The sequence below is a fragment of the Panthera uncia genome (assembly GCF_023721935.1).
Source record: "Panthera uncia isolate 11264 chromosome A1 unlocalized genomic scaffold, Puncia_PCG_1.0 HiC_scaffold_17, whole genome shotgun sequence".
Taxonomy (NCBI): domain Eukaryota; kingdom Metazoa; phylum Chordata; class Mammalia; order Carnivora; family Felidae; genus Panthera; species Panthera uncia.
This window is the reverse complement of record NW_026057577.1, coordinates 111,181,097-111,325,275: the sequence shown is the minus strand read 5'-3', so window position 1 is coordinate 111,325,275 and position 144,179 is coordinate 111,181,097. Positions and strand designations below refer to the sequence as shown.

The following is a 144,179-nucleotide window of genomic DNA, read 5'->3' as shown; positions in this document are numbered from 1 at the left end:
TCCGCGTCGCGCTCTGTGCTGACGGCTCGGAGCCTGGAGCCCGCTTCGGATTCTGTGTCTCCCCCTCTCTCTCTCTGCCCCTACCCCACTTGCATGGTCTTTTTCTCTCAAAAATAAATAAACGTTAAAAAAAAAAAGATACATTGACTATGTAAATTAAAGGAGGAAAGCGAAGTTCCTGAGAAACTACGAGAACATAAAGTACCTCCTGCAGCCCTGTGCCTCAGGATCTCCAAAAGTAAACAGGAGACAGGACTTACCTCATGGGAAGCTGTGACAATCAGGCAAATTAGTATCAGAAAGGTGCCTGGCATACAGCATTCAATAAATGGTTAATATTACTAACCTCTGGGTTTCAAATGGTGATAAAATTTTAAAAGGGGACCAGGTCTAACCATATAAAAACTAAAGGAAACCAGGTTTAGGTCTTGGCTTTATAAAACCTAACAGCTGTCACATCTTGGGTAGTCCCACCTTTCTAAATTCTTTTCTATCGGGAACAACAGTAACTGTCATGATTAAGGACTGACATGATGTCTGTTGGACAGCTGTTAAGTTCTAGATGGATTCAAATTCTAATTCTGCAAGATATGCTATGAAACCTAGAATTTGTCTTTAAAATGGAGATGATCGCACCACCCTTCCAATGGAGGATCCGGGCCAGGTATTTTTTAGAATGCTCCTTGGTAAGTAATGCGTATTTCTACTTGGTAAGTAATACTTTTGACAATGTAAATGTTCGTGCTTATCAAACTTGCACTTGCTCCCTTTAGTAAAATATTGACTTTTCAAATGCAACATTACTCTTATCAGCATTCTTTTAAGAGCTTTCCTTTCTCCTCCTTTTATACAAATATGGAAACCATGGGTATTTAAGTTACATTGTCATCAGCATTTTCATATAACTGATACACTTTTGGCCAGTAAGAACCTTTCAAGTGGCTCCAGTGTCCTGACACGTACTCATCATTTTTTCGTGATTTCCTTTCTTTCTGGCACAAGAATATTCCAGGTTCACCTTGTATTTATTTTCTCTACCCCAGCCCTGAAGTCAGACGCTTCTCCAAGAAGCCGTGGTTCCTTAGTATTTAGAAATCAAGACCTGGGCGCCCGGTGTGCTCACTGCTACTTTAGTAGCATGAGTTCCAGACCCTCAGTGAACACAGCTGGAAAATGAAGCCATACACATGCACATGTGCACACACACACACACACAACATTAAGGTCATGAAAGAGGAAGGGTGAGGAACTGTTCCAAACTTAAAAACGTAAGTAAGGTAAATGGCTCTTTTTTTGGACAACACAAATTGTCCTGGACAATTTGAAAGAAGGGTTATGAAAGACACTGGGACTACAGACGGAATTGGACTAGAAAACTGGGTCGATCTTAAAATGTTCTGATTCTGATTAATTGTACCATGATTAATAGTTTATCTTTGTTCTCAGAAAAATTAAAATACTTCCGTAACCTACTCTCAAATGGTTAAAAAGTGTATGTTTAAAGAGCGATGTGCAGGGGCACCTGGGTGGCTCAGTCAGTTGAGCGTCCGACTTCAACTCAGGTCATGATCTTGCAGTTTGTGGATTTGAGTCCCGCATTGGGTTCTCTGCCCCTCCCCCGCTCATGCTCGCTCGCTCTCTCAAAAATAAAGATGAAAAGAAAAATAGATGTGCAGATTGAATGGGCAAAATGTAAACAACTGTTGAATCTCCTGAGCATAAGGAAGAATCATTGCACCATTCTTGTAATTTAAGGTGAACTAACTCTATGCCTGATGTGGGACCCCAACTCATGACCCTGAGATCAAGACTGACATGTTCCACTGACTCAGCCCGCCAGACACTCCTTAAATATCAAAAGAACAAAGCGTAAGAAGCACCTCGCAGACTGAAGGACATTATTTCCACAGGTATCGGCTCAGTTCAGAGATGACCTAGCTCTGGCCTTGTTAAAGTTTGAACTAGGAGATTTAGTAGATAAACGTGCACAAGTCACTGTGTCATCGATGAAAAGGGGGATAAATTTTTTTATCTTAAGAATAAAGCTAAAACAGTCTATGTAACACATTTTTTAAAGAAGTAAACTATGCGGGGGGGGGGGGGCACGTGGGTGGCTCAGTAGGTTGAGCATCTGACTTCAGGTCAATTAACTCAGTTTGTGAGTTCGAGCCTGCTTCGGGCCCTCTGTTGTCAGCAGACAGGCCACTTCAGATCCTGCCCCCTCTCTGCACTTGCCCCGCTGGTGCTTTCTCAAAAATAAACATCAAAAAACAAAAACAAGTTTTACGTCCAGCATGGGACTTAACTTCACAACTCCAAGATCAAGAGCTTCATGTTCTACCAACTGACCTGACCCGCCCAGGTGGCCCTGTATTAACATCTTTAATGGCATCAAAGAAACGTATATATAAACACCTAAATTTTGCTATAGGCCAAGGGATTTTTGAGGGTTAATAAACGAAAGTAGTTTCATACAGCTGTTAAATTTCATCCTAATATGGAATCTCTCCCCACTTCTTCCAAATAAGATACCATGCTGGAAGACTGAGATTTGGACCTGAACCATAAATTCCTCTAAAGTGTCTCCTTCAGTAAATAAGATGCTTCAGTATTTTTCAGGATTTTGACAAATAGGGCATACTCTGCAGATTCCACAGTCCTTTTCCCACTGCCACTGGATGATCTAATCCTTTCCACAGCTTTTGGGTCTATGCTAAAATGTAGAACTGTAAAGGTCTCTTCAGTTGGGAGCCTCAGTCACAAGTTTTCCACACTTTTTTGCTTTCTTGGAATGGCCCTGGTCTCCCTACAACAGCTTCAATGGGCCGCCCATACTTTGTGATCCTTCCAAAGGGCACCTGAATTTTATCCGTACCTTTAATGGTCCTGCAGCTACTTACTACCTTCCATAATTAGTCCCATCTTTATTTCAGATTTTTCATGTGCTGCTCCATTTGCCTACATTTCTTTGCTAAACGCCTTAAAACCCTAAGACAGTTCGATGTCTCTATTAGGTGCTCTCATAACACCCAAATGCTTCCTCTTTAGCAATGGTTACAGTGATACAAAATTGCTATTTCTTCTCCTATACTGAGCTGTTAAAAAGGGATGGTCTTGGGGCACCGGGGTAGCTCAGTCGTAGCTCAGTCGGTTAAGCGTCCGACTTCGGCTCAGGTCATGCTCTCACTGTTAAGAGTTTGAGCCCCACATCAGGCTCCACACGGACAACTCGGAGCCTGGAGCGTGTTTCAGATTCCGTGTCTCCCTCTCTCTGCCCCTCCCCTGCTTGCCCGGTCTCTCTCTCCCTAAAATAAACAAACATTTAAAAAAAGGCTTGGGGGGGGGATGGTCTTGGTCACTTCTGAATTCCCTGTAGCTGGCATAGTCCCGGACAGTCTAAAATCGACTTGGAATGTGCACTACAATGCCAAAACAGTCCATTTTTTCAAACCCTTCTGTATCCAAATATTCACCTATAAAAACATACATGACTGGAGTGATAAATGGCCAAGTAGAATAAGAAATCCTGAATTTAAACACAAGATGAGTCACTACAACCCCTACATGTCCTTCTTGGCCTCCTCATTATGAAAGACACTGATCTAATCTACTGGCCACTTTAACACTCTCTCCACCTCCACTTTACTGTTCTTCCCATTTAGGGAGTTATTTAGGGAGTCAGAAGTTCTTTAGGGAGTCAGGTGCTGTGGCTCAGGTCTACGGTGGTACGGACACCAATGAACTCAACACTGCCCCAGCACTTCAAATCGCCATTACAAACATTTCTTCGCGATTTTGATCCCGACGGGTGTACACAGTAGCCAATGGTAGCAGTTCCCCGAAACACTTCTTTAAGGGATCTGATCTGGTACAGGCAGAGGTAGAAGGAACCAAGTCACCGTGCCAGGCTGACAAATAGCAGAGACCAAACAACAGAATGAAGTGTGAAGTCCCAGGAGGGCTCTCCCAACTCACAAGGAGGAGGAGAATCTTCCTTCTCATTGTGGACTTCTAGTCACCGTGGGTCCACAGCCTCAAGCAACGGACACAATGCCATCTGACCAACAACGTGACCGCGGCCGTGGATGGCTAGTCTGACAGCTCTCCTACTATTCAACATTTTCACTACTTTTGCATCATGTCCTCATAACGGGTCTAACAGTCATTTCAGAAATCAAGCCATTTTACTTCAACAAGGTACTGTTTGATGATTCAAAGACCGATGAGATCAACTTACTCTTGATTCATCACCATCTTTGGCCATTTTAAAAGATGAGAAGAGCACGTAAACCCTGTCAAGGTACAGTCTCACAAGGTCTCACTTTAAAGGGGACGGCAGATCTGAGATAAATTTTTGTTCATGACACTTTGCTATATACCTCGTAGAGACCCACTCACATTTTGATCACATGCTTATCCGTTGAAAAACTAACAAGAAAACGTAAAACATGGCTACATATCCATCTGGCTCAGGAAGAGCCCTGGTCAGACCACTGAATTTTCGGAAGCTGAGATGAAGAAAGTCCAGGGGCACCCTTCTTAGAAGTCCTACAGTTCATTCTACTCAAGTCAGAAGAACCCATTCTCTGTATTTCAGCAAATGGTAGGGAGAACTAGCTTACTGGCTTGGTTTCTAAAATCTTGATTGCTATGTTTATTATAATGGAATTCAGTTTATAGCCATTACAGTATTCTCCGCTTGAAACATTTTAATAGCACTGCGAGCACTAATAGAAACAGGAAAATCTCTTGCTATTTGTTGATGGAAAATAATAGAAAACGCAAACCTCCCAAATTCCATTTGTAGGCCATAGGAGCATGAGCACAACCGTATGGGAGGAGATAACCAGTCTCTCCCTTCATATATATTCTTTTTTATTTTCTTGTTATACCTTCCCAAAACAGAGACATTCAACAGTAGTTAGAATGGCCATCTCCCGACATTTAAAAAAAACTGCACCCCCCAATGGGTGAACAAAGTAGAGTAGTAACCTAGAGTTCAGCTGAGTAAGCCACTGCGGAGCCTTAAGTGGTGAGGTCTTCCAATTTCAGAGTGATGTGTCTTCAACTTGTATCATCATTTTAGTGGAAAAACATAATTTAATTTTGGTGAAATGAGATTCATCTCCCGACAGGATTAGGAACAGCATTCACTGAATTTCACATTCTTCTTTTGTGAACTGTGAAGAAAATGAATGGTAGCTAGAAGATCAATGGGATTCCAGCTCCAGCTGCAGATGGAATGAAGATATACCAGGACAGAAACACCTATATTTTGATTTACAAAGCTAACAGCAGTTTTAAATCTGCAACTTAATTACAGACCAACTACACCACAACCTTTTCAAATGGCAAAAATACAAAAAAGTTAAGTGTTACAAAAATATTTCAGAAAAAGTGCATAGTCTAAGTGCATAGTAAATAAAAGCACTGAAAAATATCTTGCTAGAGGGAGTTCAGCTCGGAAAAGTTATTACCAAAGCTAAACATTTTTATTTTACACAAACTATACTCAAAAATAGCTTTATGAGACTGATTTCTGGCTAAAAGTATCAAAGGGTTTATTAGTCAAGAAACAAATACCTTAACTCACATGGGTGGATAGAAAAGAAACAAGTAAGCTGCCTACCCCAAAAGTTCGCACTCATTAAGATTTCTGCAGTGGGAGGGTGCTAATATATTCTGTAATAGCAGAATGTGGTGATCATGGAATTAATTATTGCTAAAGTAGATTTAAAAAAGAAAGAGAAAAGAAATAAAACAAATTAAACCTGACACAATCCGAACAAACCTGTCAATTTACAGTTTCAAGGTTATTTTACAAAATACCTACATTTACAACAGGCTCCTGGCAGCATTTTCAGACAAAGGTTCTTTTAATTAATCCTGACATGCTATAAATGAATAAATTACGCTATTTAAAGAATTACTGTCAATAAATTTTTCTTTCTATTGGGTCAGAAAGAGGAAAGAGAAGAGCGCATTTAAGATTAAGAGGAAGCGCACAGAGAACTTAGGGGAAAGAATGGGGGCTTAGGGAGGGTCAGGAATCATAGGAACCTCACCTGGCCACCTGGCGGGATGCTCTCCAAAGTTAAGAATCAATCTGCTCAAAGCCAAATTAACCAGGAATTTAAAGAAAAGCTACAAAATGGTAGTTAAACCCTTTAACGCTTTCATTCTTATGCACAATCAGTCCAGCGGTTAGTGCGAGGCCGCAGGAGTTAGAACACGGAGTCCCGGCTGCTGCGGCACTAGGTACTGTGCCTGTAAGTCATTATAAAAGGAAAAATAAAGAATGCCTTTCCCCTTCAGACCAAAAAAAAAAAAAAAAAAAAAAAATTTTTTTTTAAATAAAAAAAATCTGAGGAAAAGTTGTAACACTAAATCTAAAATGATTCGCAAAGGAACTGTATGTAACAAATGGCTTGAAGTAGTCTATTAAAAAATTGGGGAGATTTTGATTTCATAGTGAGTCAGCAAGGCATTTTTGTTGTTTAAAAAAAATCTCATTTCCTTACAGAAACAGTTTTTAGTTTTTAATGAACTTGTAAACAAAAAAGCTCCCATTTCAAAATAAAAACAAAATCCCAGATCATATAGATGTTTACAGTGATTACATTTATCTAAGCAACATACATACATGTTCAGTTGTAAGATGTTAACTAAATTTCTGTGACAAATATGCTTTTTTTTTTTTTTTTAATACCAAGAACATTATAGAGTTAATGCAGAGTCCTAAGGATAATCTAGTAGTCACTAAGTTTTTCTTAAGTCTTCACTTTAGATGCTGTTATTTCTAGCACAGGTAAGCAGGCAGTCTTCCGAATGCTCAAACACTGGAATCTTTGGTTGCTACCGTATCAAGCTGGCTTGCAAACAAGAAGCCAACCATTTTAAGAATGTTTTAAGTGAACAACTTGCAAACCCCAGGGGTGGATAAACCCTAAGAACGCACAATTGTGAGCATTTACAACCATCACAACTGTGGCTGAAGACTGTTCATGCCGTTCTTCTGAAATGAGATCTCAAAGCAGTATAGTTCAAAATAAAAGATTTTAACAAAAATTGGCATATGCACAATTTCTCCACCAATTTGTGTGTGTCAACCATTTAGAGTTAACTTTTCCACTTGAAAAAATGCAATAGAAAACTGGACACCATGTTTCACTATCTCAGTTAATATTCACAATTACAGCGGCTACAACTCAGGACACGGCATCACCAATGCTGCCCAGAGCCAGTTTATACTGAAATTAAGTTCTTTACACCAAGTAAATGGTTGTTCACAACCACTGTCTAGTGTACATATGAACTAAAATTCCTAGATTTGGGGAGAAACAAATGCTGCTCCGATCATCTGCTCTGCTTCTTCTGTTCCTTGATTCATGCTTAGAAACCTGTTTAAAAAAAAAAAAAAAAATCGAAACAAAAAAAGAATGTTACAATTCCAAGTTACAAAAGATTTTTAAAAACCACACCCAAAACTGGGAAACTGGGTGGAACTGGGCCAATAATTACTTTATTAGAATGGTGACTCAGAATATTTTCATCTATTTGAAAATCACGGCTCATCTTAAAACTACATACAAAAACTTTTCTGTTCTAGGTGCCTTTACGTAGGAGCGGTACACAGTGAATCAAAGCCTTCCCAGTCAGCATACACTTTTCAGGCCCGAGAATTACTGGGAATTCCAATGAGCCTGTTTTATTTATTTCTAGACTTCTAGTACCTAGAGCATAGAATGTGTTCAAATATTTATCAAACGAATGAAAAATAAGACGGGTTTGCCTTAAAAATTACAAACTATAGTCTTAATCATACTATATGCAGGAACTTTTCTGCACATTATTTCTGATCCAAATAAGGAGCAATAAGCTTTAATAATAAATGTATTCAAGACATAATTGAGTTATTCCATAGAACACAAACCTGGTCAGTATGATTTTTATCACAGAAACCTTAAACCTTTAAAAACGTTGTACTTCCACCAATAATACATTAAAAAAGTTTTGCCCTGGATTTGAAAACCCAAACAAGTGACGCTTTTTTGTTTTGGCTTTATTTACTTTGCAAGCCTTCCCACCCTGTAAACACTACCTCCCTCTGCCACAATTAGACTCTTAAGACTTCCACACATAGGCAGGTTTGAATAGAAACCAGCCTCAGGTAGTAATAGCTGCATGTTCCATCTGTGGCAAAAGACCACTAGAGCAAATGCTTTTTTTTGCTCTAACATAAACATAAAAAACATAAAACATAAAAAAATGTTTATGTAACTATTACCTACAAGGCTTTATCTATGGCTCAAGGCAGAAAGGAAGTATGCCCATTCCTCAGCCAAAACACGAAAACCCCATCAGTACCACCTTTTCTCAGCAAAAGCCTTCCCTTGAGGTGACCATGCCCCTTGGTTCATCCCCTTCCAAACCCCTATAGCTGGCCTCATTATAGCTCTTTCTAGCCCACTCTGATCTCTCACTTCTAAATTCAGCATGGAAACCATGTTTTTATTCATCATAAACTTCTCCCTTCTTTGTGCTTCTCAAACATTCGCTGGACCATTTCCAATGGGCTCTGTGGGACAAATAATACGCTTCTAAAATCTATGCCTCCCCACACCCCCCCCCCCCGCAAAGATAACACCAAACATTTATATATCATATTTGGGGAAATATGGGCTCACTCGTTAACTAGGAATTTGTTCATTTGAGGACTGAAAGTCATCTTATTTAAAAACATATTGTGCTAACACTGTGAGGACAGTGCTGTACACATTCTTTCGCTCTCTATGCCGACTAACAGAGTAGACACAAAATAAACCTCTGTTAAAAAAAATAAATAAAATAAACCCCTGTTGCCTGCCCAAGTACTAAATTCATAAAGTAAATGCCAAAATGAAAAATTTTATGAAGCTTTCTGAAAACGAACTTCATCACAAGGAATATTCTATTTGGTATGTATGACTAAAGAGAATTAGCAAAGTAAGCACAAAAAGAAAAGGCAGTCAGATCAAACCTGAATTAAAAACCTTAAAATTAAGACCATATTCTGTAACGTAATTCCAATGTTAAAATACAGAATACTGTGAAGCAAATTAAAACTATGAATTAGCTAATTAGAGATGACCCTTACCCTGATGAGCATTTGATTTCAAGTCCTGCAATTATTCTTAAATATGATACAGAAAAATGTTTACATAGCTACGAAAACTGTTTACCACACCTTGCTATGTGATTACGTTATACTGAATAATCTAATTACTACGTTGAATATCCAAACAGCTTTAAAATAGAAACCGCTATCACTAACTAAAAAGAAAACGTAAGTTACAATGTCAAAATATTAGAACACTCTTGTGTCTTTAATAGGGATAAAAATTAGATCTAGGTAAGAATTGTATCTGTTCATCTGATATTTGAGAAATTACTGGGTCAGTTAATGATTACAATTGCTTAGGAATCAGACAGAGGCTAGCCTAAAAATATTCCTGGAGGAATAGAGCAGTCAGATCCAGATGTAACTCTTCAGATGGGCCAATGGTAGGATACTCCACCCAGGGATCAATGTTTCTCCAGAGAATTGTCCTAAGATGTTACTCAAGTTTATGTAGGAAAAATCTCAATGGGAGCATTCAGCAAGTATTCAACATTCAATCTTCAAGTGCATTCCTTTTTCCAGTGTGCATTGATTCCTTGGTTTTTATCTTGTAATTTAGGTGGTGTCTCCTGGCTTCTAAAAGTCCAAACACCCATCTTCACTGCAACAACAGTTAAAATAAGGAAGGGATCCCTTTGCTCCTAAAAACAAAAAAACAAAAAAAACAAAAAAACAAAACAAAAAAAAGGGAGCAAAAAGCAAAGTCAAAATTGAGTTGGACCATCACTGTAACTACTGAGTTAATAGCTACATTTAAGTTTCTTTTCAAATCTGCAAAAGGAAAAAAATGTTTATGTAACTAGTGAGATTCTACCCCTTAATCCAAAATCTGAAAAGTATACATTGGCTCTTATTTATGAATGCATTTCTGATGTCCCTGATTTTTTTTTTTTTAAATAGAACCACAAATTAGTTCAAAGGGATATTTATATAATAGTAAGGCTTGAAGTTTGTGATGGGCTTTTTACATTTCAGTATCCTTTCCTAGTGGAAGACTTTTTAAAAGTAGTTTGAATGCAGTATTCACATTCATGATGTAATGCCATTTATTATTAGTTAACATGTCTGTGTTTTTTCTTTTTTGGTTTTTTTTGGCTGCACAGAAATCATAATCAAACTTGGAGAATTTTGAATCAGATTGGCACTATAAAAGCTCAAGAATAAAAACACAAACAGCTACAATAACTTTTCCTATGCTAAACTAAAAAAAAATAAAAGTTGGGAAAGATAAATAGATTTTTTATCACTACAAATAAGATAAATGACGACTTAAGTATATAAAGTACACACATTACCCCTTCAACTGCCTTTAAAAAAAAAAAACCAGACTGGTATCTCTCTTTTTTTTTTTTTTTTGGTCTTCCCTATTACAGAATTCTGAGGTTGTTGAACTTGAAATACCTGTTACAATTGATTCCTTCCCCAACTGGTAGATGGTCTGCATTATACACCACTGAGTCACAGCAACACTGTACTCCTCTAGATCTTCTGACTGTTGTGGTATCATCCAGATTTTCGGACAAGTTCATGTTTGGTAAGTCCAGCCAGCCTTGGAGATGTGAGATTCATTCAGATGACCACAAATCAATTCTTGCACACTCGTCTTCGTTTCCTGTTGGGTTACTGAGCTCTTTTCTCTCCAGTGGTAGTGTCCATAATGAAAAAAGCTGACAAAAATTTCAGCAAGTAGATGCAGCTCCCTGGCACTTCTTTAGATTGAGTGTATTCAGAGAAGATCAGTCTCCAGATTATTTCAAGGTCTTCCCCTGTGATTTGGGTTACGTTGCTGAGTGACCAGCCACGTTCCTAGCAGCAATTGGTGAAGTCAGAAAAAGTTAAGCTAGACATAAATGGTAGGTGAATTCCAGTAAACACTGGAAGCTAATTCAAGGAAGACCATGGACATGGTAGGAGAATGTGATAGAAAAATTTTCTATTTTTTGACTGTCAACAATCTGACATCCACGTATGTGATTATGATAAAACTATGCTTAATATCAACGGCTTGGAGTAGTGAACAGAGGGACTAAGATGATAATAGAATTATGTAAGGATCCAACTTTGGCTTCACTACCTTCTGAAATTCTCCCCATCTCTGACCTCAACTAAAGAAATGGTGAACTTAACTGGATTCTGAATGTCCTAAAAAGATTTCCTTTTCCCTTTAGTACTTCTTAAATGTCTTAAAAACTACTTTCCTGATAATCACATACAGTTGAATAAAAGGAAGCGAAATGAATTTGGAAGTGTCTCAGATGTGAATCTTTTATTTTTCTCTTTAACATGTATAAAAACTAATTATAATCTTGTAGCATAAGAGCACCGAAAATTAGTACACATCATAGTGGGCTTTACAAGAAACGAGAAACGCCTTATTTCTTAGTCTTTTGATGGGCCTTGGAAAGGAGTACTTCAAAAGATCTTTTCTTTAGAAAAGTAATTAGGATAGAAGTCTATTACACATAATAAACCCATCTTAGCTGAGTAAGTCAGACTTTAAAAGACTTTTTGGACATTCACAGTGAACTGCTGAAACAACTTATTACACACACACCTTTCCATGGAAGAAACATCCCATATACAATTTTCAAAAACTAAAACTAATAACGTAAAATATATTAATATGTCAACCAGTTCGGGGGATTTTTCCAGGAATAGATATCCCTGCAGTATACAGTTTCATGTGCTGAAGATACATTTAAGAAACCAAATTCTCTGCTTTGGAAAACCTCAGCGTATAATTCCGTGAACAAAAACTGATAGGATGTATTAGGTAAGTGCCTTCTAAAGTTTTAACCAGAAAAATGTATTATATGATGTTATCGTCACTGAAAGGATTTCTTGGAATTAGTGAAGAGTTGAGCTGCAGGAGAGCTCTTCCTTGAATAAAAAAAATGACTGTAGTGGACCCTAAGAGAATAACATGCTTTTAAACACCCTTATTACATAGAGATTGAAATAAGGAGTAAGTCACCTAAAAGGGACTGTCTTCAAACTCCAGACTTCATAGGAGATTTCTCAACAGATGGTCTGGATAAATACGGCTGGGGTTAGGGAAGTAGGCTCCCCAAACTTATTTCATGCCACCTTAAAACCTGCCGTACACATTCATGGCTTTATACTGAGGGGATTTCACATGAGATCTGCCTGGGGCACTAAGTTCTAGATCCAAGACAAAACAAACATTTCGAGAAACCAAAGATCAAACACAATTTTGTTGTTTGTATTCCGGGGCCTGGCATATTTTAGTAGCAAGCAGTATTTTGCTTGGAATCAAAATATACCACCTGAAAATGTCTCTCTGAAAGCAGTCAATGGTAAATGATGCATTTTATGAAAAATCCAATTTTTCAATATTTTACAAGTTGATGTTTATGTAGTAATTTATATAAACCCTGTGTCTATGATTGCCGTGAAAATTTTGTAAGATTTTTTATTTTTTTTAGGTAAAGTCTACCCCCAAAGTGGGGCTAAAACTCAGGCCCTGAGATCAAGAGCCATAGGCTCTACTGAGCCAGCCAAGTGCCCCGCAAACTGTGTAAGATATTTAAAGTTGCTTTTATGAAAAATAGTTACAATACAAAATTAAGGATTAAACTTAAGTTTAATTACAATTTTTTTTTCCAAGGAAACATACTAACTCACTGGATCCAACTTCTCATCTTTAAGACCTAGATGAGGCAGGACAAAAATTCTGCTTGTTTATTGAGAAAGAGACACACAGTAAACTAACAATGGAACTAACTCAAAATAAGGGAATTCTTTCTGAAGGCTGCTGAATGCCTGAAGTGAAATGTTCTAGGTCAGATGAGATTTCAATCTAATTTTAGTTCTAGAAACTGCAACTCGTGATGATCCTATTATCCCAGCTAGCTTTAGGCAAAAATTGGTTTCATTTTATGAAAAAAAGCAAATACCTTAATAGATGTCAGGCATAACAAGTCCTAAGTTTAGAGACGTTACACTGGTAGGACCGTTTCTCAGTGATACCAGCTAGCTACCTAGCGCATTAAGAGTTTCGCACTCTGATTAGCTATATCATGATTAAAACACTCAAAAGGGACAATTAGGTCCCAAGTGAGATGCAGAGGCAAGCATCGGTGTTTGTTATCCTGAGCGGAAATTTCATCATCTAAGAACCCCCGTTACGCTAAGCTTTCAGCTGTGAATCCTCCCCCAATACAGAAATGTTGAAGAAAAGAATCTCAACTTCATTCCTAACAGATGAGCTGCTGGGATGAGGATGACACCAGTGAATTCTCCTTCTTGAAAAGTAACCTCAGATCGGAATCTGTTTTTAAATTACCAAATTGTTCAGATACAATACTAAAAATATAGCCCAAAGAAGGCTAGGTTCAGACTAGAGCAGTCATTCAGAAATGAAATAATTAGAAACCACAAAAACCAAACCTTACCTGCCCACCCCTTCCAGAAAGTAGGCAGGTATCAGGAGGTAAGCCCCAGAAAGGGAACAACGGGGGTAAAGAAAAGCAAACAAAAACCACGAAACTCGGGAGTCGAACTGTATGGCAACAGTGACAAGAATGTGCCCCAACAGTTCTACTCCTTAGTAGCACCAAGAGTGCCAGAGACAGAAAGGAAAGAGACTAGCAGTTCAGTGGCATTTGCCCCAGTTTTTTCCAATTTGCAAGGCCTAACCGCAGAGTTCAATTCCACAACGAATTCCCAGACCCTGAGTATTTGCAAGGTTCCATAAAAGAAAGCCCAAAACAAAACAAGCGTTTTAAAATTAAGAACCTAGGTAGTTAAATAGCAACCAAAAGAGAGATCTGGTTCTCGAGTAGGAAAGATGTGTCGAGCTTTTCAGTTATTTGAGCATTTAAGAACGTAAATGAGATGCTCCGCAACCGAGAAGATAGACACTTTGGGGGCAATGCCAGACGCACCACCTCTGGAAATCGGACCATGTGCACCATTTTTCATTTTAAATGCTACAGCATTAACATGCAGAAAAATTCTTAACACTGTTAGTCTGAAAGTCAAAATACCACGGCTAACCAGATTCATTATTAAAAATCAACAAGTGTTAGGTCTAGGATTTTGGATTGATTGAGTATACCATATTCCCAACACCAAATGTTTATTTTGGAAAGGGTTAATGAATGAGTAAAAAAGATGCAGTTGTTAAAAATGACCCAAAATCCCAAGAGAAATGATATAATATATACACACATATATGTATATACAAATACATATACATATATATATGAACAAGGACATTTGGGTTTAAAGTTAGTAGTCAAATTTTCCAAGGACGTCTCTTTGTAAAAACACAGAGCCAAATTTTTACTTCTTTCAAAACCACTTCCTCGATCTAACACTGTTAGAAATGAAGGAATTACCCAATTTTGTGTTCAATTTGTTCCCTGTCACGTCACTTGGTTCTTGGCTACTAACCTTTCATGTTACTCTTGGTTTTGTCAGTTTGCTTGCCTGTGGGGGTTTGGGCCTGCTGACCCTGCCCACTTGAAGAGGCTGCCTGCTGTGCTGCTTTCTGCTTTAACATTGTCCAATCAAATGTGTAGTCATACTGGTGGTTCAGAGTCCTGGAAAACAGAAAATGATGTGTTAATCCTTTAATAATAGAGTCTGGCTAAACACTCTACTGAACCTGCAAAACAGGGAGGGCACTTTTTAGAAAAATGGTAGTATTTTCTCCAATTATGGTAGCTCCTAAAAGAATTCTTTCCATACACATGACTTTTTAACTCTTCAGTTCCACTTTTTACAAGTCACAACTGAAGGAAAATGATGTCACCACACTTCAGTCTGATGTATTCAATAAGAATAAATCTTCTCCTTTTTCAAAAAGAAGCTGACTTTTGAACTTTCTTGAAAGAGGCAGGGGAGTGGTAATGAACAGCACTCAAGCTGTCAATTATCTAGGGAAACATCCAAATAGGAAGCACCTTCTAAGAACAAATCAGAGTAGGTATGAGAATGTAAGCTTGGTGTGTGTGTGTGTGTGTGTGTGTGTGTGTAGATGTGTATGCTGGTGGCTTGGAAAGTAGACTTTCCTGGACTTAGAGAATTACCCCAATTCTTCTTCTCTTCCAACTAAGATTTCCAGCAACATGCACTCTATCTCCCTCCCCCATCCGCTCAAGACCATTTCTGGGTTGCACCAGGGAACCCTAAAGTATGAGGCCTGCTCCCACACCATCATACACCCCATAACTATCTAGTATGTAAATTGCTGTTAATTTTGATATTAAATAGGGTTCCATAGCAAAGTTAGTGTTCCAAGGACCACAAACAGTCACTTGAATTGCAACATCAGTTGCCATTATCATGGAAAGGTTAGATTCTTTGAGTTTGAGTCAACTGTTTCTCCATCCCAAGCTAAAATAATTTCAAGCACGTTTGCATCACAATGGAAACATGCCAAACGAACTCAAATTTCTTAATATTTTATTCATATTGGTTAGAGTCACTTTATTTCGCTACTTGTCAGAACAGATGTCTTGGGTGGATTTGACTAATTTCCTTCCCTGGAGTCTCTAGTCTTAAAAACACCTTAAAAACTGACCTGAAAAGAATGCGGAATAGCTGCCTCAGATACATGTAATCCGGGGCTTCCTCAAAGCGCAGCCCACGACAATAGTTTAAGTACATGGCAAATTCTGCAGGAAACCCCTACAAGTTCAAGAGTTAAAACACAAAGTAAAAAAAACAAAACAACTTATTTAAGACAGAAAAATAAATGCATTTAAAAATGCAAGTAAAACTTGTTTTTGAGGACAGTGCTTTATTACTATTTTGCCATAAGATGTGAGAACGCAACTAATATGACTTGGTATCCTCATAAATGTAATAAAGTATCATTGTTCTGACCACTTCATCATGTACAGAGAAAATATGGTTCCTTTCCCTACAGTATTATGTCCTTAAATAACTTGGAGAACCCACTTGTTAATTTATTACTTTATCAACGTCTAACAACTCAATGGAAAACAATTAACAAATGACAAAATCGAGGCCGGTAATGGTATTTGCCACAAAGGCACAGTGAACAGGCACTTTCTCTCAGACTCTGAAATTACTTTCTTTTTTGTAGTAGAATATACTTACATAAACAGAAAAGTAAAATCACCGAGAGTGCAATCATACAAAGCAACTACTATTGTGATATGGATCAATCCAATGCTTTGTCCTACGAAGACTGGGATTGCCTTTTCTTTTTTCCGCAACTGTTATTTTATTTACATAATTTACATATTACTGTTCTGCCACCAACATTATATTCCAAGTATCTTTCTGTGTAATTTTCCAACCTCTTCATAAGCTTCTGAATGGCTGTACAATATCCAAACGAGTGAATACATCATACTTAACTAGTTCCCTGTAACTGGCCATTCAGGCAATTAAAATCTTTCTCTTTTCTAAACAATACTAGTAAGAACACCTGTGGGCATAAACTTTTTCCATTTTCAGTTTCTTAGGAAAGATTCTCAAAAATGTATATCAATATCTCTAAGCCTGTATTTTTTGTTGTTGTTGTTGTTGTTTACTGATTTTTGAGAGGGAGGGAGGGAGGGGCAGAGAGAGAGAGAGAGGGAGGGAGATGCAATCAGAAACAGCTCCAGGCTGTGAGCTATCTGCACAGAGCCCAATATGGGTCTTGAAGCCACGAACCATGAGATTGTGACCTGGGCTGTAGTCTGATGCTTAACCGACTGAGCCACCCAGGCGTCCCTGAGCCTATAGATATTAATCACCAAAGAGATTTTGCCATCACCAATGTGGAAATGCAAAATACTAAAACAAAAATCCCTGCAGCCTTCCCCTCAAATATAAGTGAAGAGCTTTACGTTAAAAGAGACAGTCTCTTCCCACAACCTTCCAATTTTGAGAAATTTCTCGTATCCAGAAAACTAAGGTAGGATAAAATGGATATACTTGTAACATTCATCTTTATTGACTGCATTTATGTAAACAGCTTTCATTCTTACATTATTTCACTGTTCGAGAATGGACAGCTGAAACTAATCAGTATATTACACATTTTATTTAAATTCTTAACAAGACATTAAACAGCACATACCAGATGAACCTGCATTTATGTATTCCAAATAGAGCTAAACAACCAGAAGTAAAAGTCAAATAGTATACTTCATGCATTGCTATCTTATGACAGCAGGCAAAACCTTCACAAAAGAAAACTACCAATGCCGTAACTAATACAGATATGAAGTAGTTACCACCGTAACGAGACTGAAAACAATCTCACTACTTTTTAATAATACTAATACTCTGTGTTCACTGCACCCTGACAATTATATGTGGCTAATCCAGAAAGTGAGACCTAGTTCACAATTTCTAGATCAAAATTAATACGTAACCCAGAAGCAGACGATGTGCTAACTAACACTCCCTTTCTCTTCCTGAAAAATGGCTGACTTTCCCGGTAAGCCAAATGAATCATTCTGTTGCATAGAAATAGTAGTGTACAGAAAATATGTTTTGCTTCCTGAAGTATACAGATTTTAAAGTTGGGGGGGGGGGGAGAGTGCACCTGGGTGACTCAGTAGGTTAAGCATCCATCTGACTCTTGATCTTGGCTTAGGTCATGATCTCATGGTTCGTGAGATCGAGCCCTGCATCAGGCTCTGCCCTGACAGCACGGAGCCTGCTTGGGATTCTTTGTCTCCCTCTCAAAAACAAACTTAAAACAAAAAAAAGTTATCTGGGGGCACCATAAGACAAGAACATTTTATTCATGGACCTACAATGTATTTATTAATTTAAAATAAATCCCGAATCTCAGAAAAGAACATAGTCTCTTACCCACCCCAATCCCTCTTTTAACTGTAGATCTGGAGAAGGAAAAAGGAATTTGCGGATAGGGAGACATAAAAACACCACTTTCCCCCTTCCACAAAGTACTATTTCAACTCCATGCTGACTTCCCAACACCCAACTATATAATTATATACGGTCTTCTAATTATGTCGGTTACACCACTGTTGTCTCAAAGATGACCAGGTGGTTTTCTTTCTATGTAAGAGACCACGGTTATCCAACATGAAACCGACAGCTCTCCATTCTCAACTCCTAGGCTTCTCTACAAAGCTTGAGATTTAAGAGAAATGAGCCTGATTCCAACTGTCGCCTATATTGTCCACCATTGGCTATTTTTGGAATACTGTGATATGCCTTTGTCTCCCTACTCCTTGATATGCCTGCCAACTGCCGATATCCATTATTTTCTGGCACCAGTTTAGGGATGAGAATATTTATTTTCTCATGAACTAGTGAGGTTCCACTAGACAACTTTACATGCCCTTTTTTCCCCTCTAGTTTTTAACAGATTACAGAACCCAAACAAACGAGAAACATAAAATACTTATTTGAAATGATTCCTAAAGGGATGCCTGGATGGCTTAGCTAGTTAAGCTTGGGTATCAGCTTGGGTCGTGATCTTGAGGTTGTGGGATGGAGTCCCGCATAGGGCTCTGTACTTAGTGTGGAGCTTGCGTGGGATTCTCCCTCTTCCAATCTCTCAAAATAAGTAGACATTTTAAAAAAATAAAATGGCTCATATATTCAAACTACTCTTAAAGATACTTAGAATCATCAAAAAGTAAATTAAAAATGGTAGTAGCTAGCTACCTCATAGGATGTTTAAGTTCCAGGACAGGCAAATAAAATGCTCCCTCTTCTTGGATTATTTATTATTTAAAAAAAAAAAAAAAACAAAAAAGGCCTCAAGCACACTTGCCTTACATAAAACTTCAACAGGAGTGGACATCTTCTTTTCACTTATTTTTTCATATTTTTGCTTTTTTGTCGCAGCCTGTGGAAAATAAGAATCAAACCACATAGACATAGTCAATACTATCGAGAAGAACCGTGTTAGTTTAACCCACTAGACATAAATGTAAACATGAGATTCAAGAGAAATCATACCTTAGAATTAAAACCAAATCAAAGTAAATAAAACACACCCAACCCCCACCCAAACTGATAGCTCTTTACCAGTGTTTCTACCTCAAGAATATTTTTAGCTATTAGGAAAGGGTAAGTCTAATAGGAACATGATTTAAGTAAAAATGGGTGAAGTCAAATCTGAAATGTGTTTTCATAATCAATACTCAACACAAGGGCAAAAGTAAAGGCAGCTCAATACCAACAAAAGTGCTCATCATTTAGTAACATTAGTAAGTTACGTTACGTCAAAATATTTCTCCAGTGTAAAAATTACTCATTTTTGATAGAGCTAGTCACACAAGCACTGAGCAATTTATCTAATTCACAGATGCTAAATAAACACAGGGACCATTTTCCTTTAAAGGAACAATAAAGTATCAGAATAGCCATTACATTCTAGGACACAGTGATTTTATCATTAACAGACACTCACAAAAATCAAGGTGAAACTCCTAATTAATAGGAGCAAATGTTAGGATAATTAAATAATATAGCTAGTAGTACTACTAGACGAACCAGTTTTACTACTCATAAAAGTCTTCCTTTTCAACACACTGGCAACGCATCAAAATCAGAAAGCCTCCACCTTTAATTAGCCCACGTCAATTTCCATTCAGATAAAGCTACTGGTTACCAGTGGGTATCTGCTTACTGTCCCAAAGGAAATTGTTCTTCAGGCCTGACAATGGGATTCTATTAATTCTTGCTGAAGCGATCAGATTTTATTTTCCCAATAAAAGGTTAAAATAAAGTTAATTCACTCTCAGAAAGCTTTAGGTTTCAAAGGGACCTTAAAGTTCATCTCCAATGTGTATTTTTATTCTTAAAACAAAACAAAAAGACTGGTAATGGAAGTCTGGTTTACCTTTAGTCCTTGCCAGGGCAGGCTGGTTCTATTAAAATACATCAAAACATATCCTAATGATTCCATGTCATCTCGGCGACTAGAAAAGAAAATGTAAATTTACAAGCTGGAATTATTATGGAAAGCATCTGGAAAAAAAAAGCCAGGTACACAAGAAGTTTTCCCAAGCGAAGAGAAAGAGCAATTTGGTGGCTTGTGAAAGAAGATACTTAAAGTAATAAGAAAGTTCGTAACGAGTTACTTCTAAACAAAATTTTCTCACAGAATACAAAATTATAAAATCCAACACAGTCCTGCAATTTAATTTCTAAAGAGCAAAAAGGATTTAGCGAGACAACTTTCTAAATGAGGTTAATGAAGAAGACAGAACAAAGTACAAAGTAGCAGGACACTTTTAAGTTTTGCAGAAGCTCCTAAAAACTAACTTGAGGGATGCTGAAATAAATTAGCATTTCATTTTTTTTTAAGTTTATTTTTGAGAGACACACACACACACACACACACACACACAGAGAGAGAGAGAGAGAGAGAGAGAGAACACAGCAGAGTAGGGGCAAAGAGAGAGGGAATCCCAAACAGGTTCCTTGCGCACCAACAGCGTGGTGATGGGGCTCAAACTTATGAACCATGAGATCATGACCGGGGCCAAAATCAAGAGTCAGATGCTTAACCGACTGAGCCACCCAAGCTCCCCAATTAACATTTTAAAGCCAATTAATGATGCATGTGAATATATATACACATACACACTGAACATTTCCTAAGCTTAAGATCCTTCTCTTGAGGTTCCCGAACCTAGAAGCATATCATTTATCATTTCTATGCTGGTTTTAAGGAATAAAAATTGATCGATAAAAGAGGAAGGGAAGATAAAAGACCAGAAAAAAATAGAAGATAGAAAAAATCGAAAAAGCACCGAGATCATGACAATGTTTACTTCAAATCAGATCCTATTAATTTATGTAGGAGTGAAGAGCAGAACATGAGATGGCCCACCAACCCCCTCTTAGTTCATTAGGACTCAGGTAACATTTTCCTTGTAAAACTAAATAACTAAAACATTATTTTCCAAACTCAACTTGCATCACTAAAATATAAAAATTCAAGATCAGCATGAAGAAAATAAGTACTACTGTCTTCAGTTGCAAGTAAACAAACAAACATCAAGATAAAATTACATTTATGCTTCTAATTTTCCATCACGGAGTATTTTCTCCCCAAGAGACAACCTTCAACAAAGAAACAAAAGGTCTCTCATTTAACTGGCACCACAGCACTGACTAAAGCTCAACAGGTAAAAGAATTAATAAGCGTCCTTCAAATCTTCAGCCAAGAGACATCTTTAGGCATCATAAGAAACTAGTTAAAATATTTCCAAAACCCATTAGTGGCTTTTCCTATGGATCTGAGAAACACATTCATTTCTCAAACTTACCTCTGTTCAATACCGAGATGTGCATTGATGCTAGCATATCGGGCGGTGCCAGTGAGATTTTTATCTTCTCTGTATGGTATGTGTTGCCTTGTCCTGTTGTCTCTGTACTTTTTGGCCAAACCAAAATCAATAAGGAATAACTTTAAAAGAAAATAAAGGGATGTTAGGTTTCCAACCTTGCTCAGTTGAACTGCTGCTTACTCATTCAACAGCATCTATTCTATCTTGTTCAACTATATCAAAATAAAGTATCGTAAGCGAAACAGATAATGAACAAACTTAACATTCCAGTAAGTTTTTACTAGTTCTCGTCAATAAATCAAGTTAAAGCAAGTTAAATGGTTGATCCTTGTCAGCTGAACCAACTTCACAGGCCCAGTTTATTACACACTCGGGAGCCTGTCTTTAGAAAAGTAGTGAAGAAATATATATATACATGCTTCATAGCAGAGTTGAAAAGCGTGCTGTGTGCCATAATGAAACCTGACATCCTGTTACTGTTGGTAAACAAGCATGAGGTTTCAAAAACTGAACGTAAGCTATCTGGAATTCTTCCATTTTGCAAAGGCTATTCTTCCTTCAGTATAGCAACAGAATGTTCATTATCTAAAATAAGACAACTTGGAAAAGTTTGATATTGACAACAAAACCAAGATTTGTATTAACAAAAAAATAAGCATTTTTAAAACAAGCATGCATTACATTCTACTACTTCCCACTGATATTTATCCATTCATCAGGTTAAACTTCTGGGAAATATAAATATGGATCTAAAATCTTAAAAAAAAGCACTTAGTATCTATTTACACCAAGATAACTTACAATTAGCAGTTTAAAGGAGCTAACTAAAAACAAGACTAGTATTTTAGAACAAAATAATGTTTAGTGCTATCATGTTTATATGGGACACATGGGAGTAAGATATGTTTATAATGTAGCTAATTTTTGAAGGAAAAAACCCCCTATTTTTGACAAAAAAGAAAAAAAATCCAGTATTTATTTACGTACCTTCTAAAGCAAAATAAATAATCTTTATTTCAAATTTTAGTCTTTATCATAAATTCTCTTACTAAAGTTATGTCTACAAAGATTATCCAACAGGCAGGTCTAGGTGCCCTTTTAGTACCTAGCCCTAGACCTTTTGTTCCCTAGTTGTGCCTACGTTTTCTAGTTTTTCTTTCCATTAGGCAGACTTTGGGTCCCTTCTGTCCAGTTTACAATCTATGATATCCTAAGAAACCCACCACCTAGCCTCTTAGGGTGTGTGTAAGAATAAAGTAATTGAGGGGGGCCTGCATGGCTCAGTTGGTTAAACATCTCACTTCAGCTCAGGTCATGATCTCATGGTTTGTGAGTTGGAGCCCCACATTGGGCTCTGGGTTGACAGCTCAGAGCCTGGAGCCTGCTTCAGATTAGATTCTGTCTCCCTCTCTCTTTGCCCCTCTCCCACTCATGTTCTGTCTCTCTCTCAAAAATAAATAAACATTAAAAAAAATTAAAAACAAACAAAAAATAAAGTGATTGATTTGGGTGAAAAAAAAATCTGATCAAGTGCCTCTCTTAGGAGGGTAAAAAACACTTCTATGGAAGGGCACCTGGCTGGCTCAGTCGGTGGAGCATGCAACTCGTAATCTTGGGGTTTTGAGTTCGAGCCCCACGTTGGGGGTAGACATTACTTTAAGAAAAATCTTAAAAAAAAAAAAAAAAAAAAAAGGCAGGCCTTTTTTATACATTGGATGGGAAAAGACATTGAGGTTTGAGCTTATTGTCACCAAGGTAACAAGGACATACCTATTTTCCCCTGGTCTACTATGAAAGAATGAAGAGCAAATTTTTAGTAAAATTTAACTGGCTAACGAGACCTATCTAGTAAGATTAAATTCACTTCCTCGGCAATCGCATTATTATACGATCAAGAGAAAGTCTTAGAACACACAAAGAGAAACAAAGCTCACACTCCTACTTTTCTCTTGATATGAAAATGGGTTCAGTACACAAATATTAAAATAAGCAAAATACATTTCTGTTAAGCAAACCAAAAAGCATGACTTAAGTTCTGCAGATTCACACTGAAAAGAAAACAAGGCAAAAACAAACACAAAAAGACATCCAGCTCCACAGTATTTTTTTAAATGCCCGTAAGAATTACGTGAGTTTTAAACAAAAGGCAATTAAGACAAAGACTCTCCTCTAAAGGACATTTCCTAGGATTGCTTCTTTTAGTACTTCAAAATGGAGGAGAAAATAAGAGTAACTCTGACAAATTAGATCTGACAGTGTCCTTCATGTCCAAGTGTACATTCAGTTGCTCCATTTGCAACTCCGTGACCAGACATTTTCTCACAACTTTTTAAAAGATTGTTCCATGAAAGCTCAATGTTCTCTAGTGTTCTTTCTTTCCACAATGCTAAAGGATGAAATGTAGTTTTAGAAAACAAAAAATAAATACAAACACTGTCTTCTCAAATATTTCAATCTTTAATATCAAAACAAAAAACTACAAAGCAAATAAAACAACTTAAATTTTCTCCTCTTATAAAAACTGAAAGTAAGTCAGGAAAAATAATTTCACTGCTAAGCAAAGGTGAAAATAAGAACAAATAACTGAAAAAGAAAGCTACTTAACATAAAAAATTTTTTTTAATCTCTTGGTAGTTCATGATCTTCTGGTACCTATCAAGCTTCTTTAGTAGTTCTCTGCTTTGAATTTAAAAATGAATATACACAAAACGGAAGTGTTTACATGACACCATGTTTCCAAGGATACAACCAAACAGCCGCAAATATGTAAAGGGAGAACCAAACAAGGAAAAGTCAATGTTCAGTAAGTCATAAGATAATATATTTTTATACATTTGCATATGCAAAAGAAGTCTAATTTCTCTGGTGGGTCAAGCTACTTTTCTGTGAATTTTTGTTTTGTGTGCTAGGTAAAATTTGTGCCTGTTTTACAGAATGCAGTCTATTCTTCAAAGGCATGTGGGAGTGAATTAATGTTGGGCATAGGGGGATAACTCCATTCAGCAGAGGTGCATTTTATTTTAGCAGAGGTGTTTTTAGAAACACTATCGGTAATTTTAGTTTTTAGCTTAATCTGGCAATTTTTCACCTAACGAGGGTCACAGTTCCTTGCCCTTTCAAAACATTCACAGGATCACTTTTCCTCACAACCCAGCTAATCTGTATGTAGAAAATATAATCGATCCAATGTCATTTTATGGAAGTTGCTAAATGATTATGTTACAAAATAGAAGTTGTGTGAATGAATGGATAAGCAAAAATGGGGAACTAGATGCTTTACAAAGTGCCTAATTACCCACCATCCTCTCTCTCTCCCCACCTCAGATCTAGTCACAACAATTACTATTTCTCCGTGAATAAAAATAAGTTTGAGTTTCAGAAACCAGTAACAGCAGAAGATGATCCCTGGAATAATGCTGGGCAGTACAGAAAAGGATTAAATGATTACTCAGATGATGCATGTGGTACAAAGTATGGAACATACTTTGAAACTATACCAAATTCAACTTATCTTTTTTGATTACTCATGCCAATACTTCCTTCTCAGTGTATACTAAATTGAATGATTAACATTCACTTCTTTGCTCAAGAGCTTAACAAAGTTGGCCAACTTCTATGAAAAAAAAGAAGTGGAGACTTCCACTTACATAAAAAAATTTTTTTAAGAAAAGTACTGGGGTGTTTATTACTTAGCCTGCCAAACACTAAATCATCAGGTTATGCATTAATTTACCTTACATGTCATTAATGGTAATTGTTTGCTAAGTGCTTCAATTATGTTACTGTTACATTGTTAGACTGCAATGTCTCCTAGTTCCAGAGCACATGATGCTCTTGGAGCATTTTATGCCGTTTGGCTGAAGTCGGAGAATTCACATATTGAGGTACAATCAATTCTAGACACACTAGATCTGAAATCTGGTCTACACTTACCTGAAGTTCACTAGGGAAGGGGAAGAGAATTGAGGCAGAATATATTCATCATACAGCACTGATGCAACTGAATTTAGATATATTTCATGCATTAAAAGTTCTGCAACTCCAAATACAGTCTTAAAAACTAAAGTCTAGCTCAAGTTTACCATTAGATAAAGAATTTCAATACTAGACCAACATATCATTTCCTCATGTGGACGTTACAGATCTAAACATAATCCTGTTTTCATTTAGGTTTTCTCTACACTTTACAAGCTTTAAGCAAAAGCCACAAAAAAACATCTTAGTAATGTTATATGTTTGCCAAGTATGTCTGAATAATGCCAACGTAAGAGATGCTTGAGCAAGATCTACATTCTCCAGAATTAAAACAAAACAAAAATAATCAAAAGAAAACAATAAAAAAGAAAAGCACATGAATTTGGGATTGAGGTTGGAATAGGAGACAGTTTCAGACCTGGTTTAATCCTGAGAAAGATGGGTCCTGAGAAGTACTAACAGTCATGCTTCTTTTCCTCTTCCCCACTGGAGATTCTAAACACTAAACAGACAATAGAGGGTGGCAGTGCATCAAACAGTATTGCTTACATTGCAACAATGGCCGGCGCAGACAGGCAACACCGAGGCATTAGAGAAAGAACAGGGTAGCCAAATGCCATCCTTCTTCCACCAAGCACTGTAGCTTCTCAGTTTTCCAAATAAGAATCACATGCTCGAGAACATTTGAATTCTGGAAAATACTCAAGTTTTTAATGCCACTATATTGTGTCACTGCCTGAATCAGGGATAGCAATGGTGACATTTGGCTCTTTAATATTTTCATCAAAAATGGGGAATTTGGCTCTGCAATATTTGGTACCACAATCTGCCCTTCCCCCAAAAAAGATTGTACAGGGGAAAAAAATCTTCAGTAAGGAAGAGGTAGAAGGCATTTAGTCACCTCAAAATTGGTTTTCATAAGCATGCAGGGCTGATTACTGGAAGAGATGAATAAATTCACTAAGATCGGAGTGGTCACTCCTAAATATCAAATTCAGAACAATTTTCCAAGTAAGAAATTTGACTTAAAAAAAAAATCAACCTCAAAAGCCCCCCATTTGTTCCCATGAATAGAAAACTACTAGAACAAACTAACCAAAGACTCCAGTCTCATAAAACTGGCATGTTTTTTCAAACTACAATACAGAAAGAAAACACTAAAAACCAACTACAGAAACAAAACACTAATCTAAAATGTTCAAGAACAACATTTAGAATTTGAATCTTAGTTAAGTGAAACACTGCACTTCTACCTTAGGGACTCTCTGAATCTATTAACAGCAAGCAGCTCCACAATATTTTTTAGTATCTCTAAAGAGGACACAAGAGCCTAAAAAGGTTTTTTTCATCATGGGGCAAACTGGACATCCTAACACAACTATGTAATTAACAAAGCTATTTTTAAAAGGGGGGCAGGGAGCAAAGAGTTATTATCTAGGTCATCATTTAATTTTAAGACAAAAACCATGTACTGCAATGTCAACATGCAGAACACAGATCACATGAGGATAGTGGGTCTTTATCAGGAAGAAAATAGGGAAGGGGGGGGGGGGCTGGGAAATGGCCAAAGATCAGGGTCAAACTAACAGAATTGCCCCAAAAATTAAGACCAGTAAAATTTTTTTCAATTAAACCACCAGGTTTTCAATAACAATTAAGAACCTGGATGCTTCAGAGAGAGAAGCTACAGAATATTTAAAAATAAACAAAGATGCAATTTGGGAATGGCAAGGTAAGTTATATGTAGATATACACACCTTTCATTATTTAAAGGTTAGCTTACAAAAAAATTTAAATTCCTAAAACTTGGTCAGACCAACATCAATGTCTCACGCATTAGCAAATAACACCAGTTCTAATGGTAATGGCTACAAGTTGGCATTCATACAGGCAAACAAAGGTAAACATTTATAGCCAGACCTAAAAAAACACCAAACACTTCCTAATGACTTAATAAAACAAATGGGAATCTTCCTTCCAAAAACAAAACAAAAAACCCCACAAAAACCAAAAAGCCCCATGTTGTCCTGAAGTTGAGAATTTCTATCAGATCATCAGATCATAACATGCTTAGTGCATTGCCAATGCTGCCTGTCTGCCCGAGCTCAACATTGAATCGATAAATAAAGCAATTCACTCAATAAAACTAATCATTGCAGAAAAATTTCAACACAATTAGTTTCTAACTGCAATCATGCGTCACTAGCTCAAACCCAATCACCCCATACGTTCAACCATTCTGAGACCCCAATGAATACTAATTTTGTTGTATGAACATTCATTTCACTTGACTATATTTTCCTTTAAAAGGGGGAGAAGGGGTAGAGAATCCACCCAGCTTGGCACCCAAGTAAGAAACTGTCAACTACTTTTGAAGCAGGCCCAAAAGTTAACCTTTTGAATACACAAATCCAAGGACTGAAGAATTCTCATTATGATCATGCTCAGTCAGCAAATGTTAACGCCATGGTGACAGATGGGGTCAGTGGTTCCCACGCTGGCACAAGCACATATATTGCAAAAACCCACGCTTCAGTGACAAAGGTTAAAATCTGATTTTAGCATTCAGGAAAAAATGTATATGGGGTTTTTTACTATTTCAACGAATGAAAAATAGATACAACTTTTGAATAGTTAAATAACAGATGATTACATTTCATTAGAAAGCCCTTGGGAATTTTGTATTTCCATACAGATAATTAACCTGGGTTGGGTAAGTTGGAAGAAAATTTATTTCAAGTTGCTAAGTTAATAAGAGTTAGCTGATTACCCTTTAGCACAATCTTTTAAAGCAATCATCAACAGCAAATACAATTTCCTATGACTTTTTAAAGATTCAAAGTTTACCAAAGCAATTTTTGGAGTTTTTACTCTTTGCTCTTTCATGCAGAGAACATTTGACTAACCTTATTACAGTGACGCCCAATACCCATTAGGAAGTTATCTGGTTTAATGTCTCTGTGTATAAAATTCTTTGTATGCACATATTCAATTCTACTGATCATCTGGAAAAAAGGAGGGGGGGGAGGGAGAGATAATCATGTGATTTGAATTGTGAAAAAAGAAAGCAACACATTTCTCAATTATTTCAGTATCTCAATTATTTTTCAAGATCCCAGGTATTAAATTCACAAAAACAGTGCTAGACAAAATTAAATGTAAAGGGCAACCAGGCTCCCCATTTATCTCTAGACTGATGAATATCTAAGCATAAACCCGCCCCATTCTTTGGCATGTTCTAGTATTAATGATTATAAATATGACAATCATCTAACCTAACAGAAAGAACTGATGTTTGCAATTTTTAAATTACAAAATAGTAAGTTTAGGATTGTTTCAGTTAGGAAAAGCTAAATCATCAACTTTCTACCCCAATTCTATGCCACCTGAGGTAACCTGTGTTCGAATAGCCTGGCATTATCCATTTCCGTGCTCTTACATACATACATTCACGAACTCAAGACACACATATAATTGGGAACAGAAGGTGTTGACCAACTGAAAGATAGAAGTTGCTACTGTTTTAAATTGGAATGGAAGCATCCTATTCATTTTATTCTTGTTGGCTTGTTTTTAACTGAACAACCCAAACATTCTCGGAAGTCAGTAGCATATACGACATAAACATAACACATGGGGACATATACATGCTGGGTTTTACTTCTTAGATGCTTTTTGAACTCTCCCATGTTTTTTCTCCACACTTCAGTAATGACATTCAAATCACATTCAAAAACTGAATAGGAAGCCTGTCATTCCAACAACCTCTTCTTAATTGCTTGGACATTCTGCCAAGTTGAATGGTATAGGTGTTTGGTATTAGGTTCTCCCCGATCATCCCAACTTAAATTATTTCCATTGTTCCCAGTATCTTCCCACTGTAAACAATAATGCTATTAATACATTCAAATATATCCTTATCTGGGCATCTGGGTGCCTCCATCAGTTAAGCAACCGACTTCGGCTCAGGTCATGATCTCATGGTTTTTGAGTAGGAGCCCTGTATCGGGGTCACTGCTGTCAGCATGCAGAGCCTGCTTTGGATCCTCTGTCCCTGTCTCTCCCTGCCCCTCCTCTGCTCATTCTCTCTCTCAAACCAATTGATTAAACCAATTGAATTTAAACCAATCAATCAATTCTTATCTACTGGTGCTTTTATTCCTATGGACTATAAACCCCATACAATTAATTGTAGGGAGAGTAGGTTGAAGCAGCTATCATTTTGATAGGTGGCATCAGAATGTCTTTCAACACAGGCTCTAACAATTCATTTCCCAGCAGTACTTAAGAATATTCTTCTTCCCACTGGCAAACTTTAATTCTTTCTAAATTCTGTCAATGGCAGGTATTGACCTCACTTCTACTTCCCTAACACTTGGTTTAAAAGTCTTCTCATTTACTATTTTATGAACTATCAATCTATACTCTGTCCATTATTTTTTTGGCTTGTCCTAGTCTTGTCGATTTTAAGAATTCTTTGCACATAACAATCTTTTTATTTACGTTTGTTATGTAAATAAATTTTAATTTTAAAAAACTGTCTTGTAACTTTATGGCATCACTTTTAATCCCTTCTGTGTTTTAATTTTCAAATTATCAAATATGTCTAAGTGCCTATAAGATACTTAGAAGCATCTGAAAATGTTTTCAATATCCAAAGACTATTACCTTTCTACCCATATGTTCTTGCTCTTCTCAGTAGTATGTGTCAGGATTCTATTTTTTATTTGTCCCCATTTTCCCTAGAGCTTTTATTACCATACAGATTGTGAACCTTGACAAGTGTCTCTTGAAGCCAAATTTGTAATCTCTAGCTTAAACTATTTATACTCAAGGAAGGAGCTGTATACAATGTCCCAACAGTACTTTTAGTTATAGCAGCAACTTGTACTTTATTAACGGAACTAAAACAAAACATTCAGCCCACTTAATGTACTTATTTGTCCTAACTAAGTGATACCCATCATTAAATCAGGATTATGAACTTGTTGGGAAAAGGTTCGGCAAAGATAATAAATGGCACCAACTACTTACCTTCAAGTGTTATTAATGGATCATATACACAGCAAGACTTAGCAGTTACCTCCTTAAACCATTGCTTTCTTGCAACACCCTTCCTTGAATTACTTTTTTTCTATGTTAACAGTGTACCCAATATAGACTTCTATCACAGAAATCTTGAACATCGTATTTTTTGTTTCTCTAACTTCTACACTCCTAGAAGAAAGGGACTAGAGTTCTTATTCTTCTTTGCACCCTCCAGTGCTAAGTAAAGCAGCAGCCCCGAATAAATGTTCTCTGTATGAATACCTCTGTGTTACTGAACCTACAGCATATAAACTCTTTTACTAGGATTCACTCATGTTACTTAAAACATAGAAGGATTTTTACCTTTCAATGTTTGAATTCTTATCGTACCACAAATAAAACAATGTAATTTGCTAATATTGGTTGAGCCCCTCAGTTTTATGTTAACCTTACTGGAAATGTCGATGCTGATTACAGAGACTGAACACTATTTTCTAATCCTTTGGTTTTATACTCTTACCATCTCATTTTACTTTGACATCCAATCTAAATTTTAAAAATATTCTCTTCCACAGCACTAAGTTTAACTTGAAACATTTCCATCATTTTCCTGCCCTTGTTTCTTGACCAAAATTTAGAATCATAAATTCCTTGGGGCGCTTGCGTGGCTCAGTCGGTTGAGCGTCCAACTCTTGATTTCAGCTCAGACCATGATCTTACGGTTCCGTTGAGACTGAGCCCCATGTCGGGCTTTCCCGACAGCCTGAAGCCTGCTTTCGGATTCTCTCCCTCTCCCCGCCCCACCCCCACCCCTCCTCTACTTACATGTGTACATGCGCTCTCTCTCTCAAAAAGATAAACTTAAAAAAAATACTTAAAATTACAAATTCCTTGACATTTACCTATCATCTTTAACCATACTATCCACTACCTGAAGGCTTGTTCCTAATATCATTCCCCAATCTTAAAACTCTTTAAAATCATTTTTCTTATTTTGTTAAGACAAAAAAATAGAAGTTCTGGCTTTATATATATTACACACATATATATATATACAATATGTAATATATATAATATATATGTGTATGTGTATATATATATTATATATATATATATATTTTTTTTAACAAAGTTTATGTATTTTGAGAGAAGAGAGAACCAGAGTGGAGGGGCAAACAGAGAGGGAGACAAAGGATCCAAAGCGGGCTCTGTGCTGACAGCAGAGAGCCCGTTTGGTGGCTCAAACTCCCAGACCATGAGATCATTCATGACCTGAGCTGAAGTCGGACGCTTAACCTACTGAGCTACCCAGGCACCCTGGCTTTAAAACAATTTAATCTTCAGCCAGTGCATGAATTTAATTCATGACATTTTCAAAATTTCCCTGGTTTTGCTTAAATACTAGCAATTGGTGAGAATTCATTATCTCAAGAAACATTTACTTGGTCAAAAATTCTTCCTTAGGGGCGCCTGGGTGGCTCAGTCGGTTGAGCGTCCGACTTCAGCTCAGGTCACGATCTTACGGTCTGTGAGTTCGAGCCCCGCGTCGGGCCCTGGGCTGACAGCTCAGAGCCTGGAGCCTGCTTCGGATTCTGTGTCTCCCTCTCTCTCTGCCCCTTCCCCGTTCATGCTCTGTCTCTCTCTGTCTCAAAAATAAATAAATGTTAAAAAAAAAAAAAAAAAATTAAAAAAAATTCTTCCTTTAATTATTTCAGTACTGTTTTCCTCAAAACTATAGCTTTCAGGGGGCGCCTGGGTGGCTCAGTCGGTTAAGTGTCCAACTTCGGCTTAGGTCATGATCTCACAGGTTTGTGAACTCGAGCCCTTGTCAGCAGAGCCTGTTTCGGATCCTGTTCCCCCTTCTCTGTGTCCCTCCCCCGCTCATACTCACTCTCAAAAATAAACATTAAAAAAAAGTATTAAAAATTAAAAAAATATATATGTAGCTTTCCTAAGGGCCCCACACACAATGTACAACATCCAATTCACTTATCCAAAACTTCTACATATTTATATTTCTCTCCATATATACTGAGCCCTTTCAAAAATCTTATAAAGAAACCTGCTATAATCTACACTGAAACAGACTGCATCTGATGTAACAGCTTGAAAAGTACTTTTCTACAGGTGAATAACAAACGAATATAATCCATTTCTATCCTATGACCACAGGAAAACATCTTTAAGTTGTGTTAGAGAAAAGTATACTTGAGTGAGCACAACCTACGGTTTTATATATATATACACATATATATACATATATATACATACATATATACATACACATATACATACATATATACATACACATATACATACATATACATACATATAGAACATAAGATTGACACACAGGATTATACACACTCTGGTTTATGAAAATTTACATTACAGTTAAATAGTAGTATTCTCAATTTTTATTTTCATCTAAATTTCACATACCTGGTCAGCTAACATAAGTACAGTTTTCATTGTGAACCTTCTTGAACAGAAATTGAAGAGGTCTTCGAGGCTGGGTCCGAGAAGATCCATGACTAGCACATTGTAGTCTTTTTCCTGACCATACCACCTAACAAAAGGGGAAAAGAGAGGGCTTTATGAAAAGCTGATTATCATTTAATATCACTAAATTTTCAAAATTCTTAAGCCCTAATAATAGGATAGTTTTTACTTCTCCGGATGCCCGGGTGACTGATTATGGCTCAGGTCACGATCTTGCAGTTCATGGTTAGAGCCCCACATTGGGGCTGCAGTGCAGAGCCTGCTTGGGTTTCTCTCCCTCCTTCTCTCTCTCTCTCTCTCTGCCCCTCCCCTTCATGTGCATGCTATCTCTCTCTCAAAATTAAGTAAACATTAAAAAAAAAAAAAAAAAAAAGATGGCTTTACTTTTCTAGTTAGGTTCCTCAAAAAGTTAAAAATAGAACTGCCCTATGACCCAACAATTGCACAACTAGGTATTTACCCAAAGGACACAAAAATACTGATTCATGGGGGAAACACCTGCACCCCAATGTTTACAGCACCATTATCAACAATAGCCAAATTATGGAAAGAGCCCAAATGTCCACTGACTGATAAAGAAGATGTATGTGTGTATACATATACACACATGCGCACTGTCTCTCACACACAATGGAATATTACTCAGCCATCAAAAATAATGAAAGCTTGCCATTTGCAATGATGTGGACGGAGTTAAGAGTGTACTGTGCTAATAAGCAAATGAGTCAGAGAAAGACAAGTATGATTTCATTCATATGCAGAATTTAAGAAATAAAACAGATGAACATGGGGGAAGGGGGCAAAGAGGGGAGAGGAGAAGACAAGCCATAAGAAACCCTTAACTACATGGGGCGCCTGGGTGGCTCAGTCGGTTGAGCGGCTGACTTCAGCTCAGGTCATGATCTCACGGTCCAAGAGTTCGAGCCCCGTGTCGGGCTCTGTGCTGACAGCTCAGAGCCTGGAGCCTGCTTCCGATTCTGTGTCTCCCTCTCTCTCTGACCCTTCCCCGTTCATGCTCTGTCTCTCTCTGTCTCAAAAATAAAATAAATGTTAAAAAAAAAAATTTTTTTTTTTAAAAAAGAAACCCTTAACTACAGATAACTGAGGTTGGATGGGATAAACGGATGATGGGTATTAACGGAGGTCACTTGTAATGAGCACTGGGTATTACATGTAAGTGATGAATCATTAAATTCTACTCCTGAAACCAGTATTATACTATATGTTAACTGAGATTTAATAAAAACTTTGGGGAAAAAAAGAATTTGCAGGTAACCTTAACCATTTGAATTCTATACCTATCTGCCACTGATTCCTATGACCTTTGGCAAATTCCTTAACCTCATCTGATACTACTTCCTATTTGAAGAAATGAAGGAAACTATACTGGTCTTACAAAGCAAAGATCTCTTTTATTTTAGAACTCCTGTCCCATTTACTACCATGTTGTATTTAATCAATAATTACTTGCTCTTTTTTTTTAAAAAGTAGTCACATTTTTGCTTAATTACAGAAAATAACCAGTATTACAACAAAGATGACATTTGCTTTTAATTGGAGCCGTTTTAATTATCCAATGCTTTATTACTGTGGATAAATATACAATTTGTCTCCAAAAACTCCAGGAATATCTACTTTTAATTTTAGAGATTCCAAGGGCTAGGAATCACTATAATAAATGATTTCAAGTTCCTATATGCCTGTATTTCTGGTAAGGGTACCTTCCTAAAAATAAGCACTACCATTTAAATTTTAAACTTCTCTAGATTATTAATTCTGCTTGAAAAGAAAATTGGCCAGTATAAAAGAAAATTTTTTAAGAACAAGTTATTTTACAACTACACTGGAATAATTTGTTAACTCCAATAAAAACTGATACCACACAGATTAGGAGCCAGGAACAGTCTACTACTTATCTAAAGGCTACTTACTCAGTTTCTACCGTCACCTCCATATTTCCCACTTCTATCTTTTTTTAATGTTTATTTTTGAAAGAAAGAGAGGTTGGGGGGGAGGAGGGGCAGAGAGAGGGAGACAAAGAATCCAAGCAGGCTCCACGCTGTCAGCACATAGCTTGATGCTGAGCTCAAACTCACGAACCGAACCGAACCATGAGATCATGACCTGAATGGAAGTCGGGACACTTAACTGACTGAGCCACCCAGGCGCCCCTCCACTTCTATTCTAAACTAGCTTCTAACTCTCTACTTTCAATTTCAAAATCTTAATACCCAGATACCAAAGAAGTCTTCCTTAAGTAGTCTGTTCCACACTGGTCTCCTATTTCACAGAATTCCCATAGCTACTGGGATACTACTTATATCCACAATCAAACCCTTCGACAATACAATATCCTGGTGCCTTTTTTATGTGAATATAATATATGTTGCTAGTAAGTACACTATGATAAAGTGATGTACACAAAACAACGTAGGTACTCAAATACCTATTAGATTAAAAAAAAGAACTGATTTGATTTGGACCTTATTCTTACTAAGTTTCAAAACATGAAGAAAAAAAAAAAAACAAGCAATATAATAGATGAAAAGTTAAAAAAAAAAAAAGTGCAGGAGTCTCATTTTCCATTTGTTTCAAATCAATGCCTTCAGACTCAGTGTTGCCTGAACAATCAATGAAGTAGACTGAAGGAGTTTGAAATTTATATAACCATTTAGAGCACAAAAAAAATCTACCTTAAGGTCTGAAGAAGATGCTTAGAGAAGGCAAAGTCCACCTCTTTGCTCTCATGTCCCTTCCTCCAAAACCAATATCTAAACTAAACCTAGTTAAAAAATTAAGACAATAAAAAGCAGAAATGTAAGAAAATACATGCACAAGTCACTGAGGCTGACAAAAAAAAAAAAAATGCCTAAATAATTCAGAAAACCAAAAGATCAATAAGAATTAAATCCTTCCAAAGAAACCTTGTGAAACAGTCTGTTACCAGTTAGATCCTGACAAAGGGATAATATTTTGATAGGGAAGGTAGAAAAAGGGCATCCTAGGCATGGGCAAGAAGAGAGACAAGGACATGGCGACCAGTTAGAAGTGTTATAGTTGGAGAGTTGAAGCTAGGGTTTTCTTTTCTCTGAGAAATCTCTTTATGAAAATAAAAAAACCCTTAGAAAATAAAATGACGAACATTTTTTTTTAAGTTTATTTAGAGAGAGAGAGAGAGAGAGAGGGAGAGGGAGAGGGAGAGAGGGAGAGAGGGAGAGAGGGAGAGAGGGAGAGAGAAAGACAATCCTAAGCAGGCTCTGCACTGTCAGCATGGAACCTGACATGGGGCTCAAACCCACTCGAACCATGAGATCATTACCTGAGCCAAAGTCAAGAGTCTGACGCTTTAACCAACTGAGCCACCCAGGCGCCCCATGAAATAGGTATTGCTACAATACCTAAGGACTTCCAAGAACTATAAATCAGTATAACCATCATAAGTATTCAGTTCAGCTTAAAGCAACCAAATACGTTCTATCTCTACGCCTAGGACAGTTAATAACAGAAAACTTGTTTCATGTAGGTCTTCCCCTTTAGACTATTAGTTTGATTGGTGTGATGGTTAATCTTATGCATCAAACTGACTGGACTAAGGGATGCTGGGATAGCTGGTAAAACATTATTTTGGGGTGTCTGTGAGGGTGTCTCCAGAGATTAGCATCTGAATCAAGATTAGCATTTGAATAATAGAATAAGTAGAGATCACCTTTCCTAAAGTGGAAGGCTTGAATAAAAAAGGGAATAAAACTAAGGCAGAGGAAGGGAAAATTCACTGTCAGAGCTGGGACTTCTTCTACCCTTGGATGTCCATGCCTCTGGTTCTTGGGCCTTTAGGCTTGGGACCAAACTACACTGCTGGTTTTCCTGGGCCTCCCAGCTTGCACACCGCAAACTATGGTACTTCTTTGCTTCCACAGGTGTGAGCCAATGCCTCATAATAAATATTTCTGTATATCTATATATAATCCAGTAGTTCTCTTTTCTGGAGAATCCAGACTAATACATGGGCAGCCACTGTATTTGTCCTGTTCAGAACTCTACATTCCCAGTATCCGGCACAATGCCTTGCCCGCAGGGAATGCTCAGTAACATTTGCTGAACTAAAGAATGAAAAGCCATATTACAGGCTCTAACAGGCTAAGGAGTGCTTGATGTGGCAGATGAGGAAAACAAAACAAGGAATACAAAAACACTCTGTACCGCAAGTATAAAATCATCAGGAAGACTCTACTCATCTTTGATTCAAATTAACCAAGTAATTACAAAAGTTTAAAAGTTACATTCAGGGCGCCTGGGTGGCTCAGTCAGTTAAGCGTCCAACTCTTGATTCCAGCTCAGGTCATGAACTCAGTTTGGGAGTTCTAGCCCCATTTCAGCTGAGCGTGGAGCCTGCTTGGAATTCTCGCTCTCAGGCTTTCTTCGCCCCTCTTCTTCCCCCACTTGGAGGCGGGTCTCTTGCGCACACGTTCTCTCTCCCCACCCCCCAAATAAATAGGGGCCCTGGTGTGGCTCAGTTAAGTTTCCGACTCTTGGTTTCGACCCAGGTCATGATCTCACGGTTCAGGAGTTCAAGCCCCACGTCCGGCTCCACACTAAGAATGTTGAAACCTGCATCTCTCTCCCCCTCTCTCCAGCTCTCGCTCTCTCTCCCTCTCTCTCTCAAAATAAATAAACTTAAAAAAAAAATATATATATATATATACATATATATATATATATATATATATATGTATATATATAAATAGGTATTTAAAGGTGATATTCTTAACTGGTACAGGTCTCTTCCTGTGCCTTTTACCTTCCCATCTTCAGGTCAATAATCTCAAGGTCTCAAAGTCTTTACTGAACACTAAAAAGCAGGAGTGTCGAATCAGTGCTGTAAGATAGCATCTCCAGTCTCAAGACATGGTTTATCAAACTTATTTTCTTGCCAACTTACCATCATCCAATCTTTATGTTCCTTTTTGTGAGGGTAGAAAGTAAGATCTAATCTACGGATGGTATACCTGGGTGCTTGCTCAGTTGGTTAAGCATCCAACTTTGGCTCAGGTCATACTTCACGGTTCATGGGTTCCAGCCCCACATCGGGTTCTGTGCCGTCAGCTCATACCCTGGTGCCTGCATCAGATTCTGTGTTTCCCTCTCTCTCTGCCCCTTCCCTGCTCATACTCTCTCTCTCGAAAATGAACAAACATTAAAAAAGTTAAGAAAGAAAGAAAGAAAGAGAAAGAAAGAAAGAAAGAAAAAGAAAGAAAGAAAGAAAAGGAAGGAAGGAAGGAAGGAAGGTAGGATGGATGGATGGATGGATGGATGGATCTGGTCTAGTACAATCTTTCTGATTTCCCTCCCCACAACCCTAAATTACCAGACTCTAACAGAGGGGCACTCTCAACAACAATACAACCCCGCTATTCTCCATTTAAATACAAGAGTCTCAAATCCTTCTGGTAGTGTGTTCATTTGATTACTTCTGGAAGCTGCAGGCATCTGTGAACTTGAGTCAGATGCTGTAACTTCTAACCTAAAACTGTCAGTACTTATTAAGCTCCATCTTATTAATGGCATTCATCACGAAAACAGAACCAATAATGCAAGACAGGTTCGACTACATTCTCATTCATGGTAACTCTTCAGCCCTTTCTGAAACAGAACTAGACACAGAACTAAATATGGGTTACCTCTTGGTTTTCTATTAATTCTCAATAAACAAGATTGCTGTATAATTCTCATTCTCCTTAAGCTTCCCTGGCCATAAATGCTCTGTAGATTTGTAGCCTTTATTTTTAATACAAGACACCTAGAATTTAATGACCTGCCACCAAAAATGTAAGAGCATCCATCTATTCCTTCTCTTGCAATTTCCCATTTAAAATGCAATCCAGATTTTAAAAGGCTAGCAACACGTAATTTTTATCCATAATCCTTTGGATTTATAACTTGCAGAAATACCTCTAAAATGGTTTGAGATCCAGGGCATTTTCACTAGAGAAAAGACACTCAATACCATTTGGCTACTGTAGAAAACTGATAAATCAGGTTTAATAAAGAAAACACTCGGAATACACAGAACTACAAACACACACAGATTAGATGGATTTCTCCATACTGGCAACTTACTTAGACGTGAAGTAACTAAAGTTTTAGTTGTAGGGATGGCAATCAAAGTAGTAACTGATAATATCATGATCTCAAGAAATTTTAGATATTAATTCAATCTTTCAATTCTTTCTTAGAACTGTTCAACCTTTTTTAACTGGCTGATTTTCCCACCTTTACAGTCTCACAAGCCTGGGGAGGGCATTAATAAACATGGAACTAACTGGGAATTAAATAAGGCTAAAAAGGGAAAAGAAAATAAATATTGGGGGGGAAAAAAGGAAATACTGGAAATCTACCAAATGAATGACCAAACTTGCATTAAATGTTATTTAGCCACAATGACAAAGAACTTGTCCAAACAAGTTGGAGAATGGAGGTGGAACAACTCGTTCTATACCAAAATTTTTAAAACTTTTTGGTGCTGCGGAGCTCCCACCTTTGCTAGTCTGACAGTCTATGGACTCCTCAGAATATTTTAAATGCAGAAAATACACAGCATTAAAAAGGAAAATTACGGAGAAATTTCACTACAATGAAAGTACTTAAATTTGACACAGTAATGTATCTTTATTAATGCATTAAATAATGATATACGGGCAAATCTAATTAATACTATAATTCTGAAGCAGCAATGACTGTAAACAATATTCTGAGATATCTGCAACAATAATGTGTTATGGAAATATGGTGATAAAGCCGTAAGGCACTGCTAAAGATAGTGGAGATTTCTTGCCTACGTTTATAATAGAAACAGATCTTCCCCAATTTACCATGGGGTTATGTCCTGATAAACCCATCACAAGTTGAAAATATCCTACGTCAAAAATACACCTAATACACATAATATACCGAATACCATAACTTAGCCTAGCCTACCTTAAACGTACTTAGAATGCTTAAGTTTAGCCTAGAGCTGGGCAAAATCCTCTAACACAAAACCTATTTTACAATAAAGTATTCAACAGCTCATGTAATTTGTTAAGTAACGTATGGAAAGGGGAAACAGAACGGTTGCATGAGTATAAACAGTTGTAAATGTACCAGGTGTTTATCCTCACGAGCACCTAGCTGACTTGGAGCTACCTCATTGCTGCTGCCCAGCAACCTCCCGAGAGAGTCATACCACATACTGCGAGCCTGGGGAAAGATCAAAACTCAAAAATTCAAAGTATGGTTTCTACTGAATGCGTATCACTCTCACACTACCGTAAAGTCTAAAAATCGTAAGTCAGTCAAACGGTCTGAAGTCTGGGACCATCTTACTAGATTCGGTTAGAAGTTCATGAGAATAAAGATGTCATTGTTTCCCCTAGCTACCACTTGAGAGGGTAGAATGAGGAATATCTGTACCAGATTAAGAATCCCTGTTTCAAGACCATCTTGGGTTCTTTTAAATTTTATTAGGTTTTTTATTTTAATTCTCGTATAGTTAACATGCAGTGTTTTAGTTGGTTCAGGTGTACAATACAGTGATTCAACAATTCTATACACTGTCAATGCTCATCGTAAGTGTACTCTTTAATTCCCATCACTTGTTTCACTTATTCCCCTCTTCCTCAAAACCCAATTTTTAAGGTAAAGACACCGCAGAGTAAGATCTGAAAAGTTGGGCATCAAATGTATGTTGTGCTCAGCAATACTACTGTCAACTAAGACGCTTTTGTTCTCCATCCTAACCCTCCTAACTGCTACTACTAATCCCTTGCAGACAATATCGTCCCCAAGATCCTTGAATTAATGCTATAAAATTTTCATATTTCTCAGTCTCCTTGTTCCCTGCCCTTTGCCTTCAAAGATGCATAAATGTTCCTTAACCCAAAAAATTATAAAAACACAAAACCAAAAAATGTGCTTTGGTACATATCATTACCCAGTACTAAAGATACCATTTACTGATACAAGCAGTATTTATGGTATCTAACAAGACAAAACCAAGTAATTCCTGCTTTCATAGCTTACAGCAGTGTGTGTATGCAAATAAATAAGTAACACATTTGATGGACAGCCCAGTGCTGAGAGGGCCCCAATTATGGCAACCCAATCTATCTTTTCTGACAAGCATTTTCCGACAAGCATGGTTGATCCCTGAAGTGTAAAATGGCTGATGGCCAGGTAAAGAGATGGATGGGAGTTAGGAGGGTGCCTGAAGTTTGGTATTCACAACAAACTGGAAGTAGCCAGCATGGTCGGGACACAGTGAAACAAGGTCACCTTTTTTCTTGCTTACCAGTTAACTTGTTGAAAACCTAGTTTCCATCTGCCATCTCACTCTCATTTTTTTTCTTGATTCCCAGCAAAATAGTTATCATTCTCACCATACTACCCAGAATTATATTTCAAAGATCACAAATGGGGGTGGCCTGGGTGGCTCAGTTGGTTGAATATCTGACTCTTGGTTTTGGCTCAGGTCATCATCTCATGGGTTCATGGGTTGAAGCCCCATGCTGGGTTCTAGGCTGGCAGAGCCTGCTTGGGATTCCTGGAGCCTGCATGGGATTCTTTCTCTCCCTCTCTCTCTGCCCCTCCCCTACTCATACTTGCTCACTCTCTCTCTCTCACTCTAAATAAATAAGTGAACTTAAAGGAAAAAAAAGATCACTAATGATCTGATTTCTGTCAGTCCTCACTGCCACTGCTCTAATATCGGTAGTAGTATTACTGGAAGACAGCATGTGGAGAAGTGGACAATATACCTACAGCTTTCATAATACCAATTATAAAGGCTTTATCAAATTTTTAAAAGAGCATTCTAAGTAGAAACAAAGTGGATCAGTGGTTGTCTAGGGCTGACAGGATATGGCCAGTGATTGTTAGTTAATGGGTTCAAGTTTCTTTTGGGGATGATGAAAATATTCTAAAATCAGGTTATGGTGATGGTTGCACAACTCTGTACATACACTAAAAACCAATCAACTGTACACTTGAAATAGGTGATTTATGTATGTAAATTACCTCCTTAAAGGTTCTTTCTCCAGGGGTATCTGGCTGGCTCAGTCAGTAGAGCATGAGACTCTTGATCTCCAGGCTGTGGGTTCAGGTCCCCACACTGGGCATAGAAATTACTTAAAATCTTTAAAAAAAAAAAAGTTTTTCCCCCAAACCTGTTCCTCCAATGTCTGATTCAATACTTATTAAGCACCTACTATGTATCTGAAACTGAAATGCTATAGGCATCTTTAACAAGCTCTGTAAGTAATAATTATGTATGGTTCAGGGTACTATTGTGGGCTAATACTCAAGATACCATACCTTTGATGTTAAGGAAACATATCCACACTGAGACTTATACATTTCCCTCTGAATTTTCAGCAAGAGAGACAAATTCACAACTATATGCCAAATGCATGGCATATGCTCAGGAAGAATGGAAGTCTCACAAAATTTGTCTCTAACTGAAATGTGCCCAGTATTTTAAACTATGCCTGGCACATAGTAGGTACTCATATGTTTCTTGACTGAAAGAAATTCTTGCTTGTCCTCTAGAAAATACTGTAGGAGGTGTTGTGAAATTTATTAAGTTCACCAAGACACTTTTGAACATTTGAGCTTTCATTAGAAGAGTAGAAGCTAACCTTACTCTCTTCTTTAAGAGGGATACAATGTTACTCTGTTCTTTAAGAGGGATACAAAGTATTAATATCACGGAGGTTCGAAATGGGAACACCAGAATTTCAGTAAGTGGAACTCTCTGGTAAGAATAATTATAACTGGGTGCCTGGGTGACTGAGTCAGTTAAGAGCTGGACTCCCGATTCAGGCTCAGGTCTTGATCTCATGGTTCGTGGGTTCGAGCCCCACCATCGGGCTCTGCACTTACCGATGCGGAGCTTGCTTGGGATTCTCTCCCCCCTCCCCCCCCACCCACCCCCACTCCCCCACTCACTCTCACTCTCTCAAAATAAATAAACTAAAAAGATTCTCTCTCTCTCCCTCTGCCCCCCCCCCCCACATGCTCTTAAACAAACAACGAAAAAGAGTAATTGTAATCAAGTGCAAACAGCCAAAAAAGAAACAATCTGACCTCAATACATAACGAACAGCAGAGTAAAGGAAAGGAAAAGAAGGGTATTTATATAAAGGTATAAACTCCAGTCTGCTTAGGAGAATTTCATTAATTTAGTTGTTACCAAGAACAATGTATTAGACACTTCTAATACAACTAAAAGACCTAGAAATTGACACTTAAAACTTACAATAATTTCATGCTATTACCTTCCAACAAGCAGCTTATAATCAGATCTTACACTCTCCTTTCCGTGAAAGTCACATTAAGGACAGACTAGTCTGGCAGTCTAGGCAAATACAACAGATTAAATACTTAGAGTAGCTTCCAGGTGAGGTGAAATATAGTAAACCTCAATTTCAGGTTAATTTGCACATCTTTCCACTATACACTTAATGAAGGCACAAATGAACAAATGAAACGTATGGATGACCTATATGATGTGTGCTTAGCCACTGTCACCATCTTGTCCCCCTTAAAAATCCTCCAGTACAAAAGTTGCAAAGTCCTTATGTTGATCTAGAACCAAAAGAAATTGCAAAAGGCCAACACCACTAATACTAAGAGATGTTAATAGATACTTAACTTGATAAATGTCCACAACAGCAAGACTTCACTGTGAAATTCGCGGACATTAGCACTTAATAACATGTTAGTAGTTTTACACACCATTCAAAGCTGAAGGAACTAGTACAATCACATTTCCATTTGTAAATTGGCAGCCAGCTACGGAGTTCAGCTGAATACTTAAGAAATACTAAGTACTACAGAGATGATAAATACTCCCACTAGGAGCTATGCATGCATCAGGTATTCCTGAAGTTTTATAAATGTGTAGAAGCAAACTTTCTACAGGGTTCCATTAAAAAAGGAAATGCACATAAATAAAATAAAAGCAGAATTTCATTATTATGAATCATTAGTGCCTCTTTTACCCAACACTATTCTAAGAAACGTAAAAGATACCTCAGTCAGCGAGACATGGTTCTTTCCCTCCAGAAATTTCTAGAATGCTTTCTTGTGGAATGTATCTGAGACATGTGAGCACAAAAGTGATTTCAAATACTGGTGTTAGATACTTTTCAGAAATCAAAGCATTTGATTGTACAGGATTACAGTGTATTTTCCAGTGCCATGTTTCTTAGTATAGGATTTCTCGAATTAACCCAATTCACAGGAGGAGGTAAATAAGTCTTATCAAATTGTAGTTCTAGAAAGATGGGACTTGGCGGGTTGTGAGCAGGGAAGCACTATAACCTTGAAATATGGTGCAGTAAAATGGTTCCAAAAACTCTGTTGCACATCAGAATTACCTGGGGAGCTTTTATAACTCTTGATGCTTAAGGCATACCCCCAAACCCAATAAATCAAAACATGTAAGTGGTGCCTGGGTGGCTCAGTCCACTAAGCATCGGACTTTTAAGTTTTCAGCTCAGGTCATGATTTCACAGTTCAAGAGTGTGAGCCCCACATTAGGCTCTGCACTGGTAGTATAGAGCCCGCTTGGGATTCTCTCTCTCTCAAAATAAATAAACTTAAAAAAAATTTAAAAATAAAGAAATAAAACAAAATATGTAAGGTTAGGAGCCAAATGTCAATTTTTTTTTTTTAAAGCTCTCCATGTAACTCCAATGTGCAGCAAAGTTTGGGAACCAATGGCACAGTCTGAAGAGGCAGTAAGATCTATTTAAACAACACATTAGCTGTGTGACTTTAGGCAAATTAACCCCTCACTCTCACACTTTGTACGAAACCCCCATTACAGGACTGTTGTAATGACACAGACCATGTACAACGTCCAAACAGTTGATTCTACTTTTCTTTCTTGCACACAGATGGAAAAGGAATGTTTAGCCAAACTGAATTCAACTACCCAGTTGTTTCAGTAGTATGTATCAACATCATAAATTAAGACAACTACATATTAAAGTTAGAGAAAATTATTGCATCAGAGAATAGAAGAGCCGTATTTTAGCCTACTGATCCAATCAATTTATACAATGCATTAGAAAACTTCTTAAGACCTAGTTAATCCTACAAAATCCCTTTTATAAATGAAAGCTGACATTACAAATTTTAGAATTCATTCTAGGTTTAAACCTAGATGACATCACAGACAGATCTCTAACTCTTGACTCTCATATAGTGCTCTTTCCATTTCCCTTTACCTTGAGGATCAGAATGTACTCTACAGCTAAATCTTTTTGTGCAATACTTCCAAGGTCCCCATTAAAACATATCCCACCGAGGACTTTCAGAAAAGGAAAAGGCAGTATTCTGGTTCCTCTAAGGAGAATGAGGCTAAGATCTCAATTGCCACTCAGTGTTCATCACTCCCACCTGATTATTTCATTAGACAAGTTGTACAGCACACTTCGTGGTGCTAAAAAGATTACTAACCTGTAGTCTTGCATGTGGACAAATCAACATCATATTCAGAAAAAAACTATGTAAAAATAATCCAAAAGACCAACTTAAAAAAAAAAAAAAAAAAAAAAAAAACCCCCCCCCCCTCACAAAAAAAGTTTCTTACCAAGGATTAGCAGTATTAAAAAAAAAAAATCAGGGGTGTCTGGGTGACTCAGTGGGTTACGTGTCCAACTCTTGGTTTTGTTGGCTCAAGTCATGATCTCATGGTTTGTGGGATCAAGCCCCGGCTCAGGCTCCATGCTGACCGCACGGAGCCTGCTTGGGATTCTCTCTCTCTCCTCTCTCTGCCCTTCCCCCCACTCTCCCTCTCTCAAAATAAATAAACATTAAACAAATGTTTTAAAAAATTCAAATATGTTTTATCTCAATAGGGAGTGTGGGTTATACCAGCGTATACATTTGTCAAAACTCATTTGATGGCACATTAAAAGCTACGCATTTTACTGTATATAAATTACATTTCATTTTCTTAAGTTACATCTCAGTTTTTAAAAAAATCATTAAAACATGCATTAGTCCATGTTATGTGATTACTGATCATTTAAATTTCAAGCCACCTGACATTGTTTTGGAAACAAAAACAGCGACAAAACCCATCATTTTAACTAAGTAGTCATTTTTAGTTTGAAAGCTACTCACCTAACCTCAGAAAAACTGTTAAAGTTAAGGATGGATAATAACATACCAAAATAAGCTTAAATGATTCCATTAGTAACATTTGTTTCAAATTCAATTTATAACATTTATAGACTTCTGGACATTAAATCTTCTTATGGGGCGGGGCACCTGAGTGGCTCAGTCGGCTATGCGTCCAACTTCAGCTCAGGTCATGATCTTGAGGTTCATGAGTTCAAGCCCTGCATTGGGCTCTGTGCTGACAACTCAGAGCCTGGAGCCTGCTTCCGATTCTGTGACTCCCTCTCTCTCTGCCCCTCCCCTGCTTGCTCGCTCTCTCTCTCTCTCAAAAAATGAATAAACAAAAAAAAAAAAAAGTAAAGTTCCTTACTATACACTGACAAATCAGGAGAAAAACCTCATTAACTGATATTTTAGGTACTCTGAAACAAAATGATCTAGCTCTAAAAATGATTAAAGCCAAGGTAAAGTACATATTCTATACATGGGCTCACAAGTATTTACTTCTATTTAAGCTACCAATCAATACTGTCCAACAAAAGTTCTCATCCTGCAATCCATGAAGCCAAAGAGGGCAATAAAAATTATTAGCATCTAGTTAAATAATACAAACAATAAGTAACCTGTATTTACAGAAAGGATTTTCAGTTTCTCTGAGACCAAATGCCATAAACTGAAGGAGGCAGAGTATGGCTCTGTAGCATCACATGAAAAGGTGTGAATGAAGTATGTGAACAGGCATGATTTGACCTTGACATAAAGGTAAAAATGGCTCAGAAAAATTAGGAGTTAGGAGACTCTAGTAACCTTTCTGAGAATCAGTAGTCTAATTTGCATTGAGATATCAGGCTATATCTCTCAGGTTTCATGCAGCTCACAAATGCTGCTACTTAATGCTACTTAAGCATCATTACATTATTCCATAACTAGAAACCCATTATAAGCCACCATAAAGCATGTTTAATATATTGTGGATTCAGTTACCTTGAGTTAAAAATCACATTTTTCATGCATCCAGTGATCTGTAACAAATAAAGACCTATCCAGTACAATTGGCATCTTTGTTCTCGGACAACAGCATTAGAACTTATTTGCAAGATATATGCTCAGTGCCAAAAAAGCTAAGATTAAAATTTAAGCTGCTTTTAACACTGAAGAGTAAGGATTAACTAGTACTTTATAAATATCTTCTATAATTCTTAAGATTCAGAGAGAGCAAAAAAACAAAATGGTTAAAAAAATAAGGCAACAATTCTCCCATGCCCCTTCCCATCTTCTTTATTTTCCAATAAAAAAAATATATATATATTTCCATTAATTTACTTCCTTCTAAATGGTGCTGATAGTTTATCTGATGCAGATGGCATTTTTAATAGTCTTGAGTGGGGTTTCTATACTAAATTAAGATTCAAAGGTAAAACCTACATGACTGAAAAGTCATCGTAAAATTTCAGAGCTGGAAGTTCTGAGATCAACTAGGTCAACAACTTCTATTTAGGTTGGGTACCTTGTTCAAATAAAATCCTACCCAAAAGCTCAATTTGCAAAATTGTTTTTCTAGAAGAGTAGGAAACCCTAAACCTTTCTGTCCACTATTTTCCTTTCCTATTCCAACAGAATTAGAAAATTACTAACTTGGTAAAATCCTCTTTGCATGTCCTAGATGAGGAAACTAACTGGTAGGCCCAAAGAGGTTAAAGGATTGACTGACCCCAGACCACTCTGTCAATATCCCATGACAAATCTAGAGCTTGATAGCATAAATCCTTCTTTAAAGATCATGTTAATTCAATTCAAATTGAGGGGCACAAACAGAAGGTTGTAAAAGAAATGCAGTAATTGTTAAATAATGTTTTAGATGTTTATTTTGAGAGAGGGAGGGGCAGAGACGGAGGGAGAGAAAAATACAGTAATTTTTAACGAGCTTCCAGAAGTCAATTAACGATTTTAGTTTCTCAACTAAAGAATGACCCTAGTTTCTTAAAAATATGGAGAGTGAACACCACCCTCATTCCTGGTCTTTACACCAGCACTGGATGCTATGCTTCGGTAGAACAACAGTTCCCTTACTATTTTTTAATTAGGTCTGCTATGTGGGCCAGGTAATTTTGAGCCCTTGTTTTAGGATATCCCAAAGTATCTTAAAATAAATTGGTGGGGAGGCTGGGAAGAAAATGAGTTAAATGTAATTGCAGCAAATTCCAAATTTTTTAAAAGTAAGCTCTATGTGCAACATGGGACTTGAACTCATGACCTCGAGATCAAGAGTCACATGCTCTCTACTGACTGAGCCAGCCAGGCACCCAAAATCTAAATGTTTTATATTTATATCCATCTAAAACATAGGATAACACACAGACTACTTTATTTCATCTCAATAAACTCATGCCAATTTACTTTAATATTTACCAAGTAAATATTTACTGTATATATGCTATATATAGGTAACATGGAAACAGTGGGGAACAAAATGAAGGGGTGGGAAGTTATAACCACCCAAAAAAAGAATTTATGTAAGTCTTTCTTACCCTTTTCACTTCAGCAGAAAAAAATTCTCTCACACTTTATAGCTAATGAACCACTACTGTTCCTATGTACCAGAATCTACCACTCCTAAAACAAATTTACTCTTTCCCCACCCTCATCCAATTACTACTTTCTGCATTAGAGACTACTCCCAGAAGCCACCCGGTATTCTTGGATGCCCTCCCCAACCAGTTCAACCAAGTATTCTTGGATGCCCTCCCCAACCAGTTCAACCAAGCTTTCTTCCTTAAAGCCAGATCCTGAAATACCATCACCTCTCCCAGGAAGCGTTAATTTGAAAGCCAGGTTAATCTCTCTTTAGCTCCACCCAGTTTATAACTACAACTCTCTCTGCACTCAACATCTTATAATAGATGCCTATTATTTTGCTCACAATTTCATTTATTCATGTGCTTATTCAGTATATTAAGCATTGCTCTTGTTGGTCTATATCAGTACTGTTCTTAAAAAAATTTTTTTTACATTTTATTTATTTTTGAGAGAGAAAGAGAGACAGACCACACGTGGGGGAGGGGCAGAGAGAGGGAGACACAGAATCCAAAGCAGGCTCCAGGCTCACCTGTCAGCACAGAGCCCAAAGCAGGGCTCTAACCCATGAACCCTGAGATCATGACCTGAGCCGAAGTCGGACGCTCAGCCGACTGAGCCACCCAGGTGCCCCAGCACTGTTCTTAAATAAAGGCTACCAGATAAAAGGGTTTAGCACTGAAAATGCCAGATGCTTAATGCTTTTTGAAAATTATTTTGAATATGTTAAATCCAACCTGATTTGTGAATTTTATAAAACCTCCCAGCATGGATGAATCTGAAGAGCATTATGCTAAATGAGAGATGTCAGACACAAATGACCTCATACTACTGTATGACTACGTGTATGTGAAATTCTAGGTTAAACTACAGGGATGGAAAGCAAATCAGTGGGGGCCAGGAGTGGAGAGGTGTGTTTAAAGGCAAAAGGAAAGGAGTTTAAAAATTTGGGGGAAAAAAAAAAAAAAAAAAAAAAAAAACTTTGGGGCTAATGCAATTGACTTTTTATTTTGAGGGAGAAAAAAACTAGACAATGTAATAAAATTCTTTAAAAAAAGGGAGGGAGGGTGGGGAATAGGAATCACTTAAAATCTTCCATCATGTTGGATTTTACATTATCTACCTTATAAAATAAATGATTTATCACTTACAACCAAAAATATCTACCAGCATTGGAGATTTTTAAGGATAGTATTACTCTGATTGTTTCCACATCTGAATTAATGTATGCAATCCAGTCCTTAATTCGTAAGAAATATAAACTGGAATAGAAAAAGAGGTTACAGTGACTGATTCCACTCAATTTTTAGCTCTCTCTGGTTCTTTTTGCAAATGTTATTTTTGAGTAATTGCTGAAAAATGGGTTGGCTTTAAACAATCTGGCCTCTGTTCTAGGTAGATACTCTTTAATCTCAAAGTCAAATTAACAACCTTTAAACTTAACCATTTTAAAAAACCCCAATGCCTGGTCATCTTGTATCCTGATCACTATTACTATTTGCCTTCGCCAGTATCCTATCCCCCAAAAGACTACAATTTCCTCGATGTGAGGAGTTACCGACCAAGTAACTCAACAGGTTAAAGCTACTTACCGCACTGTGGTTATGTGATTAATGTTCCTTTTAATACAACTGATCTGAGTCAATTTCAATACAGTAGTGCTCAAACTGCCTTTGCCATTACTCATAAAAATCTAGTGCACAAACTGAAACGCGGCTAACATTATCCTTCGTGAAAGAATAATTAACACTTTTAAAGGGACTATGAGGGATTCCGCATAGTATAATTGAACAATTTCACGTCGCATCTGCTGCAGAGATCACAAACAGACTGTCATTATGCCATCCCCTTCCTTGGACCCCACCGCCGCCTGCAGCTTTATTCTTGGCTTTTCAAAGGTTTAATCCACTCAGGGCTGCTAAAGGGGGAATCAAGGAAGGGTCACTTGTGAACCCCAGCATAGAAAAGGGCAGGAATATGTGGTTGAGTCACGTCGTTCCGCCATTTTCTAAGCGGAGGAGGAAGACATGTTGGAACAAAAACACAACAAAAGAGCAGCCATTTCCCAAGCCAGCTCCAATAGCAACCCGAACTGGCCGAACCCGGTCACTTGGCAGCTTCAAATCCACTTCCCTGGATAAACCTAAGAACATCAGAGGTGCCGGCGCAAAGAAAGCGGCAGACAACCCTTCCGCGTAGGGATCAAAGACGACCCGCACACTTAACTGCAAATGAAAGCCTCGGGAAGAATGACGGAAGCTAAATGGAGCACAGTGTAACAAAGTGAAATTCTACGCGAAGTTGGCAAACTAAAAATTTACTCAGTGATTGTGGCGTCTCACGGTTCACAGGAAACCACCGGCTATAGTAAACCCAGGAAACTCAAAGACCAAGGCCCGGATCCAGCCAGTGCTCCTACCTGCCTCTACCCATTTCCCCCATTTCCGTACTTCCCTCCGTGCGCCGCCTGTTTGCTTATGGGTTCTTACCGTATGTGGGGGATGCCCACCCCACCTTGAAGGATCTTATAGAGTTTGCTCTCGTACAGCAACTGGGGATGCCTGGCCTTCTGAGATTCTAGCTTCACTGCCACTTCCTGCAGGGGAGAGAGGGGACGATGGCATCAACATCCCTAAGGATTCAATGTCACTGGGGAAAGGAGGGGACACATTGGGAAAGCTCCGACTCGAGACTACAAGGGGAATTACGGGGCCCAGAGAGAAAGCTCTCTTTCAAATTATAAAACGAGGCAACCGGCCTCAAAGGCCTCTTCAGGGGATAGTGACGAAATCGGCACGTCCTCGAAGGTGCAGGAAAATGATTCATCCAGAAAACGTAATGAAAGGTTTAGAAGGAAACTGACGATCGCAAGCAAGAACCCCAACAAAATAAATCCATATAGAGAGAAAAACACGGGGATCACAGAAATACGGTTTTGCCGTTCTCACCTTAAACGACGGCTTAAAAAAGTTCGATTAAGGTGCATTTTCAACAAGCTGGGAAACTTCATAGTTCTCCCAACCTTTCTATCGGGTTCTTTGCCTTTTAGGGAAAGAGAGCGGGGGAGGTTCCTAAGCCGGGAAAACTGGCTCCCTCTGGACTCCCCTCCCCAGTACGTGCGTGCGGTGGGGAAAGGCCCGAGCACTTTGGGGGTTGGGGTGGGGAGTGAGGGCTGGCGCAGCGTGGTCGTGAACCCCACCCCAGGTGATTACCTCGCCGTTGGTAATGTTGATCGCCAGATAAATGTCCCCGAAGGAGCCAGACCCGATCTTCCGTACCAGTTTATATTTCCCTCCGACAATGAATTCGGCCTTGGAGCCGCTGCTGCTCGCCATCCTGAGAGACGAAGATGGAGGCTGGGGCCAAGCCCCGACACCTCTGAGGGGAGAACAGAGGCCTCTGGGGCTCGTCCACTGAGCAGGCTGCGGAGGAGGGCGGCAGGAAACGGCAAGCGCTGGCTCTTTCCAGGCGTTACAGGGCCCAGACTCGGTCAAGGGGACCCTGATCACCGCCGCTCAATCCGGCTTCTTTTTGCCAGGCCGCAGTTTATGAGGGGGTTCTCGCGGTTACCGGGCTGGGCCACTTGTTCCTGGGCGGCCGCCGCTGCCTCGCTTTCACGGCGACGTCGCGGGCTGGAAAAGGGGCGCGGTGGTTTAGGGCGGCGATACCGCTGCCACCACTGCCGCCGGCTCCCGCCCGGAGGGACTCCTGTCACTCCGCCGACGCCGCCATCTTGTTACTCCGGCTCCAGCCAACACAAAATGCCCCCAGTCCCGGGGAGCCGCTTCTTCACAGCGCAGAGCACTCTGGGAAAGGGATCTCAGGCGCTAGCCCCGGAGGGTCGGCAACCAGAGGGAGGGCGGAACCGGATCCGTGAGAGTCGCGGCCCACGCTTCGAGCGTCACCCCGTCACCGCCCAACTGCGCATGCGTAATGCACTCCTGCTGCTTGCGCAGGCGTGCAACGGGCTCTCCTCACCCCCGCCCGGGGCTCACTTCCACTTCCGGTTGTTGGCTCTTCCAACCTTGCTACCTGTTAAACAGTCACGTCGGACCCGCCTGGTGTCTGAAAGGTCCTGTGGCCCGCGGCCTCGAGAGCTTGTTAGGGAGGAGTCACCTTCGTTTTTCGTGGAAGATGGGAACTTCTGGCCTTCTTGGGAGTTGGGTGCTGACCTTTGCTCCTTATCTGAGGCCCTTTTTTAACCTTCGATCTTTCCTCCGACCACTCCCTGAGACCGGCTTATTCCAGCCCAGTTCTGTTTTGCGAGAGGCTGTCACCTCTGGTGGAGAAGAAGAGCAAAGCAGACGTAGCTGGGCTGCGTTTGTTCAGGGTTCCCGGTTTTGGCTGAGTCTGTCTAGCTCTTTAGTCTTAAGAATTAGAGTTCTGCGCTTTATGGAGTGTTGGAGAAGTTCACATTACAGGAAGGGAAAAGAAGGAAGCAGGAGTTACCCTGCCGCCCTATGTCTTTGTGTTGTTTCTCCACTGATACAGTTGGTTCCCAAGGAAAAAACCAATACCCGACTCAATTTTAGTGGCAGATCAGTCAACAGAATAAAATTTACAACTGTGGGAAAACTGCATGTAGAAGTTATTATTCCACCGTCCCCCCCCCCCCCCAAAACAACTCCGTAGTGACTGGTCATATTCAAAACTGCAGTACTGATCCAAAAAATATAGGGTGGAAATAACTATCACAAAAATAAAATTGATAACGTGTAAAACAGCAAACTGTAATGTTACTGTTAACGTTTATAGAGGAAAACTTTTTACTATAAGTTGATTTTAAAAAATGTTGACCACATTTTGGTTTATAAAATTTGACCCGAGAAAACGGCTTAGTTGTAATGATCACAAAAGAAAGCTCCGTAAGCTGATGCTATCAACTGTAATATGAATCAAACCCTGATGAATGAATCCAACCCCACTTGTAAAAGTTTAAGCGAAATCTCTCAAAATAGTTTCATTAAAATGGAAATGGAAAAAAAATGTAGACCCGACTGCAACCTTGAAAGCTGATTAAGTAATTAGTAATGGGGTTCATCCTGAAAGGTAACTAAAATTTCTCCATGTGATTCTGATTCCTACTTAAATACTTGTATTCATAAAGCTCTAGTCCAAATATGTTAAGTGTGGAAACAGATCCCCTAAGGTTTAGAATGAAGTTTTGATGCACTACCTAAACTCACGCTGCCTGTCTCCCAAATCAGCACTATTAGACATTTTCCTTTAGTGACTCTAAAGCGCGGTTGGCCTACTTAAAATTCCTTGCTATTAGATTCTGGTCTTTAAAAAAAAAGAAAAGCCAGGTGTAAGCATCTTGAAATTTCCAGAGATAGCTACTATTCTGCTGATTTTCTACCACAGACATCCAAAATTTAATGGATTCCACACCTTGAGGAGATCCCCACAGGGCAGATGGGGCATACATTTAGAGGGATTTTTTTTTTTTTTTTTGGAGGGGGGAAGGGGTCTGGTGAGGATACAACTCCATTGTGGAATGGGAGATGGGATGGGATGGAGGCAGAGGTGTGCATGGAATGGACTAGATTAGGGATTTCCAAAGGTCGGTGTAGGGACAAGGGCAAGTCTGACAGTTTTCCATAAAGGTATTAGGAAAATAAGAGCAGTATAATGCATTTTTCTTGGATTTTATTTAATTTCAAGTTGTACTTTATTCTTAGATATTTGTCTTCCTACACATGTCATTAAAGTGCCCTGTTAGGTGCCTGGATGGCTCAGTTGGTTAAGCATCCGGCTTCGGCTCACGTGATCTCACCATTCATGGGTTTGAGCCCCACATCAGGCTCTGTGCTGACAGCTCAGAGCCTGGAGCCTGCTTCAGATTCTATGTCTCCCTCTCTGCCCCTCCTCAGCTTGCACTCTGTCTCTCTCTTTCTCAAAGACAAATAAACATTAAAAATAAATTTTAAAAAAGTGAAGTGCCCTTTTATAGGAGCACGTGGCTGGCTCAGTCATAAGAGCATGCAACTCTTGATCTTGAGCTGGTGAGTTTGAGCCCCACATGGGGTGGGGCTCAATAAATAAAATAGATAAATAGATAAAATGAATAAAACATTAAGAAAAAAAAAGCTAACAGTTTTTAAAAAATAAAGTGACCTTTTATAAAATGGCCCTAATAGGGGATGGTTGTTTTGTTCTTTTGTTCATACCCTTATCAAAGTTAAAAGTCAACCTGTTTATGCTTGCCCTCCTTTTCTGTTGTTGCTATTTATTTTGAATTTTTATAGGCTTTCAAAATCAAACACTCTAGTACTCACTAGTCTAAATGACTTTTAGACGACCTTCCAACTCTGAGATGTGATGATGATTTTATGTATATATTTGGTGAGCCTCCTGATTTGTCTCCTGCCTGTCATAGTCACTATTCCAGCACTGACAATTTCCAGCAAAATGCTCTAAAATGCCGTATGCGTAGCTGTAGCCTCTTCAAATGTGATTTCAGTTGATTCCATCTAAAGATTTAAATGTGTCAGATTTAAGAAGGCAAAAGCTGGGGGGGGGGAGTTTAATGTAGAAAATAAAAGCTTTTAGGTGTTGGCTATGACTCAGCCTTTTCCTTAAAATCATGCATCATTTGTGGTAATTTTCAACCTCAGCAATTGAAGAATTACCTGTTTTTAGTGCTACTATTAGAGTTACAAATCATTCTGTACTTACTGAATCAGCAGCAGCTTTGGTATAATGGAGGGAGACTTCCAAAATGTGCCAAAATGCAATTCCTGGATCACATGAATTCACTAAAAATATAACGAAAAATATAGACTAACAAAAAATGTGAGAGCTTCAGAGAAATTTAGAGATCATCTAGTTCAGTAATCATATTGTTAAATGCTTTGCCATGGACTGTAGCTTCACACGTATCACTTGTGTCGCACTAGGACAAAAGTGGCTTGTCCAAGATCACACAGCTCTCAATGGCAAAGAAAGCACTAGAACCCGAACGTCTAACCAAAGGAAAGAGAAAAAGGAGGGGTAGAACGAAAATTGGAACAGTTGTGCCCCAGTGATTACTTTTATGTTCATGGGTCAAGATGAATTGAAAACCTTTTTTTGTAAAGCCCCAGTGTTTACCCAAGGAAAGGGCACTGGAAACCAGAGTGCATTTTGAGTAAAATGTTAAAGACAAGCACAACAATTATAGATGGATGCCGTAGGGAGGAAATTAAAAACAAGAGTGGTCTGCCTATCTCCGGGGTGTTTGGTACAAATACACAGAAAAAAAAAAAAAATGAAATGTCTTAGAAGACGTCAAACACTGTCTCAGGTGTTGTTTAACTGTTAAACTGCCTTGTGCACAATCAGTATCAGATGAGTTAGTGGAGTGATTGAAAAAGAGACCATCAGAAACGTCCTGTTGGGTCAGAGTGATAATCCATTTAGTCTCTTTTCCACTCTTTGACAGTGACAGCAATTTCTGTGTCCCTTTCGTATCTCAGGTCCCGTTTCCCCCCTCTGCATTGTTCAGGAGGCTTTGTAAAAATGGATTGCTGCTTCTATGGTAGCTACTTCAAACACATTTGACACATTCTTATCGTGAACATTTCTTACTTTCTATGGAGTCATTAGCCATAATTTCAATTAATTTCATTCTTTGAGTTCATTTATGCTTTTGACCCATATGGCTTCAAGATTCTGAAGATTGATAAGTTCCTATGTACGCAACCCAATGACTTTTTAATAATCATATACACCTATATAAGTATTTTTGTTTGTTTATTTTTGAGAGAGAGGGAGAGACAGAGCATGAGCAGGGGAGGGGCAGAGAGAGGGGGAGACACGGAATTCGAAGCAGGTTCCAGGCTCTGAGCTGTCAGCACAGAGCCTGACGCGGGACTTGAACTCACGAACTTAGAGATCATGCCCTGAGCCGAAGTCGGACACTCAGCCAACTGAGTCACCCAGGCGCCCCAATCATATACACCTATAAATGTTCACTGTTCTTTTTCTTATGTCAATATTTATTTGAAAATTTTAGAAAATTTAGATAAATCACAAAAAAAAGAAAACAAAAATCTCTTAAGAGACAATCACCAAATGTTAACATGTTGCTGTATATAAATGTCCAGTCTTTTTCTATGCATATTGTGTGTTTGCGTGTGTGTGTGTTTTAGGTGTATGTATAGCTATCAAATATGTGCATGTATACGTATATTTAATTTTATTTTTTTGTAAATTTTATCTCTTAATATTTACAACAAGTAACCATAGGGCACATTCAGTTTTGACACCTATTTTTTTTCACTTCATAATTTATTGGAGACATGTGTCCTTAGGTTAAAAAGAAAACCACAGGCCCAAAGTAGCCTCACTTGAGTTAAGGCCCCAAGTCAGTAGACCAGGGCTTAATACCTAATCTAACTGTAGTTTCAACCTCCCTCAGAAAGGTAAGTCTTAACCCGTCAGTCAGGAATTTTCTGATAAGCACCAATGAGATCATCTGTCTCTTGGACCTCCTCTACCTCCCAAAGGAAGATGAGGTAATCTGTATAATAAGACCCCTTGCCCTTCTCCCTCGGGGAAGGTGATGTTCGCGGAGACAGTCCTTTCTTTGCTTTTGCTTGTAATTTTCTTGCCCCACCTTCCTTCCTATAAAAAACTTCCGTTTTGTACAACTCCTCAGAGCTGCCCTCTACTTGCTACATGAGATGCTGCCCAATTTATGAATCATTTAATAAAGCCAATTAGATCTTCAAATTTACTGGGTGGAATTTTTTTTTTTAACACATAACTAAGTAATCTTCCAAAGAATCATTAAAAACTTTTTTTTAAATGTTTTTATTTATTTTTGAGACACAGAGAGACAGAGCATGAGCAGGGGAGGGACAGAGAGAGAGGGAGACACAGAATTGGAAGCAGGCTCCAGGCTCTGAGCCGTCAGCACAGAGCCCGGCGTGGGGCTCGAACTCATAGACCGCAAGATCATGACCCGAGCTGAAGTTGGACGCTTAACCAACTGAGCCACCCAGGTGCCCCCAAAGAATCATTTTTATTGTCTACCTATAAGTATGTGTTGTGTTGATGGAACAGCACTTGACCAGACCCAACTGAGTATTTTGGTTATTTCCAAATTTTTGCTAGTATAAACAATGTTTTAATGAGCATTTGTACAGCTATATCTTTGCTCACATCCAAAATTAATTGGTTAGGGTATATTTCCAGAAATGCTACGAGTTTTAAAACCTCTTGAATGAGGGCACCTGGGTGGCTCAGTCGGTTGAGTGTCTGACTCTTGATTTCAGCTCAGGTCATGATCTCGTGATTCGTGGGATCAAGTCCTGTGTCGGGCCTTGTGCTGTTAGGGTGGAGCCTGCTTGGGAATTCTTTGTCTCTCTCCCTCTCTCTCTGCCCGTCTCCTGCTCTCTCTCTCTCTCTCAAAATAAATAAATAAACTTTAAAAAAAACTGTGTCATGAATAACCACTTCTAATTGTTTTAGTACAGTCTGTGATGATTAAACCCATATTCACGGGCTATCCTCACATTTCTTAAATTTATCTACAATTAAATCTTAATTTTTTTCTGTCTACCTTAAGAAAGTTTGTTAGGGTTTTATTTTTCCTGATGACCTGTTGTTGTAAAGCCTAATAAACTTAATTAGAAGATTTCTTTGCAGCTGTCCCATTCGCTTCCCCACCCCTTTCAAAATCTCAAGAATGTTGCAAGTCTGTGGTTTACAAGGATGTACTCATGCAATTGAAAATGACCCTATTATGGACGCAGCTAGCAAGACACTTCTGTTGGCCATTAGTGAAGCAATTGCATTCTACAGATATTTAGATTTAGTTGAAGGAGAGGAGGGGACAATTAATTTCTGGTAAGAAAGAATGAGGTCAAAGGCCTCTCAAAACCAAGACTGCCTGCAGTAAACGAAAGAGGAAAAACAGGATAATCTCATATGTGTTCAAATCTCTCATATTTTGCACGAGCTCAAGTTTTCCCACAAAACTAAGTGTGCAGAGTCTTAGGGATGGGGGAGAATTCGACTTACCAGTGTTCTAAAACTTAGATTGACCCAGAGTTTACTACAGACATTTTTGAATGCTTGAATTAGGCATCTCAGGGTATTTTGTTAAATGAGAACATGTCCTTTTTCACCTATGTGGGTAAATTGTTGCCACCTACATTTAGAGTAGCCAAGGACCTGGAAGTTTTCCTAACTTTAAGCAAAAACCCATGGAAACAATAATAGAGTAATGGAAATTAATTTTATTCTTAAGAAGTAGTTGAGGCTCCTGGGTGGCTCAGTTGGTTGAGCATCCCACTCCGGATTTCCCTTCAGGCCGTGATACCCGTGTCATGGGATTGAGCCCCTCGTCAGGCTCTGAGCTCAGCACAGAGATCCTGTCCCTCCCTTTCCCCCATTCACAATTGCTGGCTTGCTCGCTCTCTCTCTTTCTCTCTAAATAAAAAAAAAAAAAAAGTTTTAAAGAATTTTAAGAAATAGATAACAAACAAAATATGTTGTCAAAAACCTTGGGATGGGAGAGGAGAAACAAAGTGCCCTTTTACTTGGGTATTTGAGGACTAGGTTAAATGATGCGGGGAAATGTATCCGGACCTCAGTAGTCATTAAAATCTGAATTTTTGTTGTAACTCTACCTTAAATATTTTTTAGGCTTCAAGGTTGTAATCTTTTAAAAGAGAAGTCAGATTCTAAGGTTTTTTCTAGCTTTAAGCATTGTGCTATATACCGAAAATGCCTTCTATATTTTGAAGTAGAAAAAGGAAATAAACATGCTGTTTCTCTTTTACAGCTTCTTAAAATTCAGATAATAGATCAAATTCTCACGGGAAGGTCCTTACCCGTGCCCCTTAACACTTGTCAGGAAAAGCAGACTCTTTAACAGTGAAACACAGCAATCAATATATACAGTAGTTGGAAATTAGAGGAGACTCCCAAATCACGGACTGGGAAATATCTTCTTTTTAAAGTATTTTAAGAAAGGCAATAATTGAATCTTGGGTTTAGGTATGGCTCTTCCTAGAAGTGGGGGTGGGGCCTCAGTGAAATGACCTCTGGCAGTTTTTCTTTTTCTCGTCTGAAAAAATCCTTGCTTAGATTCTCATAGAAGGAAATCATGAAATGATTTGACTCTTCAACATAGTCTTATTCTTGGCAAGGAATGAGATTCACCAGTGAAAATCAAGCAAAGCTTGCTTCCTGTCTTCTTAAAATACTGTTTCCACTAGCCCCTCCCCTTCCTCTCAGAGTTGCTTTGAAATAATGCCTGAGGCTTTAACTCATTTGTCTGCAATGAACATTCTGCAGTGTCATATTTAAATGTTAGAGGTATGTCCTGACAGGGAGGAAATTCAAATCAGTGATGTTCCCTGATACTCCTTGAAACCATACCAGCAGCAGAACTTGAAAAGATGAAATGTCTGAATTTCTCCTGGGTTCCTCCTTGTACACGGGTTATATTGTTTGGGTCAGTTGGTCTGACCTGTCGATATTTTGATAATCAAATTACATTTTACATTTTCTTTTTTAATCACACGCACCATTAATTCCTGGAAATGTGCTGTTATACATCACATTTGGGGATATTTGTGTTAGCCATTTTTATTTGAAAGAATTTTGTGTTTTGGAGTTTCTGCCGTTTGTAGGTCCGTTCCCTTTCTCAGCCCCTCTTCTCTTCCTCTGCGTTGTTCATCGGCAAGGGCATGAAAACTGTGCTCCCAGTGACTCATTATTACTCACTATAGTAATCTACTCTTCTTTGTGAGACTAAATTTGGAAGATGCTTGAGTTGCCATTCCTGAGGAGAGCGGGTCCTGAAACACATCCTGTTAACTCTCAACTCCCCACGCTGATGCCAGGATGTACTGATACCGATCACACAAAATGGGTAGCTGTGCCATTTGATCCTGGCCAAGCTCAATGCTGCCAGGAAAAGTCTTCTTGCAGTGAGCGGAGTCAGGGGCCTGATAGGTGAAAAAAAGAACTCCGGATTGTAGGGCCCTAATCCACAAAGCAAAACAAGTCAAAATATCTTTATATAGCCCTTTACAGTTCATCAAGTATTTGGTGATGCATTAACTCGTGCTTTTCATAACCTGTATTAGGGCATCTATTGTTATATTCATCTGGAGAGGTATGGCGACTTATCCAACACCACCAGCCTTTGAGAACTCCTCACAATCAAAACCACCGTTCTGGGATGTAACTGTTCACTCTCACAGTTAGCATGTCCTGTCCAGACCTTGGAGCCTGCTCTACATCTAAATGGGGAGCAGTTAGCAGTCACTACCTCAGTAGATCTAAGTTTGACTTAAATCATCCCCCTGCAGCTGGCCGGCCCCGGGCCATCTGCAGCTCAACTGATCTCGCGCTGAAGTTCTGTAGCTTGGGTCTGGGTTCTGACTTCCAGCTGAGCCCGAACTCCCACACTTTTGAGGACTACACTCATCTCCTTCATGCTTAGTAGTCCCTGGCTCTCTAGCTGATTCCTTGGTCCTAGCTACCTGACCTCAGTTATTTACCTCTATCCTCCTGTCCCCACCAGCGATTCCTCTTAGACAACACTGTTTATTCCTGCCTAGCCAGTGTTAATTTCTTCTGCCTCTTTCCCTTTCAGATTCTCAAGCCAACAAACCTATTTAAATCTTAGCTATCTACCAGACTTTCCAGCCCCTCCTTACTTCCTGTTGGACCCTGAACCTGATCTGAACTCCTATGACTGTTTCTTTTCAGTGTTCTCTATGCTGGGATAGTGATAGATATAAGACCCTTTCTACTCACCTTCTGCCTCCTTCTAACCCACATGAGACTTATATATATGTATATATGCATATATATGTATATGTATATATGTATATGCATGTGTATATATGTATATATATGCATGTACACATACATGTATGTATATATGCATGCATGTGTATATATGTATATGTGCACACATAATACATGTGTATATATGTACGACATACATACAATATATGTATATATATGTATGCGTACACATTTATACATATACACATACACATATACACATATATATACACACATATATATGTATATATACATGTGTGTGTATATACATATGTGTGTATATATGTATATACACACACATACGTATATACATATATATATATATAGATTTGTTTAAATAATTTCTACACCTGACGTGGGGCTCCAACTCACACCCCCGAGATCAATCGCCATACGCTCTTCCAACTCAGACTCAAATATTTTATATTTTCTTTCACTGCTTAGAATTTCAAATCCTGGGGCACCTGGGTGGGTCAGTTGGTTAAGCGTCTGACTCTCTATTTCAGCTCCGGTCATGATCTCACAGTCTTGAGACTATCTCCTTGCTGAGCGTGGAGCCTACTTGGGATTCTCTCTCTCTCTCTCTCTCTCTCTCTCTCTCTTTCCCTCTCTTTCTGCCCCTCCCCCACCCACTCTCAAAATAATTAAATAAACTTAAAAAAAAAAAAGAATTTCAAATCCTATTGACCTTCCTAGCTTATATTTTCTTGTCTCACACTGTATCATTGATTGCCATAGCTTCTGCCCTAGTTGAAACAGGATACGTAAAAGCACTTTGTTTAAGCCATAAACCTCATACAAATATACCCTGCTGCTGTTATTATTAGGTAATTCAAGCCAGAGGTGACTTTTTCTAACCTTCCTGGTGGAAGGAGATAGGCTGTCAGCTGAAATAGGGACTTCACAGTTATAGTCCAAAGCCAAAAATAAGAAAAGTGTAATAACTGTGACAGTACCACAACTGATCTCTTTATGTAGATGATTCCTTCTGACAAGGTCACCATAAGCTAAGATGTGTCACAGGAAACAGAAATCAGATACTCTAGGCTATTCTGAAAGCCTCAGAACCTTTCTTCTAATCAACTTGAAGATACTGAGCTTTCAGATGACATCTACCCTGATTGATTTTCCAATGCTAAGATAATAATTATTTTTAACATTTATAAGAAATGTTTTACAGTAGTATTCTTACCTGTATTATCTCACGTCGTAAAAAAGATTTCACAGGGAAAGTAATTTCATTGTTTTAAATTTTTATTTTTTAATTTTAAGCATTTTGCATGAGGGTTTTTTTTTTTTTAAAGGTTTATTTAGGGGCGCCTGGGTGGCTCAGTCGGTTAAGCGTCCGACTTTAGCCCAGGTCATGATCTCACGGTTCGTGGGTTTGAGCCCCGCATTGTGCTCTGTGCTGACAGCTCAGAGCCTGGAACCTGCTTCAGATTCTGTCTCCCTTGCTCTCTGCCCCTCCCCCACTCACGCTCTGTCTCTGTCTCTCTCCCTCTCTGTCTCAAAAATAAACATTAAAAAATAAATAAATAAAATAAAGGTTTATTTCTTTTGAGAGACAGAGAGTGCTTGTGTGCACATGTGAGAAAGGGGGAGGGGGAGAGAGAGAGAGAGAGAGAGAATCCCAAGCAGGCTCCCCACTGGCAGCACAGAGCCTGACAAGGGGCTCAAACTCACAAACCATGAGATCATGCCCTGAGCTGAAACCAAGAGTCAGATGCTCAACCGACTGAGCAGGTGCCCCTAAATTTTAATTTTTTAAAAATAAGCTCTATGCCCAACATGGGGCCTGAACTAAGGACCCTGAGATCAAGAGTCACATACTTTACCAACTGAACCAGCCAGGTGCCCCCATGTTTTAAATTTTTATTTTTATGTATTTTCTTAAGTTTATTTGTTTATTTTGAGAGAGAAAGAGCACGAGCAGCTGAGGGGCAGACAGAAGGGGAGAGAGAGAGGATCCTAAGCAGTCTCTGCATGGTGTGTAGCCTGCCATGGGGCTTGAACTCACAAACCCATGAGATCATGACCTAAGCTGAAATCGAGAATTGGAAGGTTAACCAACGGAACCACCCACACACCCCATTTAAAATTTTTAGATAGAGCAGCTGAAGCACAGAAATCTCAGTTAACTTGCCTAAGTTCACGAAGTAAGCCAGGGGTGTATCTTGTACTTGAACTCAGACTTTTCTGATTCCAAGAATCCTGCTTTTTTTTTTTCTCCAGTCTAAACATCTAAGAACTATAAAACACCCTAGGAAGGTTTAAAACACCCTGCTCATTTATTTCAAGAATAAGTGAAGTTACAAAAACAGACATTCATTTAATAGATCACATAATATGCCACAGACGGGTATGTTCAAGAGCCCACGCTGCATCATGGTTTTCAATAGTTATACAATACTGCCACCTTGTGGATTTAGCTATTTTCTGTTACTTTAGCCGACTTCTGTAGCCTAGCATAATGCCTGACCAGAATTACCTGGCAGGATCTGAACAGTCAAATGTTAAATGCCCAGAAAAGAGCTGGAGTCAGGGAACTTAGAAGAACACTTGAGGATCTAAGTATTGCCAGGAGTTTGAGCAAACCTATGGTGCTTTCTAAACAAGATCAAACACTGCATTTTGATTAACAAAACTTGAATATGACAATATAAAGTCAATGTATCTTTTCTTTAATGTTTTTATTTATTTTTGAGAGAGAGACAGAGCCGGGGAGAGGCAGACACAGAATCCGAAGCAGGCTCCAAGCTCTGAGCTGAGCTGCGAGCGCAGAGCCCAATCTGGGGCTTGAACCCACGAACTGTGAGATCATGACCTGAGCTGAAGGCAGCCGCTGAACCAACTGGGCCACCCAGGCGCCCCTAAGTCAATGGATCTTATGTTACATGATAAGGGGATAAGAAAGGGAAGGAAACAAATATACCATAGTAACAAATACCAAATAATAAATAGAAAAAGACTATAGACTGGGTGGCTTAAAAAACAGAAATTGATTTTCTCACAGTTCTGGGAGCTGAGAGTCTGAGATGAGGATGTCAACATGGTCAAGTTCTGGTGAGAACCTTCTTCTGGGTTGCAGTCTTCTTGTATTGTCACATGGCAGACAGCAGTAATTAAGGAGACGTGTCAACATTACCCAAGGACTCTGTATTGTCTTCTGGAGAAAAGAGTGTGTTTTCGTTTTCAGTTGTACACGAGATAGTTGTATCATGTGAGATGGAAGTGTGACCTTGTGACTGTCTATTCAGAGACTAAGTGTGGCTTAAGGAGATGCATTTGGGTGCCAAGTTGACAAGGGATGGACTTGTGATGCTTAATTTTTTAAAGTTCATTTATTTATTTTGGGGCAGGGGGAGGGACAGAGAGAGAGAGGGAGAGAGAATCCCAAGCAGGCTCTGCACGAGCCGCACAGAGCCTGACTTCGGGGCTGGAACTCCCAAACTGTGAGATCATGACCTGAGCCTAAGTCAATAGCCCAACACTTAATTGACTGAGCCACCCAGGCGCCCCAGAGATGGTTCGTTGTGTGTGTCAACTCAGCTGGCTGGGCCTTGGTGCCCAGATATTTGCTCAAACATCATTCTGAACGTTTCTGTGAAGATGTTTTTTGCATAAGATTAGCATTTAAATAGGTGAACTTTGCCTAACGCAGAATATCCTCCACAATGCGGGTGGGCTTCATCCAATGAACTGAAGGCCTTCATAGAACAAAGACCGACCTCCCCCAAGCAAGAAGGAATTCTGCCAGCAGACAGCCTTTGGTCTCAAACTGCAACTCGTCCCTGGGTCCCCAGCCTGCCACCTCCACTGCAGAGTTTGGATTTACTGAGCTTCCACAATCACATAAATCAATTCCTTAAAATAAATCTCTTTATCTACACACATACTTCGTTCAGATCACGGCTGAGAGGTTCTCTCCCGAGCAACACGTTTCCTGACCAAATTATTTAAAATAACCATTTACCCACATCCCCTCACCATACCTAGCTACTCGTCAGGTTTTTATTCTACTTTATTTTCTTTCATGGCACTTATTAGTATCTAAATTTATATATTTATGCTTTTACTCTTTTTGACTTAACCTCCTTCCCTAGAACGTTTGCTCATTGAGTCAGGATTTTTTTCTGTCTTGTTCACTAATGTATCCCCAGAACAGTGCCTCACTCAATAGCATTTATTGAATGACTAATGGATTATATATATGCATTATATAGATTTACCTATGGACATGTTAAGCATATGGCTCTGAAACCTGTTTTTTTCTCAGTTAATATAACAACATCTATAACAATGTTTATAACACGGACATCTTTACAGGTCCATGCCTATAAATAAAACTTTATTCTTTTTGTATTGGCTGCATAGCAGTACCTGGTGTAGACACTCTGGAATTTATTTAACTATCTCCTGCTGACAGTTATTTGGGCTATTTCTAGCTCTTTATTTTGATTTTTTTTTACTTAAAAATTTTTTTAAAATTTTTTAGAGGGAGAAAGAGTGCAAGCAGGGGAAGGGCAAAGGGAGAGAGAGAGAGAGAGAGAGAGAGAGAGAGAGAATATCTTAAGCAGGCTCCAAATTCAGCATGGAGCCCTAAGGGGCTTGATCCCACAACCCCAGGATCATGACCTGAGCAGAAACCAAGAGGTGGATGCTCAACTGACTAAGCCACCCAGGTGCCCCTACTTTGATTTTTTTTCTTAAGTCACAATAAACAACCTTCCCCATGTGTCTTTGTGCACTGTGTGGATTTCTATAGGAAACAGATGTGAAATTGCTGAGTCACAAAGGTTGTATCAACTTCCAGTCTTACAAATTATTTACACCCTTGGCCACATTATTGCAGATCCTTAAATGTGTAGCAACAAGACCTTGCCGGCTGTATTCCAGGACAGGGAATGCATATTACATTGAGGAAGTTTCCCTTCCTCACCAGACCTTTTTTTTCTCCTGCAGTTTCCAGCAAAGCATTGCATTGATCAAGCGGACTTTCAACTAGAAACCAATAAATAAAAATCAGATACTAAAATAATTCAAACAATACTGGCCAAGAATTTTAACCGTAGTTTGTCTTGGTGGTGTGGGACCGGACTGAAGCACAACAGTTGAAAGAAATTGTCCCTAAGGAAGTTTTATAAAAGGCTGGCTCACCTCCCCACTCTGTCTGACTTCCCCTAGCCTAGCTTTTTAGCCAGCTTCTCCGTCTGTCCCTTGCTTGTGCTCACAGGTCTTTGTCCTTGGTCTTACTTTCTTCATGTCCTTCCCGTTTTCCCAGGCTAATCTCGTTCACTCTTACAGGTTCATGTACAACAGTTTGCCAGTGACTTCCAAAGCTGGATTATCAATCTCAATTTCCCTCTTCCAGAACCTTACCTCCATCTTCCCACTGGACGTCTTCACTTGGACATGCTCAGGGTGTCAGCTGGTTTAAAAGTGATCTCACTACTTCTCTCACCCCCAACCTTTGCCCCAAACCTGTTCCTTCTCTAGGATGCCCTTTCTTTAGCGAAGTTTCCCACCATGCACCTAGCTGCCCAAGACAAAAATCTCAGAGTAGGCCTAGGCCCTCCATCCCCTCACATCCTGTAGGTCATCAGATATTCCCTCAACATTTTCCTCTTATCCTTTCATTCTCTACTTCACTATTACTGCAGCCTTAACCTGAGGCCTTATTATCTCACCCCAGGCTGAACACCACAACTTTCAAACTAGTCTCCCAGCCTTCAGCTTTATATTTTTCCGGGATCCATTTTTCACTAGGTGATGTTTTTAAAATTCAAATAATATGATGCTGTCTCCATTCTCCGACGACTCCCCCATTGCCTACAGACATAGTTTAAATTCCTTAGCAGGACATATGTGCTTTCCAGAACACGGTGCCTGCCTACAGCTGTCACTGCACACTCCGATGTATAACATTCAATCTAGCTATAATGAAGTGATTGCATTTCCTGAAAACACAAGCTAGTTGCATATTTTTTTAATGTTCATTTATTTTTGTGAGAGGGAGAGAGACAGAGCGTGAGTGGGGGAAGGGCAGAGAGAGAGGGAGACACAGAATCCAAAGCAGGCTCTAGGCTCTGAGTTGTCAGCACAGAGCCCTATGCGGGCATGGGGCTCAAACCCACAACTGCGAGATCATGACCTGAGCTGAAGTCGGACCCTTAACCGACTGAGCCACCCAGGCACCCCTAGGAAGTTGCATAGTGATATGTATGCAGCTTTTTCTACCTGGCATAACTTTCCATGCCTATCTAGTTGGTAAGAACTCTCTCTTTAAGGACTCAGCAGGAAGGGTCACCTTATCTTTGGCTCTCATCTTCCTTGTAGAATTGCCCACTCCCTCCTGCAGCAGACACTGTTGGATGCCTACCCAAGGGCATTCCCCCTTGTCCTTCCTCCTCCCCAAAAGACTCCAATTGTGTTAAGTCTACATAACTAATGGTTTAGAGGCGGCTGGCCCGGTGTTGGGTCTTCACCCATCTAAGCCAGTCAGCAATTGGTTTAGGTATGGTTTGGTATGGACATGTTATTGTACTCAATGAGATGGGAGGAAAAGTCTGCTGTAGAACTTTTAGGGGGGCTTGTTCTCTTTCTCTCTCTCTTTTCAACGTTTAATTATTTATTTTGATAGAGAGAGAGAGAGAGAGAGAGAGAGAGAGAGAGATATGGAGTGAGTGGGGTAGAGAATCCCAAGCAGTCTCCGCCCTGTCAGCACAGAGCCCAGTGCCAGTAAGGAACCCAACACGGGGCTTTCGATCTCAGCAACTGTGAGATCATGACCTGAGCCAAAATCACGAGTCAGGCACTTACCTGACTGAGCCACCCAGGTGCCCCAGGAGGGCTTGTTCTCTTGAAGAGACACATAGGCAGAGATGGTCTTTTCTCTAGAGATGTCTCTAATGGACATTATGATTTCTAGATGAGTTGGATTTCTGGCACTGGGACCAAAGGAGTACTGACTAATACGAGGAGTAAGGTAGGGTAAACGCAAGTTTCCCAAACCTGGGCTAAAAAATCATGATTGTAATGTGTTAAAGTCAATTTCTAGAACTGAGGCACTTATTCAGGGATGGGATTCCAGCAAAGTAGATTTAGAGGGTATCTCCTAAACTTCAAAACTAAGTTTTCACATCTTTCTGCACATTAAGAACAGGACTATGACAGAGCTCAGGGCTGAGTCTGTGTGAGAAGGTTGTGCCCTTGAGGCGCCTGGGTGGCTCAGTGGGTAAAGCGTTGGACTCTTGATCTCTGCTCAGGTCATGATTTCACGGTTATAGGATGAAGCGCCACCCCACCCCCATCCCACTGGGCTCCTGTGCTGAGCATGGATCCTGCTTGGGATTCTCTCTCCCTCTCCCCCACCCCCCCTGCCCCTCCCCCACATGCTCTCACTCTCTCTCTCTCTCAAAAATAAAGAAATAAACATTAAGAAGGAGAAGGAGAAGGAGAAGGAGAAGGAGAAGGAGAAGGAGAAGGTTGTGCCCTTGACTATGGGAAGAGGGAGCTGGGAAACTTGGAAGGGAACAGGGAAGAGCTCTGTCTTTATATGGTGATTATACCCACGACAAGTTGGGAACACAGATGGAAGCCACTGGAAACCAGGAGGAGAAAGAAACAGAAGAGATGCTAGGTAGTGTTTCTCAGTACAAATTATAGAAGTGGCCCAGAAAGAGTGTGACATCGCGGACCAAAGGAGGCTTCAGAGTCCCGGCTGCTGCGGCTGCGGTCCTAGGTTTGCCCCTTTGGAGCAGCGAGGCCCCTGGCGAGTTTCTGTCGCTGAAAATCTCAGGTTTCTCATTAATAAAAAAGAACATGGTTAAACTCATCTTTTAGGGCTAACTAGCATAGTAACTGGCTTGTAATTTGGGCTGAATAAAGCAGACACTCTTGTTATAAAAATTTTTATACATTAATAATGAGGTTATTAAACTAGCCTGTTAATGTGATAAAAGCTTAATTCTGCTAAGGACACGCAACTGATAATTTCTTGACTTGTCTTTCTGACGATTTAAGATCTCCGAAGACAGAGGAAATCATTACATTCAGACTTAGTAGAATTTAAAAAAAAATTTTTTTTAACATTTATTTATTTTTGAGAGAGAGAACATGAATGAAGGAGGGGCAGAGAGAGAGGGAGACACAGAATCTGAAGCAGGATCCAGGCTCTGAACTGTCAGCACAGAGCCTGACGCAGGGCTCGAACCTATGAACTGTAAGATCATGACCTGAGGCGAAGTCAGATGCTTAACCGACTGAGCCACCCAGGTGCTCCTTTAGTATGATTTTTTTTTTTTTTTTTTTTTTTTAAATGGCGATGAGAATCTTTGGAGAAAGCAGCCATCTGAGACACAGAATTGTGTACTGGATAGACCTGGCTACAGATGTCACCTATGAGCCATGTAACCTTGGATGGGTTAATCTTCCTGAGCCTCCATTTCCACAATTATAAAATGCAAATCATATAGGGTGGTGGTCAGGATTAAAGATCATCCATGAGAAATTTCTGACATGTATCAGGCATTCAGTAAATAGCACCTATTTTTTTGCACCTATTTTCTAAATTATTTTTTTAAATGTTTATCTTTGAGAGAGAGAGACAGAGTGCTAGCGGGGGAGGGGCAGAGAGAGAGACACACACACACAGAATCCAAAGCAGGCTCCAGCCTCTGAGCTGTCAGCACAGAGCCTGACTCGGGGCTCAAACCCGCGAACCACGAGACCACGACCTGAGCCGGAAGTGGATGCTTAACTGACTGAGCCACCGAGGTGTCCTGCACCTATTTGTAGTATCGGTGTAGAAATTAGAGTGGTGTATTTAACGAAGGTGAACGAAAAAATCGCTATGGTCTCAAGACCGAGACTCTAAAAAGAGGGAAGCAGTTTGAACGAAAACACAAACTGGTCAGAAAAACAAATCCGATTCATTAGGCTCATGGCACTGCCTGTGTTGTGCTGCTAAGTACACATTTGGCATAATTTACCTCTTCTCAACCTTTCTTTGCTCAGCCGTGCAATTATGAGTGATTCCACAGAGAAAGAGAAGGAAAGGCTTGGGAAGAAAATACTAGTGCTATAAAGAAGTTCTTAGATGGATGAAATTTTAAAAGGTTGGGAAATGGGCACCCGGCTGGCTCGGTCGGTAGAGCATGTGACTCGATCACGGGGTCATGAGTTCAAACTACACATTGGGCGTAGAGCTTACTTTTATAACATTTAAAAAAGATTGAAGGTTCGGTAGTAACTGTAATAGCCACCTCGTCTGGTTTTGGGAGTTCAGCTCAGATGCTGTATTATGCAGCCCTTTATACAGATTATACTCTTTAATTCTTTCCCTTTGGGGCCTACGAATTACCAGAACATAACTACATGGTGGACATTTATCATTTTCCTGATTGCCCAGCCTCCAAACTGCCTTTGTAAGTTTGGAGAGCAGGGCCCTGCATCTCACTCAAGGAAGCCAAAAGCGTTCCCTGATCGCTGACTGTTTGGGACTCAGGCATGACCGATCAGCCAATCCCACCTGGATCACGATTCTAGAGGTAGGAGCCAAGAGAAGCAGGCAATGTACAAAACTTATTCCGGTAGTGGTGGCACGCGATATCTGGTGGCAGCAGTGACAGCTGGGTCAGTTGTAGCACCCATCCTCAGTACATTGCCGATGTCCAGAAGCAGCGTTTTTCCTGTCGTGTGGTTTCCTCTGCGGGTCTGGCCCCCCAGCCTCCCTTCACGCCCATCTGGTTCTCCAGCCTGTCCTTTGATTCTTTGAGCTCAGTACTATTCAATAAATTCCTTTGATGCTTCAGTTAACCAGAAGCAGTTGAGTATCGCTTGCAGCAAAAAGACTCTGGCTGGTACGTAATCTTTAGATCGTGCACCATCCAAAAGGGTCTAATGCCGCTGCTTTTTTTTTTTTTTTTAAAGATTATTCATTTTAGTAGTAAATAATATTTTTTCAAGATTATTTAAAGATTTTTTAAAGATTATTTAAGTAATCTCTGCACTCAACGTGGGGGTTCAATTCATCACCCCAAGACCAAGAGTCACATGCTCATCGAACTAAGCCAGCCAGGCGCCCCTGAGGCCACCGCTTTTAATACAGATCTCTAGATAAAGTCGTGGTCAAATTTGCAACTGGTCTGGGAGTTGTTGCAACTGGCTCCTTTGAAGCCCACGCATCTCAGGCAAAATGTTTGCTGCCCCATCCTAACTAAACCACTTCTTCCTCTGTCTCCCACAACTTCTTCATCACACTCATCCACCCAGTCGATTAACACTTATTCAGCACCTACTGTATGCAAGGCAACACGGCGGGCACTGAGAGGCACCCAAAGATCAATAAGCTGTAGCCCTAATGGTATACTTTTGAATTTTGAGCTAGGTAAATACATTTTCTTTTCAAAAAAGAAATTTGAAAATTGATCACTGTTGAGGATAGAAGAGAAGAGGAACTTTTAATCTTTGAAGTAGTGTCACTGGGGGCAAGGTGATGTCCATTCATTTGTGTATTTTCTAGAAACCAGTCCCAATCCTCCATTCGAGGTTTCCAGTTTGAAAACAAACAAGTAGCTGTCTAGAGCACCGAGAAAAGAATGCCTCCTCCGAAGCTGGCAGTTCTAGATTGCTGCGCATCAAAGTATTTGTGACCTAGGATAAGAAATGGGATATTAGTGTTAGTACCTTAGGAATTTAACTCAAGATAAATCCAGAGTCCTCAAACAGAATCTAAGAAACATCAGTTTCAAATGAAAATACTATCCAGCGTGTCTCCTTTTTCCTTAAATTACCAAATAAGTCCTTCTTGTGGAATTGGGACCCCGCTACACCTGAGACCCCAGTGATACAGCAGTTGCTCGGGGAGTGTTGACACTTGTGTGTGAAATCACAGAATATTCAACACAAGCAAGGAGGAAAGGTGCACATTAATAATATAAAGTGGAACAGAGAGAGCAGCTGATTCCATACTCCCAAGAAAAGACTGGTCACACACACACACACACACACACACACACACACACACTTTACAGGAGCAGAACTGAGGTGTTGAGCATGCAAGACTTTCCCCACAAACAGAAAGTCTGATTTATTTTTTATTTTTTTAAATTTTTTTTTAAATTTATTTTTGAGACAGAGAGAGACAGAGCATGAGTGGGGAAGGGGCAGAGAGAGAGGGAGACACAGAATCGGAAGCAGGCTCCAGGCTCCGAGGTGTCAGCACAGAGCCCGACATGGGACTCGAACTCACAGACTGCAAGAGCATGACCTGAGCTGAAGTCGGACGCTCAACCGACTGAGCCACCCAGGCGCCCCAGAAAGTCTGATTTAGAAGTCAGCCTTGCTTTGGGGTCAGGTCTTCACTCCTGGGGGGCTTTGGGTATGTCACTTAAGCACTCTAGGATTCCATTTCCCTCCAGAATTCCTTCAGAATGGGAAGAAAACTTAGAGATTCCTAACCCAGTCTTTAACTTTTACAGGACTCTTCTTTGAAGCATTCCTGATAAGCCTCTCTGCTTGAATGTTGACTATTTTAAAACATTCTTTTTATTATTGAAATATAGTTGACATGCAATTTTATATTTTTTTGTTGTTGTTTTAAAGTTCATGTATTTATTTTTAATAATCTCTACACCCAACGTGGGGCTCAAACTCACAACCCTGAGATCAAGAGTCACATGCTCTTCCAACTGAGCCAGCCAGGTGCCCTACAATGTTATATTTTGAAGGCTGACCCTTATTTATATATATAAGGCACTTTCTCCAGGCACTGATACCACTTGTGAAATGTTCTGTTGGAGAAATTCTGCCTTATGTGTTGCAATGTGTCTGTCCTTCATAGATTTCCCCATGCTAGTGACCTCTCAGGTCATACGCGCCAAGTCTAATCCATGGACAGTGCTTTCAGAAAGCTCTCACCTTCCTTTGCTTTTCTTGTCTACAGAATAAACCACCCTCTCCCCTTCCGTTTTTCTCATCCATCACACTGAAGACAACCTCATTTTGGTCTTCATATTTTTATGGGTGTAGAGTAGAGAGGAAGCACCCTGAGGCCTCAGAGAGTCTGAATTTGAATACTGGTTCTGTTGCTTTGTAGCTATGCCATAGTGGACAAGTTACTTTTCATTTCTGGCCTCAGTTTCTCTCAAAGGAGGATAATATTAACAACAATGAGAAGTATGCCTATTGCATAGAGAAGTTGTGAATGAGGTTAATGAAAAAAATACAAGTAAAATGTTTAGTATAGTGCTTGGCACTTAGTAAGCAATACTACTACTGCTGTCATTAATAATAATAAAAAATAATAAGCCCTAATAACGAGAATAAGAATAAGGATTAGGACCGAGAAGATTTAAGAAAGTTAATCTAGTCGATTCCTAACCCCACAAACAAGGTTTGGTTGTCCTGACGGGAACCTTTTTCAAAGCAATTATTACATTTTTTTTTTCTTGCAATTATCATTTCAATGTTCACTGACCACCTTCACCCACCACCCCCCTAAGAGGACGGGGACCTTTTCTGCTCCGTGGACTGCTGAATGCTTAGTGCCTAGAACAGCGTCCCATTTCACAGCAGGGAGAGAATGGAGAACACCTTCAGATCACAGAAAAGGAGACTCGGGTGGCAGGGAGACTGGCAGATTTGTCTAACACTGACTTCACGGGAGGCCTGGGTAAGAACCCAGAGGTCCTAGGCAGCGAACTCTCGGAATGAAATCGAGGTCCAGCCCTAATGTCCAGTGCTTCGGGCCGGGGCACAGATAATACAGATATTCAGTGATCCAGGGGTCAACATTCCCACCGGGTGGCCTAAGCGCTGGCCCGGGTGTTGGGGGTGCCGTGCCCCTGGCGAGAAGACGGCTGAACTAGAAGGCAGGGTGGGCGGGCCCCCGGGCGCGCTAGGCGCTCAGCAGCTCTCCGCGCTGGCGGCGGGCCAAGGCCAGGGCCACCCCGGTCCGGCCCGGCCGGGTCCCGGGCGCAGCGAGTGGAAAACAACCTGGCCGCAGACAATTGACAAAGGCGCGAGAGCGGGCCGCCCTTCCGCGGCGCACGCACGCGCGCAGCGTGGGCAGAGCCGCGCCCGCCCGCGCCCTCCGTGGGACCCGCGGCGCCGAGGCCCAGACGCGGCGCGGGGCAGGGGAGCCGGGCGCCCCTGGCGCCCCCGCGGCTGCGTCGACGGAGGCAGAGATCCGCGAGGTGAGGGCTGCCGGCTATTGGGGCGGGGTGGGCGCGGAGAGGGGGGGCGCTCGGATTCAAGTGGGGAGGTGGGGAGCGCGGAAGCCGCGACGCCCGGTCCCAGGTGGCGAGGTGAGCTTTGTTTGCGTCACGGGTCTTACTCTTACGGGCATGCTGGCAACCTGATCCATGTGACCTTTTACAGGTGGAAAACTAAGGCCCAGAGAGGTAAGGTGGCCTAAAAAAAAACAAAAAAAAACAAACTTAACCCCTGCCTGCTTCAGTGTAGGATTTGGGGTGACTTTTAATAAGAACCCATAGGTTAAAACAATGGAAAATGCAAACAATATTAAAGAATCTTTGAGAAGGTAAATATAATTGTGACTAGTCAGTCCAGGCCAGGGGAAAAGGGAAAGGAAATTTGCCTCCCTGCGGTGAGCCGCCTTGGCCAAGGAGCCCCAGAAGATTGTGCCAAAGCTGGGACTGAGAGAGCCCCGGGGCTGTCCCGCTCCCCCTACAGTGCTCCGTGCACAGTGAGCGCTCAAAACTTGGAGGGGAGTAGAGAAACTTGACAGCAGCCTGCCCACATGCTTAACCTTCTGGGGATCCCCGACCCCTTAGAAATCTGAGTCTCTCCCCGCCCCAAGGTTCACACATAACCTTGCACACGGTTTCAGGTCTGAATGAAGCATTCTGCTGTAAGAAGTGACTGAAGGCTGACATTCAGGCTGTGCTGTTCAGAGCATTCTTTTGCTCCTTTAAAGGGAGGCAGCTGGGAAAGAAGTGAGTCCAATTAGACAGTCAGTCCAGTGTCCTGACCCTGCTAGTTGTGTGATCTTGGACCAGTAGTTTAACCTCTCCAGGGCCCAGTTTTACCTGTGAAATAGGGATAAGATTGTCTGCTTCATCCTTCAAGTTGTATTCAGACTTAAGAATGAAGGCTGAGCCCTTCTGTGCTGGTGCACAGAATCCAGTGGCCTGCTGCTGTGCCAGTTAGGAAAGGCTCTGGGAGAAATTGGGCTGTGTCTGAAATAATTAAAAAAAACTATAAACATGAAACTCTAAAGTGAACCCTGTTATGACTTAGAAGCAGCCGCACATGTTGTAATGACGATAGCCTAAATAAAACCACAGCAATGCCTGGCATCAGTATTTGGCCCAAGGTGAAATGCTGAGAGTAGAAGCTACCAGACATTCTTTTTTTTTTTAATTTTTAATTTTTTAGTGTTTATTTATTTTTGAGAGAGAGAGAGACAGCATGAGCAGGGGAGGGGCAGAGAGAGAGGGAGACACAGAATCCGAAGCAGGCTCCAGGCTCTGAGCCATCAGCCCAGAGCCGGACGCGGGGCTCGAACTCATGGACCGTGAGATCGTGACCTGAGCTGAAGTCCGATGCTCAACCAACTGAGCCACCCAGGTGCCTCTGAGAGAGAGAGAGAGAGAGAGAGAGAGAGAGAGAGAGAGAGAGAGAGCCCCAAGCAGGCTCCACACACAGTGTGGAGCCCAACTCAGGGCTTGATCCCATCAACCCTCAGGGATGATGACCTGAGGCTAAATCAAGAGTTGGACTCTCAACCCACTGAGCCCCTGGGGTCCCCTGAAGCTACCACACATTCTAACAAGGACAGTTTATTGGGCCTCGCTTGCCTTTTTCGGATGGAGCCAACACCTGTATAGCTTGGTTTTCCATGAGAGGATAGAGGAGGGCATACATGAGGGCCTGGGCAACACACAGTCTTACCAGGTGATGGGGGCTCAGCTGAGTCCCTGCCAGGGGACAGGAGTTGCTGGCAGCTGGCTCTCATCCCTCTTCGATCAGCAGCTTGCCATGGTAAACAGTGCTTCCGTTGAGTCTATTCTAGATCAAATAAATGGCTTTTTATTTAACTCCCGAGGCGGGTGTTTGAGCGCTGTAACCAAAGCAAAATGGCGTTTGTTGAGCTTGATTGTCCAAAGCCTATTGGTTGTTCATTAGGAGTTTTAAAGTCTGTGGATCCAAAATTGTGAGGACAGGGCCTGGGCAGGCCTACTTACCTATAAAAAGAACTGCTCTTACAAAAGGCTGTGTGGTCTCCTTTCTCTACCATTTTAGACCTTGCAAATAGAGTCAGGGAAATATGGCTTAGGGCAAATAGCTGCTATTTAATTTGGATTAAGACACACACTACCTGTCTGGTGTCTTACATTCCTCTCTGGGTATTTATAAAGGAGAGTTTTTCCTCGGAAACAGAGAATGTGTATGTGTGCGTCTGGGATGCCTCTTGCCTCCTCTCTGTCTCACCTTCAGCCAGTCATTTCTCAACCTTTTTTTTTTTTTGCAAGCTCAGGGACTTTGGCAAGTTCCTTCCCTTCCCGGCTCCGTGGCCTGATTTTGTTTCACAGTAACTCTGTTACAAAGTTGTTTTTTCTCTTAAAGTAAGTGGTACACCCATGGCGAGGCTTGAACTCACAACCCCAAGATCAAGAGTCACCTGTTCTACCAACTGAACTAGCCAGGCGCTCCTACAAAGTTTTTTCTCTAAAAAAAATTTTTTTAATGTTTGTTTATTTTTCGAGAGAGAGAGACAGTGAGCAGGGGCAGGGCAGAGAGAGGGAGACACAGAATCTGAAGCAGGCTCCAGGCTCTGAGCTGTCAGCACAGAGCCCGATGCGGGGCTGGAACTCACAGACCGTGAGATCATGACCTGAGCCGAAGTCGGATGCTCAACCGACTGAACCACCCAGGTGCCCCTAGAGTTTTTTCTAATTTGACCTTTAGGTTCCAAACATTTGGTGCCCCATAGGACGACATCAGGCAAACGTGCTCACACTCTCAGGCCAAGGTTCTTCCTTATTTGAACACAGCCCACGCAGGCCTTTCCAGACTGGCTGTCTTCATTCTTTAAACAGTTCTTTAGTAGGAAAAGCAGAATTTCTCAAGAAAGGATCTACAGACTACTTGCATCAGAATCACTTAGGGACTTGCTGAAATGAGCCATCCCTGACCTCCTGAATCAGAATCTTCAAGAGTGGGGACAGGGCACCAGGGTGGCTCAGTCAGTTGGGCCCTTGGTTTTGGCGCAGGTCATGATCTCATGGCACAGAGCCTGCTTGGCATTCTTTGTCTCTCTCCTCTCTCTCTGCCTCACCCCCACCCCCGCCCCTGCTCCTGCTCTTTCTCGAATGAACATTAAATATGTACATACATAATAAACTTAAAAAAAAAAATCTTCAAGAATGGGGGCAAGAATTTGCCTGCCTGACCAGTGCTCCTGTTGGTTCTTGTGCACCTTTGGTTATCAGTGTGTGTGTTGGAGGTGGGGATTGGTAATGGGGGACTACATATTCTTTATAACATTCCGCATCGTTTGTCTAAATTATGTAAGGAGTGAGAGCCTCTTTTGTAATTTGAACAAAGCGTAATGTCCAAGGAGGACATATGGGTGGCAAGTAAGCACTTGAAAAGATGCCGCAGATAATTCATCATTAGGGAAATGCATGTCAAAACCATAATGAGATATCACTTGCTACCTATTGGGATGGCTAAAAAAGACTGACTAGAGGATAACTGATGAGGATGTGGAGGAACTAGAAGTCACATACACTGTCGGTGGAAATGTAAAGCGATACCACCACTTTTGAAAAGTTTGACATTTTCTTAAAAAGTTAAAGGGGCGCCTGGGTGGCTCAGTCAGTGAAGCATCCAGCTTCGCTCAGGTCCTGATCTCACAGTTCATGAGTTCGAGCCCCGCATCAGACTCTGTGCTGACAGCTCAGAGCCTGGAGCCTGCCTCAATTCTGTGTCTCCCTCTCTCTCTGCTGCCCCCCCCCCTCCTGTCCCCCGCAGTCATGTGCACACACTCTCTCTCTCTCTCTCTCAAAAATAAATAATAAACATTAAAACATTGAAAGGTAAGTCATGTAAGCCAGACAGTACATCTCTCCATCTAGCTCTGTTGTAATAAATGGAAAACAACCAATTGTTTATCCAGTGTGATAAATAGAAAACAACCATTGTGCTGTATCCATGCAGTCGAATACCACTCAGCATTTAAAAAGTAATGAACTCTTGATACATGCCACAACATGGATAGATCTCAAAAGAATTTTGCTGAAAAGAGAAGAAAAAGGCCAGACCAAAAAGAGCACATACTCTATAATTCCACTGATATAAAATTCGAGGGGAGTTGCTATCTCTCACCTGACCTTGAGCTTTTTGGTGGCCCCTGAGAGTTGTATATGATTATGCTAGTCTGACTCCACTTGTTACAGTGCCATTGGCAATTTGATCATTATTCTGCTGGTTCATCCGCATCATTCATTCATTCAGTTAATTGAGCACTTACCATATGCTAGATCTGGAGTCGGCACTAGGTGATGTGTTGGAAAACAGATGTGATCCTCCCCCTGGTGGGGCTTACACTTTATTGAATGAACCTGTAAAACAAATAGAATAAGAAAAATAATTACTGGGGGGGAAAGGAGTAGTTTTTTGGAAGGGGGATGGGAATCAAGGGAAAGCTTGTCTGGGTTCCAGGCAGTCAGTTGCATGTTTTTGAAAGACGCTCCACTCTGGTGCTGTGCATCCAGTCAGGAGACTTAGCAGTCTTCCAGGAGAAAGGTGGTGGAGGTTTAGACTCGGGTGGTCTTGGAGATGGAAAGCACTGGAAGGACTGACAGATGGCCTTAAGCAAACGGAGCAGATCCCAGAGGTTGACACTGATCAACATTCTTTGAATTGTGTAGTTTTATCAGTTTTTAGTTCATATTATTGTCCTATGATTCCCCCCCACCCTCAGTCCCAGCCTCCATCACCCTTGTCTTACTCCCTAGAGAGACTCCTTAAAAGGGGCACCTGGGCAGCTCAGTTAGGGAAGCATCTGACTCTTGGTTTCAGCTCAGGTCATGACTGCACAGTTCGTGAGTTCAAGCCCTGAGTTGCTGACAGTGCGGAGCCTGCTTGGGATTCTCTCACTGCCTCTCCCCTGCTCGTGCGCTCTCTCTCTCTCTCTCTCTCTCTCTCTCTCTCTCTGTCTCTCTCAAAATAAATAAATAAACTTAAAAAATATATAAATCTTTAAAAAAGAGAGAGAGAGAGATAGACAGACAGACACTCTCTAGAAAGACGTCATCACCTTGTGGGGCCAGTTACCCTAGCTTACAGCATTCCTTTGATCCACTGGCCTAGTTGCCTTTCAGTAAGAGAATGAGGATAGTCTGGTATGACCTGTTATTCTGTTTTTGTTTTTTCTTAACCTATGCTGGCTCCCAGTGATCTCGGTTTCCCTTTCTAATGGCTGGCAGGCCATCTGTTTTACTCAAGTGGCAGAAGCCCAGCTCAGAGTGGCCAAGTCTGAAGAGGCATGGGGAAAGAAAATGTACTAGCTCAAAAAAAAATCCAAAGTCAATCAGTGTCCATCACGGCTGGACTGAGTAATGTCATCAAGGCTCAGTCTCACGATCCCTCCATTCTCAGCTCCATTTCTTTGGTGTTAGCTGCATCCTGAGTCAGGCTCTGGTGTATCGTTCCTATTACTTAGTATTGTCATCATAATCAGCTGTTCTTGCCATCTGCTTGAATGTGACCAGCCAAGTGTCCTTAGACATTTCTTGATCCACTGGATCCATGGTGATGCTATCCTTTACAGTTTGACATTAAGAGTAACAAAAGCAACTGCTACAATTACTGATAACTTACCTTATACCAGGCACTCTGTTGAGACGCTTTACGTGGATGATCTTATGAAACCTTATAATCACCCTACAAAGAAGGTTATATCATTATCCCAGAAAAGCCAGCCAGTTGATTGCAGAATCAGAATTTGAAATCAGGTTTCCCCGCTCCAGGGTCTGGGCACCAAGCTTTCACACTGACTGCCTCCTAAGTCCCTCTTTAGGGCTAAGAAGAGGAAAGCAAAGCCATCAAATAGTGTGCCTATTTCTTTCTTTTTCTTTTTTTTTTTTTTTAATTTTTTTTTTTAATGTTTATTTATTTTGAGACAGAGAGAGACAGGGCATGCACGGGGGAGGGGCAGAGAGAGAGGGAGACACAGAACCGGAAGCAGGCTCCAGGCTCTGAGCCATCAGCCCAGAGTCCGACGCGGGGCTCGAACTCACGGAACGTGAGATTGTGACCTGAGCTGAAGTCGGATGCTTAACTGACTGAGCCATCCAGGCGCCCCTATTTCTTACTTTTTCTGAACATGCATCTTAAAATATACGTGGCAGTCATAGTAGGGGCAGAGCTTTGGAAGTTATTCTTATAATTTTATCAATCCCAGCTCCTTCTGGGTGTTTAGAGTTTTGGAAGCTCTTTGTAGAGGACCTTCCTCTCTGACTGTCGTGTATGTCTTTGTAATTTTTTTAAGTTTTTTTTTTAATGTTTATTTATTTTAGAGAGAGAGAGAGAGAGAGCACGTGAGTGGGGGGACAGAGAGAGAGGGAGACATAGAATCTGAAGCAGGCTCCAGGATTATCAGCACAGAGCCTGACGCAGGGCTCGAACTCATGAACTGTGAGATCATGACCTGAGCCGAAGTCGGACGCTTAACCGACTGAGCCACCCAGGTGCCCCCCCCTTTTTAAATTTTTATTGTGTGTGTGTGTGTGTGTGTGTGTGTGTGTGTGTATGTTTTTATAAACCAGGCACCAGGTTAGGCAGGATCCTAGCATGGCTACTCTTGGTTCTATAGGTGTTTCCTTCCTTTGTTTTTCAACAAAGTCTTTTGCTATCATGATGCTCGAACTGCATCTTTGACAATCTTCCATGAACCCTTATCTTTACAGTCTCAGACCAGATGCACACGTCTTACTTTTTTTTTTTTAATCTTAAGTATTGAAATTGATCTCTGTCTAAAACCTGGGGTGGGAGGTGCGTGGATGTTGGACTTTCTCTTCTGTGACATTTTACCTTCTGAAAGAACTTTAAGGTGACAGTTTCCCTTTCCCCAGGGATCTACTTCTTCTGTTCAGTTCTTTGGACTGGTCTGACTTACATATTCTTTAAATTATTTTTTAAATGATCTCTAAACGTGGGGCTCGAACTCACAGCCCTGGTATCAAGAGTCATATGCTCCACCGACCAAGCCAGCCAGGGGTCCCTGGTTAGAATTAGATTTGATGCATCATTTCCCCTTGTCACTTCTTCTGTCTTGAAAGGGATGAAATAATCAGGATGTCCATAACATTTACCTAGTTAGTCCTTCTGCTTTTAGTGGAAAGAAACTTGGGGCAAATGACCAGATGTTTTATTTTTTTAATTATTTTTTTTAATCAATTTTTTTTGAGTCTGAACATTTAAATTTTTTTTTAATGTTTATTTATTTTTGAGACAGAGAGAGACAGAGCATGAGTGGGGGAGGGTCAGAGAGAGGGAGACACAGAATCTGAAACAGGCTCCAGGCTCTGAGCCGTCAGCACAGAGCCCGATGCGGGGCTCGAACTCACAGACCGTGAGATCATGACCTGAGCTGAAGTCGGAAGCTCAACTGCCTGAGCCACCCAGGCGCCCCAATAACCAGATGTTTTAAATACCTTGTCCTTATTGTAGAGCTGTTTCTTTTCTTGATCTTTATATCCTCAGAATCTAGGAAAGTGCTTGGCATAAGGTAGCTGCTCCAAGTATTTATTGAATGAACGTGTGCTGCAGAAAGAGCTGTTTTACACCATCCTGGAGTCTGAAGCTGTGGCTGCAGAACATTCAACAGGCATTTAAAAAAAAATTTGTTTTTTTAGTTTATTTATTTATTTTGAGAGAGAGAGAAAGCGAGCCTGAGTGGGGGAGGGGCACAGAGAGAGGGAGAGAGAGAGAATCCCAAGCGGGCTCTACGCTGTCAGCACAGAGCCCAATGTGGGGCTCGATCTCACAGACCGTGAGATCATGACCTGAGCCAAAATCAAGAGTTGGACGCTTAACCAACTGAGCCACCCAAGTGCCCCATGAACAGACTTTTTTTTTTTTTTTTTTTTTTTTTTTTTAGCACCGCCTGTATGCTAAACTGATGTTAGTTCTTAATTGGCTTTTACAGGGCATGAAAGAGATCTCAGGAGTGAGCATGACTGGACTGTAAGAAAAGCCATGTTTTCTGAGCATGTTCTCTGAGACCAGAGTTCTTATCAGGCCAGACCAGGAAATGGAACAGGGACACCCAGCCTGCTCTCCCAGGCTTTTGAGTTCCACTTGTCCAGAGAGAGTTGCAATGATAGTGGAAAACGTAAGCTATGTAATATTTTGTTTGTTTTTAACTTTTTATTTTGAAATACATCCAGGCAGGAATAAGGCGTACAGGCTTGTTTAACGGCAAGTTGCAAGGACAGTACCAGGGTTTCTGTATGTCCTTGGCCAAGTTCCTCCAGTGGTTCTCTCTTATTGAAATATAGCACACTATCAAAACCAGGAAATTGGCATCGGCACACTATTTGTGAATGCTTGTTTTATGTTCTTATATCACATGGCAAATTTGTGTAACTATCACTTCGATTAAGACACACAGTTCTTCCTCGTGTTCTTTCTTTACAGTAACACCCCCATGCCCTTCCCCCTTGTCCGTAACCAGGTGACCCCTATCTGGCCTCTGTCTTTATAATTTCGTTTGTTACATAAGTGGAATCACACAGTGTGTGACATTTTGAGACACAGTATAATACCTTCAAGAGCCATCCAAGTTATTGCAATGTATCAGTATTTTATTCCCGGTTCCTTCTGGGTGATCAGTGATATTGGATCTGCCACAGTTGTTGCTTTAAAGCATTCACCTATTAAAACAACATTTTGATTGTTTCCAGTTTGGCTATTACAAATCAAACTTCTACGAGCATTTGTGGACAGGTTTTTGTATGGACTTAAGTTTTCTTTCTCTGGGATAGATGCCCTGAGGTATGATTGCTGCTAAGTGTTTCTTTTTCTTTTCTTTTCTTTTCTTTTTTTTAACATTTATTTATTTTTGAGAGACAGAGAGAGACAGAGCACAAGTGGGGGAGGGGAAGAGAGAGAAGGAGACACAGAATCCGAAGCAGGCTCCAGGCTCTGAGCTGTCAGCATACAGCCTGATGCGGGGCTTGAACCCGTGAACCGTGAGATCATGACCTGAGCCGAAGTTGGACGCTCAGCTGAGCCACCCAGGTGCCCCTGTGTATGTTTCGTGTTTAAAGAAACTGATAAACTATTTTCCAGAGTGGCTGTACCCCTTTATATTCCTGCCAGTAATATATGAGAGACCCAGTTTGCCCACATCCTTGCCAATAGTTAATGTTATTTTGGTGACAGCTTTATTGAGATATAATATGTATCATATAATTCGCCCATCGAGGATGCACAAATCAATGGTTTTTAGTATATTCACTGAGTTGTGCAACCATCACCACGATAAATTTAGAACATTTTCATCATCCCTAAAAGAAACCCTGTACCCCATAGCCACCAATATCCCTATCCCTTCAGCCTAGGAAATCAATCATCTGCTTTCTGTTTCTACAGATTCGCCTGTTCTGGACATTTCACATAAACCAAATCATAAAATAGGTGGTCCTTTATGACTGATTTCTTTGACTGACTTCTAGCATAATGTTTTCAAGATTCATCCATGTTGGAGCACGTATCAGGAGTACTTCCTTCCTTTTCATTGCCAAGTAATATATTTTTAAAGAAATAAAAGTGTGTTCCTTTCCATTACACAGACTATAAGAGATAACAAAATGCTGTTCCAGAGAGGTTTTGCCAGGCCTGCTTGGAGGTCTAGATTTCAATTAACCTAAGTGCAAATTAATGCCATTTTAAATAGTTAGCAGTTCTCTATAAAGTATTATTTGTGCTTTTTGTTTATTTAGCAAGAGTTCTGAGTAGTAGAACCTGAGTAGTTCTCCTGAAATCCTATTGGGATCTTTCTAGAGAACCTATGCTCTGGGTAGTGAGTGTCAGCGGATCAGGCCAGGGACAGGTCAGCAGGCCACAGGCAGTGTTCAGAAGCTGGAACAGAACTGTGCACCAGACAGATGCATTCCGAGAACTTTCTAGGCCCATTGCTCTCTGCAGTCAGTTTACATAATATCTGATGGCCCAGGACAGAAATTTCTGCTGCTACTCATGCCTCCCAAAGGACCACTGACATCCGCAAGTGTCTTCAGTATTGTGAGGCACGGGGGGGACACGAGGTGAATGGGTGTTTATCTTGTCTCTAAGTGCTTAGTGTCTGGCCAGGAAGATGAGGCCTGGTCCTAAATGACCCTAAATAACCAAGTGCAAGTTTAAATGGGATGTGTGCCATTTTAAATATTAGGAAATATTTTAACCATCCAGAAAAAAAAAAACAAAGAACAGTGCAACAAATACCATGTTCTTACCATCTATCTATGTTTAATTTTAACATTTTTGCCATATGTGCTTCATTATTTTTAAGTAACTAGAACCTCTCAGGTCCTCAGCAATAAAAAGGAAGGAACTGTTGATACATTCAACGGTTTACAGGAATCTCCAGGGAATTGTGCTGATTGAATAGTCAGTCCTAAAAAGCTTACACGCTATAATGATTTTGTTTACATACATTCTTTTTTTTTTTTTTTTTTTTTTTTTTTTTTTCAATTTTTTTTTTTTTTTTTTGGGACAGAGAGAGACAGAGCATGAACGGGGGAGGGGCAGAGAGAGAGGGAGACACAGAATCGGAAACAGGCTCCAGGCTCCGGGCCATCAGCCCAGAGCCCGACGCGGGGCTCGAACTCACGGACCGCGAGATCGTGACCTGGCTGAAGTTGGACGCTTAACCGACTGCGCCACCCAGGCGCCCCTGTTTACATACATTCTTAAAATGACAGGATTATAGAAATGGAGAACTGATTTCTTTTAATTTTTTTTTTTTTTTGATGTTTATTTTTGACAGAGAGAGAGAGAGGCAGAGCATGAGCGGGGGAGGGCAGAGAGAGAGGGAGACACAGAATCCAAAGCAGGCTCCAGGCTCTGAGCTGTCAGCACAGTGCCCGACGTGGGGCTCGAACTCAAGAACCGTAAGATCATGACCTGAGCCAAAGTTGGACGCTTAACCGACTGAGCCACCCAGGCACCTGGGGTTGGGTGAAAAGGGACCCTTGTATCAATGCCAGTATCCTGCTATGAGATTGTGTTGCAAAATGTTACCATTGAGGAAACTGGGTAAAGGGTACATGGAACCAATGTATTACTTATTACAACTGCATGTGAATCTCTATCTCAAAATTAAAAGCTTAACTTAAAAAACCCCAAACCCTCAGATGCCATTAAGTCATTTTGGATACTGTCTTAAATTCTGTTTCTCTGCTTCCCTTTCCAGAGGTTACTACCATTTGAATTTATTGCTAATCACTTCCACAAAAATTTAAAAAAATTTTTTAAATGTTTATTTATTTTTGAGAAATGAGAGAGAATGTGAGCCGAGGAGGAGCAGTGAGAGAGGGAGACAGAGGAGCTGAAGTGGGCTCTGTTCACAGAGAGCCCACTGTGAACCCACGAACTGTGAGATCATGACCTGATCGGAAGTCGGATGCTTAACCGACTGAGACACGCCGGTGCCCCACTTCCACAAAATTTTTAATAGTGGTGTTCCATATGTATATATCTCTAAACACTATCTAGCATTGTTTTACGTATTTTAAATTTTAGAAAATAGTATTATAATCTATGTGCCCTTCTGGAACTTTCTTTCAACCCCACCCCCCTTCTAGAACTTTCTTTTTTTTCCATTTCTTTACAGTGTTTGTGAGGCTATCCATGTTGATACATGAATTTATAGTTTGTTCATTTTCACTGTTGTTCAGAATTCCATGATATGTATATATTACAAGTTATTTACCCACTCTCCTGTTGATGGACATTGAGATAGTTTCTAATTTCCAGTCATTATCAGCAGTGCTAGAGTGAACATTCTTGTGTCCATTTCTTGTGTATATGTGAAGAAGTTTCTTGAAGACAGGATATATCTAGGAGTAGAACTGATTGGCCTGACACTGTGAGCATTTTTAACTTTTCTAGTCGTTGCCAAATTGCTCTTTGCAGTGGTTGTAATAATTTTACATTACCGTATCAGTACGTGAGACTTCCCCATTCACCTACAGTCTCACCATTTTTATATTTTGCCAATCTGATGAGCATGAAATGGTATCTCATGGCAGTTTTAATTATTCATATTTGCCTAGTTACTAGGGAATCTTTTCTTCTTTTTAAAATGTTTATTTATTTATTTTGAGAGAGAGAAAGAGATTCCCAAGCAGGCTCCACTCTCAGCACAGAGCCCGACTCGGGGATTGATCTCAGGACTGTGAGACCCTGACCTGAGCTGAAATCAAGAGTTGGATGCTTAACTGACTGAGCCACTCAGGCGCCCCACAAGTGAGTCTTTTCATTCGTGTGTTAGGCATTAAAAAAATGTTTTTTTAATGTTTTTTCTTGAGAGAGAGAGAGAGAAAGGGAGAGAGACAGACAGAGCCTGAGTTGGGAGGGGCAGAGAGAGAGGGAGACACAGAATCCGAAGCAGGCTTCGGGCTCTGAGCTGTCAATACAGAGCCTGATGTGGGGCTCAAACTCATGAACTGTGAGATCATGACCTGAGCCACAGTCGGATGCTAAATGACTGAGTCACCCAGTTGCCCCGTGTATTAGGCATTTTAATTTCTTTTGTCAATACCTATTCACACCTCTATCATCCGCAGTTTAGTTGGAGAGAACACAAGTCATTCTGTTTTAACCAGTCGGGTATTTAAAAGAGTGTATTAGGTGCTTACCATAGCAGCAGAGCGGCTGGACAAGCAGACCACAGAAATAGGCCACTAGGAATGAATCCCAAGGCCATGCTACAGGAACGCCCCTCCAGAGGCATTGCTACCCTCTGCAACAATCAGGAAATTAGAGAATTGGGATGCTGCTGGCCCTACTGCTGGCTTCAGAATTCCATGACTTTAGCCACAATCTTTTGCCAGAATTGATGACTTTAAACCGTGCAGTACCTGCCCCATTAAATGGATATCTCAAGCATCACCTCTCTTCTTACTTAGCTCAGTTCTAAACTCAGTGCTCACGTGAGACCATCTGATTGGTGGGGCTGAAAACGCGTGTTGGAATGTTAGCTGCAAGGAAGCTGGGGTTTAGCTGTCCAATTTCAGTATTACAGGATGACTTAATAGGAGGAGGTTAACATTGACATTGAATGAACCAATATATTGTATGTGCAACAGTATGCTTTGCTTTTCTTTAAAAATTTTTTTTCAACGTTTTTTATTTATTTTTGGGACAGAGAGAGACAGAGCATGAACGGGGGAGGGGCAGAGAGAGAGGGAGACACAGAATCGGAAACAGGCTCCAGGCTCCGAGCCATCAGCCCAGAGCCTGACGCGGGGCTCGAACTCACAGACCGCGAGATCGTGACCTGGCTGAAGTCGGACGCTTAACCGACTGCACCACCCAGGCGCCCCTGCTTTTCTTTTAAATTGCCTGGCTTTAGTGATTCATAGAAGGTTCTTTATGTAGTGTAGATAATTCAACTTTTTGCAGGTTACATTCATCACAAATATCTTCTGGTTGGAGGCATCTCTTTTCCTTTTGATTGTAGAATTGTTTGATGAACAGAACATTTCAATATTACTGTCATCAGATTTATCAGTCTTGTCCAATCTTTTCTTTTGGGGTTTCTTTTATGTCTTGTCAAAGAAATCCTCAGAGAGCATAAAAATATTTTCCTATGGGAGCGCCTAGGTGGCTCAGTCTGTTAAGTGTCTGACTCTTGATTTCAACTCAGGTCATGGTCCCAGAGTTGTAGGATCCAGCCCCGAACTGGGCTGTAAGCTGAGGTGGAGCCTGCTTGGGATTCTCTCTCTCCCTTTCTCTGTGTCCCTCCCCGCGGGGCACACATGTACTCTCTCCCTCTCTCAAAATAAATAAACAAAAATATAAAAATATTTTTTCTATGTTTTCTTCTAAGAATTTTAGAGTTTCATATTTGACCTTTAGGTCTTTAACCATCTGGAGTTTATTTGAGTGTGATATGGGATTACATTTGTTTATTTTTCTATATGGGAGGCCGCCTATCCTATGACCATCCTTTTCTCAGTGACTTATACTTACGTCATATAAAACGTTTCCATTTTTATTGTGGTCTATTTCTGGGCTGTCTAATCTGTCCTACTAATGTGTTTGCCCTGTATCAACACCATCGTTTTTAATTACTATTGGCTTTCAAGTAGTTCTAGATAGCTCATAGGACAGGTCCCCCACCTTGTTCTTCAGGATTGCCTTAGCCAGTCTTAGCCTTTTACTCTTCCATATATGTTTTAGAATTATCTTGTTGTGTTTTAGCAAAAAAGCAAAAAGTGAAACTCTGTTAGGAGTTTCATTGGAACTGGAATTGAATCTGGTTGGGGAAAATTTTTTTCTTTTCTTTGTGATATTGAGTCTTCCTATCTATGAACATAGTGTATCCCTACTTACAATTGTTTCTTCAATTCAGTAAGTTCAATAAAGTTTTATAATTTTTTTCATGAAGATCTTATATATCTTTTGTTAAATTAAGATATTTCAGAAGGAATAAATAATATTTGTCTTTATTATATTATCAAACCTTTTTATCTTTAAATTGCATTTAAAATATATTGTTGGCATATACAGTAATATGCTTTATTTTTGAATATTAATATCCAGCAAAATTGAGGAACTCTCACTTTTTCTTACATTTAGTTTTTAGTTCATATTAAAGCGATGAAAGCATATAATCTAAAGAGATGGGTGGTTGTATATTTGTTATGAGAAACAGAAACAGATGATTCTCCAATGTTTATTATGAAAAACAGCTTATTCTATTTCCTTCCTGACCCAGGCATGACCAGGCAATTCCTTCTATCATTTTTCACTGATTATTTAAAACTTTATTTCCTTGTTTTTTTGTTTTGTTTTGTTTTGTCTTTGTACTTCCTTGTTTTTAAATAGCATGTATGTACTGTTAATTCTTGAGCTTTTGATTTAGGTATTGTTCTTTGACTTTCTGCTATGGAAGATGAGGATTTAGGTTTTTGGTTTTTGTTTTTACTCCCCTGCCATTACACATGTATACCCCTCCCATTATCGTATTCTCCCAGTATAGTTATACATAATATTAATTACATCACTTGTATTATAATGTGTGTAAATTGTATTTATAACTGAACCAGGCGGTAACATACAATTACTTTCATTTTTTCTGCACAGTTTTTTTTAACAACTGTGTTGTATTTGTTCTTCGGTTTGCCTCTTAGTTTTGTATGTATGATCTATGTGATTATCCCCTAAAGAAACACCATACTCTCTACCAATTCAATACATCTATTCTAAAGATATTCTATTACTTTCTAAAATACTCTAATTTGAACTGTTTGCCATCTGCCTGTAGCCAACAGTCAATCCTAGGATTTTCCTTCACCTGTCTGCGGATTTCCTTGGCTGCTCTCACATTTGATCACCAGAATATCTTCTTTATCCATTCATCCATCGGTGGACATTTGGGCTCTTTCCATACTTTGGCTATTGTTGCTAGTACTGCTATAAACATGGGGGTGCATGTGTCCCTTCGAAACAGCACACCTGTGTCCCGTGGATAAATGCCTAGTAGTGCAATTGCTGGGTCGTAGGGTAGTTCTATTTTTAATTTTTTGAGGAACCTCCATACTGTTTTCCAGAGTGGCTGCACCAGTTTGCATTCCCATGGAGACATTAACTTTCCATGGGCACTCAGAATAGCATTGGTCTACAACTGTTTCTGTTAATTTCACAGCTTTGGGTTACTTGGACCACATGTGTAATATCACTTTGAACCTAAAGCCCAGTGAAGGCAGGGCTACTTTTACGAATTTTCAGAGGGGATTTTTTTTTGGTCTTCTGTTGGACCCAGACCAAGATGACCTCATCTTCTGTGTGAGTGGGAGACTTTTTTTTTTTTTTTTTTTTGATGCACCATTTCATTGGAGTCTTTTGGTGTCCCAGTTCTGTGAAGAAGCTTGTCTCCTGCTCCAGCCTGAACACGAGCACCGAAGTCCCTGGTTCACCGAGTTTGGCTATGCCCTCTCCACTTTGGGCCCCAGCTGCTCCTGCTCTGGTTTCTAGTTCCCTCTATTTGGGGGTCCTGCTATTCCCTTTATTCTCTTGCAAGCCCCACCAGGCCATGAAAAGGAAGTTGGTTATACCTGATCCAGCATTTCTGCGTGTTTTGTAGTAGGGGGTTTTCAGGCTGTGTTGTCCACAGTATTGCCATTTGTACTTTTAAACCTAGAGATAAAGGGGTCATGGGAGTTTCAATGAGGGAAATTCCATCTGGCTGGGAGGATCAGGAAAGGCCTTAGGGAGGATGAATGTCCAAGGATAGTGTCCTGGGAGGGGGGCACAGCAGGTGCAAAAGCACAGAGGCAGGAAGTGAGTGTGCACACATGGAGGAAAGCACGTAGCTCTCTTTTGCTGAGAATGTCTGTGAAAGGGAAAAATGAGGTTGGAGCCGGACCCCAGAGCAGCAGGGAGCTGCTAAAGCCTCACAGCATGGAACGCCGTGATCACAAGCTTGGATTCAGGAAGTTTAAACTGGAAGCACATCCAGGATGAATGGGTGTGGGGAGCAGCAGGAGGGAGAGGGGTTTGGATTTGGAAAGGTACTCCTAGAGGCTGTGGAGATAGCCCAGGGGATGGGTTGTGAGGCCTGAATGAGGTAGTGGGGGTAGAAAGGAGGCAATCCCTGGGATAGAGGGTGCGATAGACTTGGCTGAACCAGATAAATAAATCTGGGTCAAGAGCTGGGGGTGGAGGGGGGTGGAATAGAAGAAAAGCTAGGCAAGCACATTATCTGGATCCTGGAAAATGTCAACAATGATCTGAGCTGCGTTCTGCCTTTTAAGATTATTCAGATACTGCCCACAAATGCTAACACATAGTTCATCTTGCAGTATGTAAGCTAGAGATGTTTTTAGGCCACTTGATGAATAGTTGTCTTTGGATTAGAGACAGCATGTTCCAGCAGAGCTCCCGGAAGTGAGTTGGGATATGTTTGCCTTTCCTAGAACCTGCTGACATGGCTGAACATGGGACTGATGAGCCGTCCTCCAGTACAGGGAGTCCCGACGGAGAAGGTCGGGACTCTGGGGACAGATGGTTGCTGCATCAGAGGCTGGCTGTCAGAGAGCTCATTGACACCGAGGCCTCCTACCTGCACATGCTCCAGCTCTGTGCCTCAGACATCAGGAGCCGCCTGCAGCAGGTACCTGGGTGGGGCTGCACACAGCCTCCCTTTACAGGGGCAAACGTGGGGCCTGGCTTCTGAGACCGCACGTCTCTTCCTGGGGCAGGCTTGATGGAGGGGAAGGCGTGGCGGGCGTGAAGTCACCTGGATGTGAGCCCTGGTACTTCCCTTTATGCTGGAGGCCATGCTACCTCCAGCAAAGCCTTTAACACATTGAAGCCTCCGTGTATTCATCTGCTGAATGGAGAGGAGTAATCACCTCAGAGAATTAAGTGAGCTAATGGATAAAATAGCCCTTTATCAGATTTAGAACAGATTGCTTAAAGTGACCTATACTATTTTTAAAAAAAATGTTTATGTGTTTATTTTTGAGAGAGAGTGTGTGTGCATGTGAGCAGAGGGGAGAGGGCAGAGAGAGGGGGTAGGGTGGGGGTGGGGGGGAAGGTGGAGTGGCAGAGAGAATCCCAAACAGGCTCCTTGCTGTCAGTGCAGAGCCTGACAACGGGCTCGAACTCATGAACTGTGAGATCATGACCTGAGCTGAAATCAAGAGTTGGATGGTTATCTGACCGAGCCCCACCAGGCGCTCCCAAAACTGACCTATATTCTAATTGTCTCATTTAGGAGATGGTAACCTGGAGAAGTTTTCACTATGATGGGTTTTTACATCTTTTTTTCTCCTGATTTCAGAAATAATACAGGCTCTCTTTATAAGATTTTAAGAATCCCTTAGCATGTAAGCTGAGTTAGGGCAATGCCTGTTTAGTTCAATATATCCCCCAGTTCTGGACACATAAATATTAGGCTTCAGTTCATTTTTTCTTGAATGAATGAAATACTCAAGTAGGAAATGTGGAAGGTGAAAGGCCTCTCATATTTTACCCTCCAGAAATGAGGGTTTTTCTCTGTAGGCATTAAACAAAAAATATAGATTGTTACTTACTCTAACAAAAATAAGAGCCTACTCTAGATATTTTTCTACAGTTAGCTTTTCCTACTTGATTTTGCATTCAGGATAGACACACACACACACACACACACACACACACACACACACAGTGTCCTGTATGTGCCTGTGCACATATATAGATGTTCTGCATTCTGTCTCACGGTGGTACCACCAGTTAATAGTGGCTGGAGTTCAGAATACATCTCAAGGTAATGGTGGTGGGGGCCAAGTATATCAGAGCTGGAAGGAAGTCCAGCTTCCCACCCTTATATGACAGATGGGGAAACTGAGAGCAGAAAAATGATAGCTGCCAGCAAATCTAGGGGGAAAAAACCCAGTTCAGCTTTCATTCCATGCTGAGCACTCCATCCCTTCCTGTTTTCCCAGAGTGATAAGAGGACCTAATTTATACCTAATTTATAAAATTTTTCTAAGCCTTGCAGACATTCCACTGGGGTGGTCTCCCCAAGAGTCATAGGCCCCTAATGGTGTGAATGTTCTGGACTGCTCTCCAAAGCCCGTGAATAGAGCCACTCAACCCAAATCCCAGAGACTCCTATGGCTCCTTTGTTTCTTCTAGCTGCCCCAGGGAGACCTGGATGTCCTGTTCTCAAACATCGATGATGTCATTGAAGTGAACAGCAGATTTCTTCACGATCTCCAAGAGACAGCATCCAGGGAAGACGAACAAGTGCACTCAATTGGTAAGCAAAAGACAAGGCAGCTGTCAGCCTCAGATTCCCACGGAATTGTCCTCAGCATGTGGGCATTGCTGAACTGCCTCCAGAATTCCAGGGAAATGCAGATCAATGGGAGCTTCTTTTGGGGATTCCTGAAACACAGCGTGTCAGAGCTGGTAGGACTCTCAGATAATATCCAGCCCAGTCCCATCACTTTACAGAAGAGAAGACCGGGGCCCAGAGACAGGGAGGAACTAATGGGTCAGTGGCCTGGCTGAGCTTTTCATTATTTACTAGACGCAGTTATTTACTGAGCACCTGCCGATTCCTGTGCTGTGTGCTGGCATCACAGTATCAACAAGCGAGTCCACGTTCCCACTCTGAAAGGTCTGGCAAGTTAAAGTGACAGAAGATAAACAGATAAATAAGAGAATTTTAGGTAACAATTTGTAATTTGAAGAAAAGAAACAGTTGTAGTAACTTTGGGGCATGAGAGCAGTCCTCCTGAGAAGGGGACATTTGAGCTGAGACCTGACTATTGGGAAGGAGACAGCTCTGAGATCTGGAGGGAGAGCAGAGAGAGTGGCTGTGCAAAGGCCCTGAGACAGGGACGAGCCTAGAATGTTTGGAGGACGGATGGAAAGAAGGCTGGCGTGGCTCCAGGGAAATTAGTGAGGAGTGTGTGTTAGGGGATAAGGTGGAAGAGGCAGAGAAGGACCAAATCACGTAGGGCCTTCTAGGCCATGGTAAGGAGTTTGGATTTTACTCCGAGTGTGATGAGAAACCATTGGCCAGTTTTGAGCGAGAAGGTTATATGGTCCGATTCATGCTTTTCAAAGACCTCTTTGGCCCTTGTGGACAGTGGGTTGTGAGGGGGTGGCGACAGTGGAACCATGAGACCAGCGGGAGCCTTCCTGTCGCCCAGCTGAGAGATGGTGGGAGTGTACTCATTCTGGAACGGTTAGGATGACTGTAGGGCATGAAGAAGGAGGGACAAGGGGGTATAAACCTCACACCCGTGTCCCTCATTCTCTTCTCATCTGCTGCCCTGGGGTCACTTGACCAAACTTGTAGGTCAGGGGTTTTTGAGTGGAGTTGGGGAAAGGCAGAGGAGAGGAGGAGGGGGGGGACACCCAGCACCGTGACCACCCTAGTGGCCTTTTACATCCCCAATCTTCTACCCTTTCCTAGACATGATGGGGCTTAAAAATAACAAACATCCAATTTTTAAAAAATGTGTTTATAATTATTTTTGTAAATGTTTATTTCAGAGACAGAGTGTGAGGGGGAAGGGGCAGAGAGAGGGTGGTGGGGACTGAGGATCCGAAGCACGGAGAGCCCAGTACGGGGCCCGAACTCACAAACCGCGAGATCATGACCTGAGCCGAAACCAAGAGTCAGATGCTTAGATGACTGAGCCACCCAGGCGCCCCACAAATATACAAATTTTGTAGAAATCCTACTTTCTGAGTGTTTACTAAATGCTTAGCATTGTCCTGATGTACATGTATTAACTCATTTAATCTTCACAACCACCCCGAAAGGTAGCTGCTGTCATCTCATTGTGCAGTTGAGGAAACAGAGGCACAGAGAGAGGAACTAACCTGCTCAAGGTCATTTGGCTAATGACGGAGCCGCTATTTGAATTCGGGCAGTTGGTCTCCAGAGCCAGCGCTCTCAACTACTGCCCCTAATAGCTTCAATGTAGCAGATATGGGATTAAAGCCTGTGTGTCGCGTGTTTATTCTTCCCTTGAAAATAGAGTTCCTGGGGCGCCTGGGTGGCTCAGTCGGTGAAGCGTCCGACTTCGGCTCAGGTCATGATCTCACGGTCTGTGAGTTCGAGCCCGTGAGTTCGAGCCCTGCGTCGGGCTCTGTGCTGACAGCTCGGAGCCTGGAGCCTGCTTTGGATTCTGTGTTTCTCTCTCTCTGACCCTCCCCGTTCATGCTCTGTCTCTCTCTGTCTCAAAAATAAATAAACATTAAAAAAAAAAATAAAATAAAAAATAAAATAAAAGAAAAGAAAATAGAGTTCCTTATTAAAACAGCAAAGTGAATGAGTTACTATTTCCTAAAAAAGAAGGATGAATACAAAATTAAAGAACAAGATTTTTTTTTTTTAAAGTACCTGGGAAGCTATTCTCAACTTTTATCATTTTGTCCTTGTTTCTGTTACTAATCACCACCTGCTTGAGTGGGAATCAGTATAGCCTCAGGCCAAAGACACTCTTAAGGGGCTGCAGACTCTGAGGTTAGGTTCTTCTGTTGCTATGGGCTTGAGGTTTGATGTGGTGCCTTGTTTAAGGGTCCTTGCCTGCCAGTCTCTGCCTTCCTGCTTGACTGGCAGCAAAGAGTCAGAGTCAGGATGTCACTTTGTTTCCCGACCACACCTGGTGACAACTCCATTCCCTGCCTTCCTAGTAGAGTCGCCAGATAAAATACATGTGCCCAATTAACATATCTTTTTTTTATACTTACATATTTATATATTTGAGAAAGAGGGAGAGAGAGAAAGAGAGCACACTCAAGCAAGGGGAGGGGCAGAGAGGGAGGGAGAGAGAGAATCCCATGCAGGCTCCATGCTGCCAGCACAGAGCCTGACGCAGGGCTCGAACCCATGAACCGTGAGACGACCACCCGAGCCGAAATCAAGAGTTGGGCACTCACCCGGCACCCCTACAGGTACCCAATTACATTTGAACTTCAGATAACCAGTGAGTAATTTTTTTTAGTATCAGGATGTCCCATGCAACCTTCGGGATATACTTATACCAAAAATTTATTCATTGTTTACCCGAAATTTAAATTCCACTGAAATGTATTCCTATATTTTTCCCCCTCTAATTTGGCAGTCCTGTTTCCTGACTGTAGAGTCTACACAGAATAGCCTCCTCGTCCACTGCCCATTGTGGTTAGCAAAAAAAGAGGCACAAAGAATCCATGTGGCTTTTCTTCTCTTTGGTGCATTATGTGCAGGGTCAAGACTGCCCTGGCTCCTGCCAGCTCTTTATTCCCAGTCCAGCCCCCACGCCTTGCTATGCTAGGATCGCCTTTCTCGCAATCCTGTAGCCACAGCATTTTAAGAGTTTGGGCCTCAAGCATGACTGTCTTTAACAGGCTTTTTTCCTCACAGATGACTTAGGTCCCCTGTCATTACGAACGATTCCAACACAACTCTGACGTTCCCAGGGGGCCCTCCCAGGGTGGTCTCACGACAGGACACCATGCTGTAGCTCATTGCAGTCCAATAGAAATGTCATTCCAGACACACATTTATTTCAAAACTTTTGAGAAGCTACATTTGAAAAAACTTGAAGAAGCAGGTGCAGTTACTTTTAACGATATATTTGATTTTATCCCAGTATGTCCGCAGACTAACATTTCAACATACAATCAATATAAAAATTATTCATGACATATTTTACTTTTTTTTTTTTTTGGTCCTAAGCCTTTGAAATCGGTGTCTTTTACGTTGACAGCACATCTCACTTGGGATCCTGAAATTTCAAGTGCCCAAAAGCCACATGTGGATGGTGACTGCTGTATCTGGGCAGTGCAGGTCTAACGGTTTGGAGTCTTGACTGGCAAAGCTGTGTCACCCACAAGTCCCTTCATGTCTCTGAGCCTCAGTTTTTGCCTCTTTGAAATGTGCCAGCCGCGACTCTGATTACCTAACACGTACGAGCTCTTTCATTTCACATTGTTGTTACTTGCTGATGACTATTTTTACTGTCCCCATCTTACTAAAGAAGAACCTGAGACCCAAGTGACAGGGCTTGTCAAGGCAGAACAAGAGTCCTAACTCTTGACCATCCTGCCTCCCTTTTTTTTTTTCCCTTTCTGACTGATCCTAGGTCTCGGCAGAGTATTCTTTTGATACTGGGAGGAACTTTTTCACTACTGTGACTTCTTTGCAATCTGTGACCACAGGACAAGAGGGAAAGAAGTTAAGTCTTTACTTTCCTATTCCTGGCATTGCTGCTCCTTTGGCTAGCTCTGCTTTCTGGGAGTTTGCCTTCCTCTGCCATTCAGTTACTGGAATGCCCCTGTCCTGGTCACACTGGCTCTGATACGGTTTCTTTGCTCTCAGTCACATGCCTGCCGACGCACCCAGGTTCAGGAGAATGTGGGAACCGCCCTAGATTTTAAGGCTATGCCCAGGCTGTCTCTTTGCAGGGATGATCTCTGCAGTTGGCTGATCTCCCGGCATGCAGATTCTCCCTGGCTGCAGCTTTGTGTACTCTTTCCCCTGTTCCCCCTCCTTCTGGGGGTTCTCCTGAGGGAGTTCTCTCTGGAGATTGGCTGGACCAGCATTGGAGAGGAGGACCGGTCCTGGGTGGCAGTCTCACTGTGGGCGTCTTTGCCGAGGGCTGGACCACGCTGGGCTAGGCACCAGCCCGTGTGTCCCCATGTGACCCCGTGGCGGGCTTGGTCGAGGTCAGGGGCCCAACCTGTACCTTCAGCAGACAGTAGGGTCAGCTGGGCTTCCTGTGGTCCACGGCTCCCCACCCACTTTCGTGGCTAATACATTTGTCTTCATCCTCGCCACTTCCCCCTAGATGGACAACCAAAGACTCTTGTGGGTACTTGAGGTAGCTAGCGTTCTCACAGCCATTCCTATCACCGCTTTTAACTCCTAGTTTAGTCTCAACATACTACAGCTAGTATAGATCTTTTTTTTAATGAATAGACTTTACTTTTTAGAGTACTTTCAGGTTTGCAGAAAAATTAAGTGGAACGTACAGAGAATTCTCATATAGTCCCATTCCCCCAGCCCCAGAATTTTGTAGTTTCCCTGCTCTAAAAATCTTCCTATTCATCCCTCTCCCTCCCCTCCCCCCTGGGAAAAACACTGATCTTTTTACTGTCTCCATAGTTTTGCCTTTTCCAGAGTGTCCTATGGCTGGAGTCGTGCAGTACACAGCCTTCACAGAGTGGCTCCTTTCACTTAGCAATGTGCATTTAAGCTTTCTCCTTTTCCTGTTTAGATAGCTCATTTCTTTCCTTTTTCTTTTTTTAATCACTGAATGATATTCCATTGTATGGACATAGCACAGTTTATGCATTTACTTCCTGAAGTACATTTTTAGTAACTTCCAAGTCTAGGCAGTTATAAATAAAACCGTTATAAACCTTTCTGTGCAGGGTTTTTTAAAAATCACTTTTTTATTTTTTATTAAAAAAAATTTTTTTTAACGTTTATTCATTTTTGAGAGACAGAGAGAGAGACAGAGCATGAACAGGGAAGGGGCAGAGAGAGAGGGAGACACAGAATCTGAAACAGGCTCCAGGCTCCGAGCTGTCAGCACAGAGCCCGACGCGGGGCTTGAACTCACGGACCGGGAGATCATGACCTGAGCCGAAGTTGGACGCTCAACCAACTGAGCCACCCAGGTGCCCCATTTTAAAACTCACTTTTAAACTTTTTTCTATAGTGGTAAAATACACACAGCATGAAATGTACCATTTTACGCATATTTGAGTCCAATGGCGTTAAGTACCTTCACATTGTTGTGCCACCATAAGTACTGCCCTTCTCTGGAACTACTTCCTCACCCTGAACTGAAACTCTGTACCCATCAAATAATAACCAGCCCCTGGTCACTTCTAGTTTACTTTCTGTCTCTGTGAATTTGACTACTCTAGGTAACTCACAAAAGGGGGATCCTACAATAATTTGTCCTATCGTGTTTGGCCTTCAGCATAATGTCTTCAAAATTCTTTTTAAACTTTTTAAATCTTAAAAAATGAATCTTAAAATCAGCTTAGACTTACAGAAAAGTGGCAAAAATAATGCAGAGGTCCTAAATAACCCTCGATACAGCGTCCCCTAATTTTAACATCTCAGTTACAGTACAGATGTTGAAACCAGGAAATTAACAGCATTGTAACACTATTGACTCTCCTAACCTCACTCACATTTTGACAGCATACCTATAAACGTCCTTTTTCTGGCCCGGGATCTAACCTAGGGTACCACATTTCATTTTATTGTGATGTTGCCTTAGACTTCTTTAGTCTGTCTGTCTTTTGGGACCATAACACTTCGGAAAGTCCAAGCCAGATTTATAGTATATCCCTCAATTTGAGGTTTTCAGTTGTTAAAATTAAAAAGATTTTATAGATTTTGTAAAATTTTATATATGTATCATTTATATTTTATAAATTATAAATATATTATAAACACTTTATATTTCATTCTTAAATTGAGGTTGGACATTTTTGGCAATAAGATCATGGTTAACGTCCTGTCCTTCTTAGTGGCTCAGAACAGGGGCACATGATGTTTCTATATGTTATTACTTAAAATATTGTTAATTTTGATCACATGATTGATAGAAGATAGTGTCTTCTGTGTTTTTCCTCTACAAAGTTACTAGTTTTCCCTTACAATTAGTAAATATGGAGAAAAACTTTTATATTATACAAATGTTCTATTTCATTTCAAACTTAATTTTAAGTAAGCATTAATTTTAGCATCCATCAGTGGTTCTGCCCTGCAGTAATTACTACTGGTGTTCTTGTGGTAATTTTCTATTTCCCTTATTCCTTCTACATTTATTAATGGCAATTTTTCTATAAGTACAAACTGTCCTTTCTTGCCCACTCATTTATTCAGTTATTTATATCAGTACGGGCTCTGGGACATTTACTTTATTCCACGAGTCAGAATCCAGCACCATCATGATTTTCTTGCTCAGATTATACCAGTGCTGGCCATTGAGAGCTCCTTCACATTGGCTCCTGTGTCCTTTCTGTATGCCTCCAACAATTTTTGAGTACACCCTTACTTTCGGACACCACAAGACGTTCCAGGTTCATCTTGTACTTCCCTGTCCCATCCTTGGAATCAGCCATTTCTCCTAGGAGCCCTGGTTCCCATTTTGGCAGAATGGTATTTAGACACCAAGTTCTAGGCTCTAGGTATGCTCATTGCCCCTGGGGTGTCATTACCCTCTCAACTAATAGAGCTGGGAAATATAAGTGTGTATACTAATGTGTGCATATGCACTTATCTACATTTCTTTCTATCTCTATCTTTTCTTTCTTTCTATCTATCTATCTATCTTTATATATTTAAGACCATGAGTTCGTACCGATACCTACAATTCCAGTCCATCCAGTCCATGTTCCCTCTCATCCCTACTATCCTATCCTGTTCCCTCATTCTTTCCACCCCATTCCATCCACCTGCTGCAGTAACCAACCTCATAAATTTCTGATTTAAAAATTTGGAATGCTTCACAGACTTGCCTTTTATTCTTGTGCATTAACCTTCTCCATATTATTCCAACTTTGGTATATGTCCTGCTGAAATTGAGCACTATAGTAATCTATTTAAAACAGAAAGCAGATCGCCCCTGTTCAGACCCCTCTGGTTGCTTCTTACCACCATTAGAATTAGAATAAAATCCAAACCCCTTATCCCACCTTACCTACTTACTTTGAGGCCCTCTGGGATCTGACTTGTGTTTTCTGTTTATTTTCTCTGCTTTCTGCTCTCGTTCACTCTGCTCTGGCTATTCTTCCCCCTCTTGCTCTTGCCCTTATGCCAAGTGCTCTCCTGTCTGAAGCCCTTTGGATTTTTTCCCCCTAAACCTGGATTGCTGTTCCCACCACACACTCCCAGGGCCATGTGCTTCTGGTCTCTGATAAGCATGCACATCTTCATGGAGGCCTTCCTTAAATAGCTCTCCTACTACTTTCTAATGTTTTGTTTTGATTCTTGGTAACAAGAATCAGTATAACGTCATATATTCAATGTGACGAATATAACATATTTATTTACTGTCTCTCTTCCCCACTAGAATATAAGCTCCATGAGGCAGGGGCTTTGTTTTGTTCACAGAGCTTAGAAGAGTGCCTGGCATATAGTCCATAAATAAGCAGTCGGTACATATTTGGTGAGTAAAGTTTGTGTCAGGTGTTTTTACATGTGTTATTTGATTTAATCCTCATAAAAAGACAATTGGAAGTGAATGCTATTTTTATTCCAATCTATCGGTGAAAAAATGGAGGGTCCAGGAGGTCAAGTACTTGCCCTAGGGTGTGCCCTTGGGGAAGGGTTGACCGGAGATCTGGCCCTCGTTCTCTCTGACTCCAGAGTCCATGTGTATGCTCTGCTTGCTATAGTGTGTCTTTGTAAACTGGGGGTTTGAAGTTGTACTTGCCACACACAGTAATTGTCAAGATACAGTTGTAAAGCTGTAACACGAGTGTGTTTTATGAACTGTAAAGCACTGTACAGATAGGGGAATTATTAATATCGTTGCCATAATTATACCTACCATTTATTAAGACTCACAGTGCACCAGCCTGAGCCCTGTATCACCCTGTCACTTAATCCTTCTAGCAGCCTTTTGAGCGTGAGATGAAAAAACGGAAGCTCAGGAAGAAGCGTGAACGTGCCTAAAGTGACAAAGCTGGTTAGGCCTGGCAGCCTCACTCCCGAGCCGAGGGCTTAGCTGTCTCTCTCAACACCTCCGTGTCCCAAGCAAGGGTGCGGACAGACATGCCTCTGAGGGTTTCTTGTCGCTCTTTCATCACCAGGCAACTTATTCCTGGAATTCCAAGAGGAGCTGGAGCGAGTCTATAAGGTCTACTGCGCCAGCTACGACCAGGCCTTGCTGCTGGTGGAGACCTACCGGAAGGAGCCAGAGCTGCAGCGAGAGATCCAGGGCATCATTGAGGCAGTGGTGTAAGTAGCATGACCAGTGAGCACTCGCTTCCGCTGCCATTGACTCCAAGGTCAGGAGCCGTTAAGGTCTCACCCCTCCTTGGTGCCGCTCACGCTGCTTCAGGAGTGTCTCAGTCAGGCGAGGCTGCAGAGACAAACACTCCCACCCCCCCACCCCCCCCCCCCCCCCACCCCCGCTCTTGGCGGCTTCAAACAGCAAAGGTTTCTGCCTTCCTTATGCGCCACTGCGGTTGACTTGAGGCCCTTGTTTGTGTCATCCTCACACTGGGGCCCAAGCTTGATGGGAGCCACTCTCTGGATTATTGCCAGTAACTGTGACAAAGGGAAAAGAGCTCTGAAGGGTCTAATGCTGGTAATTAAATGCTCCCGACCAGAAATGGTCTCTATCAGCTCTCGTGATCCGTGGGCCAGAACTAATCACGTGGCTTCATCCGACCACCAGGAGGCCAGGGCTTCTACCCTGCCATGTGTCCAGAGGTGGAAGAACAGAAACATGTGGCGAACAGCACTCGTGTCTACCGTAGGAAGGGCAGTGAGACGGTCGGAATTACGGGCTGTGGGACAGGATGGCAGTGGCATGAAGCTGGTTTGTATCACCCGGGAGGGCCTCTCTCCAGATAGCTGAAGACTGTCCCATGAAACAGGATCAGAACTGCCCTGGGTGGCTTCACTGCCCAGAGCTGGCCCCAGCGGGTGGAAGCTCTAGAAGGAAATATGTAGAGAACAAGTATTTTTTTTTTAATTAAAATTTTGGATGGATAGCAGTTATGGTTCAGAAACTTAAAAGCATCCACATTTAGGCAGCCAAAAATTCTTCCCAACCCTGTCCCTTCCTCTACCCAAGTCCTACTCCCAGCCCCAGCATTAAGGTAGCCACTTTGAAATTGCTTATGGATCTTTGCAAAGTTCCTATGTGCGAACACAAGCAAATACAAATATATACTATCATTTTACTGCCTTTTTAAAGAACGTTTGTATTTTTTTTCACTTACACTGTATCTTGGATAGCTTTCCATTTATTTGTTTAATTTTTTTTTTAATGTTTATTTATTTTTGAAAGACAGAGAGAGACAGAGTGCAAGTGGGAGAGCAGCAGAGAGCGAGAGGGAGACACAGAATCCGAAGCAGGCTCCAGGCTCTGAGCTGTCAGCACAGAGCCAGACGCGGGGCTCGAACTCACGAACTGTGAGATCATGACCTGAGCCAAAGTCGGATGCTTAACCAAGCGGGCCACCCAGGCGCCCCAATATCTTTCCATTTCAATACATACATGTGTGATCCTGTGAATGGCATATCCTTCACCACATGGCTGCTTCCCAGTTTATTTAACTGGTCTCTGTTTTGTTTTGTTTTTTTTTTATGTTTATTTATGTTGAGTGAGAGAGAGAGATGGAGTGAGAGAGCTCTGAGAGGGGGAAAGACAGAGAGAGAGAGAGAAAGAGAGAGAATGAATCCCAGGCAGGCTTTGCTCTGTCAGCACAGAGCCCGACATTGGGCTTGATCTCACAAACTGTGAGATCATGACCTGAGCTGAAATAAAGATTCAGACATTTAACTGACTGAGCCACCCAGGCGCCCCTAACTGGTCTCTTATTAACGGACATTGGTTTACTTCTTTTCTTTTGATGTTACAGGTAGTGTTGAGTAATTATTTATGAGCATATGTCATTTTACTCAGGTACAGGTATTTCTGTGAGGTAAATTCCAGACATGGGTTGCTAGGTCAAAGAAATTATGTATGGATAATTTTGATACTATTGCAAAATTTCCTTCTGTAGAGGCTACACCAAGTTGCATTCCCGTGACCAAGGTAGGGGTGTCTGTTTCCTCATAGCCTCACCAGACTATGTTATTAAACTTTAGAATATTTGCCTCTGAGACAGGTTACAAATGGTGTCTCAGTGTAGTTTCATGTTGCATTTGCTTCTTGTGATTAAAGTTGGTCATCCCTTTGTATATTTCCTTGCCTGGGATTGTCCTGCTTCTTTTCGGTTTTACAAAGGCTTATGTCTTCCCCAGGACAAGCTCACCAAATGGAGAGAGATGAAGGTTATTTTCTGGAAATCAGAATAGTGCAGGAGGAACAAAGGTTATTACCATTTCATCTTGCTTAGATATTCCCTTTACACCCAAGAGAAACACAGTATATAGATTTAGATCTCTCTCTCTCTCTCTTTTTTTTTTTTTTTTTTTTTGAGAGATAGAGAGCAAGCAATAGGGATGGGTAGAGAGAGAGGGAGAGAGAGAATCCCAAGCAGTCTCCACATGGTCAGCGCAGAGCCCAACGCAGCCCTCGAACTCACGGACCATGAGATCATGATCTGAGCCAGAGTCTGGAGTCGGACGCTTATCCGACTGAGCCACCCAGGCGCCTCGATTTAGGTCTTTGAAGATGATGGTATCTCATATGGAACCTCCTGCTACCTCCCCTCCTCCTCTCTCTTACCTTATGCCCTCAACCCCCCTGAAGCCTTCTTTTCAAGTACCCATGTCCTAGCCCCTCCCTGCCCCTCAAAACCTACATTCACTCCCTCCTTTGATCCATCCTTCCACGGGTCTTAACAAATTTAGGCTTTTGCAACCGTCACTAAATACATTTCAGTAGGAGAGAGGCAGATAACAGAAATGAGGGAAGCAAGGTGCCTGGTGCGAGGCAAAAGGGAGCAGCGGAGACTGAGGCCAACCAGAGCCAACAGACCCTGTGGAGAGAGCGGTTGCAGCCCACCTTCCACTGATTGTTGCTCTATCAAGTAGTTTTTGCTATATAGCAGACCATCCCAGAATGGAATGGCTTAAGACAAACATTTGTTTGGCTCACGTTGCTGCCTGTTAGCAATGTAGCCGGGCTCAGTAAACTGTTCTGCCAGCCCTGGCCGAGCACTTTCACGTGCCTGTGATCGACTGAAGCTCAGCTTTGCTGATCTTGGCGGGGCTCTGTTGTGCATCTGAGACACGTGAGCTGACTCAGCTCTGGTGGTACAGCCTCTCATCATCTGGCAGGTGGCCCAGGCTCGTTCACACGGTGGTCACAGGATAGAGAGAGGGAGAGAGCAGGAGGGAGGGAGAAGGACGGTGAGAGGGCAGGGCAGGCTAAGGCCTTTAGAGGTCTTGGCTGGGCGTTGGCATGCTGCGACAGACCCAAGGGGTGGAAAAATAGAATAGAGGAGCTTCAAGGTCATATTCAGAGGGTGTGGATACAACCACCACCACCACAACAAAGGGTGCAAACACAGAGAGTAGAATGATTACAGCCCTGTTTTACAAACCGTCAGCCTCAAATGCCATGTAGGAATGAGATCCTTTGATTTTTCCAGAGAAGTCAGAAACTTTGATATAACGTCTCCCAGGCACCAAATGCTGGCATCTAGCTCTGACATGTTAGAAGCACTGTTGGGGGGCCGTGGTTGGTACAGAGGCTGCTGTTTGTCGTGCCTTCCACACTCTGGTCTTTCCCAGCCAGGCCAGTCCAGACTTTTCTCATGGGCTCCAGTGCCACACTGCCCAGTAGCGGACCTGGCTCTGCTCCTAACTCACCTTGGTGAAGCCATTTCATGAATCAGAACCTAGTTTCCTTACTTAATGGGGGAGTAATAACTACACCTCATGGGGACTCGGACTCATTGTACCCAAGTGACACTCTATGAACCCCAGCTCTCATCCTTGTCTTGGCTATCCTTGTCCCTTGAAACCACATCATGGCTCTCAGATCTAATGGTTCCAATGCTCCTTTTTTATAACAGACATTAAATTATTATCCTGAGGGGTGCCCGGGTGGCTCAGTCCGTTGAGCATCCGACTCTTGATGTCAGCTCAGGTCATGATCCCAGGGTCGTGGGTTCGAGCCCCATGTTGGGTTCCACACTGAGCGTGGAGCCTGCTTAAGATTCTCCCTCTCCCTTTGCCCCTCCCCCCCATTAATATCCTGAAATATATTCTTGAAATCTACATATATATGCTACCTATATACAGAACTTAAAAAAAATCAATATAATGGCTCAAAATAAAAAGGAGAAGTAAAAGGAAAATAATGTCTAATAAAGTTAAATGTATTTCAGTGTGCAAATACTTGGGCACCACTACCCTAGAAAATCTAATGAAGCAATCAGATGCTGGCACCTACTTAAAATAAGTTTGGATTCAAGGAAAGGAAAGTCAGAAGCCATTCTGTATAAGAAAGAAGTATGGGAAAAGGAGAGAGCAGAGAATGTGCGTCCCCTAGAATGACAAGTAGCAACGATAGCAAATTTAACTTCCCTGTGTATGATATGAAAAAGAAGGAAACGACATAGGTGATGTAGGGATAACATCAGATCTGGGCGGGGGTCGGTGGGGGCAGTGGAAGTGAGGAAGTAATGATGTTCTTGCAGATGATCTGGGTCTTGTTTATGAAGGGTAGCATCGTAATAATTTCCAGTGTTCTGGTAAGTGACTAGATGGAGTTCAGATCTCAGTTCTTGAAATCACAGCACATTTTGAGGCATTCATTCAGTCTCTGAATGTTCAGAGGGACGTAGAAGACATAGCACTATTCTGCACAGTGTGGGACTGTCGTTGGCAGATGTCCCGCTTCCCTGGTCCCTGCCCACTAAGTGCCTGTAGCTGTCTGGTGCTCGAAGGTTTCCACAGTGCCCCTCGGGGAGAGCCTCTGGTCCAGTATTGCACCAGGGATGCCGTTCTTCCTGTCAGCATTGCTGTCTCCTCTCTCTTGAAACAATAATCCTGGCTTCTGCAGTCAAATGCTCTACCAATGAGCTATACCTGCTCTTGGCTTTCTTGTGCTTATGATCATGAGACTCTTTCCAGAGCTTAGCCAACCAGAATCCCCACACTGACCATAAGTGGTTCTTTCTCGTCCGGATAGGATGGACCATCTGATCAGATTCTTTGTGATTCCAAAATGCATGCTGTCTCCCGCCCTTTATTTGGGTGGGTGAGTGGGTGAGGTGTTCAGTTTATCCTGTCTCTTAATGCAGCTCCCACCTTGAGGGCCAAGGGGATCAAAGGCTCGCCCTTGCAGTATGCAGGAAGTTCTGCCTCTGACTGTACAGCTGTCAGCCGGGGGAGGCTGCCTTGCAGAGGCACGAAGCACTCAGAATGATGGCGGAGGCAGTTTGCAGAAGGCAGATAAACCTTCTTTGTTTTCCTTTATTGGCAATCTTGGTTTGTTTTATTTTTATTTATTTGTTTGTCTATTTTTATTTTTATTTTTATTTTAGACAGAGAGCACGTGAGCTGGGGAGGGGCAGAGGGAAAGAGAGAATCTTAAGCAGGCTCCACACTCAGGGCAGAGCCTGACGCAGGGCTCAATCCCATGACTGTGAAATCATGACCTGAGCTGACAGATGGCTCAGTCAGTGAAGTGCCCAACTTCGACTCAGGTCATGATCCCACAGTTTGTGAGTTCAAGCCCCAGGCTCTCTGCTGACAGCAGGGAGCCCACTTCAGATTTTCTGTCCCCTTCTCTCTCTGCCCCTCCCCTACTCATTTTCTCTCTCTCTCTCTCTCTGCCCCTCCCCTACTCATCCTCTCTCTCTCTCTGTCTCTCTGTCTCTGTCTCTCTCTCTCTCTCTCTGCCCCTCCCTTGCTTGTGGGCACAGGTGCATGCACTCATGCTCTCTCTTTCTCCCTGTAAATAAATAAACTTTAACAAATAAATAAATATAAAAGCAATGTATGCTTACTAAAAAAAAAAAGGAATATTTAAACAATACACAGATATATAAAGTAAAAGGTAAAAGTCCATTCCCCGTTGGTCTCACATTTCCCCATCTCTCCACCTCGTAGTTAACCTTTTCTATCCAGGTTTTCTTCTGTTCATTTAAAGACAGGCAGACAGACTTTACACGCAGAAGTCTAAGTGTTGGATGGATGGATGGATGGATGGATGGATGGATGGAAAGAAAAGTAATGAAGGAAGGAGAAATTTAAAGGGGCTCTGACTTACCTGCTTTTCTAGAACTTACTTTTTCACTTAACCACGGTCATGAATATCTTTTCACAACACTAGGAATACTTTTAGCATGTTCTTGTTAATGGCCCCACAGAGTTCCTTTCCAGGGCAGCTCAGACTGTGGTTTATTTAACCAAGCCCCTACTGATGGATATCTGGCTTGTTTCCAATTTTTTACTGCGATAAATAGAGTTGTTGGTAGCTCCCACCTTTATCTTTGCTCGCTTTAGTTGACATTTCTGTGGGCAGATATCTGGAGTAGGATCGATGGAACAAATATTTGTACATTTCACAAATTGCCAAACTGTTCTTCAAAATGATCTTACAAATGCTGCTACCACCAAGAGAATGTAAGCGGGCCTGTCTCCCCTTCCCACACCCATTTTCTTTTTCTTCCTTCCTTCCTTCTTTCCTTCCTTCCTTCCTTCCTTCCTTCCCTCCCTCCCTCCCTTTGGATTATCTTCCAGTTTTTGTTGCCTGTCTGAAAGGCTACTTAAACATTTTCTCCAGATTACCTTAGAAAAGCCATAAACATAAAAGTCTGCTGTGATTCTGTCATGACTGCTTGATAATTCTGGAGAAGAGCTGTGATCATTTCTTTGAAGACCCCCCCATCCCCTTATTTGTGGAGTGACAGCTGTCCCCAGGAGGCAGTTGGCCCTTTCCCATGGAAAGTAAGCTCAGAGGATAGAGTATTGCAAATATCTGGTGACTTTCTCCATCTCCCCTGCTCGTGGTCAGCCAAGTGCTAGGAAACCCGTGGCGAGAGCAGATGGTTAGCGTAGGCATGTCCTGACAGGTAATTCTACCCCTACCCACCCCCCCCAACCCCCTGCAGCTAATGAAGGGGCACCCACCTGCTCTGCCTATTCTTAGCCTCATGACTGATCTTTGCTGGACATTTGGTCTGGAAATATTTCCTTTGGAGGAAGAGCAAGAGGCACAGGTACCATGGAGAGGGGGGCAGAGAATGGCTGTGAGCAGCGTCTGTGAGTCTTCTTGGAGGAGGCATGCATAGACACTGAGGCTTGAAATCCTCGCGAGCTTCTTGAAAGGCAGGTCTAAAGGCTGCTGGTCACGATCAAGGGAAGACTGTTGGAACCTCTTCCCAGATGCCATTGACTTGAGCATTCTTTCTGCAAATGCCAGACATCATCAAGGAAGGGACTAGAAATGGTCATCCATTCATCAAATAGTGCATCTGGAAGGGGTCTTGACGCCAGTTGTTCATGTGTTTTGTTTTATTTTTTAGCTTTTTAGTGAAAATTTTCACACCTGTAGAAAAATGGAAGAATGTAATAAACGTATGCCACTTCCTAAAATTAACCAGTGTTAACATTTTGTTTCATCTATCTTTATACTAAACTATTTAAAGACAAATGTAGACATTATGACTTTTTACCCTTAAATACTTTAAATGCGTCCTAAACATAAAGTGCCTGTGATTTTTTTTAAATCTTTTGACTTTGATTTTTTATTTTTTTAAGTTTTATTTACCAAGTTTTTATTGACAAATTTTGTAACAGCAATAACATGAGCTTATTTTGGTAAACCTGGGTAGAATAAATATTTCATATTTAATGTTGATGACTGTAGAGATAGGCCTTTTTAAAAAATGTTTATTTATTTTTGAGAGAGGGAGGGAGGGGCAGACAGAGAGGGAGACACAGAATCTAAAGCAGGCTCCAGGCTCTGAAGTGTATGCACAGAGCCCGACGTGGGGCTTGAACTCACAAACTGTGAGATCATGACCTGAGCTGAAGTCAGATGCTTAACTGAATGAGCCACCCAGGTGCCCCAAGACAAGCCTGTTTTAACTAAACTGATAAACTAGCTTTATTACCAAATCTTGTCCCAGATCACATAAACCTGAAATTCCCTTTGGTTGTTTTTATTCTATTTTTGAGAAATTTTAAAGAAGTTTTACTTAAGTAATCTCTACACCCAACATGGAGCTGGAACTCATAACCCCAAGATCAACAGTTGCTTGCTTACCAACTGAGCCAGCCAGGCACCCCCATTTTTGAGAATTTTTATGAATACTAGGTTTATGTAAGTACTTAATTTTCTTTAAGCTGGTTAAAGAGAATTGTTTTACCAAGTAATTTTAGCAATACCTTAGAGGTAGAAAGTGCCATATATTCAAAATAGATGCAACGTACATAAATATACAGACAGATCCGGAGATTTTGTTGTTATTAGTATTTGTGAAGAAGGTTTTTGAGATTTGTATTTGTCCTTGGAAGAAATCTTGAGGATGAGGTCTAGAGTTTGGGCAAGCGAGTCTTTTTAGCAGTTCATTTTTAAAAAGTATTTATTTCTTGATTGATTGATTTGATTTGATTTTTTTAAATATAGTTCATTGCCAAGTTAGCTAACATACAGTGTATACAGTGTGCTCTTGACTTCAGAGATCGATTCCCGTGATTCATAGCTTACATACAACACCCGGTGCTCATCCCAAGAACTGCCCTCCTCAATGCCCATCACCCATTTTCCCCAAGTTTTATTTTTTTTGAATTTTCATTTATTTATTTTGAGAGAGAGTGTGTGCATGTGCACAAGCAGGGTTGGGGCAGAAAGAGAGAGAGTCCCAAGCAGGCTCCCCACTGTCAGCGTGGAGCTCAACGAGGGCTCAGATTCACAAACTGTGAGATCATGAGTTGAGCCGAAATCAAGAGTCAGATGCCTAACCAAATGAGCCCCCCAGGCGCCCCTACAACTTTTGATTTAAAAATTGTTTTAAATGTTTTATTTATTTTTGAGAGAGAGAGAGAGAGACAGAGTACTGGTGGGGGAGGTGCAGAGAGAGAGGGAGACACAGAAAACTTTTGATTTTTAAAGCAACAGAACCATTTTAATGAATGAAATATAAAATGGATGTCCCGCATACGGAGTTGTGCTTGAGACATTGCCAAGTGGACGTGTCAAGCAGGCAGTTGACTGTGTGAGTCTGGAGCTCTGGACAGAAGCTGGAAATGGAGATCTGGGTTTGGGATGTGCTTAAAGCCACAGGCCAAGAAAATGGCCCATGGAGAAGGAGAAGCAGGACAATGGGCATCTATGGGGCCAAAAGAAGAAACTGTTTTAAGAGCAAGGAGCAGGGGCGCCTGGGTGGCTCAGTCGGTTAAGCGACCGACTTCAGCTCAGGTCATGATCTCACGGTTCGTGAGTTAGAGCCCCTCGTTGGGCTCTGTGCTGACAGCTCGGAGCCTGGAGCCCATTTCTGATTCTGTGTCTCCCTCTCTCTCTCTGCCCCTCCCCCGCTCACGCTCTGTCTCTCTCTCCTTCAAAAATTAATAAACATTTAAAAAATTAAGAGCAGGGAGCAGTGAGCTGTGTCTGCTGCTGAGAGGCCAAGGAAGCTGAGGACAAAGAACTAACCGTTGCATTTAGTACAGATGGGGACTCAGGGCCCAGAAAGAGGTACAGAGAGAAGTAGCACTGCCTATCTAACATCTAGACCTCACGTGTTACAGATGAGGAAACCGAGGGCCATGGAAGGAGGGTGACTTACCTGAGAGCCCACGGCGAGTTAAACGGCAGCTCTGGGACCAGAGCCCAGTCCTCCTGGTGCCCGAAAGGGTGGGCTTTACCTACCTAACGCCAGCCTTCTCCCCCAGGCCACAAGCTGGGCCCTCAGGCCTCAGTTTCTTACTGGTAATCCCTCTGCAGAGGATTACCAAGTACCCATTGCTGCTGCAGAAAATCCTGGAGAACACAGATCCTGATGCCAGTGCCTACCCTGTACTTCAGAGGGCTGCCTCTGCCCTCCAAGACGTGAACACCAACATCAATGAGTACAAGAGGCGCAAGGAAGTGGGTAAGGACTGGGGAGATTTAGGGGCTGTTATCAATGAGAATGCTTCCAGATCCAAACCTCATCTCAGACTGTCTTCATTAATAAAGGGAATGTAGCAGCTCACGTAACCACAAGTCCAGAGATAATATGGGCTTTTGGTAGGGTTTAATCAGGGGGCTGGCTCCATTTCCCATAATTCTCTTATCTCCGGTCTTTACTGTGTGTCAGCATCATCTTCAGGCTGGCCTCCCTCATGATAGTAGGTCCAAGACTCACATCTGCACAGCAAAGCCTCTAGGAGAAGACAGGGCCTTTCTCCCCTTAGTCATAAAATTAAATTGGAGCTTCATGCTGATAGGATCCACTTGGGTCATGTGCTCCCCCTGAACCAATCACCACGCTTAGGAGAATGCCATGAGCTGATTGGCTTGGGCCTGGTTTATGTTTCATTCTTGAGACCAATCACTGTGGCCAGGGGTTTGGGATTACATGAACTGGCTTATGCCCGTGAGCCCCCACCCCTTGAACTAAAGTGAGATCAGTCCCATCCGAACCAGGAGGCTGCTGTACTGTGGAGGAGACATGAATAGGGGGAGGCCAGGAGCCGTGTATATATACCTTGGGAAGAGCAGCTAGTGGGTGGGGAACTCTATCTCTCAGGTCATTGGAACGGAAAGACTTGGAAAAGGAAGCAGTGTCCCAAGCAGGGAGAAAACGCAACCGCACGACCTAGATGGTACAGAGGTGCTAGTTTAGCCAGCTCACGTTTCCCAGGGCTGACCGCGACACGTCTTTCATTCATTATCTGGGCTGAGCCTTACAATCTACACTCCAGGTAAAATGAGAGCGGACAGAGCTGGGAAGAGGCAGAGCTGGGTGTCAAACTCAGGCCCCGGGGCTGGGTGGCAGACCGGTGCTACACCAGGACTGGGGATGTGTGCGCCCCAGCCTGGCCAGGCTAGCACTGGCCACGGGGCCCCAGGCAAATCACCTCCCTCTTCTTTAGAAAGTGCCTTCAGACCCACTATCTTATGTGACCCTCCCAGCAATCACACGAGGGGGCTGGTCTCGTGTGCAAATGAAGAAATGGGCCCAAGAAGTGGCAACTTGCCAAAGTCCCACAGCTCCTGAGCCGGGGCTCACACCTTGGAGCGAGGGGCGCCGAGCCCTGTGCTCTTCCTCGGCAGCCTGCCATCCTAATGGACGTGACGCTGATGTCTGAGAAGAGGGCTCTGGGTGGGTGCGTCAGGGATGCCTGACCAGGTGTGTCAGGGATGCCTGCTTTCCTGGGTCCGCTTTGGTTCCCATGCCTTCTCTGTCCTCTGTTGGTGCAGCCTCCAAGTATACCAAAGTGGGGCAGCTGACGCTCCGGGAGAGGCTGGCCCGGATCAACACGCACACCCTCTCCAAGAAGACCACCCGGCTGAGCCAGCTGCTGAAGCAGGAAGCTGGGCTTGTGCCCAGGGTGAGCTCCCAGGGCGGGGGCGACGGAGGAAGGGTTGCATCCCAGCCATCCCAAGGAGCAGGACTATGCAGTGGGTGGGGCAGGCTTAGACCCCTTTCGGAGATGAGGAAGCTGAGGCTAAGCGGGTGAAGGGAGTCCCCAACACGGCATAGCCAGGAGGAGGCAAAGGTGGTCCCCTCACGTGATTCTGAAGAGCCAGGGTAGGGCTTTCTCCCCTGCCTCCTGTGCTACTCTTTCTCTGAGTATTTTTTTGTATGCAGACAGGAGAGCTGATCTCTGGGTTTGGGCAAGGAACCAGCTGTGAATACCTATCAGCAGCTCAGGCTGATCGAATACCTCCTCTGAACCAGGCATGGTTTGATCCACCCAGTGAAGTAGGTGTTTTGATTACCCCATTTGCAGATGACAGAACAGGCTCAGAGAGGGTAAAACACTTGCCCAAGGTCCCACAGCTAGGAAGCAAGTGAACCAGGACTCATACGCTCGCTCGTGTATCGGAGTTCATGGTCTGAGTACAAATCCATTAGGCCGCACTCACTGCCTCTAACCGTCCCACTCCACTTTGGGGCCGTAGGAAGTGGCTCTGAGGGGCAGGGCTGGGCGAGGTGGTCCCCCGTGAGGATTTGGGATGCGGGTGTGGGTCTGCACTGCCTCACTGCCTCCCCCAGGGATATTCTCAGCCCTCACAAACTCTCCTCTCAGACAGAAGACAAGGAATTCGATTACTTAGAAGAGAGGTTGCACTGGGTGTCGCTGTGTGTGACCGAGACGAAGAACAACGTGGCTGTTTACCTGGCTAATCTGGAGGTGAGGATCTTGCAGTTAATGACGGGTGGGCTGGGCTGGGCCCCCCAGGCAGGAGGCACGCAGGGCTAATCTGACAAGCTGGCAGAGGCAGCAGCTGCGGGAACCAAACGGAAGAGGTCACCTAGTCACTGGCTGTAGGTCAGAAGAAGGCCCTGGGCAAGCACTCCCCAACCCTTAGCTTCCAAGCCCATTGAGCTGCTAGGGAATGAGCTTGGTTAAAATTCACTGGCGTCCGAGCCCTCTAGAGGGACCCTGCCATTCTGGCACCTAGAGCAGGTGACAGACTCAGGTGCCTGAAGGAGTCAGGCAGGTAATATTACCGAGTGAAATGTGCAGGTGTTCAAGGCTTAATATCTAACAGGCTATTTATGAGACTTTTCAGGAACGTTAAATACATAATAATATTTAGAATTTGACTGACTGACTGGATGGGCGGATGGTTCCAACTAAAGGGGTAGCTGTTACTTGGCTCAGGGAAGCTGTTGCTGTTTGGGAGTGTGGACCCAGAGTAGCCAGTTCTGATTTTAGGGGGAAAAAAAAGACAACTGAAAATTCAGACTTTTAGACGAAATCTCCTGATGTGTCCATGTGAACGACAAATGAAAATTTAAATGCTGTATAGGCCCAAGAAAAAATATTTCTAGAGGCTGAATTCAGCCTGCAGGAACCCCAGTTTGCATGCCTTCCGACACATCATTTGCCTCGTGCCCAAAGAGTCCTTCACTTTTGTTATTGATGCTGACTCATTCCATCCACTCTGTCCCTTTCCTGTGGTTTCGCTCTCAGTCATGTCCATTGGTGCAAAGCAGTCTGGTCAGATGATCACAGGCTCTTCGTACAGTGGGGTTTGGGGTGGCCTTACGGGAAGTGTGTAAAATGAGGGAGGCCACAGTTCCCTCTGTGTGGGGCAGATCCCCCTGCTCATTCCTGCTCCATCCCGGGCCCCCCGGCGGAAGGATCCGGCAGCAGGATCCTGTCACAGTACAATGAGCTGGGTGCGGAAGGCTCTCAAGAAAAAGGATGGAGAGGCCATGAGAGAGAAACGAGAGGCATATGAGAGACACATGTGGCTCTGCAGGTAGGACAGATACTTGGAAGCATTCAGCTGCATTTCCCCAGACTCAGGCTTATGTGACAGACACAGCGTTGACATGCAATCCCATAACAAGCACGCAACTCCCTCTTGTCATCCCCAGTCCAGGAGAACCTTCTTTTGCCTGTGTGTCTTTAACACAGGCAGAGCGAGGGGCGCCTGGGTGGCTCAGTCGGTTGGGCGTCCGACTTCGGCTCAGGTCATGATCTTACAGTCTGTGAGTTTGAGCCCTGCGTCGGGCTCTGTGCTGAAAGCTCGGAGCCTGGAGCCTGCTTCCGATTCTGTGTCTCCCTCTCTCTCTGCCCCTTCCCGGCTCAAGCTCTGTCTCTGTCTCTCTCAGAAATAAACATTAAAAAAAAACAAACAAAGATGGGCAGGGCAAATCTCCGGCTGGGAGCCTTCTGTAGGCAACGATGTCCAGACAGAACTTAACGACGTTGTTTTTATTGCAATTACTCTTACATGCCTATTTATGGCAGTGATGGCTGGTTTTCCTCTTATGGTAGTGTCATCAGTGGGTTGTTTTTTTTTTAAATACTTTGATACAAATAGGCATGGTTAGTTGATTTCAAGTGTTAATAGAATGCGTGGAACATGCACATGGCAGTAAAACCACAAAGGTGATCGGCAAAGGCATGAAGTTTGGAAAGCGCTGGAATAGGGAGAGAGATGTTGGTTCAGTCCAAGGAAGAACTTTCTAATCACCCAAGTTGTGCAAGGATTGACTAGGCTGTGTGCTTCCCTGTCACGGTGGGTGTGCAGAGAGCCTGGACAGTCTCTTTGAGGGTAGAGTTGGGGGGTGGGGATACAGGCGTGAGATGGCTGTGATGGGCCATGACTGACTGTCTCTCCTTTGCTCGGGGTCCAGGCTTTCCTCCGCTTCAGGCCGCAGGAATCCGAGCTGGACATCCCTGGGGGGCCGGTGGTGCAGTACTGCAGCCTGATGGGAGACCTCCAGCTCCAGGCCTTCCCAGACTTTGTGAGTGCAGCCTCTCCTTTCCCCTTGCTTTTCAGGCAGGCGGCAGAGCCTATTAGGAACGATATTTAGGGGGCGCTTCGCAGGCTCCATCGGTAGAACATGCAGCTCTTGATCTCGCGGTTGGGAGTTCGAGCTCCACGTTGGGTGTAGAGATTACTTAAAAAAAAAAAAAAAAAAAAAAAAAAGAAGAAGAAAAAGAAGAATATTTAGAAGTCAGGACCTTTACACGATTGTCACATCCGCAACCGCCCAGAGTTGTCAGCAGGGCAGGGATTATTATTAATGCATTTTACTGATAAAAATAGCCCCCGCTAATGTTTGTTGTGCCTTGCTGTCTGCCAGGCACATAAGCTGCTGAGCCCTTTACAGTCTTCATCGCATTTAATCTTCACAATGTGGCTCACGGGGTCGATGCTATTAAGAGCCCCATTCTGCAGATGAGAGCTGGAGGCTCAGAGAAAGTGACTTCCCGAAGTGACTCAGATGGTCAATGGCAAGTTGGGATCTGAGCCCCCAAAGATTGTGTTTGCGATCACCACTCTATACAAGATCTTTTCAGACCTGTGCACAGATGCTGGGAAGCGCCAGGCACTCTGCTAAGCTCATATGTGCACCGTCCCCGTTTTTCAGATGGGCACGTGGAGGCCCAGGAAGGTTACATAACACGCAAGAGGTCATGGCTAGTCTGTGGGGGCGGGACTAGAGCCCAGTCCTACCTGCCTCCAAAACCCCTTCTCCCAGGTGCCTGTCCTCTGCCACTTCCTTGCCCAGCCCCCAGCTCACCTCTCCCCACAGAAGCAGCGGCTGGAAGGCCTGGTATGGCAGCCATTGTGCAGCCTCGCTAAAGCCCTGAGTGGCCCTCAGAACCTGGTCAAGAAGCGTCTGGACAAACTACTGGACTTCGAGAGGGTGGAAGAGAAGCTGTTGGAGGTGGGCAGCGTGACGTACGAGGAGCAGGAGGCCAGGCACACGTACCAGGCCCTCAACTCCCTGTTGGTGGCTGAACTCCCCCAGCTTAACCAGCTGGCCATGCGGTGGCTGGGCCAGATCTTGCACACGTTCGTGGACCTCCAGAGGGACCTTGCAAAGCAAGTGCTGCAGAGGGCAGAGGGCAGCTTGGCCCAGGTAAGGCCTCTGTAGGATAGCCAGGCAAGGCCTCTTGGCCCCTTCAGTCAGCTGTTTGCGGGGGCTGGGATGGAATGAGATGGGGCCTTCCAAACAGGCCATCAGGTGCTTGGGAGGAGCCCACGGGGACCTTCTGGATCTCTCTGATGCCGGTTCTCCTTCCATTAATGGAATCAGATCATGTAAACAAGGGTAGAACTGGGACTTCAGGCCATTCCTGGGCTCTGGGATTCAGAAGCGGAAGAGGCTCTGCTGGGAAAATAGCAGACCTTGGGGCCAGGCCTTGGGGTGTATTAGACTTTGGTGAAAGAGGCCAGGACCCTTCTACACAATCAGGAGTGAATGTCCCAAGCCTCCTTCTGCTGCTACTATCCTTCTAGCAGCCGCCTCCTCGTGAGCACTTAGTGAGTACCTTCCGTGTATTGTCTCACCTAATCCTCACAGTGGCCCTGTAGAGTAGGTGGTGTTATTGTCCTCATTCCAAAAGGAAGCCCCTGGCACGGAGGGGTTAAACGGCTTGCCCAAGGCCACCCCGCTGATAACAGGATGCAAACCCCCATGCATTTTGTTGCATGAGATTTCCTCTAAATCACACATGCTCCACCTCCGTGGAGGCTCTGTGCCTCACTGCACCCCTGCAGCCCCTTCCAGCACACCTCTTCTGAGTGTGACCACGGCCCTTCGCACCGACTCCTTCCTTGGCCTGGAACACCCCTACCCCATCGTCCCCCATGCCTTCCACAGTGCCTGGCGTATGGTGGGAACTCCCCAAACATGTGAAGGATGAACAAGTCTCTCCATGAAGCCCTCCGAATCCCCTCTCCCGGCTGGGAGAGCCCATCTCACCGTCCTCTGCCCTCCACCAGCCCTTCGGATGTGCTCTGTGAAGCACTTAGCAGAGCCTGCCTTCTGCTGGGCTGCTGGATGAAGCTGTTTCCCCTTATTGAGGAGGGCTGGGACTGTAGGCTTTATTCTTTTTGGCCTTCCAAGCATTTAATACAGAGTTCTATCAGACACTCTTTTTGAATTTAATTAAGCCTGAACCATCTGCAAAAAGAAGCATTTCTCTTTCCTGAAGGCAGAGGGTAAATCTGATTAGATGATCTTGTCACTCTCTTCCCGCCCTCTAGTTTTCCCTCCAAGGCTGCCAGGCCCCTGGTGTTCAGACCGGGATGTGTGGGGCTGGGGAGTATTACAGGGTGCCAAGAGCGGGAAGGTCAGCTTTATAAAAGCTGAAAGGGGACATTTCCTGGTTGGGCCTGTCAGTGATTGGTGCCTGCTTCCTGTCTGTGGCCCATGGCCCCTCCCCCTGGACCGGTCCTGTGGAGCCCAAGAAAGGCCTGCACGGTGGAGCCTCAGTCTGTCTGCATCCTGGGGGGCAGGGGAAGGGCTCTAAGTCAGAGCCAAGAGCAGTGAGTTTGGTGACAAGCAGAGAGAGGACATGTCTCTGTTAGCTGTGGGGTCTAACTCATTCCTAGGTCGTGTGGTGAGAATGCTGGAGATGGCTAGCAGGGCCAGGGGGTCAGCGTGGAGCATTACTCAGAACTCCTTGGGCTCCAACCCAGTTTAGGCCTAAAGAACAGCGTCGTGACTTGCATAACTGGGAGGTGCCAGAGGGGATGAGCCCCGGGCAGGCTGCATTCAGTACAGATAGTGTTGTCGGGGCTCTGACTCTCGCTCCCCCTCCTGGCTCTGTGTCCCTCTCCGGGTTGGCTTCATTCTCAGGCAGACCCTTTTTCTGCATGGTGGGAGAGACAGCTTCACATCTCAGAAGCTAGGGGAAACGTTATTCTGTCGTTCTCAGCCTTCACATACTAAATCTGCGGGAGGACTCCTCTGAGCCTTGCGTGGGCTGCTTGTCTAGTCCGTGGGCTGATCACGGTGGATGGGAGAAGGGTGGCCGTGCCTGCCAGCCGTGTGGCTGCAGTACCACGGTGGGCAATCCCGCGAGACCCTCCCAGAGGGATGCTTTCTTGAAGGCAGGCAAAAATGGCAGCCGACAAAGATAGAAAGACCCATCGTAACACATCGGGGCTGGAGTGTAGGCTGCCAGAGTCCTTCTGTCCCCTTTCTCCAGAGCGTGCTCTGATGACAGTGTCTGCCCCACCCAGCTGCCTCACCACCACCTCTCCGAGCCAGCCTTCAGGAAGCTGGTGGAGGATGTGCTGGGCCAGACTGGTCACCAGCTTCGCTCCTTTCAAGAGAACTTTGAGAAAGTGCTGCCACCTCCCACCATACAGGTAAGTGTCCCTCCTTGTCCCGTAGACCGTTCGGTCCTTCACCTGCCAGTGGGGTGCAGCTTTTTTTTTTTTTTTTTTTTTTTGTAAAATATTTTTCTCTAAAATATAAGGAAAGGGTACCTTCCAGTCCACTTGAAGGAGATACACAGATAATCTATTTTGTTTAAAAAAAAATTTTTTTTTATGTTTTATACTTGAGAAAGAGAGAGAGACAGAGAGCGAGTAGGGGAGGGGCAGAGAGACAGAGACAGAATCGGAAGCAGGCTCCGTGCTCTGAGCTGTCAGCACAGAGCCCGACGAGGGGCTCGGACTCACAAACCATGAGATCATGACCTGAGCCAAAGTCAGATGCTTAACCGACTAAGCCATCCGGGTGCCCCTAGGTAGTCTGTTTTGTAAACAGAGCTGAAGTAGCTAAAGGAGAAAGAGTCCCCAGAGGAGGACGGGCCTGGATTTGAGGAAATTGAAACTGAGTGCTCAGTCGTACGTGGAATTGCGAAATTAAGGGTCAGGAGACAGTACCAGGATTCCCCAGAAGGGAGAAGGGGACACAGAGGGACAAGTAAAGGAGCCCAGCAGAGCACACCCATACAGGTGTCCCGGGCACGTGGCTGGAGTGCAGAGAAGGTCAAAGACCATCAGAGATGCATGGCCGTTCCGAGGGGTGCTGACTCCTGATTGGGCCACAGCCGTCCCCACTTCCTCCCCTACGCTGACACTGCCCCAGCAGAGGTCTCAAGGGGGGTGTGGCAGGGGCCCTGCTATTCGGGGAGAGGAAGGTGCAGAAAATCACAGAGCAGGCACTCGTATGGGTCCCGGGGCGTGGGAGCCTCCTCTCTCTTTCTGCTTAAGACACAATAACGTTGTTATCGGAAAAGCATCCCAAGCTGATTGTAGAAAGAAGACACAGAGAAACAAAAAAGAGAAAACGAATGGGAACATCATAACCCCAGTATGTGTTGCAAGTCAGTAGAAGAGAAGGGAAGCCCCTTCTTTTCCACCTTTGTTTCTGCCCCACCGCCCACACTCCCCCTATGCATTCCAGACTTCTCTGCCTGAGGGTGCAGAACCCACAGAAGCAAGGTGGTCACCCAGGAGTGCTTCTGTCCCATCACTCCTGGTGATATTTTTCCCTGGCTCCCCTCGCCTCCTCCAGGGAATACTGCTGTTCTCTTCCTAGGGCCTCTCTCAGACTTGAGAAAGGAGGCAAATGTTTCTACACTACTGGCTTTTATACTCGGGTTAATACCAGCATTCTGGGGTGGGGGTGGGGGGGGCGCGGCGGGGAAAGCCACCCTGTCTCCACTTCCATTTAAGGGCCTATTTAGAAACACCAGGTCCTCCTGGTTCTCGATCCTGACTAACGAACCCTCTGGAGTAGGGCTAATGGCAGAGTCTGTGCCCAATGCCCCTGAAGGGCACCTCTGCGTGTTTTCCCTACACCAACACCTCCTCTCCCAGAAATAACCATATAGAATATGATACATAGTCAGAGAGTATATGGTAGACCTATATTGAACACCTTAAACTTCTCCTTTGTTTTTCAAAAAGGGGACAGTCGTCCCCGAGTCCCTTCTTGCTGATACTTCTGGAAACCATGAGCAAGAAAACAAAGGCAATGCCAGGAGGCCGTTGGATGGGCGGACAGTGCCACTGAGTCATTCTTCCCAGCTGGGTGGCAGTTCGCATCAGGGCAGAGCTGTCTTCTGTGTTCCCACTACCCCATTCACAAGGCTTCCTGGGCCTTGGAAACAGTAGGTGCTCAATGAACACTTGTGGAATAAAAGATAGCACTCCCTTCCTTCGCACATGAGGGAGGGTCTGTGCGTGTCACCCTGTGCTGGCTGTCACAGCAGCCACACGAGGAAGGCCAGGTGGCCGTGGGAAGCTCACAGCCCTGCTAAGAGCCCTGCCGGGCTTTTTCCTGTGGGATGATTCAGCTTGAGGCTGGGGCCAGAGTGTAGGGCCCAGTCCTAGAGTGCTGTAACTGAGAAATTTCAGAACCCGAATTAGGATTTTAGAAAATCCCAGAAGTGTAGACCTAGAGGGGTTTTAGGGGTTAAATTAGAGGGTTTTTTGTTTTGTTTTGTTTTGTTTTTTCTGAGATCCCTTCAGCTGCTAAGAGTGTATGTTCTTCCTGTGGTCCAGCCATCTGTTGGCAAAGAGACTGTTGCCCGGCTGGGATGCCTGTCGGCAGCAGAGGTTGGATCAGCCCAGGTCCCCTGGCCGTCGGCACGTGGGCAAACACCGCACCGGCTTTGACACGCCAACTCTGGCCCCTGTGTCTCTGTCTGTCCCTCCCTCCCTCCCCCTAGCCGCTCCTTCCAGGGGCTGAACGCCAGGTGCAGGCGCTGCTAAGCAGATATGGCCCGGAGAAGCTGTACCAGGTGACAAGCAACATCAGTGGGGCTGGGACTCTGGACCTGACGCTGCTGCGGGGCCAGATTGTGGCTCTCCTTCAAAACAAGGACACCAAAGGCAACAGCAGCCGCTGGCTGGTGGACACTGGGGGTACGTGGGACTTCGTGGGCTCTTCCCCTTCCTCTGGGAAAACCACCCAACAGGAACCAGCGGGGAGATCCGGGCACTAGTGTGGGCCAGAGCCTGGTTGTGCAAACCCAGGATGGGGATTGGCACAGGGGAAAATGCAGGGCTTGGGGCACAGCCAGCTGGTATGGTAGGTGACATGCCAACAAGAGGAAGGCAGTCTCATGTTGCTGCGTCCGTTATCAAGCACCTACTGTGTGCTGAGCGCTGTGCAGAGAAGACAAGGACCCTGCCTGGGGACTTCACAGACCACCGGGGTAGACAGAGATGTATGGAGAGAACTCCAGCCTCTCTCTGAAAGATGTAGATTCGCAGACGGGACGCTTGGATCCCAGCCACATGGGAGACATCTGACATCCAGAATGAGGGAGATGTTGTCCTGTCTCCTGTGCACTGGTCCCGCCCTCGGGTGTGCTGCTCAGGTCTGGGCACCCCAGTGTAACTGGGCAGGAGGCGAGGGGCACTTTGAACCCAGGACAGGATGGCCTGAAATGTCTTCCAAAAAGGGGCACGTGACCCACGAGGTGAGGGTTACACAGGACCCGGTGGGGATCCACAGACAGCTTTTCCCCTTCAGACTGTTTATTGTAATTGTTACTGAAATGTTTTTCTGCGTTTGAGAAAAACTAGAACCAGTACAGAAGCCGATATTTTCTTCAAATTATTGATAGAACAGGTCTAAGGTTTAAAAAGTGAGCCTATCAAAAACTTAAGAAAACGATACAATCGAGCGGAAATCGTGAAAGGGCACTCTTCATGACCCAGCCGCCTGGGTGTTCAAGCTGGCCCCTGGGGTCAAGAGGACGGAGCCGGGATCCCAAGCCTGCCACTCTACTAACTGCGTGACCCCAGAGAAGTTACGGAGCCTCTTAAGCTGTGTTGGCTCAGCCATCAGATGGAGACAAGAGTACTGACCCGGAGGGTGGATGTGAAAGCTAGACAATCGAATGCCAGTTCTGGCACCCCGTGGGCCCTTGGGAAATGCTGACCATGCACAGCCATAGCAGCGGGAATGGCACTGGAGTAGTTGTTCCTGAGCAGGAACTGGGGGCACTTGGAGAAGGGAAAGGCAGTTTCTGCCTCCTGGAAAAGGCCGTCCTGGGGTGAGGAAGCAGCCCTGCTCTGGGCCTCTGCTAGAGGCGGAGGGGACCCGTGGGCCCAGCACCGGAAAAGCAGTTTTCATACCAGCCCCAGGAAGAACTTTTTAATCTCTGTCAAAGCTGTTCAAAACAGAGTAGGCTGCCTCAGTAGGGAATGAGCTCCCTGTCAGTGAGGGTGTGCAAGTAGAGGCTGGAAACAGTGAGTGGGAGTGGGTTGGGGATGGCTTTGTGAGGTTCCTGCCATGACCTTTTCAGGTCCTCTTTAGGGCTGGAGAGCTGTGTCGGAGGTATTCACTTCCGTGAAATGGTGGTAACTTCCTCTACCCCTGAAGGGTGGGGAGGGCGGTCCGCAGCCTGATAACATTCTGCATGTCCTGTAGGGCATCGAGGGTACGTGCCAGCTGGGAAGCTGGAGCTGTACCGTGTCATCCCCGGTCAGGAGGAGGTCAAAGAGCAGGTGCAGCCTCCCAAGGACTCCCATCATCTTACACCAGAGCCCAGCCCAGCCCCAGTCCCCTCCGTCCCAACAGTGACCCAGGTGAGTCTGGGAGAGGGGTGGGATCTGTCTCTGCATGGCCACCTGGAGTGGGGCTTTCATTTTCCTCCTGTTCCAAGAGGCTACCGTCCCATGAGGCCAGGGCCTTGGTCAGTGGCCACACCGGTGTCCTGGTCAGGAATGGACCTGGAAGAAGGAAACCCCCATCCCTGCCACATCAGCAACCCCTTGCTCCCTATCAGCAGGACAAGTGGGATTCATTCATTTGTTCTTTCATTCATTCATTCAATATTTGCCAGGCAGTGTGCTAGAGGAGAGACCTAATAATGAGCACAAGTAAATCCTGGTCCTTGCCTTCCTCAGATTTATAATCTGAGCAAGTAATAAAATAATCATGTGGATAATTGTGAAGTTAAAGCAGTGATACATGCCAGGGCCCCAGGTATGGGAGAGGTTCAGGAAAGGCTTTTCTCAGAAAAATGATGCTTTTTCTCAGACTTGAAGGGTGAGCGGGGACTGATTGGCTGAAGGGGGTGTGCTGGGATGTGGAGGGGAAGAGCTCCCCAGAAAGCGTGCTCCAGGAATGCAGAGGCCCAGACAGGGGCTCATGAGGAACTGACTAAAGCAGGTGTGGTCCGGAAAGAGGAGGGCAGGGGTGAGGCGCTGCTAGAGAGGTGGGCAGGGCCAGGCCAGCAGGGCCTGGTGGTCTTGGTGAGGGTGTCAGCCTTTACTTAAAAGCAATGGGAAACGTACATGCACGTTCACTGCAGCACTATCCATAACTGCCAAAAATTAGAAACAAGTGAAATGTCCACCAGTAGATGAATGGGTAAACACAATATGGCATATCCGTCCAGTTAATTATTACTCAGCCATAAAAAAGGAGGTGCCAATACCTGCCACCACATTCAGTGTGATACGAGAGACCACATGCTGTGTGATTCCGCTTATATGAAAAGTCCAGAACCGGCAAATGCAGAGACACAAAGTGGATCAGCGGCTGGCAGGGGCTGCGGTTGGGGGATGGGACGTGCTGCTGTCTGGTATGGGGTTTCTTTTTGAGGTGATGAAAATGTTCTGGAATCAGTAGTGAGGGTTGCTCAGCCTCTGAACATATTAAGAACGATTGCATTGTACGCTTTAGAAAGATGACTGTCACGGTATTTGACTTATATCTCAAAACACAAGACAGTGATGGGAAGCCATGGAAGGGTTTGACTTTGCTGGGACAGAGTTCTGGAGGGAGAGCAGCTCAGTGGGGTCGCCGTGAGGGCTGGATGGGATAGGAAAGCCGGGAGGGCATATGTGAACCTCAGTAAAGGGAGGCCACGCTCCCAGTTAGAAAGGAGGAGCTTCACAGGTGACAGCTGAGCAGCAGAAAGGGCCTGGGGGGACAAGGGGTGGGGACCCAGAGGCTTGCAGTGAATAGCCAGGGGGTGTCTCGGACCAGAGACAAGCCTGAAGTGGGCCGTGTGGGGGCTGCACGGAAGCCTGTGGAATCTGACGTTTGCGGCTTGTGGCGCGTCCCTGGGAAGGCTCCAAGGGCCAGTGCCTGGAGCACCAGCCAGAATTAGTGCATCAAGCCTGCCTCCTGCAGGACGTTCCCACCTATCAGCAAAGGACCCACGAGTATCTCACGAGAGGGCCTGGCCCCCCAGTTGAGTCCCTGCTCCACCCAGGGTGGGCAGTGTCTCTGGGTCCATCTTCCCAGACACATCAGCTGCCTCCCTGTTCATGGGTCCACACATGTGGGGTCCTCCCAGTCTTCCCTTGCTCCTGATTGTTCTGAGGCTTGGCCACAGTAACAGTAGGAACGGTAAAAATAATCAGAGCAGCCTGCATTTACTGAGCCCTTACTGTGTACCAGGCACGGGCCTTCATCATTCATTAAATTCCCACAGCCACCAGGCGGGGAGGATAATATCACGTCCATTTTGCAGATGATGAAACTGAGGCCAGGGAGGTGAAATATTTGCCTGATAAATGCCCTTCCCTCCAGTTTTTCCTCCAGCTCAGTGCTTTTCCCGAAAACATGACCAAGTCACCCAACCTCTTTTCTGTACTCCAAGCTGGGAAATGGGCCTGAGCAAATGACACCTTTAGACAGGGTGGGGTGGGGGGGAGGTGATGAGGCAGAGAAGGCCATGCCCTCTAGTCAGTGAGATGGCAGCAGTGGGCTGAGGCCAGACAGGCCTGGCTTCATTGCCATGTGATTTCTGAATAAGTTGTTTGACCCCTCGGAGTCTCAACTGCCGTATCTGAAAAATGGGCCAACTGGGATTATATAATTGTGAGCATCAACACGAGGTAAAGTGCTGGGACGGAACCTGCCACATAGTGGGTATTGGTGGCGGAAGTAGCAGAGGTAGCCTTCATCTGTAGCACACAGGATGTCCTTGGGAGGTGGTGACAGCCCAGCAGTGGGGACTGAGTCGGGTGGGAGGGAGCAGGACGAACAGCCTCTCTGGGTGGAGTCTGTCTGTCTCCTCCCCTCCCCCCACCCCCCGACCATTTCTGTGTCACTTTCCATGTGTTTCAGGTGGTGGCAGCGTACCCCTTCGTGGCCAGAAGCAGCCATGAAGTGAGTCTGCAGGCAGGCCAGCTGGTGACTGTCCTGGAGGCCCAGGATAAGAAGGGGAACCCAGAATGGAGCCTCGTGGAAGTGAACGGGCAGAGAGGATATGTGCCTTCCAGCTTCCTGGCCCGGGCCCCAAGCCCAGCTCCGTGGGGCTGGAGTCTGCCCTCTTAGGGTGCCCTCCTTGGAGCCCGTGTTGCCAAGGGATGGGGAGGCTTAGATGCCGTGATCCTGCGAAGGAACAGAAGCCAAGAGAAGGTGGGGCTGGAAGGGGGGGATCAGGCCAAGGTTGGGTGAAGGGCAGCCAGAGAGGTGGGTGGACCTTGCAGAGGACCCGGCTTGGCTTGGGTGAGCTTGGAAGGCTCCAGGCAGAACCACTGTTATGCCTGCAAAGAAGGTGGTTCCCATCTGAAGTCACAACAGCCTGGATGGCAGGTCAGATTGATAAGGACTTGCTGTAGCTTATGGCCAATCTTACCTGTGCTTTCATCCAGCCCTGCCCATGGGAGTGGGTCACCCAGGTGAAGGGTACCTGCGTGCGATGGGGTTACGGGGACACACTGGAGAGGTCCAGGACGACCTGCCCTGACGGTTCGCTTCCTTCATGTGGCATCAGGAGACACCACAGCTGACCGGTCGTCTTTTATTTCTCCACGCTGGGAGCTGAGCTATCCTGGGCATCGAACCCCTGGGAGCCCTCTCGAGCAGGGAAGCCAGGCCGTGTGGGGCCCGTGGGAAGGTTCTCAGGAGACCGTTGGCCTGGCCTGGGAATGGGCGTGGCCACGTCACAGTTCTGGAATGTGTTTAGGCAAATTGAGAGGCTGTTCCGGGGAAGGGAGGGACTTTGAAAGCGTGTTAGGTGGGGCCTGTGAGACTGTTGCACACTGCCTTGTGTTCGCTGGATTAGGGAGCAAAAGGCTATGCAAATGGCAGAGGCAACTCTATGTAGCAAGTGGTCAAAAGCCTGGTGGGTGGGGGAGCTTAGGCATGGCTTGGTTTCCAGTTTCTGGAAGTTGGGAGCCAGGGGGAATCCCTGGTGGTTTCAGGGCCTGGAGGCAGCAGTGAATGTGAAGTCAGTTGGCCGTGGAGCCTTAGACACAGGACACAACCTGTTTTTCCCTCCCCGCCACGAAGATCCAACTCACAGGGTTGTGGTGAGAATGAGCTGAGGCTAAGGTTGGGAAGCTGCTTGTAAATTGCGAAGTGTGGTATAAATGTAAATTGCCTTTGGTAGCAGGATGTGCCCAGCATCACCTGACCCAGCTGCAGCTAGGAGCGTTCCGCTCCCCATTCCCTGGGCCCGGGCCAGACATTGTCAATCAATGTGGCGGCCTTTTCCATAAACCCAGGGTCTACTTCAGGATCCTTCTCAACACTGCATTCTAGGCAGCCAGTCAGTCTCTTGAACTTGGTGAGATCAAACCCATTGTCAACCCTTTCTTGAACCTGGAAATTGAAAAACAGTTCCTGTTCAAGGAAGACTGGCCCACTGGGGCAATTTGGGGTGCAGCCACTGTTGAATCATCATCTCTGGGTTGTCACTTTGGCTAAGATAAATCTCAAGGTCCAAAGAAGGAGATGGTCCAGCGTGATCTTTAATGCAAATGATCAATTTTGGAACGAACCCAAGTTAGAATGTGTGTAAAAACTGGTGGCAGTTTTGGCTTATTTCCAAGAACATCTCCATGTTATTATAACTGTAGGGCCTAACGCTGTTAGCTCTGGTTTGGGGAGGGCATTTGAGAAATATGCATGCCTGTGTGAGAGTCTGCACCTCACCCCTCAGCTTGTGAAAGCAGAAGATGCATAATGCAAGAGAAACTCAGTCCCCGCTGGCCCTTTCCCAGCACGAAATCCACTCTGTAAGATGCTCTCGGCTCATTTTCCTTTCTCTTTCCTGCTCAGGTTTCTAGTACCAACAGGAAGCCTAGGGGAGCAGATAATAAAATAGAAAATGCATTTGTGTGTTCCTCACTACCGAGAATCTGCCGTGGGCTGGAATCCTAGCTCAGGGCTTCTCAACTTGGCTACTTGCTGTGGTCCCTGGGCAACTTTCAGCTGTGACTGATGCCAGGATCCCACCCAGAGATTCTAATGGAATTCATCTGGGATGTGGCCAGGGCCTCAGGAACTCAGAAAGCTCCCGAGGTGCTTCTGGTGTGCCATCGGAGCTGGACGAGACACTCAGGGGTGGACGAGAGGGGTGTGCTGTCAGAAGTGGCCACAGGCTATAAGCTAGGATGTACCCCATCAGAGCTTTGTCCTAGCTCAGATGTTTGGAATGGGCGGCTGTAGAGGTGGCTTGAAATAGGACAGCCTGTTCTGTCGGGTCCCAGAATGTATATTTATTAAGTGCCATTAACAGGGACCTGAACAAAAGTGGATGTTCTTGGAGGCGTAAGGGAGAAACCTGAAATACACTTGGAACCAAATCTATCTCGCGAGGGGAAAATGAAAATGTGTTCAGTAGCACATGGGTTGTGGTGTCTTGTAGATAAGAGGATGAGATTAAAAGTCACTGACAGGTAAGAAATTGCATGTCGAGAGAGAGAGAGAACGGCCTGAGCTTTCTCCAGGGGACTCTGGGTAATGTGCCTTTCCCCCCCCAAATGCCTAGATCCATTACACTGTGTCTTATTTATTTCATGGTGGGCTCTCACCTATTAAACTTGCTAAGGTTACTTGCCTGTGAACCAAACAAGACTGATTCACGAGGGTAGCCCTTGCTCCCTGCGACAGAGTAGATCCTCCTTAACCTTTTGGGCCCAAACCCAGTTTTGAACATGAGGATAAGATTACAATGTCAAGGGAAGATGAATGAATTCTCGCGTACGATATGGAGGTCTGGCTTGGTGAATCAGTGATGTGACCTGCTGAGAATAAAGGACTTCACCGATGAAAATGTCTCTGGGGTTTGTGGGACTCTACCCATTGGATAGTCGGATGCCACAGTGTGACCTGTGCTCACTGGATACCTGCTGTTCATAAAAATGGCGCCTCATCTGCTCCTGGGTTCGTTTAATGAGTGTCTAACACCCACCCCTTGGTGCCTCCAGGAGCTGGCCTCAGCTGCTGGGATCCGGCGAGAAGTCAGACGGATGGGGGCCCTGTCCTCCCGAAGCCCACGGTCTGGGGAGGGAGACAGACAAATCAGTAGTCAGTTACCGTGCAGTGTAAGTGTTCAGGTGGGGCAGTAGCAAGTGCCAGCGGAGGGGTCACCCCCGCTGTCCGAGCTGAGGCTTGATGGGTAACTTGGGTGAAGGTGGGAGGGAGGGCACATGCCAAGGCCCAGGGGCAAGCATGAGCACGTTTCATCGGGGACCTGAAAGGCTGTAGAGCTAGGACACAGCGTGTGTGGAGGCGTGGTAGGTGTCGTGGGAGACGGCTGAGAGAGGGCAGCGTGAGAAGGAGCTCTGGGCTGTGTTCTGAAGGCAATGGGGAGCCACCGAAGGGATTGAAGTAGAGGAGTGACATACCCAGGGTTGTATTTAAGGATACAAGCTCTAGTGCATTCTGGAATTTCCCCAAGGTCCCGTCACACTGCTCAAGTAATAGATTTTCCATGCGTACTGCTTACATAAACATCCCAGAGGGGCTGGGAGGCCCTGCCTCCAGGGACTCGATCTCCCGGCCAGCTGGAGAAGCAGGACGTACAGGCATCAGGCTGTTACCTGGTACCACAGGGCAGGATGCCGTCAGAGGGGTCCTATGGACCAGGCTTGCAGGTGCTCAGATAGGAGGGAGTTCTGGGGGAGTGAGGGGCTGAGGTGCCCAGGGAGGCTTCCTGGAGGATGCAGGGCAGGGGCCGGGCTCTGTGGGATAAGTGGGATTGGGGGACGCGAAAGGGAAAGAGAGGCCCTCTCAGGCCTGGGGAGCTAGCGTGGTGGTGTGAAAAGCTCCTGGGCCTGAGAAGGCCTCTCTTTCCCTTTTGCTCGGCCTCAGGACTCCTGAGTTCAAGGTCTCCTTGACCACAGGCAAGTAGCAAGTGCACTTAATCATGGTTTCTGCATGTGAAGAAATTTGGTGAGGCCCCCCAGCCTGCCCTGTCCTCTCCACTCAGCCCCAAAAGTACTCATTGTTGAGTCCTGGTTTATCCCAAGGAGTCCCTGGCTCCCTCCACCGGGACCTAGCTTCCAGCATGGAGGTCACTGTAGGGCCTGTCATGACAGGGCAGAGCCTAAAGTACCCTGGACCGGGGTTACGGAAAAAATTGGATTCCACTTTGGCAACATCAATCAGGAAGAGCAGGTAACCCGAACAGTCCATTCATCTCACCTTGCTTGTCTGTTTTTGTTTGTTTGTTTTTTAATTTTTAAACATTTATTTTTGAGAGAGAGAGAGACAGAGAGAGTGGGGGAGGCGCAGAGGAGACAGAATCCGAAGCGGGCTCCACGCTGTCAACGCAAAGCCTGACATGGGACTTGAACCCACAAACCGTGAGATCATGACCTGAGCGGAAGTTGGACGCTCAACCGACTGAGCCGGCCAGGCGCCCCTCATGTGTTCTTATCATAATTTCTGAACTTGTCTTTTCTGTCTTCTCATCTGTAAAATGGGCCCAACTCCTGGTCTCACAGGGTGGTGGGTGGGAGTAGTAAATGGAACAGTCAGTGTGACGGCTCATGGGTCACACATCCAGGAGCCTCACTGCTGTGCCCTGAAGGAAATGGTGAGCTCTGGCCACCAGGTGGCAGCAGGGCTCTACCCGTCCGCTGCGGGTCCTCCCGAAATGCCCTCGGGCTGGGCAGATGGCGCAGTTGAGAGGAAGGACCGGGTGAGAGCTTAGGGAGTGGTGGGGACTGTGTTGGACCAGAGCACTCCCCCACGGTCCAGATTTGCTGGCAGCTTCTCGGCTGCAACCAGTGTTCCACAGAATGAGGGCCCAGCGATGCCAGACATTCTGATTCTTCAAGAGAAGCCAGAAACCAGGGTTATGTCTGTTTTTATTTTTTGTGTGTGAAATCCGTGTGGAGATTGTATGGGCCACAACAAGCCCCGCTTTGCATCTTCTGCCTGAGTGTGGGTGGAGAGTCTCTTCTGGAGAATGAGTGTCATTTCTTTATAGTTCCTCTGAAGTGCCTTCATGTGTCCCCACTTTACCCAGACATTAATCCCCCTTCCTTGGATCTCTGGGAGCGCGGATTCCTTTCATACTCCTGTTACTATTGCCATCTTCAAACTTACTGGATGGTGTCCCATATTTTCTGACCCACCCATGAGGATCTCCACGGTACCTATCCCACAGATTTCTTTTAAGTTTATTTATTTATTTGAGGAAGAGAGAGAAAGACAGTGCCACTGGGAGAGGGGCAGAGAGAGAGAGAGAGAGAGGGAGACCGAGAATGCCAAGCAGGCCCCACGCTGCCAGCACAGAGCCCAGCTCGGGGCTTGGAATCACGAAACGGTGAGATCATGACCTGAGTGAAAACCGAGAGTCAGATGCTTAAACCGACTGAGGGGGCCAGGCACCCCTCCCGCAAAATTCTTTTACGGATTAAATGAGATACTGCTATCACACCACTTAGCCCGGCATCCAGCACATTAGTGCTCAAAAAACACAGTTATCATCATTAAGGGGACCTCAGCAGAGACAGCATGACATGGGGGGACAGGTTCATAGAGCCTGTCTTTCTCCCTTGTACGTGGGAGGGTGATGAGGCCTGCTACTTTCCTACGGGGAGGAAGCTCCTGATCCTGGCTCCTGAGAGCCTGGCTGTAGTTGGACACAGCCCTTCCCTCAGAGGCTGCCGTCACGCCCCAAAGGCATCCCTGGAATCTTCCCTCTTCTGCCCTCTGTGGTGTGGCCAGGGTGGGCAAGTTTCCCGTCCAGGGCCACGCTCGAGGGCACCAGTGGCCCGGATTCTGCTGCTTCTCTCCAACGATATCCTTTCTGCTGTCCTGCGCCCGGACAAGTGGGACAGGCACCCAGGCAGCAATCAGCATCCTGATTCTGCCGGAGCAGCAACTCCGGTCACAGGCTTGGGGCCTTCTGCACCCGGGGGCGTCTTCTCGGCGTATTCCCTGGAACCAGAGCTTGCTGGGGCTCCCGTAGCAGATTAGGGAGCAAAGGTTTGTCCTCCCGGGCTCTGACTTCTGGCTGGGCTCAGGAGCACCAGCTGCTGCTGTCCGGTCCCTACCGAGGCCCCAGGCGGCCCCCGTGCTTCTAGCACACCTCAGGTGGTTCTGGGTTCCCCGTCTTGGGCTCATCATCCGCCTGTCCTCAGGGGACGGGGCATCCTTGGAGCCTGTGAGTGGAAAGGGGGCTCTAAACAGTAGCCCCAGATTCGGGACAGCCCTGGGCTGCGGGAAGTTTAAGCCGGAGCGAGTGTTGGGGCCGCAGCCATCCCCTCTGGGCAGCTCGCACCTCCAGAGGTTGGCTGTTGGCTTGCTCGCCCTCACCTTCATCCTCGGCCCTGCTCTGCTCTGTGCTGCGGGGAACTACATTTCCCAGGCCTCCCGCCCTCTGCTTTCCTGGCAGGGGCGAGGTGGGGAGAACCCAAGGTATTTCTCCCTCTCTCTCTCCATCGCTCCTTGTGGCTGGTCTTCTCCATGGTTCCAGCCCCTACGGGACAGCCCCTCTCTCCCCGTGGCCTCAAGTCTCGTTGAACAGACCTGGCTATGCTTCCCCGTTTCTGTCAGTAGCTTCCAACACCGGACACTAATAACACTGCCTCTTCCCTGCGTCCCTCCAGCCAAAGGACTGGAGTGTCTTTTTTGCTGTTGTTAACCTCTGGGGTGCTCCTTGGATCTTCTATCCTCTGTGTAACCTCCTCCCTATATTAAGTTTTTCTGTTCAAAATGCATCGGGTGGTTCTCTTTCCGACCAGACAGTGACTGATAGGTTGCTCAGTAGCTAGGGGTGCAGGGAGGGACCGGGCAGTGGAAATATGGGGCTCCCAGGTGCCCCTGCGTGAGGCTGCCCAACCCTCAGGGAAGATTGGGACCATCGCCAGGTCTGCTGCACCTTCCCTGGGGCAGGGGACTGTCCAGCCCTCCCATCTGGAGCTCTTGGAAGTGTCTTCAGCAGCAGATAGTAGCTGAGTGGGTCACACCCCAGGGTCAGTGGCTGTGAGAATCTGAGCGGCCCCTAGTCTTGGCCAGCTGAGGCTGTGTCTGCAGGGCTCTAAGCAGGCAGAGGCACAAAGGCAGCTGTATGAGAACAAAGCCAGGCTGTGGGCAGGAGACAGGGTCACCTCCTTCCAGCCATAGTGCCTGGAGTCTGGTCCTAGCTCAGGAGGGGCAGTGAGCCCCAGGTCAGGGAGATAGGGAGTGAGGTGGGGCTTCTGGCCAAGGAGGAGCCTGCTTGTCTTGATTCTGGGGTCTCAGGGTTTCTGGGCATATCAGCAGAGCCTCTGACCTGGGGAAGGACCAGTGCATTAACAGTGATCACCACAGCGTCTTGTCACAGCTCACGGGGCTGCTTGAGGGTGACATGAGGGAATCCACTTGACATGATTAATTCAGTACCTGGCAAATAGCAAGCTCTCAAGAGCTGCAGGCTAAAAAACAAACAAACAAACAAATACAAACACAAACACAAATCTCACCAGCAGCCCAGCACCGTGGAACTCATTCTGCAAGCATTTCACGAGCCATGCCGGTGTCCTAGTTAGGATTGAGCCCCAGGCCTCTCCCCTGGGACACAGCCAAGGCTGGGAGCACAGATCCAGTGGCCAGGGGAAGGAAGGGGGTTGGGTCAGGTGAAGGAGTTGTGAGCTTGGGAGGGCACACTCCCTAGGGACGTGGGGGAGGTGGCAGGTGTCCAGCAGGCGGTCAGAGCCCCCGTGGGGCACTTGAGGACAGCTCTCTCCTAGTGTCCAGGAAGGAAGAGATCGAGGCCAGGTCAGAGAGTGAGCAGTAGGGGCCCAGTCTTTGGGTTGAAGTTCAAGTCCCAGGCCCTGAGGACCCGGGGATCAGGCTCAATAAGGACACAGAGATCCTGGCAGGAGGCAGAATTGAGAGCTGGGCACCAGGTTAGGAGGTTCCAGCACAAGGGACTTCATCCAGCACAAGGGACCCATGAGCCCTGGGACCTAGAGCTGCTTGGAACCCACCCACTCCCACCCCGTACGAGGGCAGAGTTGAACCTGGTGGGTACCGTGGACCGGATCAAAGATACAGAGGTGGTGGTAGTCAGGAGCCCAGGCTTCGTGTTGCAAAATGCTCGAGTTCAAACCCCGGCTCGACACTTACCCACTGTGTGACCTCAGCGAGCAAGTTGGTCCATCTCTCTAAAACCTCACTTTCCTCTCTGTGGGCAAATCAGGAAATGGTCCTGCCTCAAAGGGCTGTCGGGATGTCAAAAGGGGATAAAGGTAGGGAAGTGCCTGCTGTATCTGATGATGCACTGTATCGAGTGCTTAATAAATGATTGATCCTTGAGCACGTAAGCCACCCCCTCCACGGGATCCCTTCCAAACGTTGCAGGCAGTGACCCTGCACCCGAGTTTTCTTGCCTCTGGGCTAACACTGCCTGCGTCTTCACCGTTCCTCCAACGTCTGTGTTCCTGACCCTCGACCACCTCAGACTCTGAAAAAATACCCCCTCACTACAGGGCCTCTTTTCGAAACTGAAGACAAGTAGATATCTTCAGAGGCCAAAGGTTGTTCCCCTGGGAATGTAACTGCGACCACGTCCTCGAAGACTCTCTGGAGATTGGAGTTGGCCATCTTGAATTACTTCACTCTCCGGAGAGGCCTCCCCAGCAGCCGTGGGCCCGGTGGCAGATGGCCTGGCTGATACGGCCAGCGTTCGAGTGTGCCTTCCCCTGACTCTTTCAAATTCCCAAATGTTTCTACCTCAAATTATTTTTCATACCCCCCCCCCCACACCCCAAAAATCCATGGGACGGAAGAGCATGCATAAAATAAAAACACAAGCACAAGGATCGCTCCCCGCCCCGCCACCTCGCCACCCACACCCACACATACCCCTCACGTAACCCCCACACCTACCCACACACACCCGTAGCCGCACAAACACGCATCCCCAGTGCACACCCCTCCCCCACCCCCCCACCCCCACACATACCCAATTGAAAAAATCTCAACATCCATTTTCTTCTCCTTTATCTCACACCCCTGGCCACCTCCCAGGCCAGAGACTCTAAGCTATGGCACGTCCCTTAGGAGTCATGTGTCCCCACCCCCACCTGGAGAATCACAGCCACCAGCTGGAAACTCTGGGCGCAGCGTTCCTTTCTGTAGTCCTACTGGAGTGATACTGTGTTTTTGTTCATGTATTACAATATGCAGGTACCACGTTATGTTTAACAAAATTGAATATGGAATTAGAATTGTGTCACTTGCTCCCCAAGGGACGGTCACACTTCTGTGCCTCCTCACAAGGTACGGCAGCAACCAATACCTACTCGGCAACCGCCACCCCAAAGCCCCCAGCCTTCTCCTCTCCGTAAATGGCGCCAACCGTCCCTTCAGTCATTCAAGCCCCCAACCTGGCATTCAGCCTGCTTCCTCTCTTCCTCTCAGCCCCTCACATTCAACCCCTCAGCGAGGCCAGTCAACCTTCCTGCTGTCACCCCACTCCCTGCCTCCACTGCCTCCTGACGGTCACTCTGTTCCCACCCTCGTCCGTCACCCGCAGCCCACTGGCCACAAAGCGGTCAGAGTGACTCTCCAAACACGCAGAGAATGTCCTGCCCCTGCTCGACACTGAACAAAACCCCAACTCCTCACTCTAACCTAAAAGACCCTGCCTCCTTCAAACCACATCACAGACCTTCCTGACCTTTGATCACCATATGAGGCCACACTGGCTTTCTCTCTTTCTATTCCTCGTGACTCGAAGCTTGTTCCTGACTTCGGGTCTCTGCACTGGCCCTTCCCTTCTCTGGCCGCTCTACCCCCAGATCTGCCCATGGCTTAGCTTCTTGCCAGGAAGGTCAGCTCCTCAGTGATACCTTTGCTGACCACTCCACCTGGGTAGCCTCCAACCCTCCCCACCCCGACCCCAGTCACTCACTATTACATCACCCTTACTGTCATTGCAGACTATATCATTTCCTCTTATTTTCTTATTAGTTTGTTGTCTGATTCTCCCTTTAGAAAGTAAGTTCCTTGGGGCGCCTGGGTGGCGCAGTCGGTTAAGCGTCCGACTTCAGCCAGGTCACGATCTCGCGGTCCGTGAGTTTGAGCCCCGAGTCAGGCTCTGGGCTGATGGCTCGGAGCCTGGAGCCTGTTTCCGATTCTGTGTCTCCCTCTCTCTCTGCCCCTCCCCCGTTCATGCTCTGTCTCTCTCTGTCCCAAAAATAAATAAAAAACGTTGAGGGGCGCCTGGGTGGCGCAGTCGGTTAAGCGTCCGACTTCAGCCAGGTCACGATCTCGCGGTCCGTGAGTTTGAGCCCCGAGTCAGGCTCTGGGCTGATGGCTCGGAGCCTGGAGCCTGTTTCCGATTCTGTGTCTCCCTCTCTCTCTGCCCCTCCCCCGTTCATGCTCTGTCTCTCTCTGTCCCAAAAATAAATAAAAAACGTTGAAAAAAAAATTAAAAAAAAAAAAAAAAAAAGAAAGTAAGTTCCTTGGGGCGCCTCGCTGGCTTAGTCTGTAGAGCATACAACTCTTGATCTTGGGGTTATAAGTTCGAGCCCCACATTGGGTGTAGAGATTACTTAAAAATTTTTAAAAATCTTGGAGCGCCTGGGTGGCTCAGTCGGTTAAGCATCCAACTTTGGCTCATGATCTCGTAGTTTGTGAGTCTGAGCCCCACGTCAGGCTCTGTACTAACAGCTCAGAGCCTGGAGCCTGCTTCGGATTCTGTGTCTGCCCCTCCCATGCTCATGCTCTGTCTCTCTCTCTGTCTCTCAATAATAAATAAACATTAAAAAAAATTTTTTTTATTTAAAAAAATCTTAAAAAAAGAAGACAGTAGGATCCTCAAAGGTAGAGATTTTATCCATCTTATTCAGTCCTAAATTAAAATATGTGTTAGTATGTCCCCAAATGAGATATCCTTATAGTAAAAAATTATTTATGGTTTATACTCAAATCAGATTTAACTAGGTGCCCTGTATTTTCGCTGGTAACCCTACTTAAGCTCCATGGGTCCACATCTTGGGAACATGGTCCCGTGAGAATGAAGCTGGCACAGGAAGGGAAGAGAGGAAATGTATAGGGATTTGCCGAGGGCCACATAGATGTTAAGCAGATTAGATAGAACAGGTTCTACACCTAGCTTCGTCTGATGCCCGGTCCAGTCTCTTGTCCCCTGTACTCACCCGCTGACCTACAGAGAATTCCCACAGAGCAGGACATCTCTCAGGTCCTCCAAAGTCACCCACTCCTCTTCATCCCCACTGCCAGTGAACTCGCAGCTTGGGGTTCCCCAAGCGCTCACTTGCCATCTTTTTTTTTTAATTTTTTTTTTCTTTAACGTTATTCACTTTTGAGAGACAAAGACAGAGTGTGAGCGGGGGAGGGGCAGAGAGAGAGGGAGACACAGAATCCGAAGCAAGCTCTGGGCTCCCAGCTGTCAGCACAGAGCCCAACTCGGGGCTTGAACTCATGAACCGTGATATCATGAGCTTAAGTTAGACACTTAACCAACTGAGCCACCCGGGTGCCCCATCACCTGTCATCTTACAACAGCCTCCAGCTGTGTCTCCAACTGTGTTCCTCCCGCCTTCCCTCTGTTTTTCACAAGGCCACTGCCAGGGAGAGCTTTCAGAGACACAAATCTGAATCCAGGCTTTGGCAGGACCTTCCGGGGTTCCTGACCGTGGCTTTGTGGTGTGGACCCTGTTTATTCCTTCCCTTCCTTGACCTCTGCACACTGCATTGCTCTCTCTGGCCTCCTTTGCACTCTCTCTTTCATCTGGGTGGTAGGTACACCCTCCCGCAACCTCCTCCCCCTGCTAAATCATCCTTCAAGTCTCAGTGATACATCACTTCCTCCAGGAAGCCTTCCTTGCTTAGTTCAGGTCCTTTTCCTATGTATATCTCTACCTGGGGTCCTTCTCCCTCTTTGAAATTGCCTTTTTACTCGAGGGTCTCTCCATGGAGTTAGCTCCACAAGGGCGGGGGCTGTGTCTATTTGCACTGCACCCCCAAGCCCGGCAGGGTGTCCGACATGGTTGATGTTCAGTGGAAAAGCTGGGGAAGGAATGAGGGTTCTCTGAGGACATTATGTTTTACTAAACTATGCACCAAGGTTCAGTTTCCTGGCACACAGTAGGCTCCCAGGACACATCTGTTGAATGGACGGTGGATGAATAAATGAATAAACAACATGGCTCAACCCCTCCCCCGCCAGACACACGCTGGATGCGTTCACCTCTGCGCTTTGCAGTCTCTTGCAAAAGAAAAGGCATCTCGGCTCCCGGTTTGGATACTGTGGGGTTTTGAGTAGGAAAAAAAAAAATAGTGCTCCTTCCACAAGAAGAGTTTCAGGCCATAGAGGCCTTTCTTCTTGGCAAAGGGAGGGGGGAGGGAAAGGGCCTCAGCCCAGTTTCCGGATGGCCTTAATTGGCCCCAAACAGACTAATAAGGTGTGAAATTGGCTTCATCCTCCACCACATCTCCCCAGCCAGCGTGTCCCTGTAGCGTCTCCCTCTGCTACCACGGATGCAGCACTGTCTCCAGCCTCTCTGTCCCCGGCAGACAGGCGGGTCATGACGCCCACGCAGCCCATGGCACAGGGCTCTGCAGAGCCCATGAGGCCATTTGGCCTCGGGCCAGGATGGGCTTTCAAAGCCAGAAGCATCCGATGTGGCGCGTCTGACGCACCTCCTAAGCCAGCCCCTGGCCTCTCCTGTCCTGATTTGCTCCTCTGGCGCTGGCTTCTAACGCAGGTGCGGGGGCTGGAGGGGGGGGCACCGCGTTAGGGGAGCTCTTTGAGACTCTCCCCCGACCCTCCCCCCGCCACCGTTGCACCAAATGCAGGGCTGGAGAATCAGAACCAAAGGGACCTCAGAGAGCAATGAAATTGGGGAGCTCAGGGGAACCCCTGGGGTGCCTTTAGGGCTGCTCGGGGGATAGCTGGAGGCTTCTGCGCCCCTCCTTCCACTAGGACAGGACCATTTTTGCATCAGTCTTGTTTACTGGCTCCTGTTTAAGAGTTCCTAGGAAGAAAGGGATTCCATGGCTGTAATAAGCCCTAAAACCAGCAGTCATTCCCAAACCTGCCTGTGAATCCGAATCAATGGGTGACTTGGTCAGAAATACAGATTCTGAGCCTTGTAGTGTGTTTGCCCACTCAGCCCCCATTTTCTCTCCCCCCCGCCTCCAGGAGAGCCCCTATGTTAGGTTACAAAGCTATGCCCCTCCCCACATGCGACCCAGTGTGGTTCGGGTGGAGACCTGCCCCCGGGTCTCTAGGAGTGAACATGTTCCCCAGGCCCGGCCAATCACAGGCATGGTCAGCCCAGGGTCAAAGCTCGCTGCAGTGGCAGCCCCAGGATTTTGGCAGAGCTTTAGGGGAAGAGATGTTCTCTTTTCTCGGAGGCCCTAGGCTGTAGCTGTCAGCTTGGAACTGCTAGCTAAGAATGAAGCCGACACAGAGGCCGACCACGACAAGGGATCAGAGAGAGAGAGAGGCAAACGGACATTCCTCGCGACATGTCAAGAGCACCTGGACCCAGCCATGTCTGAGGTTTATCCCCCTGGACTGTTCAGATACACGAGCCGATAAATTGCCTTTTTTTTTTTTTTGGCTTTGGCCAGTTTGATTTGGGGTTTCTGCTACTTGGACGCGAGAGTCCTGACTACTACATAGACCCCCATCTCAGATCTCCTGAATCGTGGTGTCTGTGGATGGAGTCCAGGAATCTAGAGTTTTCAAAAAGCTTCTGAAGACATTCTGCTCAAGTGTCAGCACCTCGTAAAGTCCTTGTGTGGACATCACCGAGATCCCGGTCCAGCGATGCACAGATAAAAGTGATCCTTCCATAAATAGCCATCATAATCGTCTGTCAGAACGCTATTCGGGATCTCAATCCTCACCACACCTCAGTGAAGAACGCGTTGTTCTTCCCATTTGACAGAGGAAAACGCTGAGGCCGAGAGAGGTGCGTGGGAGTGTTCAAGGGCACACAGCGAGTAAGTAAGGGATCTGGGAGTGTGAGTCTCTGAATGAAGCTCATCCACTTTCCAGGATTCTGCACTTCCCAGAATAGTCCCTCGGCTTGCCTACAGCCTCAACAGCTGGTGTGGAAAATGTCCTCTGTCTTCAGAGACTCTCAACAAGCCAAGCCTGTCTGAGTCGCTTCGTGTGCTGCGGCTACCGGAAGGGAGGGCTCCAATGCGGCTGACGGAAACAAGAAGGGACATGTATTATATACTACCTTCTAAGATGCCCCAAAGTAGGAGGCCTCCAGCGTTGGTTAACTCGGAGGCTCGGTTGTCACAATCAAGAGCTCAGGTTCCTTGCATTTTTCGGCTCCGTCCTCTTTGGGTGTCAACTGTCCTTCACGCTGGCTTTCTTCTTGGTCACGAGGTAACTGCTGGACTTCGAGACATGACGACGTCCAGCGAAGGGGAGGCGGTCTGTTTCTTCCGGCGTGTGTCCTCTCATCGGTGAAAACATGGTTCCCCAAAGAGCCTCGCGTCACTGGTCAGAATTGCATCACGTGTGTATTCCTAGTCCAGTGGTTGGCAAGACGGGTCGGAGCCTCACGATGGGTGTGGACCACTCACGATTCACCCTGAGGCTGGGCTGAGTGGACACGTGAGCAGCGCAGGGCTCTTCAAGAAGGAAAGAAGGAAGGGGACAAAGGGTGTTGGGTCGTGTCTGCCAACGCAGTTCCTCTCCTGGCCCAGAATACTCTAGAATGCTCCAGAAGCGTCTCTCTTTTCATTAGGCATGATCCTTGCGGGACGGTCCATTTTCAAAGTTCAAAATCCTTCACGTGGCTTCCTCAACCATTTCTCCAGTCCTCTCCCATAGCCACTAAGACGTTCCAAAGAAACACAGGACTTTCCCTCCAATATCCAGAGCTGCTCTACCTGGCTTTAGTTCCCTCACTGTCTGTTGGACTCATACCAGTGGGCTGGGTTGCTGGGAGGACTGATCGGCACGTGGGGCGGCGGGCATGCGGTGTTCCCTGCCCATCCCCTGTTTCCCCTGCTTCTAACTGCAGAATGCACGTTGTTCCTTAGGGACCCACCCCCTCCCACTCTCAAGCCATGTGTCATAAACGACAATGACCCTCGTGCCAAGCCCAACCCCTACGAGGCCTCTTCCCCTGCATCCTGGGGCATGAGACTTAGGCCGATCCAATCACTGCCTTCGGTGCCTCTTGCCACAGGACGTGGTTTAGGATGGACGATAACCCCAGTCTGCTCCGTGAAAGTCAGTTCCTGGGCCTTGGGCTCAAACTCCTGGGAGAAGACAAATTTTATTTCCACCAGGCTTGTTGCGCTACAGGCTTTCAGCGACCGTTTTTGCAACTTCCCGGGGAAAGCCGGTCTGAGGGCGAAGCTAACACGAAGCCAAGAGACCGAGACCCAGAGACCCTCGGCTGCGGGACCCAATCGGGCCTGGCGCCAGACACGGCTGCACATCTCACTTTCCTTTCTTGGTCAACCTAGTCTCACTGGGCACTCTGCCCCTTGTAATCAAAAAACAACTAATATAGCATGTGTTTTGGAAAAGCTGAACTGTGCTCGCCTTTGGCTGAGTCGTATGTGTGTAAAGGGGAACAACGGGAGATCACATTGGGAAACTTGGCTGGAGACACGTGGCACAGGGCCTTGAGGACTTTGAGACAGCGCCCCCCACCCCCAGCCCCACCCCTCTGTCTCTGAGCCCCCTGGGGTGGGGGGGTCGTGCAGGATCTCCGGAGGCCAGGTGGGGAGGTCCTGGGAGTTGCCAGGCAGGCTAAGCTTTGCCCTCGGGATCCGGCTAAATGTTTTTGCAGCTGCTGATAAGGTAGGATTCTTGACCTGCAACAGGACTCAACCTCCAGGCATGCTTTCTCCAGGGGACAGTTGGGAGAGTCCTGCAAAGTTGACAATGCTTGGAAGAAAGGAGCTGTGACCATGATCAACTGCTCCGGGAGGTGGGGGTGGTGGGGGGCAGGGGGGCAGGGATGGTGATGGTGAGGAGAAACCCAGTGCAGCTGATGAGAAGGTCTGGGGATGCCACCAATTGTGTCCACATCCCTGTTAAGTCGCCTGGAATGGGACAGTGGGCGGGCCAGAGTAGGGGCAAGGACATCTCCTCCCTCCTTCCACAGACCTGCTTCTATTAATGCAGCCGGAGATGGCACACACTTTGGGGACAGCACATTAGGCTTTGCATTTAAATGGACATCAGCTGCTGCTACTATGTTATATCCCCCCCCCCCCAGTGGCCCCAAGTCCTCCAAACTGTCTCCCCACTGAGGAGAACTGCCTCTACCCTCAACTCCTTTTCAAGACTCCGCGAATCAAAAATCTGGCCCTCCTGGTGAGGTGGGAGGTCTCTACTACCATCTGCAAGAGCCTGGAAACACCATGGCCCAGCCCCTGAGGCAGTGCCTACTCCCTAAAGAAACCACTTTCTTGATCAAGGCATATTCCATTCGGCTGGTCCTTCAGGTGTTTCTCGGGAGGATTCGGGGAAGGAAAAAGACAGCTCTCACACAGCTGTGGCCGCTCCATGACAGGTAGGCCCGGACATGGGTGTTAGAGCTCTTTTATCGATACATGGATACTCAAACACAATCGATTTATTTCCCCAGGTATACCGACAGTGTGCTAGGGGGTGGCTGGGTTGGAACCGGTTTTCAGGCTACGCTACAAACTGTCCCTAGAAGCAGCAGCAGCCCCAGGGGCGCCTGGGTGGTTCAGTCGGTTAGGCGTCCGACTTTGGCTCAGGTCATGATCTCACGGTTCGTGGGTTCGAGCCCACACATCGGGCTCCGTGCTGACAGCTTGGAGCCTGGAGCCTGCGTCAGATTCTGTGTCTCCCTCTCTCTAGCCCTCTCCCCCTCATGCTCTGTGTCTGTCTCTCAAAAATGAATAAACAGTAAAGAAAAAAAAAAAAAAAAAAGAAAAAGAAGAAGCCCCAAGCTCTTGCCCTCTCTAGGCTCACTAGAGGGTAGCTCTGGGTTTATAGCTGAATCTGGAAACTGGGAAACCATTTCCCTCCCCGGTTTCATTAAGGAAGTTGCCTCCCCCTGACCGTCTTGGGCAGGGGTGGGGTAATTTTTGGTTCTATCCTCCTATGCTGGCCTCCTCCAATTAAAGTCAAAGAGGTCATTCACCTGGGTAAATCAGCGGGGGAACATGCTTTCTAAAGTGTTCTTTCTCTGGACTTTGGCTCTGGCAAGGGCAGTGGCAGTGGTAGGGTCATTGACAGCATCTAGTTAAAGGCAATGGTTGCTTTTCCTGCTTCCTGCTTCTTGGCCCTCAGAATTTCCTTAATTCCTGCTGACCCAAGCCTGCTCTTCTAGTCTTTCATCAGTTGTGGAAGCTTCCATTGGCCTTCCCCCCCAAACCCCTGTTCTCTATATTCTGGAGCTTGTACCAATCACCCTGTGTGATACACCCCCCAAGGGTGGAGTATCTTTTTGCCTCTCTTACTTCCAGGACTCGCCCGGATTCCTTCCTCAGAGGATACTTTACATTCCCCAGGACAGATCCCCACCTTGCTTCTTATGAATCCTCGCAGAAAAAGCAAAAAATGCAAAAGAATATGCTTCCCGAATGTTGTCACTATTCGTGCAGGGTGGTGAGATACCCGGAGGGCTTCATTTTCCCCTTCTAGTACATCTTTGTCTCCTGAAAAATCGTTCCCTATGTCCATACACTCTATTTATGATCTTTATCATAACAATGATGCAAACGCGTATGCTTGTTGGATTGCAACTGAGATACTGAGCAAAGGGCAATGAAGCCCTTTTTCG

General features: G+C 43.8%; 2 protein-coding genes and 1 long non-coding RNA gene across 7 annotated transcripts; 1 reads left to right on the top strand and 2 right to left on the bottom strand.

Moving 5' to 3' along the window:
- Positions 1 to 6,526: 6,526 nt before the first annotated feature.
- On the bottom strand, positions 6,527 to 52,545 carry CSNK1A1 (casein kinase 1 alpha 1). 4 transcript variants are annotated; one of them, XM_049648048.1, is made up of 11 exons: positions 51,891 to 52,545; positions 51,168 to 51,274; positions 32,878 to 33,004; positions 28,314 to 28,412; positions 25,826 to 25,909; positions 21,412 to 21,551; positions 19,977 to 20,055; positions 18,903 to 18,977; positions 15,711 to 15,817; positions 14,579 to 14,727; positions 6,527 to 7,400 (listed from the first exon to the last, which is right to left on the bottom strand). In XM_049648048.1, the coding sequence occupies exons 1-11, from the start codon at positions 52,011 to 52,013 to the stop codon at positions 7,393 to 7,395; spliced, it is 1,098 nt and encodes a 365-aa protein (XP_049504005.1). In that variant the 5' UTR covers positions 52,014 to 52,545; the 3' UTR covers positions 6,527 to 7,392. The 4 variants fall into 4 exon arrangements, with proteins under 4 accessions (XP_049504005.1, XP_049504007.1, XP_049504008.1 ...); XM_049648050.1 differs by having other exon boundaries at positions 14,615 to 14,727; XM_049648051.1 differs by lacking the exon at positions 25,826 to 25,909 and having other exon boundaries at positions 51,891 to 52,529.
- LOC125934575 (uncharacterized) lies at positions 8,093 to 14,572 on the bottom strand. Its single transcript, XR_007461458.1, has 2 exons — positions 10,562 to 14,572; positions 8,093 to 9,801 (listed from the first exon to the last, which is right to left on the bottom strand). It is a non-coding gene; the product is annotated as an uncharacterized LOC125934575 (long non-coding RNA).
- Positions 52,546 to 74,124: 21,579 nt separating the features above from the next.
- ARHGEF37 (Rho guanine nucleotide exchange factor 37) lies at positions 74,125 to 129,020 on the top strand. 2 transcript variants are annotated; one of them, XM_049648036.1, is made up of 13 exons: positions 74,125 to 74,669; positions 91,656 to 91,852; positions 93,364 to 93,487; positions 102,013 to 102,160; positions 111,734 to 111,933; positions 113,247 to 113,377; positions 114,080 to 114,184; positions 116,146 to 116,256; positions 117,052 to 117,381; positions 119,493 to 119,621; positions 121,937 to 122,132; positions 123,649 to 123,806; positions 126,304 to 129,020. In XM_049648036.1, the coding sequence occupies exons 2-13, from the start codon at positions 91,667 to 91,669 to the stop codon at positions 126,511 to 126,513; spliced, it is 2,028 nt and encodes a 675-aa protein (XP_049503993.1). In that variant the 5' UTR covers positions 74,125 to 74,669; positions 91,656 to 91,666; the 3' UTR covers positions 126,514 to 129,020. The 2 variants fall into 2 exon arrangements, with proteins under 2 accessions (XP_049503993.1, XP_049503992.1); XM_049648035.1 differs by lacking the exon at positions 126,304 to 129,020 and having other exon boundaries at positions 123,649 to 124,385.
- The last annotated feature ends 15,159 nt before the right edge of the window (positions 129,021 to 144,179 follow it).

Coding starts and splice junctions, on each gene's coding strand:
- CSNK1A1 (XM_049648048.1), bottom strand. CDS start 52,013: ATGGCGAGCAGCAGCGGCTCCAAGGCCGAATTCATTGTCGGAGGGAAA. Junction 51,275..51,890: donor TCAACATTACCAACGGCGAG/GTAATCACCTGG, acceptor TCTCCCCTGCAG/GAAGTGGCAGTGAAGCTAGA. Junction 33,005..51,167: donor GTGGGCATCCCCCACATACG/GTAAGAACCCAT, acceptor CCCTTTTGTTAG/GTGGTATGGTCAGGAAAAAG.
- ARHGEF37 (XM_049648035.1), top strand. CDS start 91,667: ATGGCTGAACATGGGACTGATGAGCCGTCCTCCAGTACAGGGAGTCCC. Junction 93,488..102,012: donor CGAACAAGTGCACTCAATTG/GTAAGCAAAAGA, acceptor TTTCATCACCAG/GCAACTTATTCCTGGAATTC. Junction 119,622..121,936: donor TGCCACCTCCCACCATACAG/GTAAGTGTCCCT, acceptor CCCTCCCCCTAG/CCGCTCCTTCCAGGGGCTGA.